This window comes from Tripterygium wilfordii, chromosome 20 (assembly GCF_013401445.1).
Source record: "Tripterygium wilfordii isolate XIE 37 chromosome 20, ASM1340144v1, whole genome shotgun sequence".
NCBI classification, from domain to species: Eukaryota; Viridiplantae; Streptophyta; class Magnoliopsida; order Celastrales; family Celastraceae; genus Tripterygium; species Tripterygium wilfordii.
The window spans coordinates 3,154,300-3,292,256 of record NC_052251.1 but is presented as its reverse complement, the minus strand read 5'-3'; the positions used below and the strand labels follow the sequence as shown (position 1 = coordinate 3,292,256).

At 35.1% G+C, this 137,957-nt stretch overlaps 11 protein-coding genes, 3 long non-coding RNA genes and 1 pseudogene across 23 annotated transcripts; 7 read left to right on the top strand and 8 right to left on the bottom strand.

Annotated features, from left to right (window-relative positions):
- Positions 1 to 1,174: 1,174 nt before the first annotated feature.
- Positions 1,175 to 3,580, bottom strand: LOC119986713. The gene is made up of 5 exons (XR_005465334.1): positions 3,485 to 3,580; positions 3,147 to 3,260; positions 2,950 to 2,997; positions 1,443 to 1,596; positions 1,175 to 1,323 (listed from the first exon to the last, which is right to left on the bottom strand). It is a non-coding gene; the product is annotated as an uncharacterized LOC119986713 (long non-coding RNA).
- A 6,277-nt stretch (positions 3,581 to 9,857) lies between these two features.
- On the bottom strand, positions 9,858 to 11,252 carry LOC119986855 (stemmadenine O-acetyltransferase-like). The gene has a single exon (XM_038831549.1). The coding sequence runs from the start codon at positions 11,250 to 11,252 to the stop codon at positions 9,858 to 9,860; it is 1,395 nt and encodes a 464-aa protein (XP_038687477.1).
- Positions 11,253 to 19,495: 8,243 nt separating this feature from the next.
- On the bottom strand, positions 19,496 to 20,054 carry LOC119986854 (annotated as a pseudogene).
- Positions 20,055 to 28,118: 8,064 nt separating this feature from the next.
- Positions 28,119 to 32,013, top strand: LOC119987037 (RNA-binding protein NOB1). The gene is made up of 5 exons (XM_038831748.1): positions 28,119 to 28,501; positions 29,063 to 30,173; positions 30,514 to 30,682; positions 31,241 to 31,354; positions 31,529 to 32,013. The coding sequence occupies exons 1-5, from the start codon at positions 28,177 to 28,179 to the stop codon at positions 31,676 to 31,678; spliced, it is 1,869 nt and encodes a 622-aa protein (XP_038687676.1). The 5' UTR covers positions 28,119 to 28,176; the 3' UTR covers positions 31,679 to 32,013.
- Positions 32,014 to 32,208: 195 nt separating this feature from the next.
- On the bottom strand, positions 32,209 to 37,537 carry LOC119987036 (probable LRR receptor-like serine/threonine-protein kinase At1g63430). Its single transcript, XM_038831747.1, has 13 exons — positions 37,037 to 37,537; positions 36,462 to 36,600; positions 36,108 to 36,179; positions 35,882 to 36,025; positions 35,645 to 35,794; positions 34,766 to 34,882; positions 34,616 to 34,689; positions 34,006 to 34,257; positions 33,682 to 33,887; positions 33,427 to 33,559; positions 33,129 to 33,286; positions 32,819 to 33,034; positions 32,209 to 32,708 (listed from the first exon to the last, which is right to left on the bottom strand). Exons 1-13 carry the CDS (start codon positions 37,125 to 37,127, stop codon positions 32,460 to 32,462), a joined length of 2,001 nt encoding a protein of 666 aa, XP_038687675.1. The 5' UTR covers positions 37,128 to 37,537; the 3' UTR covers positions 32,209 to 32,459.
- A 14,715-nt stretch (positions 37,538 to 52,252) lies between these two features.
- On the top strand, positions 52,253 to 53,538 carry LOC119987250 (protein LURP-one-related 4-like). The gene is made up of 3 exons (XM_038832109.1): positions 52,253 to 52,804; positions 52,872 to 53,102; positions 53,194 to 53,538. The coding sequence occupies exons 1-3, from the start codon at positions 52,427 to 52,429 to the stop codon at positions 53,326 to 53,328; spliced, it is 744 nt and encodes a 247-aa protein (XP_038688037.1). The 5' UTR covers positions 52,253 to 52,426; the 3' UTR covers positions 53,329 to 53,538.
- Positions 53,539 to 53,684: 146 nt separating this feature from the next.
- Positions 53,685 to 59,266, bottom strand: LOC119987249 (myosin-11-like). Its single transcript, XM_038832108.1, has 9 exons — positions 58,832 to 59,266; positions 58,251 to 58,451; positions 58,032 to 58,154; positions 57,809 to 57,846; positions 57,583 to 57,691; positions 55,088 to 57,349; positions 54,745 to 54,900; positions 54,366 to 54,496; positions 53,685 to 54,202 (listed from the first exon to the last, which is right to left on the bottom strand). The coding sequence occupies exons 1-9, from the start codon at positions 58,907 to 58,909 to the stop codon at positions 53,959 to 53,961; spliced, it is 3,342 nt and encodes a 1,113-aa protein (XP_038688036.1). The 5' UTR covers positions 58,910 to 59,266; the 3' UTR covers positions 53,685 to 53,958.
- Positions 59,267 to 76,884: 17,618 nt separating this feature from the next.
- LOC119986426 (nuclear transcription factor Y subunit C-4-like) lies at positions 76,885 to 77,483 on the top strand. The gene has a single exon (XM_038830984.1). The coding sequence runs from the start codon at positions 77,021 to 77,023 to the stop codon at positions 77,402 to 77,404; it is 384 nt and encodes a 127-aa protein (XP_038686912.1). The 5' UTR covers positions 76,885 to 77,020; the 3' UTR covers positions 77,405 to 77,483.
- Positions 77,484 to 84,791: 7,308 nt separating this feature from the next.
- On the top strand, positions 84,792 to 86,266 carry LOC119987409 (remorin 1.4-like). 2 transcript variants are annotated; one of them, XM_038832310.1, is made up of 5 exons: positions 84,792 to 85,043; positions 85,355 to 85,402; positions 85,486 to 85,573; positions 85,698 to 85,779; positions 85,864 to 86,266. In XM_038832310.1, exons 1-5 carry the CDS (start codon positions 84,920 to 84,922, stop codon positions 86,062 to 86,064), a joined length of 543 nt encoding a protein of 180 aa, XP_038688238.1. In that variant the 5' UTR covers positions 84,792 to 84,919; the 3' UTR covers positions 86,065 to 86,266. The 2 variants fall into 2 exon arrangements, with proteins under 2 accessions (XP_038688238.1, XP_038688237.1); XM_038832309.1 differs by having other exon boundaries at positions 84,796 to 85,043; positions 85,352 to 85,402.
- Positions 86,267 to 86,900: 634 nt separating this feature from the next.
- On the top strand, positions 86,901 to 88,827 carry LOC119986853 (LIM domain-containing protein WLIM2a-like). Its single transcript, XM_038831548.1, has 5 exons — positions 86,901 to 87,038; positions 87,135 to 87,234; positions 87,322 to 87,350; positions 87,449 to 87,538; positions 87,944 to 88,827. The coding sequence occupies exons 1-5, from the start codon at positions 86,901 to 86,903 to the stop codon at positions 88,229 to 88,231; spliced, it is 645 nt and encodes a 214-aa protein (XP_038687476.1). The 3' UTR covers positions 88,232 to 88,827.
- Positions 88,828 to 90,313: 1,486 nt separating this feature from the next.
- Positions 90,314 to 93,803, bottom strand: LOC119987572. Of its 4 annotated transcripts, none has more exons than XR_005465469.1 (4): positions 93,792 to 93,803; positions 93,422 to 93,496; positions 92,397 to 93,064; positions 90,314 to 90,974 (listed from the first exon to the last, which is right to left on the bottom strand). It is a non-coding gene; the product is annotated as an uncharacterized LOC119987572 (long non-coding RNA). The 4 variants fall into 4 exon arrangements; XR_005465468.1 differs by lacking the exon at positions 93,792 to 93,803 and adding an exon at positions 93,584 to 93,771; XR_005465467.1 differs by lacking the exon at positions 93,792 to 93,803 and having other exon boundaries at positions 93,422 to 93,771.
- A 4,426-nt stretch (positions 93,804 to 98,229) lies between these two features.
- LOC119986577 lies at positions 98,230 to 103,903 on the top strand. Its single transcript, XM_038831198.1, has 14 exons — positions 98,230 to 98,559; positions 98,969 to 99,635; positions 99,909 to 100,044; positions 100,151 to 100,271; positions 100,353 to 100,442; positions 100,566 to 100,865; positions 100,939 to 101,046; positions 101,147 to 101,218; positions 101,449 to 101,535; positions 101,805 to 101,876; positions 101,974 to 102,063; positions 102,800 to 102,907; positions 103,395 to 103,463; positions 103,663 to 103,903. Exons 1-14 carry the CDS (start codon positions 98,308 to 98,310, stop codon positions 103,735 to 103,737), a joined length of 2,247 nt encoding a protein of 748 aa, XP_038687126.1. The 5' UTR covers positions 98,230 to 98,307; the 3' UTR covers positions 103,738 to 103,903.
- A 536-nt stretch (positions 103,904 to 104,439) lies between these two features.
- Positions 104,440 to 114,213, bottom strand: LOC119986852. The gene is made up of 15 exons (XM_038831546.1): positions 114,103 to 114,213; positions 111,096 to 111,257; positions 110,886 to 110,978; positions 110,594 to 110,809; positions 110,319 to 110,471; positions 110,124 to 110,177; positions 109,897 to 110,027; positions 109,341 to 109,581; positions 106,452 to 106,613; positions 106,240 to 106,332; positions 105,918 to 106,133; positions 105,511 to 105,663; positions 105,297 to 105,350; positions 105,060 to 105,197; positions 104,440 to 104,814 (listed from the first exon to the last, which is right to left on the bottom strand). The coding sequence occupies exons 1-15, from the start codon at positions 114,211 to 114,213 to the stop codon at positions 104,440 to 104,442; spliced, it is 2,352 nt and encodes a 783-aa protein (XP_038687474.1).
- A 5,877-nt stretch (positions 114,214 to 120,090) lies between these two features.
- On the top strand, positions 120,091 to 130,745 carry LOC119986695. Of its 5 annotated transcripts, none has more exons than XR_005465332.1 (7): positions 120,091 to 120,203; positions 120,806 to 120,899; positions 124,409 to 124,546; positions 124,879 to 125,446; positions 125,608 to 127,348; positions 127,494 to 129,249; positions 129,346 to 130,745. It is a non-coding gene; the product is annotated as an uncharacterized LOC119986695 (long non-coding RNA). The 5 variants fall into 5 exon arrangements; XR_005465330.1 differs by having other exon boundaries at positions 124,656 to 125,446; XR_005465331.1 differs by having other exon boundaries at positions 124,409 to 125,415.
- Positions 130,746 to 130,912: 167 nt separating this feature from the next.
- Positions 130,913 to 135,157, bottom strand: LOC119986398 (general transcription factor IIE subunit 2-like). Of its 2 annotated transcripts, none has more exons than XM_038830945.1 (5): positions 135,023 to 135,157; positions 134,644 to 134,891; positions 133,179 to 133,310; positions 132,952 to 133,068; positions 130,913 to 131,481 (listed from the first exon to the last, which is right to left on the bottom strand). In XM_038830945.1, exons 2-5 carry the CDS (start codon positions 134,839 to 134,841, stop codon positions 131,143 to 131,145), a joined length of 786 nt encoding a protein of 261 aa, XP_038686873.1. In that variant the 5' UTR covers positions 134,842 to 134,891; positions 135,023 to 135,157; the 3' UTR covers positions 130,913 to 131,142. The 2 variants fall into 2 exon arrangements, with proteins under 2 accessions (XP_038686873.1, XP_038686872.1); XM_038830944.1 differs by having other exon boundaries at positions 134,644 to 134,911; positions 135,023 to 135,139.
- Between the last annotated feature and the right edge of the window lie 2,800 nt (positions 135,158 to 137,957).

Below are 137,957 nucleotides of genomic sequence, written 5' to 3'. Positions count from 1 at the left end.
CTTACACAAGTTAGCATATCACAAGTTGTCATCCTATAAAGTCAAAGCTTGCTGAAATTCAACGCAGAAAAGAAAGATTAGCAGCTGATTTGAAATGACAGCTAGCAAAGCATGCTGAAAATTAAATTATGAAGACTTTCCTAGCACCTACAAACATCACATGTTCAAGTTACTGCAAAAAGTTAAAGATGGCTGCAATTGTTGAAAAGAAAAGCAATGAAGTAGGTGAAAAAGATAAGAAGTCAAAGGTGGCTGTAAAAGAAATAAAAGAGATGACATAAGTTGTTGGAATTATTGAAGAGATAAGAAGAAGAAATGAATGGAGAAGACAAGAAGTAAAAGACAGCTGCAAAAATAAATAAAAGGGAGCTGAAATATTTCATATCACAAAGCTTTAGAGGTCAAAAAGGTATAGCTCAATGCAACGGACATATTTAGGAATTCTAGTGCATATAAATGCTCATACATACTTCATAAAAAAACACAGAACTTGATTCCAATTCTCTGAGAGTTTTACAAGCATTCAAGCCTTCATTCTTACTCAGAAAATACTCAAGCTTCATGGTACACTCCTTGATCATTATAGAGTCACTTTGTACACACAATTAAGAGTCTAAGTGCTGGTGGTTAGCTTACAAAATCACAAGAAAGTGAGGCTGGCACTTGGTAAGCCAAAACAGCCATTGTAAAGTGAAGTTGGCACTTTAAACAACAGCTGGTGTAAAGAGAGAGGCTTGGCTCTTCAACAAGCAAATCATAGTGGATTCAAACTCTCAAGGAGGAGCCTTGAGGAGTGGATGTAGGACTATACGTAGCCGAACCACTATAAATCTGTTTGCACTCTCTTACCCTACTCTTTACTTGTTTATTTGTGTGTGTGCTTGTTGTATTTAATTCTAGTACTTGATTCCTACTTGAACTAACCTAGACCTCAAGCTTATATTCACTAATATCAAGTTTCTATAAGATTTAAAGTAATCTGAAATCAGTAAGTTTAAACTCAAATTTGACATATTTTTAAGGGTAAAACAATTCACCCCCCCTCTTGTGTTACCTAGATTCTTTCAGTTAGGACTAATAAAGAGCAAATCAGAAGTGTAAGAAGTAATAATTCATCTTAACAATTTCCAAAAATGAAGGATTTGTATATTTTAGAAAAGCTTTTACTGCGAAGGCATGAAGTCGAAATCATATGTGCATATACTGACATGCGAGGAATCCTCATAAGTGATAAGTAAGACTACAAAAAGGGAGTTTGAACCTAACCTCATTTGACACATTAAATACTCCATCCTGTATCATCTTGCATAGTGTTGCGGGTATCTTTAAAAATGCTTGCACAGGAAATGTGCCATTAGAGATTTTAAAGTGACAGTAGATTGTTTTGAATTATCATGGTTTTGGAAAGATGGCAAGTTTTATAGTAAAAAAAATATTCATACCTCCTCTACAGTCTGCGCATTTTCTTGTAGAGTCCTCCATAAAGATCAACCCACAATACTGTCCAAACAGCTCCCCTTCTCCTGTGATGACATCCCAGGAAAGTCGCACTTATTGCCGGTAAGCATGACCGTCATGTTTGAAATAGCATGTTGCCTTGATTTTTTTTTTTGAAAAAGAAAAAGATTAGCCTAACAACAAATATTCCCAATTTGTGCGATTTCAATATGCACTTCTGTTTATCCAATGAAAACTTACACAAATCAATATAAACTTGTGTGTGTGTGTGTATATATATATATATATATATATATATATATATATATATATATGTATATGTATATATGTATTTATGCATATATATTTGAATATTTCAATGTCCAGAGCTGGTAGACACAAGGAAAAGCAGCTAAAAGATTGGTTTAGCATGACACTATTATTTGGTTTGCCTCATATCCTAAATTCAACATTTCAACCAATGCAGCACTCTACACAATATTCCTTCAAGGCATGTTTAGATGAATGGAGTACTTCATTGCATTTCAGGGAGAGGAAATATCAATATTCTGGACCATAGTATAACCAAGAAAGGGGGCTAGGAATGGGGAAGATTTTTATGTACAGGTATACCATAGGCAACCTAGCATACATGTTTTTGATTGAGATGACTACTTCAAGTTAACAAAAGTCATTAAATATGATATTCTAGTTGAAAAATAACTCTAAAAATTATGAATGTACACATAGGAAAGGAACATAAACCATTGATTAAAAAAAATAGAAACAACATTTCTATATCAATTACATGGTTTAACTTTGAATTGAAAACTTCTTACTAAAGCTTCAATTGCAGTCAATTTCAAGAACCCCATAATCCTAAATTTAGACCAAATTTATAAATCAAAGATTGAGGATAAACCTATTGATCATCCATGCCCTAGGATCTGGCTAATCCTTCCTTCAAAATCTAACCCTTTTGGTCCACATTGAATCAACTATCGTAAACTGTTCGAACTCCTGAAATGTGGAGTAGGAAATTATATGAATGCAAAAGTGTAACTTTCACCCATGCAGTAAAAAAAAAAAAAAAAATCCTTTCAAACAGTGAGCCAACATTAAATTGCTTAATGAGCCCCAAACTGACCAGCACATTTGATTTGAAACTGAAGATAGTAAATGTGATAGGCAAACATAGTGATCCTGAGTCTTCCACATCTGAACAGAAGACCCTCCAATCAAAATATTGATAATAGTCTCTTCAAATTAGCCTAGAAACCCTCCAAACAAAAAAATGGATAATAGTCTCTCCGAAGAAGTCCAGAAAACCACAATGAACAAATGAGTATGATTTTGTCATAGATGTCCATATGACAATTAGTACGAAGAAAAACAAATTTCAACTTGAAATTTCAATAATATGTTCACACAACATTTGATTTCATCAACAGGCAGAAGATATATGCATTGATTTCAAAATAGATGAGATTAGAATTAAGAAAAAATGGTTACCTCCCGGCAGTCCTAGAGTGTGTAATTTGGACCTCCAATTTTGCCAATCTAAAACACCCACATATAGGTACAGTTAAGATTTGATAATTTTTATATCTATCTCCACAAATTTTGTAAAATGGAAAACTCCATGAAGAAATATATTGAATAAACACACATGCTTCAAGGAATGAAGAAAGCACAGGTGGTGTTCATACCTCATCAATCACAAGGCATCTTGTGGAGACTTATCTTTACATAAATACTGAAGAGAGAGGAACGTTTGTAAGCCACCCACCCCACAATAACCCGTGAGAAACAGAGAAGGTTACCTACAAGAAGTAACAATGGAAGCCGTTTCGTGAATCACTATGTCCTTCATTGGCGAAGGACATATGAGTCGAGGTGGTTTGAATTTTAGGCTTAATAGTAATCCAAAAATTCATGCACAGCAGTAGAAAAGAGAGCATTGTCAAACAATTTAGATAAATCCTATTGGAAGATACAAAAGGCAATGATGTGGGGAGTGAGAATGGAATGAGAAATAAGAATTTACCTGAGCAAATGCATATCGAAGTGGAGAATAAATCCCAGCTGCTCTTTAACTGCAAAAAAATGTCCTTTCAATAGCAACAATTTACTGCAAAGAGATTGCATTGCCTGCTCCAAGAAAAAGGAATGCTGAATTCATGGTTCCCAAAATATAAAATAAATCATGTTAATGTTAATGGCACCCGAAGATCAAAGGAAACAACATATAAAAACTTACTTTGTATGGGATTGTTCATTTCAGCTTCCCACTGACCGTTCATATCGAATCCTAAAGAAAAATCGGAAATGAATTTGATAAGAATCACCTGGAAATTGTTACAAATCACAAAAAATACTGTGAGGATGATTAAAATATTAAAAACACTAAACAACTTAAATAGAGTAAAATACTAAATTTATTCCTTCATACACCATCCTTAATCATTCAACACAAAGATCTTATCGAGGAGGGAACGAAAACAGGGGCATGATAGAAAGAAAGTGCTGAAGGTACGAACAAACCCAGGCAGATAAAGATGAAACTTAATACCACATCATCAGATAAAATACGGCAGCAAGAAGAGGATTGATGATACCTGGCACTGAATAGTAACCGTCGTGGGGTTTCTATGCGTGAAGAAGAGGAGCGAGAGAAGCGATTATGATCCTTGTTGGGGAATGAGAAGCGATTATATCTAAACAATTTTAATTGTCCCAGAAAGAAATCATCCAGAGGGGTTCAATGAATTAAACAGTATAATCAAGAAAGAGACGAACTTGGCCTGGAATATGAACAGTTGTGGGTCTTAGTGGTGGAAGCCTGGAAGGTTGATGAACCTGGCTTGGAATAGGAACAATCGTGAATGGCCGTGAAGAAGAAGAGGCATATTTCCTCGTTCCCTTAAATCATATACATGAATCTGGACCAAAGAGGAGTTGTGAAACCTTGAGAAAGCGAAGTCTTACTGGAGAAGATAACGTGGAGAAGCCAAAAGTCGCCTTACTTTTTAATCCTTTTTTTTTTTACCGTGTGAGTTTCCTACATGTCATCCGAGAATGACAGAGAAACATTCTGATGCTTTCCGTTTTATATATAGGATATGATGATTTAGAAAACAAAAGTCACATATTCGGAATTAGCACATCAAACTCCTTCCAACAAGATCCATTATCGATAGTTTTTACCTGGTCATTCTTAATTCTATTGTTTTTGTCATTGTTTTTGAAAACAGTGGACTTTAAAAATAATGGAGTTTGAATTGTCCTTTAGAAAAATCATGGATTCTGAATTGTACTATTAAAAAACAATGGATTATGCACTATACCTTCAAAAAATAATGGAATATGGACTAAAAACAATGGAATCTATATTAAAAACAATTGATTCTGGATTAAAAACAATATATCATAGTCTGTGCTTTTAAAACATAATGGATTATGTACTGTGTTTTAAAAAAAATGAAATTTGGACTAAAAATAATGGATTATGGACCTTATTTTCAAAAACAATGAATTCGGATTAAAAACAATGAATTATGGATTGTGTTATCAAAAAAATAAATAATTATGGAATAAAACAATGCAATTGAGCTTTTAAACTCTGAACCATTGTGTTTTATGTATTCATGAATAAATTTCATTGTTTTGAAAATAATGGAATAACAGTATAGATTATGGAATTGACGTTTTTGATTTCTAATTTCATTAAAATAAGATATTATAACATATTTATAATTGTTTAAAACAATGGGGTTGAAGTTTCAACTCTGAAAAAAGTGTGATTTATCCATTCATGAAGTGATTCCATTGTTTTTGAAAACAATGGAATAATAGTATAGATTATGGAATTGACCTTTTTGAGGTCCAATTCCATTGAAATTAGATATTAGAACATATTTGTGACTGGTTAAAATATTGGAATTGAGGTTTAAACTCTGAACCAGAGTGTTTTATCCATTCATGAAGTAATTCCGTTGTTTTTGAAAATAATGGAATTGACCCTTTTGAGTTATTGTGTCATCACTCAAGTGCTCGTTAATGAGGATCAAAGAAGAGTGATTGTGGATGGAGACCGGCAAATGATGGTGTTTGAGTTGAGTATTTAGGCAGAGAATAGTGATAGAGAATTTAGGCCAAGTGTTTAGGCTTCCTTGTGCATATCCTTGTGCAACATCAAATAGATTTGAAAACCAGAGTGATTGTCTTCTATAACCTGTTTAGTCCAAGAATACCCAGGATTATAGGCATTCAGATTCGTGTTCGCAAGAACAACAAATTTGGGAGAGAGACTTTCGTCTTTTCTATTTCATTTCATACAACCCTAGGGTAGATAAGGACACGAGCCAAAACAACACAAACCCAACCCACACCACAAAATAACAAACTGATTAACAAGGAAACTAAAAGGCCAGCCCAAACAAAAAAGACACACATTGGGCCAAGAGTTCACAGAAACAAAATACACAATAATTGTTATTATTTGTCTCATTTGTCCAGGAAGTCCAAAGCCAAGTCTTCTGCCGTCTGAGGATAAGTTGGTCTTGCAGTATCAACTACTGGCCTTAAATGATATTCAGGAAACGGAGGATCAATTGGTCTTGCAGTATATTGGGGGTTTGAGAGTGATGATTCAAGATACTGTCAATTTACTTGACCCTGTATCTGTTTCGGCAACATACCAACGAGTCAAACAAATTAAGAAACAATCTCGCGAACTAGTATTTTGGGTAGTTTCTCCAGTGCGGGGACTAATAGCATTAACAATGAAGCAAGTGGCACCACTGGATCTCGAAGCACTCCCAGTGTGGGTCAGCCCAGTAGAACCACAAGTAATAGCATGAAATGTTTTGGCTGTGGAGAAGTTGATCACTGACAATCTGAGTGTTGGAAAACTACTGGGAATCAGGCCTTTTTTGCTGAGCTCATGATGGAAGGTCAAACACTTATAGTTTCAAGTTTGATGGTGTTAGGATTGTATTGTTGCCTACTGGGGAAAACTACTAATTTATTGTCATTGGCACGTTTTGAGGAAGAATTGCTAGAATCAGGCGCGGTTTATATACAGATTGGGAAAGCAGTTGAGTCTTCTGTACTGTACCAATTTTGGCTGCCCCAATGATTGTTGAATTTTGTGATGTCTTTCCGGATGAATTGCCGGAGGGTTTGCCACATCTACGTGACATACAACATCAAATAGATATGAAAACCAGAGTGACTGTCTTCTCTAACCTGTTTAGTCCAAGAATACCTAGGATTACAGGCATCCAGATTCGTGTTCGCAAGAACAACAAATTTGGGAGAGAGACTTTCGTCTTTTCTATTTCATTCTATGCTTCCTCAATACAGCCCTAGGGCAGATAAAGGACATGAGCCAAAACAACGCAAACGCAACCCGGCCCACAAAATAACAAATTGATTAACAAGGAAACTTAAAGGCCAGCCCAAACAAGAATGACACGCATTGGGCCAAGAGTTCACAGAAACAAAATACACAACAATGGTTATTATTTGTCCCATTTGTCCCGGAAGTCCAGAGCCAAGTCTTCTGCCCTCTGGTCTGCACCATGAAGACAAAGCTCTAGCAAGAGTTCTGCCAAGTTCCGCTTACTTTAACAGAAGCTGCGGGGAAAGTGAGATTACAAATAAAATAAGAAGATTATTCTAATGCTCACACCTATCGTTCCCTCCCCTCCTCTCTCTCTCTCTCTTTCTCTCAATTTTTCCCCATTACATAACAACATGTGTATATAGACTAAATTAGGTTCAGATTGATGATGTAGCTCATAGCTTTGCAATTGATAATGCCAAAATCAATTGAAATTTATGTGACTATCTCAAACAGCCCACTATCTCAGCATTCCCCAAATTTTTGCCAGACGAGATTACTTACGGAGAAATAACTCGTGGAGATCATGTTCTAATGATTCAAGAAACTATGTTTTCTTGTGGTGGCATTGCAATTGGTGTTGTGGCTTCGCAAAAGATTTTTGATGGAACTGCTCTTTGTGCGTTCATGAAAACTTGGGCTACTATCGCTCGAGATTCGATTGAGGAAGCTCTGGCTCCAGATTTTCGTGCCTCATCAATATTCCCCCAAAACCATTCATTCCCAGAAGATCTAACCACTTCAGCTTTGGCAAGTGTCTTGTTTAAAAATAACATGTCTGTTACAAAGAGGTTTGTGTTTGATGGATCAGTCTTGAGCAATCTCAAAGCCAAAGCAGCAAGCTCAATTTTGCCCAACCCGACTCGCGTAGAGGTTGCCTCAACATTCATTGTTAAATGCATGATGTCTGCATTCATTATACTAACTCTTCAGGATTTGGCAACATAGCCTCGACCTTGGCTTTCTCAGTTTGGTCTCCATGTGGTGTCTAGTAGATTGGTATGATTTTTATCAATTCAGTACATAAAATAGCAGGTGATACTTATTCCCAAGATTAGAAATCCGCAAGGATGGAGCCAGCATGTAAGCAGGGATGATGCAAATCAACCCAATAATCACTATGGAATTGATAAACACAAAAGATAATAGGACAAATGAGAATCAATCTCTAACACTAAGATCAGCAATCACTCCTCTCACCATTCTTTCTTGTTTCAAATTCAGAATAAGCTACCCTTCATTGAAAAATAAACCAGAGGTTGGAGAAGATTGTTGTATGTTCTTGGCCTTCACTCATGCCTTTATTAGGGGAATGAGAATACTTTTTCCCTTTTTTATATCAGTTTAAATCTAATCTAAGGGATTTTGTGGGACCCATAAAAATGAGGGGTCGATTTAATCTAATGCAAAAAATTATGGGGTTTTTATCCATAAAGACAAAACTTAAAAGTTGTATTTCAACAAGGACAATCTAAAAAAAAACTTTAGAAAAAAGGACAAAGGCTAGCAACTTACCGAAACACCCTCTCTCTTTCTTCTTCTTCCTCCTTCTTCCTTGCACCACCATATCGAAGTTGACCATCCGGCCATCATTCTCGACAAACGAACTAACAAAATGAAGCTCTAGGTCAGCCCAATCAAAACGCAGTCATCACCAACAGTAGAAAATCACTTGAGTTATAGAAAAAACTTCGTGAAATCACGGCCACCGTTTGAAAAAGAGCTAGATTTGGCCAATATGGCCAACGCCGGTGACCATCAACACCTCCAATCAACTCCACAGATCAAGGCGCATCACCTTTGAGGTTTTATTACTTTTTCGAACTTTTTTTTTCCATCTAAAATCGGATCTGACTCTGCAGATATTATATCTGTTTTGTATATGATATTATATCTGTTTTGTATCTGTCAATATTATATATGTTCTTATCTGTCAATATTCTTCTGAAATCGAATCTGAATATGCAGATATTATATTTGTTCTAATATGTTATCAATTTTGGTCATTTTGGAATTTCAAACAGATAACATTTCATTAAGGAAAGATAACGTTTCATTAAGAATAGATAACATTTTAACAAAACAGATAACATTATGACAAACAAAAAATTAATCGAAACAAATAACATATCACCGGCAATGCATATCTCACATCAGAACCAAAAAACCACGAAAATCACCACAGAAATTGTCGAAAATAATGAAGTGATGACAAATCAAAGGAAAACAACAAGATCTACAAGTCTCGTGGTGAGTATGAGTAGATCTAGTTCGAACACAACAAAAATATGGTTGAAAAATCACTAAAAAATGTCATAGAACTCTCAAATAAGCCACGAGGGGCGAAGGCGAAGCTTCCGGCAGCGAAGACAAAGCTTCCGATGGAGGTCCAAGATGAATCATGTGCAGGAGGCATGTGTCATGTTTGAGGATAAAGATAATGGTATTTTAGACAATAAAACCATCTATTTTGACTTTTTGTCTTTCTTTGAATATTAGTTCAAACTATATGAACTTTATGGAATAAAACTTTTAAGAGTGTCATTGTTGGAACAAAACTTTCCAATGATGGACTTATGCTTAATTTTCCCAAAATTATTTGCTTCGACCCAACGTCACCGAAGGTGTACCAGAATCAATAATAGTTAATTATCACTTCGACATAGCGCAGATCCATGCATGCAAAGTTGCATGCATTTGTTCTTCTAGTCTTAGATCTATGACGTCCAAGTCAACTTGCCACCAAAGTTATATTCTTAAATATATGTTCTAATAAGAGATCGGGATCGAGTCTGTATAGTGCATAATAAATTTAGGAGCGAGTGAAATTGGAATAGAAAAACCAAACTTCGCTGATTTATGCACCATAAAAGAATATCCACTCGTTAAAAAGGAAAGCTGTTACAAACCGAAATTGAAATTCAAAATGCATATCCAGGCAGAAACACACACAAAAACAACTTTCAAAATAAGACAAATAGAAATACAACAGATAGTGAATAGCTCCACTTGTTCACAAATTAGAAATTAATCGCCTCTTAACAGGTTCAACGGCATGGCCTCGCCTGGTGTGTGCTCGGAAGTCAGGATCATGTTCTAATATTGCCAATTGATGGTCATCCAACATCATCGATGCTTCAATGCCGTCGCCAGATTTGGTTTGCATGAGAATTATTTCATTTCTATAAGATGGTGCGCAAGTCACCCACGAAGGGGCTCCCCATCCAAAATCTGCATCATACCACCCCATTAAATTTAAAGCAGAAGCCTCGAGAATGAGTCCTTTCTTGGAATACATTTCTTTTGCATCTTCCTGGAATTTACAAATTCGCTCAAACCCTTGTTCACCTTGGAAATTCTTCAGGTACATGGAATCAATTGTCTTGAAGGATTTCCTCAGAAGATGGACAAAGTAAGGTAGTTGCTTCTTGTTCTCATCACTTTTAACACTCCCATTTGTAATTTGATCATCAATCGCAACTGCAAGCCAATAAATATTTCCCAGAGAGAGAGCGGGTAATGGAGGATCTAACCTTGCCCGTAGATTAACAAAATTGATAAACACAGATGTGGAAGAAGTACTAATGGCCAGGCATTTCCAGAAAAGTGCACAGATTACTTCGACACGAGATGGGTTCGGGACATTTTTACTCCTTGCCTTGTGCTTGAGAGAGGATAAGGAACTTGCATCAAAGACAAACCTTTTTATGCTACTATGTCTTTTGGCTTCACCATCTCTTGCTGCCTCGAGTACTTGCAAGTCCGCTAAAGGAGTCGACAAACTTTCATTTGGCGGGAACAATGAAGAACAACCAGACACTTGTTCTTGACCTCCAAAATCATAAACGTCTGTACGAGCAATCTCCGCCCATGCTTTGATGAAAGCAGTAACGGAGGTTCCATCCAGGATTTTGTACAAGAGACACATCCCTAAAGCAATACCACCGCATGCAAATACGTTGGCTTGGATGGCTACTTGCGCCACCTTTTCCACGCCCTCTGGACACGGAAGTTGGCACGGAAGCAACTTGTATAATAACTCAAATTCCAAAGAGACCTGTTCAAGAAAATCATCCATATCACAACTTACTTTGGCTTGTCTAAATAGAGCTCCTTCATCATTACAATCAATGGTGGTACAATCACTATTGATCCTCCCCGCCAGAGGGTAAAAGCGAGTTAGGGTTCTTGATAACGAATTTTTGAGGGTGACCAAGTGGCCCTCCATAGACATTGACATATGGTGATCATCTTTTGAGGAGGTGTAAAAGTACCATACTGGGGAATATGTTGTGCCGTCCACTAGCTGGTCGAGAGCAGAGAGTTTGAAGGATCTAAGGTGATTGGGTGTTGGTGAAGATGGTTTGATGATTTCTGGTAAAGTGGCGTGAACTTCAAATGCCACCATATTTTATTTAGCAAACAAAAACTTTCAAGAACTAATATTTCTTTGCAGGCTAGTCTAGCTCGAATGAATGAATGAATTCATGTTCACTTCTAATTTATAGTCGACTTGGAAGCTAAGGGTAGGACTGGTAGTACTCTGTGTAAGCACAGCAAATGGGTTTTTTTTTTAGTATATACAACAACAAAAGAGAGAAAAAAAAATAAGGAAATTAATGCGTATGTTATTAAGTTGTGAATGTTAGCACTTGACAATTTATATATAAATATATATATATATATATATATATATATATATTCCTATAAGTATTTGTTCACAAAATAAGGACAACCTTTGAACAATTAGATCAAATCAATGGCTTAGATCTGATTTGCATCAATAAGCGTGTGACTTACTTCTTCCGCCTTCCTCTCTCTCTGCCGAAACCACCATAGCCAGACCTTCTCCACTCATTATTTTGTGAAATCACCCACTTATCTTCATGAAGTCACCCAGTCTATCTATTGCTTCTCTCACCCGAAGACCCAGCCGTATAGATTTGGAATCACGAAAGGCACATCATTGAACCTGTGATTATTATGGTGCTATTTCGATTTAGGATTCTGGTGTGATTTCGGGCCACGATTTGGGATGAAATCTCTCTGACAATCTGATTAATGCTTGGATTTAGTTATTGCTGCAGCCTGTAGGTTTCTACGACGAAAGCTTTGATTTATGGAATGTCTGTGTGGATGAGTTCAGCCGTCAGGACAGTTCGAAGCCCAATTGGTAGACAGAAGTCACATACCAATATCTGTCCAGACATATCGCCCAGTATACAAAACCTGCAAATATGTTCAACATGAAAACTGCATGAAAATTCTGGCCTATAAGATATAAAGTCAAACACAATACATATATTTTTTCACGTTGAATTTGATTTTTATTTAAACAAAAAATAATATTATTAGATTGGTAAAATTAACTAAAATATAAATATAATTTTTTAAAATTAAAAAAAAAGTAGAGTCATCATAATGATTTTACAGCGGCATGACACTCCCTTTTCAATATGCAAATATTTTTCTAGAGATTTGATTCTAAAATGATCGCTATCTATGATTTAACATTAATAATTATAATACCTTTTCTAGAGATTAGATTGATTGTATAAATATTTTTTATTTGGCTAAATCAGGTTTAACAAAAAGACAATCAACATGATTGAAGGTTGTTGAAATTTCATGCAAACAAAAGGTTTTGGTTTGTTAGTGCTTGCTTACTGAAATTAAGTTCAAAGTTGAATTTGATTTTTATTTCTAACAAAAAATATGTCCTTGAGTTCATAAAACCGATCAAAAGACAAATATTTTTTTTTCAAAATTTTTAAAAGATTTTTGAACCCTAAAAGTTAGGACCTCATTTTATTACTGTTGGGATTTAAGTATGGATCATGTTTTTGTGCGCAGTGACCCGATTGGATGATCCAACCAAGATTGTTGTGAATCCTGTCGAGTAGCTGTTGAACACCAATTGAGCATCTGTCGAGCGTTAGCTACTGCCCAATCTAGATTTATCTACGTTTGAGAGCATGGACTTTGGTTGACCCATCATGTTATCTTGTTTTTTGAACACAAAGACCCCACCTTTTGAAGACAAATAATTAATTAGTTGATATTGACTCCAAAATGCTTGGCAATCCAAACAAGCAAAAATGCACTATTGTGTAGTTTTTATATCCCTTCCGATGTCACCAAAACATATTTTCTAATAATTCGAATAGCCCCTATGAGAATGGCACCATTGCAATTGCTAGTATTGTTGCGTTGTCACTCGAGTTCTTTTTTTTTTTTTTTTTACTTAAATTGCACTATTTTCAGAATTATATACCAGTATAATTGGGTTGCAAATGACGTGATTATGAAAACGTACCACTAATCACACCATTGTCCTTGACACGAACTGTGAAGTGATATATTGACAATAAATTACAATCCAGTGTTATACTGATATATAATATTATTAATAGTGTTATTTTGGGAAGAAGAAAAAAAACCCCGATTATCTCCACCTGCCGTACCCATGCTTTGTTAAATCATTGATCCCACAATAAACCTTGGTAGGTCATAGCTTTTGTTGGTAGGTATTCGTGATTCGAAATAAAAGAGAGAGTGAGAGAGTCGAATCTTGGAGAGGAAAGGAGAGAGAAAGCCTCGAGGTAGAGAGAGAAGATGGGGGGTAAGGGCGATAAAGAAGAGATATACTTGAGTTTCGAGAGAGAAAAGATAGATAATGGAGAAAGACTTAAGAGTTATGTTATATATAAAGACAATTTTGTCCAACAAAAAGCGAGGGACCTATTGGTTTATTCATTTAAGCAGTGAAACTAATGATATGTTATCTATATGCGAGGGGCCTATTGGTAAACCTCACTATTGAATTTGGATAATTAATTTTGATAGAAAAAGAACAGGGAAGTTATTGTACTTATGCTTATAATCGTAATCGAAATTATTTATTTGTTGTTTTGACGAATTGATTAATTCAGAAAAGGAGGGAGCTCTATTTCACTCTTTTAGTGTCACAACATAATTTAAATTTATCTTTATATTTATATTAACCTTCATATTGAAAGAATGATTCATGAATTCAAATAAGAAACTCGACTTGGAGTACTGTACTTATAACTATATATTGGGTTTTGATGAAATTTATCATGTTGATGAGTGAAAAACATTTATTTATGGTGTCGCATCGGCAGTATTATGATCAACCTTCCTTCATTATGCAAGCAATGACAACTGCTAAAACAATTTTGACAACAAAACAAGCTAAAAAAACATGATTGTTGGAATTTTTCTGACTTTTGGCATGCTGAGCTGTCTTAATTTGTAACTGTAGGATTAGATTTATGGTTTAGATTTCAAAAATTTTAAGAATTCCAGCCGCCTATCCCAATTATTATCTGCAACTGTGCAACACTTTTTCAGTATGCAACCTTACCTAGAGATTTGATTCAAAAGTCACTCTTTTTTTTTTTCAATTATGCAACCTTTTTCTAGAGATTGATTCAAAAATGGTCCATTTCTCATTCATTACCTGCGATTGATTGATTGTATAAATATTTTTTATTTGGGTAAATCAGGTTTAACTAAAACAAAATCATCATGATTGAAGGTGTTGAAATTTGATGCCGACAAAAAAATGTTTTTATTTCCTTTATAAATTTTCAGGATATTTTGTGTTGGAGGTTTTTTTTTTTTGTATGATTCCCATACCAATCTTCTTCAATATGGTTATATCCTTTACATCAATTTTGGATGAAAATTAATGTGACGTTTTGGTTTGTGACTAGCTTGCTTACTGAAATTAAGTGAATAATTATTAGATTAGATTGAAACGGATATTAAAGGAGTAGTCCTTTCTTCGTCCATATGTATGGACAAATTTTTAGCCGACACAAGTGGCCAACGTCTTGACTCTTTACAATAATAATTAATGATCCAACAATGCAACCACGTGATGATACAAATGATTTGATCACTTTTCTTCATATAGGTCCACCACAAGTATTTTGAAAAATAAAACGTTTTGAAATTTTATTTATGAGAAAATAAATTAAAAATATGATTTCATTATATTTAAAAATTTAAAGGGGCGTGAACTTCAAATGCCACCATATTTTATTTAGCATACAAAGACTTTCAAGAACTAATATTTCTTTGCAGGCTAGTCTAGCTCGAATGAATGAATGAATTCATGTTCACTTCTAATTTACAGTCGACTTGGAAGCTAAGGGTAGAACTGGTAGTATCATTTTAGTTGTGTGTAAGAACAGCAAATGGGCTTTTTTTTAGTATATACAACAACAAAAGAGAGAGAAAAAAATTAATAAGTAAGTTATTGAGTTGTGGATGTTCGCACTTAAGAATTTATATATATATGTATATATATTCCTATTCCTATAAGTATTGGTCCACAAAATAAGGACACCCTTCTCAACAATTAGATCAAATCAATGGCTCAGATTTGATTTCAAAATAAACACACACAATTCCATCAATAGGCGTGTGACTTACTCCTCCCGTCTTCCTCTCTCTCTACTGAAACCACCATAGCCCGACCTTATCCACTCATTATCTTCGTGAAATCACCCACTTATCTTCACGAAGTCACCCAGTCTATCTATTGTTTCTCTCACCCAAAGACCCAACCGCATAAATTTGGAATCATGAAAGGCACGAAATCATTGAACTTGTGATTATTATAGTGCTATTTCGATTGAGGATTTTAGTGCGATTTCGGGTCACGATTTGGGATGAAATCTCTCTGACAATCTGATTAATGCTTAAATTTAGTTATTACTGCAGCCTACAAGTTTCTACGACGAAAGCTCTGATTTATGGAATGTTTGTGTGGATGAATTCAGCCGTCAGGATAGTTCGAAGCCCAATTGCTAGACAGAAGTCACATACCAATATCAATCCAGACAGGTTTAGTACCTATCCAGACATATCGCCTAGTATACAAAACCTGCAAACATGTTCAAACTATAAAGTCAAACACAATACATATATTTTTTCACGTTGAGTTTGATTTTTATTTAAACGAAAAATAATATTGTTAGATTGGTAAAATTAACTAAAATATAAATATAATTTTTAAAAATTAAAAAAAAAGAAGTTGAGTCATCATAATGATTTTACACCGGCCCGACACTCCCTTTTCAATATGCAAATATTTTTCTAGAGATTTGATTCTAAAATGATCGCTATCTATGATTTAACATTAATAATTATAATACCTTTTCTTGCGATTAGATTGATTGTATAAATATTTTTTATTTGGCAAAATCAGGTTTAACTAAAACGCAATCAACATGATTGAAGGTGTTGAAATTTGATACCGATAAAAAGTTGTTTTTTTTTCATCTATAAATTTTCAGGATATTTCGTCTTGGAGGTTTTTTGTATGATTCCCATACCAAATCTTTTTCAATGTGGTTATATCCTTTACATGAATTTTGGATGAAAATTAATACAAAGTTTTGGTTTGTGACTAGCTTGCTTACTGAAATGAAGTTCAAAGTTTAATTTGATTTTTGTTTCTAACAAAAAATATGTCGTTGAGTTCGTAAGACTAATCAAAATACAAATACATTTTTTCTAAAATTTTTAAAAGAGTTTTGAACCCTAAAAGTTAGGACCTCATTTTAATGCTGTTGGGATTTAAGAATGGAGCCTGTTTTTTTGCGCAGTGACCCGACTTGATGATTCGACAAAGATTGTTGTGAATCCTGTCGAGTAGCTGTTGAACGCCTGTTGATCATCTGTTGAGCGCTAGCTGTTGCCCAATCTAGACCTGTCTACGTTTGAGCGTCTGTTGAATGCCTGTTGAGTAGTTGGGATTGAGCAGTTATTGAGCATAGGTCGAGCAACTATGGAGCGTAATTTTTTGGGGACTTTATTGTAATTTTCTGCCCAGTTGATTAAGTAGGGTTAGGGTATATAATTTTGATGCTAAGTTTGTATTCTTTCTCTGAAATAGTGAAAACTCTCTACAACTCCAATGACGTAGGCATAATTGGCCGAACCTTGTAAATCTTTGTGTCGTGTTATTTCGATTTCTATTTTCGCTTATTCTCTGTGTATTGATACCATTCCCTAACAACTAGTATTGGAGCTTTGGTTCGTCATGAACGAGTGGGAGCGATGTCCGGAGAAGAAGGAAAGGTTGCTGGAATCGATAAGTTTGATGGTTAAGATTTCGGGTATTGAAGGATGCAGATCGAGAACTATCTTTATGGGAAGAAACTTCATCTACTGTTACTTGGTGAGAAGCCCTCAAAGATGAAGGATGATGATTGGAAGCTTCTTGATAGACAAGTTTTGGGTGTAGTTCGGCTAACCCTGTTAAGATCAGTTGCACACAACATGATCAAGGAGAAGACCATGAAGGCTTTCATCGACGATTTATCTACGATGTATGAGAAGCCGTCAGTAAACAACAATTAAGGAGATGCAACAATTAAGCTGTCAAATGGATCAGTCTGGACACTATAGAAGGTTAGACATATTGCACTGTTGAAGAAGAACTTGATATCCGCAGGTTAGCTTGATGACAATAGACATTACATACACTTTGTGGCTGGTGAAGGGAAGGTCATCAGAGGAGCTATGGTAGTACCGTGGTATAAGGCCAGACTTGTTGTTAAAGGTTTTCAGCAAAACTATTACATTGACTACTCTGAGATTTTCTCTCCAAATGTAAAGCATACAACGATCAAATTGGTACTGGGAATGGTGGCTAGTGAGAATTTAGATCTTCAGTAGTTAGATGCAAAGAAGGCATTTCCCCATGGGGATTTGGAAGAAGAAATCTACATGCAACAACTAGAGGGATTCACAGTGCAAGGAAAAGAAAATCTGGTTTGCAAATTGAAGAAGAGCTTGTATGGTTTGAAGCAAGCTTGTATGGTTTGAAGCAAGCCCCTAGACAGCTAGCTGTATAAGAAGTTCGACAGCTTCTTGGGTACTTTGGGATACACCAGAAGTGAAAAGGATCATTGCTAGTCTGCTGTTACTTCAAACACTTTGACAACTCCTATCTTATTCTACTGTTGTACATGGATGATATGCTTATCGCAGTATCAAGCATTGAGGAGACTAATAATCTAAAAGCGCAGTTGTCAATGCAGTTTGCAATGAAGGATTTGGTAGATGCAAAACAAATCCTTGGGATGCGAATCACCAGAGACAGAGCCAGAGCAACATTAAAGCTTTGACAAGAGGAGTATGTGAAAAAGGTTCTTAGCAGGTTCAACATGGATAATGCTAAACCTGTGAGTACACCGTTGGGAGGTCACTTCAAATTGAGTAAGGATTAATCACCGAAGACAGATGAGGAGTGTGAGCACATAAGTAAGGTCCCTTACGCCTCAGCTATTGGTTCTCTTATGTGTGTTATTGTCTGCATAAGACCAGACATTGCCCACGCAGTGGGAGTTGTGAGTATGTACATGAGTAATCTAGGAAAACAACATTGGGAGGTTGTAAAGTGAATTTTGAGGTATTTGAAAGGCACTTCAGATACTTGTCGGTGTTTCAGTGGGAGTAACCTACATGAAGGAACATACACAACAACAACAAAAAATAATATCAAATTCATAATCAGGACCGTTGATCTTCAAATAGAGGTAGCATAAGATTCATCACCAATCTTATGAGAAGATGTTCTATAATTTGAAGTGAAAGTAAAGCAAGATTAGATCAAGTGGTAGAGGCACATAATACGGTAAATTCTTTGACACAGGGGGAGGGTGAAGACCCTGAAGGAGACAGCGGCGTTTTGGTGGTATTTGTCTCGGATCCGGTGGGTGATGGGTAGAAGGAGCAAGGGAATACATCATCGGTGAACCTGAATCTTAGGGGAAGAAGAGGAGGGGGGAGAGAATAATTTTGGAGACATGTTTCTTTGTTTTTTTTTTTTTAAAAGGCTCACACGCCACATACACGCTAAGCCATGCCCGAGGGGCATGAAGGCCACCACAGCGGATGGAAAACTACCCAAATCTCAAACCCCCTAGTGAGAATGGAACCCTGGACCTCAAAGTTCTGGACAGACAACCTGATCAACCAGGCTACCTCCCAATCTCGACATGTTTCTTTGGTTGAAGAGAGAGAAATGAAGTGTAAATTGGGGGAAAAAGTTGAACTGTTGGATTAATCCAATGTTCAGATCTGGTATTGGTTTGATTGCTCTATAATTTGTTTTCTTTGAAGGAGCTGTTTTAATAGAAGCTGCAGAGAAAGTGAGATTATTCTAATGCTTACACCTATCGTTCCCTCCCCTCCTCTCTCTCTTTCTCTCAATTTTCCCCATTACATGACAACACGTGTATATAGATTAAATTAGATTCAGATTGATGATGTAGCTCATAGCTTTGCAATTGAGAATAATGGAGGTTGAGATAGTATCCAGAGAATGCATCAAACCTTCTCCAACAACTCATCATCTCAAAACCCATAAAGTCTCTCTCCTTGATCAACTTGTCCCTTCTAATGGAAACAACATGTTGAAGACATTAAAACAGAGAAAGGCGTAATTTTTTAGGACCCTTCTACCATTTTTTTATACCAAGAATACTAAACCAGAAGAAACCAGCAAGTTGAGAACAACCCAAAAAAGTTATTTGTAGCAGCATACAAAATAGCGAAAAAATAACCAACAAATGCTAATCTTATTTCGAGACAACAAGCCATGGAAGCTTAATGCTCTGGATTTTGAAGCCGCGGTGTTGGAATAACAATCAAAGGCCTCGCCTTCATGACAATAATCCCTGATTTTTCTGATAATTCGAGCTCTTCGCCTGGCGGTAACTTCCAGTCAAAAGATTGCAACCATGAAGCCAACAAATACATCAGCATCTTCTCTGCTAAGGGAACCCCAGCACAAATCCTTCTCCCAGAACCAACCGGAAGATACTTACAATTATTACCAGAGAAATCCAATTTGCAATCTTCACCATTCAAAAACTTCTCAGGCCTAAATTCTAAGGGGTTGTTCCAAAGTTCAGGGTCTCTATGGATAGCCCAAACGTTCAGCAGACGAGCTTGGACAACATGGTACTAGCGTTGGTATTGCAGGGTGCAAGCGACTTGTTTCCTTCATGACAGCATCCAAATAGTGTAGTTTGGGCAAGTGGAACTCTTCAACAGAGTTGTTCACACCAACCACTTCATCCAATTCCAGCTGGACTTTTTTCATTATCTCTGGATACATCATCATCTCCTCTCCTTGTAATGTTCCTCCCCACAGTATGTTCATGATAGTATTAAATAAAGTCACAAAAGCCAATTCTCCAAAATCCAGACACTCCCCTGCTTTGCCATGAACATTCTTTATACTCTTCTCTGTAGGACCTAGGCTACACAAGAGGGGGGGTGAATTGTGTCCCCAAATTGCTATTAGGAATCCTCTAATACAAAATCATCACACAACAACACAACACACACAAAGACTTGGTCTCTAGTAGGATATCCTAAACCAGTTCAAGCAAATTTCAATGAGGCCTTTAATCAAGTCAACCAAATCACTTGTAATACAAGTATGACAAAAACAAGTTTCAACAAGATATAGAACAAAGTCCAGACAATATATATAATATTAGATTTAAGATAATGAACAAATATTCAAGATTTAATCAATGTATAGTTTATATGATAAGCGGAAGCAATTTCATTAATTAATAGAATAATTTCAAATGAATGCAAACTTGACTTTCTCCAACTAGACCCGTATGTATCAATCAAACAAATGTATTCCCTCCGTCCCATTTTAATTGTCCTCTATTCCTTTTTGGGATGTCCCAAAATGAATTGTCCATTTCCATTAATTAAAACTAATTTCATCCATTTTTTCCATCTTACCCTTATTTATCCATTAATTGAAAAGCTAGAAGAGCTCAACAACCAACTCAATAAATGAGGGTATAAATGTCAAATTGAAGAGGAGTAATGCACTTTCTTAAACTGTGTGTAAAATTGAAGGGGACAATTAAAATGGGACGGAGGGAGTATTAGTTCCTAATCATATAAAACCAGATTTAAAGCAATAAAACAAAACTGTAAAAGAGTAGGGTTTAGAGATATGCAAACAGTGATTTATAGTGGTTCGGCGACTTCACCAAGTTCTCCTACGTCCACTCCCTATGCACCCTTGCTTAGGAGTTCAATCCACTATGGAATGGTGATTTTCCGGAGTTCACCACCGAAACTCAGACGTTTTCACAAGTTAACCCTCCTAACTTTTACACACGTGGTTTTAAAGGCAAACCACAAAACTCTCACAAACTTACAAAGGTTACACGTTTAAGTACAAGGTTCCTCTCAAACAAATTTAGAGTGTTTGGGAGATAGAAACTCTCAAGTATAGTATATGGCTCGTGGGTTTGGATGAGAGAATGGTAAGTATAAGAGCTTTTACAAATCAGAATATAGTATGAGAAAGCTTGGTTTGATCAAGATGATAGCTGAGAATTTTGAGCTTTTCTTTGACCTTTCTTGGTTGAGAGAATGATAGTTATGCAAGGCTCAATGTGTTAGCTTTCTTGTCTCACTTGTGGTCTTCTCATGTTGCTATATAAGTCAGCCACAAGCTAGGCAATTTGAGTTTGAAAAATTCCTTAAAGTTCTCCTCTTGATTTTTGGTAATCAACTCCACAAACTTGCCTTTTTGATTATGGGAAATCATCTCCTTCAAGTCACACGTTTTTCTTCTCCTTTGTCTTGATTTTGTTTCTCCAGAAATTCAGCAATCTTGACTTATAGGATCTCCATGCAAAAGGAAACAAATCAGCTCCACTTTATTTTGAAGAATAACTACCTGGCGCCTAGGGTCTTCTTTGTAACATAAAGTCAGCTCCTCATGATTTGTATGGAAACAACCTTTTGATATTCTTATCATCAATGTGTAGATTCAGCTCTATGAGATTTTCCTCTTCATGACCTTGACTTCAGCTTCAAATCTTCTCAAAAAGGAAACCGGATTCGTCACTTTAATTCTTGAATCAGCTCAATGAACTAGCCCCTTCAAATCATAATAAACTCCTCTTGTTTTTCATGGCTATGCACATAAGGAGACTTCCTTATTCAAGTCCAGACGTTAAGCTCCTTGATGAATAATTATTTCCAATAAATTCTCCTTCCTCATTGACCACCTCACTTGCCAACTTGGCACTTTCAAAATTTGCTTCAATCAATTTCTAGTGGATTGTCAAGGGTACTCAAGAATTTCTTCGCAAGCCCTACGCCTTCCAAGACCATTCTTGGACCGCCGAATAGCTTACATATTCATTGGGGTATTTAGACTTAACCTAAAATATTTTAAAAAATGCTTGTAAGCTCGTTTGAGCTTCATGCTAGAAACATAGGTTAGTTATGATCAAATAATTAAACTTTTAGCATATATAGCATTATAAGCATAAGCAATTCGCACATGAATCATTTAGTTAAGATATACTCAAGATCACGTATTCAACATGTATTTTGTATTTTGGCGAACAGTCATCAAAACATGTTTTTTCACATTTTAAGACATATTCAAGTCGATTATGCTCACATGCATTTTGGCACACAATCATCAAAAACACAATGTTGACCTAGATACTAAGTCTTGGTTCAACATTCTCCACCTCTTGTTTTGTCAAACTATAACAAGCGTCAAGACTTGTTTTGCTAGTAATGGCGAGCTAATCACAACCCATTCTCACTTGCATCAAGTACGCCTTATTCATGTACGCCTTCTTGATCCTACAGCTAAGATCTCAATAACACTGTTTGTTATTTTCACGGAATTGGAGCTCCATAATTTCCTAAAATCTACAATTCAAAAAAAGTTATATAATTTTTAAAAGTCACCTCGAACATCATTGGATTCAAATTATAGACTCCATAATTTTAAATGAATTACGGAGCTCCCATATCGTCTACAATATACATAAATCGTCTATATGTATATGCATATGTAGAGTCAAATCTTGATTTATTAATCAAGATAAGACGCCACATAGATATGATAAGATCTTGCATGTTAGGACCGCAATTCTGGGAATTAGCATATCTAATTAACAAATTGATCAACTAGCTGTCTTAGAAATTAGATAAACATTCTGCTCCATGTATTTTATGCAGTAGTGTTATGATTTTTTGGAACAAAAATGCCATCATTCCTTTAAAGCTACACGTTTAATTTTGATGATGACATTGTTGTTTTTTTAACTTTTCTCTTTGTTAAACGAAATTTCAAAAGGTTTCAACTCTCAAAATACATATTAGATTTAGAAAACAAAAGTCACATATTCGGAATCAGCGCATCAAACTCTTTCCAACAAGATCCATTATCGATAGTTTTTACCTGGTCATTCTTAATTCTATTGTTTTTGTCATTGTTTTTGAAAACAATGGACATTAAAAATAATGGAGTTTGAATTGTCCTTTTGAAAAATCATGGATTCTGAATTGTACTATTAAAAAACAATGGATTATGCACTATACCTTCAAAAAATAATGGAATATGGACTAAAAACAATGGAATCTATACTAAAAACAATTGATTCTGGATTAAAAACAATATATCATAGTCTGTGCTTTTAAAACATAATGGATTTTGGACTGTGTTTTAAAAAACTAATGAAATTTGGACTAAAAATAATGGATTATGGACCTTATTTTCAAAAACAATGAATTATGGATTGTGCTATCAAAAAATAAATAATTATGGAATAAAACAATGCAATTGAGCTTTTCAACTCTGAACCATTGTGTTTTATGTATTCATGAATAAATTTCATTGTTTTTGAAAATAATGGAATAACAGTATAGATTATGGAATTGACCTTTTAGATGTCTAATTTCATTAAAATAAGATATTATAACATATTTATAATTGTTTAAAACAATGGGGTTGAAGTTTCAACTCTGAAAAAGTGTGATTTATCCATTCCTGAAGTAATTTCATTGTTTTTGAAAACAATGGAATAATAGTATAGATTATGGAATTGACCTTTTTGAGGTCCAATTCCATTGAAATTAGATATTAGTACATATTTGTGACTGGTTAAAACAATGGAATTGAGGTTTAAACTCTGAACCAGAGTGTTTTATCCGTTCATGAAGTAATTCCGTTGTTTTTGAAAATAATGGAATTGACGCGTTTTGAGTTATTGTGTCATCACTGAAGTGCTCATTAATGAGGATCAAAGAAGTGTGATCGTGGATGGAGACCGGCAAATGATGGTGTTTGAGTTGAGTATTTAGGCAGAGAATAGTGATAGAGAATTTAGGCCAAGTGTGAGTTACAAATGAATTTCTTGATAAAGGGTCTCGTTGATGCAAATAAAGATAATAAACTACCACAATTAAATAGAGATTGACAAGATGAATATTGTTCATTGGGTAAAATCATTATAAAATAATGTTATAAAAACTGTGTCGGACATCGACCCGGACAAGAGATTCGGTCATTGGTTTACTGGTTCAACCAGTGGATCATCGATTAAACAGCAAATTTAATTAAACAGATATAATATATTAATATTAAAAATAATACTAAAAATAAATACTTTGCATATGATCATCCATTAAAAAAATCAAATAAATTAAAAAAATGAAGTTCACATCACATATCTAATATAGAACAATACAATCAATACATAGAGAAATCAAGTTTCATATCATAAATTAAAATTTTATAATAAATAATTCAAAATTTAAAAAATATTTTCAAAAAGTGTCATGTTTTACTGGTACGGTTGAACAGGTCTTATGAAAAATTGCTTGATTTGATCAAATTTTTCCGGGTCACTTGCATAAGTGTACTTTAACAGGATATAATACTACCTAAGCAAGTATAAGAACCCACTCCACACACCCACTAGCTATACATGGGGGGTCGGAGATTATATTCAGTTTAAGCTCTTTAACAAATCAAAATTTATAAAAACTTATCGGACTGCAAATTAAATATTCTTGAACGAAATTATTTTCATTGAACTTGAAGCAAGATACAAGCAAGGTATAAATACAACCAGCTAATACTTTCCACACCTACCACCCTCACAAAATTCACATGATTACACTCTTCATCTACCGGTTTCCCACAATATTCACATGACTACATTATACTTTCCACCTATCATATCCGCCAATCAATCTCCAACTCTACCACCCCCCACAATACACTCTTCACCTACCGATCCTCACAATATTCACATGGCTACACTATACTTCCCACATACCATTATCCGCCAATCAATCCCAAACTCTACCACCCCCACAAAATCCACATGACTACACTCTTCACCTACTGGTCCCCACAATATTCACATGGCTACACTATCACTATATTCCCCACAAAATCCATATGGCCCCACAATATTCACATTACTACACTCTTCACCTACCAATGCTCATAATATTCACATGACTACACTACCACTATATTCCCCACAAAATTCACATCCACTATATTCCCTACAAACTCCACTCTTCACCTACCGGTCCCCACAATATTCACATGGCTACATTATCATTATATTCCCCACAAAATTCATATGGCTACGTCCATATGACTACACTCTTCACCTATCGGTCCCCATAATATTCACATGGCTACACTACCATTATATTCCCCACAAAATCCACATGGCCCCACAATATTCAGATTACTACACTCTTCACCTACCAATCCTCACAATATTCACATGGCTACACTACCACTATATTCTCCACAAAATCTACATCTATTATATTCCCTACAAACTCCACTCTTCACCAACCGGTCCCCACAATATTCACATGGCTACACTATCATTATATTCCCCACAAAATTCACATGGCTACATCCATATGACTACACTCTTCACCTATCGGTCCCCATAATATTCACATGGCTAAACTACCATTATATTCCCCACAAAATCCACAGGGCCCCACAATATTCACATTACTACACTCTTCACCTACCGGTCCCCACAATATTCACATGGCTACACTACCACTATATTCCCCACAAAATCCACATAGCCTCACAATATTCACATGACTACACTCTTCACCTACCAGTCCTCACAATATTAACATGGCTACACTACCACTATATTCCCTACAAACTACACTCTTCATCTACCGGTCCTCACAATATTTACATGGCTACACTATATGACTACACTCTTCACCTACCGGTCCCCACAATATTCACATGGCTACACCACCAGTATATTCCCCATAAAATCCACATGGCCCCACAACATTCACATGACTACACTCTTCACGTACCAATCCTCACAATATTCACATGGCTATATTCCCACTATATTCCCTACAAAATCCACACAGCCCCACAATATTCACATGGCTACACTACCACTATATTCCCCATAAAATCCACATGGCCCCACAATATTTACATGGCTACACTACCACTAATTTGGAGGATATGATCAAGGGACAGACAAGTAAGTCAAAAACTATAAACTTCACACATTATAGAGCAAACATGTTGTGTGTTACAACTCTTTTAGCAGCTTGGTCATCGGCAAGGGAAATTATGGCGTTGCAGGCGCCTCTGAATTTAAATGCTCCACTTTTATGGGTGATACAAAATGGGGAGAAGGTTTTAGATGTTGAAGGTCATATAGCATGAAAAATATGATAAGATCATTCACAAATAATTAATTACTCATTACTCACCCCTTCTGAAAAACATTCACACTTAAAATATAACCCAGTTCCAGAAATAGAATTTAGAGTTTCTGAAGAGAGGACTGGAGTTTTGAGTATGAAAGGTTTGATGTGTTCTTGTGTTTCTCGTATAGAGAAAATATCAGCCGCGTACTTCTTCCTTATTTGAGAGACCTCTTCCATCCCTATCAATCAAATTACTTGATTCTGTGCCATAGGGAAAATGTTTAAACTACTTCAGAAACTTAATAACATCCAACAAAACTTGATTATGTGTCAAGTCCTCTATTATCAACCATGTATCCAAAACAAATCTAGCCCTCTAGTACCAAAAGTTGAACAATGCTCATAATCCAGGGCAAGTAATGCGTCTGTGATAGCAATAACACAGACAAACCTAGTAAAAAAAACTCATTTTACCAAGTTCATATCAGTCACACAAAGCATCATAAATCACCAATGCAATTGATGGACAATATCACTTAATCACACCATACCAAGTTGAAATACAAAAATGAAAAACCTTATTCATGAAGCAAATGAAATACAATGATATAATATGGTCTAAGCAAGTACAGGAACGAGCTCCACACACCCACTAGCCATACATGGGGGTTGGAGATTATATTCAATTTAAGCTCTTTAACAAACCAAAATTTACAAAAACTTACCGGACTGAAAATTAAAGATTCTTGAACGAAATTATTTTCATTGAACTTGAAGCAAGATACAAGTAAGGTATAAATACAATCAACTAATACTTCCCACACCTACCACCCCACGATATTTACATGGCTACATTATACTTCCCACCTACCATTATCCGCCAACCAATCTCCAACTACCACTTCCATTTATCCTTTTTATATCAATGTTATTAAAATCGGACAGTGTAGGTTGGTCGGACCGTAAAACTGGTGAATCGATCACCAAGCCGACACGGTTATGTTAAAGTTCCAATTAGGCAGTGTCCAATTATAACTCTTTTATACCAAAAAAAGAGGTAGCTCGATTGGTAATTGATTAGGTTAGACATATGTACGCCTAAGATTCGATCCAATGAAAAACAAATTTGTATTTAAAAAAAGTTATAACTCTTCTATTGAGTAAAGAGAGAAAAATGCAAGGTTTTGAAAATCGGACCAGGCATCGAATCGAAAAATTGTTCAGTTCAAGGTTCAACCGGGATTCGAACCGGTTCAATATCAATATATACTAAATATATATTTATTAATATACATAATAATAAACAAATTATACATTTCATAACACTAGCAATAAAATAGATATCGGAAACACTACATGTCCACACTTCTCTTCATATCACTTAGATTATGAACACCAAAGTTATGGACATATATCATTTTGAAATAGATATACATCAATAACAACATGTCTCCATTGGAAAATTCTTCATAAGTTCTTAAGTCTAAGCTTAACAACCGGTCTAACCGGGAACCGGCCGGTTCTCACTAAATACACCGGTTCTTAAATTGCCAGGTTTTTAGGATGTAAACCGGACCGGGCTAAGGTCCGGTCACCGGTCCAACCGGCCGGTCCGGTCTGGTTTTCAAAACCTTCGAAAAAGGAGGGGCTGTAATTGTTGGTGACTCATTAAACGGCACCGTTCACTAGCTAGGGTTTTAGGTTTAAGCTCCATTGTGTCTTCTCTCTGTCTCTCACGCGCAGTAGCATCCGAATAGACAGCTATGGAGGAGATGGCACCTTCGACTGCAGCTCCTTGTTGGTCCAAGATAGTGACAAGCGCGCCACCACAAGAGACTCAGAAACCCCAACGTCCGATAGACCAGGTATTCGTGGAGAGCTGCAAGTCCTCCAAGGGAATAGCGGTGGCGATAGTTGACGCCAACGCAGTTATCCAGGGAGGCCAAAATCTTGTCCACTCAGCTGATAAGTTCGTTACCGTCCCTGAAGTACTCGCCGAAATCCGGGACCCTGTCTCCCGCCACTTCCTTGAGTTCCTCTCCTTCTCAATCGACTCCATGGACCCCAGCCCCGATGCCCTCCAAAAGGGTAAATATAATCTTCTTTAAAAAATATGTATTTTTCTATTATTATGATTACATTAAGCAGTTTTGGACGTGGAACATGTGTGTTCTGGTTAATTTGATGCTAATATTGATGAATTGAGAAAGATTTTTATAGTTTGCTCAGCTACTTGCAGTTGTTTTGTGGAATTTCATTTTCTTATTTGTTTAGTGTTGGCTTCTAAAGGGAGCTTCGGTTTGAACTGGATAGGAGTTTGGAATCAAAATTTTGCAATTTGGAATGTCGTTTGGGATTTGATGGAGAACCCAATTTTATTAATTTGATTTCCTTGTGTCCTAATAGTTTACACAAGAGATTCAATTTTTAATTTAGATTAGCATTAATATTCAAAAGATAAAGTAGGTTTATTGGTTCCATTTCTTGAACTCTGTCACTTTTCTTTAGTAGTTCTGCAGTGACTTTGAACTGGTTTTAAATCCTTGTTTTAATATGTTCCGCTTGATGTTTGATAAACCTCGAGTATGAATCAGATATCAGAGGGATTTTTTTTTATATTTATTAAAAAAATTCTATGTGACTTGACAGTTATCAAGTTTGCAAGGGCAACTGGTGACCTGCAAACTCTTTCAGATGTTGATCTAAAGCTTATTGCCCTGACATACACATTAGAGGCTGGGATACATGGAACCAAACATCTTAGGGAGGCTCCTCCCCCAGTCCATGTAGTTAACGTGAAGAGGCTACCTGAGAAGGAGTTGCCTGGATGGGGTTCCAATGTTCCTAATTTGGAAGAATGGGAAGCTTTGGAATGCGAAGTTGAGGATGGATCTAAACAGGAGTCCAGAATTCTTCCCTTAAAAGACATAAACATGAACATGTTCCCAGACGACCAGTCTGTGGATGGTTCAATGGAAATTAAAACTGAAGCTTCTTTGGAGGACAAAGAGGATTTTGAACATGTATCAAGGAAACCTGAGAAATATCCACCAAAGAAAAGTGAGGTAAACATTGAAGGGAAGAAGATGGTGGCAGATGGAATTGATGCATCTAAGGGACAGTTTGATGATGATGCTGGAGATTGGAGGCCTGCTGTCAGTCGAAGTACTCATAGAAGATACCTTAGAAGAAAGTCCAGACGTGAATATTATGAGGCATTATCTGAAAAAGATGTACAGCATGATCTGGAGGAGGACAAAGACGGCAACGCTCATGCAGAGAATGACCGGCTGGATCAGTCATTACATCAAGATTCTGAAGGTGAACATGGTGGTAATGTAATTTCCAGGGAGAGCGCAACGACAGAAGATAAAAATAGTGGTGAAAATCTATCTTCCATTCTAAAACAGATGAGACTGGAGGAAGATCCGATAGTGGAAAGTCCTTTAGAAATGCATGCAACTAATGATTCTACAATCTCAAAAGCTACTGATAATAATGCTGAAGTAACCTTTGAAGGAGAAGACATTGATATGGTCCGTGAACGATTGGATCATTTGGAGATTTCAAGCCAGGTCCATGAAAGTGTTGATGCATCATATGCTGATGATGTTAGTAGTGAGCAGAGCTGGATGTTGAGACCCTTATCCGAGTCCAGTGTAGCTTGCATTACTGGTGACTTTGCCATGCAAAATGTTCTTCTGCAAATGGGCTTACGTCTGCTGGCACCTGGAGGAATGCAGATACGTGAGCTGCACAGGTATGCAATTGGTTGTTGGTTTATACAGCCATGAATGATGATGATTGTCCTTTGTATTTTATCTGATGAAAGGCCTGCTTGCATAGACTGTTAGCTGTGACCATTTTGGTCACTTGACGAAGTAAGTCTTGCACTGGCAATGTGGTTTAAGATATCTTCACCGTTCTATGTGATCGCTGTCTGCATATCTACTATTGTATAATGTATTGATTGTCTGGTGGGATTATGTACTTTTGACTTAGATAACTGTATTTCCTGAAATGTATTTTGGATGTGGCATCTGATATTTCTTGCTGAGATAATTGGTGTTTATAGTTATCTGTGTTCTCTACCTGTCTAGGTGGATACTGAAATGCCATGCCTGCTATACTGTAACTGCTGAAATTGGGCGAATTTTTTGCCCCAAGTGTGGAAATGGTGGCACTTTGCGCAAGGTAGCTGTTACAGTTGGTGAGAATGGAGTGGTGTTAGCGGATCGTAGGCCAAGGATTAAGCTTCGTGGTACAAAAGTAAGTGTATCCACTTGAGCCAGTGACAACATGATCTAGAGTTCCTCTGCGCTTGGTTCTGCTGACTATTGTGATGTGATCCTCTGTTACTTTTTTCCTTTCAGTATTATCACAATCTGCTGGCTTTCGTTGGCATTTTACGGTTCAGTTAATTGCAACATGCCATTTTCAATTAGTTCTTTCAATGGATAAATTTCTCAAGGGAAAGCATTCTAATGCAATGCATGGAATCTGTACATTTTATATCTTCTATTAGGGTTATGAACCAAAGAAATCTTCACATTTCATATCATCATTTTATATCCTCTATTAGGGTTATGAACAGTGTGGGGTCAGCTACATGAAATGATAACTTTTATACATTTGTTATTGTTTCTTTTCGAATGCTTCTTATTGTGTGGGATGCAATGAACTATTACTGTATGGGTCATGAAGCAAAAATAACTAAACCAATTGGATAGTCGTCATAGCTTCATCCCCATCTCTTTTGAGTATACTCATTTAGGACTTCCGCTCAGTTTGCTATCTATTTATGTCTTGAAAATTGGTTTTGTGCAGTTTTCATTACCTTTACCCAAAGGTGGAAGAGATGCCATCTCTAAGAACGTTGTCTTACGGGAAGATCAACTCCCACAACGGTTCCTTAATCCTTCGAAGAAAGCCAATAAGAAGGTTAGTATTATTTCATTTTCTGATTCTGCCTTATTATATGTCACCTAAACTGTTCTGTATTTCTAGTGATATTTATTTTCTATTGTGTCTTTTTACTCTTTCTTTTGTTTATATATGTTAAATAGCTTCTGTTTTTTAGTTATATCTGAGGCAAATTTGTATTTTATTGTGTAGGGAGATGATTTCTTCATTCCAGACGCCATCTTCACCCACCATACTGATAAGAAAGCTCCTCACCGGCCTCCAGTTAGACAGGCACTAGCAGTTTTCAGTGGAAAGAGGAATCCCAATGACAATCATTACTCCCGTTCTAAGCGCAAATAATATGGTTTTACTCAAGTTTTGTTTTGGTATGAATTTTTCATCCGAATGCATAAAGTTCAATACTTTTTGGAGTTCAGCTGTTTTAGGTGCGTTACTACCACTGTGAAATCAACACTGATGGATTTAATTTTATTTTACCATCCATCTGTAGTGTGCCAGTATGATGGCTTTGAACAAAGGTAGTTTGCTTTGGGGCATAATCACTTGGAATTTTTCGATCTTTTTGCGAATGTTCACTGTTGCAGTACCCTGCTTGGAGGTGTACTCCACCGTCATTGAATTCCTGAGAATAGAATGTATCAGACTGATTAAGTGATTCCAGGCATTTCAGTTCATCTTGTATTAGCTTTCCTGTACAATATCCAGGCAAACCAAAATGCTAAGAGCACTCACAATGGTGAGTTTTCCATTGCAAGGGAAAAAAAGCACTGAAAGAAGTCAATGTAAATGCATCGAACTGATGCAGAATTATCAGTTATTTACAATTGTTTCGAATTGGAAGAGGAAAAGATCACAACATTAACATGAAATAAAGCTTAAACATTTCTAACAAGAATTGATTTCCCTATTTTGTGAATCAGACTTCACTGAAAATCTGTAAGTATACAGAAGACTAGGCTTCGACAAGGGTGAGGATCAGTATGTCCCTTTTAGCAAGCAAGGATTTACAATGACTATGAAGAGGCTTGATGGGAAAACTATAGAGGAAGAAATAAAAAGGAGAAAGGTATTACAATGTAAGTGTGATTTACAGTATGTTAGCTGCTAGCATTTGACTCCACTATGATGATGACAGTGCAAGCTCAGCCCAGGCCAAAGAAGATGCCTTAAGCTCAGCAGATATGGATGTATCGATTCTGCTCTCCAGAAAGGAGCTTAATTCCTGCATGGATGGCCTCTTACTAGGGTCTGGATCGATGCAAAGTTGCACCACTTCACATATAACCTTGAGGTCATCAAATCTGAAGTGTTTCAACTCGGGATCAACCACATACGACATCACTTCGGGCAAATCTAGATATTCCTTAGCCTGCAAAAGAGAAACTTCTCATCTTCTTTCCTTAAATTTTTAGTGTAACAATACTTCTCATGGTAGATTATAGAAAATTTAGCAAATGCTCAAAATTCAAAGTTTCTTACCCATTCCACCAGACACCCTTTGTCCTTGCAGTGTGGAGGTCTCCCACTGATAATTTCCAGTAACAGTACACCAAAAGCATGAACATTGCCTTGGACATCCAGATGCCGTTCCTCCATAGAATTTGGAAGAACACAAATATCTCCTTGGTTGGCAATAGAGTCTGAGTTCTTTTCTGATCTTGCAAGAATTGTCTTCCAGCTTTCAAAATCAACCAGCTGTAGCAGATGGTAAAAACCAGAAACATTTAAGCACACAGGAACCCCAAATTTCACAGGCTTCAAAATTTCAGGGATAAGGCATCTGGTATACCTTAGGTGAAAACTCGTCTGTAAGATATATAGCACTAGAATTCAGCTCTGATATGGTAAATGGCGGTTCAAGTTCTGTGTGGAGATATTTGAGTCCACGAGCAATGCCTAAAACAATTTTCATGCGTCGTGTCCAAGAAAACTGGCATCCTTCTCCATCTGCAGTGAAATACCTTTTTATAGCTCAAGCTAATTTACGATATAAATAAATAAATATGTATGTGTATATATATATATATACATCCCTTTTTATATGAATATATGTTCAATTAATTAAAAATACATGAAGCTTCGCTTACAATGGAGGTGCTCGTACAAAGTCCCATTTGATGCATATTCAAAAACTAGCATCCTCGTAAATGGATTGCTCTCTCTACAATATCCAAGCAACTTTCCTGCGTTGTCGTGATTTAATCTAGCCAAATCTGCCACCTAAATGGAAATGTTAAAAAAAAAACATTACAATTTTCTGTCAAAGTCATAAAATTCATCTCTTGTATGTACTCTACGGAGAATCAGTCAGTAATTTTTGGCATTACTAATAGGTAATTTACCTCTTTCTGGAAGTAAAGCTCAAGATAGCCAGTCCAATGCTCTTCTTTAACACAGAGGGATATCACAGCGATTTCAGGCCCACCTTTCATGGTGCCTTTGTAGACCAAACTGTCAGGTGAGGAGCCTATAATGTTGCTAAAATCTTCACAGGCAACTTCAAGCTCTTGTCTGGTGAATCTTGTGACATCTTTCAGCATCTCAGAATCTGCAAATGAAAAACCACAACTCATTAGTCTACAATGAACTGCTTTTTCAGGTGACAAAACTCGAAAGATCTTAAGTTCATTGAGGCTTAGGTAGTTATTGGGATCAGCCAAACCAACCTATGTACACTGTCATGCGATCTTTCTCACTAGCAGGTTTCTTCCAAGGATTTATGAGAGAAGATTTGCTATTGCATCTCTGAAGAGCAGTGAGACCTGCAACAATAAAGAGTGAACCCACCATGGTTCCAGTTGCTATTTCCAGAGCCAAAAGCCACCCAGGCTTTGATGACCCCTGATGATTTGAAGTGTCATCAGCAGGTCGGTGCCTAGAGTTGTTGGTTTGATGGCTTTTGGCAGGTGGAGTACTACCTGCAAAAGGAATAATTTCAAAGTTAACAACTGTAATCAATGTCGACTAATTCAAAAGGCACACTATAAATTGAAAGTTTGATTGGACAATAAGCTGATACAATATTAGATTTAACAGAAGCTGATATTCTACATTAGAAGATAAAAAAATAAAACTCTATGGGGTTATTACTTATTCAGGGTGACTAATTATATATAAAATGGACAGCACAATTACTCTCTCCATGCTTTTAGATCTCTGGAGAATCTCCTCTTCACTACAAATCCTTATTGTTTCTGTAAAATTTAAGGTATGATAACGGATATCCCCATTGACACTTCAGAAATGTAGCAAATCTGACCTCTACAGGAAACATACCATAAAGCGCACATTGCGTGGCATTACGCTGATACGGATCTTTATTTTGGAGGCAGTTTCCTTGAAAGCTTGTACTGCATGATATAAATAAGAAAATGTGAGTCAAAGAATTAAGAGAGAAGCCCATATGATAAAGACCCAGAGAAGCACCTTGGAAGATTTCCCAGGCACTTAGGTATGCTCCCAACGAAGAAGTTGTAAGAGAAATCGGCCACTTTTAACTGAGAAAATTGGCAGAAGCCAGTTAAGTTTGCACTTGAGGGATACCTGAACCAGAAATGAAGAATCAATATCCGAAAATCAATGTGCAAATGACTTTGCTTTCCACCCTACTGAGCTACTTATGTTCTAAACCAAGAGCTTACTCAATTATATGGTTGCACGACTAGACTTGAAAAGCATTTCACCAGGATGAAGGTGTATTCCCATTCACATAATCACATGCATTAAAATGAGACTGTCCTAGAACAGTAACTTTCTTCATTGATCTCTTAAGAGTAGTTAATGGAAACCATTAGCTATAATGGAAGATGAATACAACACTGGAGTTCTTACAAAAAGGATGAAGAACAAATGAAAAGGTATCTTAGAAATGACTTTGAAATATCCACGATAGCTATTCTTAACCTATACATTTATCAGCCCTTTTTGTATTCTTCATGATATCTTTAAGTCATATGCCAATTTAAAAAAGCAGCCTTTTCTACAGGAAAGTCTTAAACAATTCAAATTGATTGGGAGAACTATCCTGCCAGAAATTAGCCATTAACCACATATATGCATACAGAAGGGCTGGTCAAAGTAGAGTAAGTTATGCAGTGAATATTTCTGTAATGGTCATATCATATACTCTTGAGTCTTGAGGTCAACATGATTTTAGAGAAGGATTGCATACCCATATTTATATACATCTCAGTACTTCACCATCAAACAGATATTTAGATAAACAGAAGCAGACAAAAGTATATGTGAAGGGATGATGACAACAGAATTTTATAAAACCCAACAATGCATGAATAACCCACTTACATTCCATGCATGTCTGACTTTGTCGCTGAATTGTTAGTAGAAGGAAGAGTTCCTTGAAGCTTATTCCTGTCAAGCCGAAGTTCCTGCAGATACTTCAAATTGCCAAGCTCAGGAGGTAATCTTCCAGTCAACCCATTTGACTGGAGGTTCCTGCAATAGAAGTAAATGATTAGGGAGACTGACAAGTGTGAAAACATTAAATGAAAATCCAAAACCCCTGAATTTTTTTCTGCTTACATTTTCTGGATACTGGTCAAGTTCCCTAGCTCTGGAGGAATTGGACCCGTCAATTGATTCATCCCCAAATCCAAAACCTTAAGGAATTTCAGGGAGCCCAATTCTTTCGGTATTATACCAAGCAGATTATTCCCATGCAATATTCTGCAGAACATAAAATAGAACTTAATATTCATATAAATATGCATATCAATTCACACAAAGTGTGAAACAGAACAGAACATACAGTTCTTGTAAATAGGTGATTCTACCCAATTCTGGTGCAAGAAATCCTCGTAAAGATGAACCAGTGATGTTTCTGCAAAACAGATTTGTAGCTCCAAATTTATGAGACAAGGACTTCAATATAAGGCAAAGTTACACTGACTAATAAGTAGTAGTCTTTCTTTGTTTCATTACTCAATTATCTAATGATGAGCAAAAACTACATGATAAACATAACATTCGAAACGCCTAGCAGCTACAATATATCTGATGGTATACTTAATTATAAACAGTTCACATTACATCGCCGAGACTAGAGCAGTTTAGTACATGAATGTAGGCTCAAAGAGGAAAAGATGAATGGATCATATCTTACATCTTGACAACACGGTCTCCAGCAAAAGAACATGAAAGACCAGGCCAGTGACAAGGATCTGCATCTAAGGCATTCCAATTGGACAGAAATACAAGTGGGTCGTCATATATGGCTTCCTTGAAGTTCAAAAGAGCCCGAACTGTAAGAACCAGAGAATTCCACTTATCAAAACACCACTTTTAAGAAAAATACGACTGTGGAAAGTTCAGCATAAATCGTGCTCATATCCGCACTGATCCCTGAAACTACAAAATCTGCTCATAAAATGCAAAAAACTGTTCTTATATTCCGGAAGCAAAATCGGGTCACTTAAGTTCAAGAAAACAAATTCCCCTGTTTGGTAATCCAGAAAATGCAGGAAAGCAAAAAATTAATAGAATTAACATATTCTTGAATCTTAAAGAACTTAAAACAAGAAAACGTAAGCAAATCCAGAGCAAAATCAAAGCACCAAACAAGAAGTTCAGAAATTCATCAAAGCCGTCATTTGCTTATAGACCAAACAAAGGTAAAAAAATAACTTCAAAGCAAATCAAGATCTGAGAAACGAAAATAAAAACAGCAAATGAACTTACCTTCATCTCTTGGAAAGGAATCAACGATCACAAAAGGACCTCCAAAGACAAAGCAAAGAACCACAAGTGAAGTAAATCTATCGGATCTCATTTTTCCTAAAGCAACATTCCGCTCTCTCTCCAGAAAACACACCAGACCGAAAGAACCCCAGTGACCCAAAAAAATGCACCGGAAACAAAATCAAACGGGAAAAAAAAAGAAGAAGAATCAAATGGGTTGTAGTTGTAGTTACCAAAAATTCCCTACAGTAGTAATGGGTTCCATCTAGAGAATGCAATGAAATTAGTAGACAAAGTGTTCGTCTTTGTAAAATTTTTGTACTGAGACTAAAACGAGTGAGTATAAATCAAAGATTTGGCAACCACCCACGAAAGCAAAAGAAAATCACTAGGAAATGTGAGTAGAGAGAAATGGATAACCCCTGAAAACCACCCCAGAAGCAGATGTGAGAGAAACTTGGATTCAAAGAGATGTTTTGTTATCAGTATAAGACGGGACCGTCTCACGTCCACCCGACTGTCAGTTGGATAACCCCTGAAAACCACCCCAGAAGCAGATGTGAGAGAAACTTGGATTCAAAGAGATGTTTTGTTATCAGTATAAGACGGGACCGTCTCACGTCCACCCGACTGTCAGTCCACCCTCAATCCACCCTTGTTAAAAACCGTTCGATTTAAAATATAAGTTTTGGAAAAGACCATCATAACCTTCACATATAATTTTAACACTCTTATTCTAATGGGGTGGACCATCCACTCTTTTGAAGGAGGTGGACCTTAGTAAAATCCGTATAAGACCAAGAAGAAGTAGACCAACACATTTAAATCCAAAAACTTAAAAAAACAAAAACAAAAAAAAAACAAACTTAATAAAGAAGAGAATGTTGTTTTTCTTTACGTTAAAAAACGGGGTTTTTTTTTTTTTTTGATTCAAGAAAACCATTTTTCCGGTGATTAGAAGGGTTTTGGTGTTTTCTGATAATGATTGCATTAACAAGAACTGATTTTGATTTTTTCGTTTTCAATGCATCTCGTGAAACGAGAAATCAAATTCAGTTGGGCTTTTTCTAGTCTATGTTAATCCACATTTTCACCGTCCACCATCGCTCGAGAGTCACGAGTAATTCAGATAGTACTCATGTGTGTGATATCTCATAGAGATTTCGAGTTCGAACTTCCTCATCCCCTTTCTTGTACTAAAAAAATACCATCAAATGTTCATCATCAGATGTCAGTCGATCTTGTTTTGAAGACAAATCGAGCACAGGATCTTGCAGTCCATCATCCATGATAGGTATCAATGTAAGAGAATGAAACAAACAAAATGTTGCTGCCATTATGTTCCCTAATGGATAATTATCAGATACTAAGCTCCAAATTTGGTGATAAAAGAAAACATGGGTGACAAAAATCTAAGATTACTTTGAATTTGGACATGGTCATGTGTCCTTATTTTATTTATTATGTTGCTTTTCTTCCTTTCATCTTGTTCCTTTGCTTATTCTCAATACACTATTAACTTTTATGGATGGCCTTATCAATGCACTACATATTTGAAAATATTAAAAAAAATTGAATATGTCAATACATGATGCAACATTTTAAAAAAAAATTCAAAACTTGTTGGAGGTAAAAATGGACTTAGAAAATATTAGAAGTTAATTAGTTAGTTACTGACTTAAATAAAGAAATTCACCAAAAAAAAATCCCTAAATCATAAAATGTAATATCATAGTCTTTTTTATATAACTTCTATTTTATTTATATAAAAATATCTTGTAATTTATACTTAAAATTAAAATAAAAATTAATAATAAATTATAATTATACTTATAAATATTTGTAAAAAATTATAAACTAGTGTCAGCTATAAGTTTCATCAAACTCCTAATACATTATTTCACAATTTATAAATTAACATTAGAATGAAAAAAAAGAATAAGTTCTACCAAACAAGGCAATGACCGATTTTACTGCAGAATCATTGATTCTCAACTATTAACTTTTATGTATGGTCTTATCAATGCACTACGTATATGAAATAATAATAATAATAAATTATATATGTAAATACATGACGCAACATTTATCTAAAAAAAATACTCAAAACTTGTAGGAGGTAAAAATGCAGAAATTCTCCTAGATGTTCGCAACTTAATAATTTGTGTACTCTATTTTTTAAGTGTTTTTAAAAGTGAAACGACAAGTATGGTCTACTGTTTTGGGTCTCATATGTTTCAAATCAATAGTGAAATTAAAGTGCGTAAATTAATATAACTTGTGAGTGTCCGTCTAAGAGAATTTGCGGTAAAAAATTGGCTTCTTCATCTTAAATGTTAGCAGTTTATTAGTTACAGACTTACTTGCACTATTAGAAGTTAATAAGCATACGAAAGCGCACTTTCTGGAATATGCGCCCGTAATCATAGCGCACGTTAGAATCAACCACCTCACATGCTGTATTGATTCTCGTGAAAATATCACGATATGATATCTCTCTCTCACTCTAATAAATATCTATAATCCATTTGAGCCTCCGATCTGAAGCAAACTCTCTATCATGACTGAATTTACATTTTCGTCCCTATTTTCTGCATCCTTTTTGAAAAGTGGAAGGACAATTATGTAATTAGATCTTAACCATGCACTTTTTTTAAATTCTTTTGTTTTTTTATGTCTCTTTCCTTAATTAAAAAGCTTAGTTGAAAATGCCTCTCAAGTTCCATATTTTACAGTTGTTCCCCATGAACATTAATTTCTAGATTAAGTTCACCCAAAAAAAAAAATAAAAAGAGAGTGCCACTTTCTTTGACCAAAATTGATTGATTAAAATTGGACAATTTGCAAAAATTCAAATAGTTTAACAAGTACAATATCTACTCACTATTAGACTTTGCACTAATGATGAATAATAAACAAATGCACATGATTAAAGACCAGCAAATTGTTGCATATATATATTTTAGACCATATTTTAGTGTTTGATTCTTTAGAAGATGAAAAAAAAAACCCACATATTATATTGTCGTGTTTTATGTTTGAGTAATGCTACAAACTCTCAAAATATGTTCTTCATTTTATCACAAATCTATATGACATGTGAAATAACGATTGATTATAAAGACATATATAAAATCTACTTAACATTCAACATTTCATGGTGATTGAGGGTAAAATAAAAGTCATATTTTGAGAGTTTCAAACATTATTTTTCCTCTTCTGTTTTAGCAGGAGTTGGTCCTTTTGCATATTTTGAGAGGCTTGAAGAAGATTGTGTAAGGTTCCTCATTGACAATGCTTGCAAGCAAAAACACTAACAAGTCATTTGAGTATTTTTAAAGGGAAGAGGAGCCTTCAATAGGGAGTGATGATCAAAATCAAAACCCATTTGATCACTGAGATGGGACCCATCAACCACAAAGGATTTTTCCAAACTAATAAGATTGTTTCTTTTCTGGTTGTTGTTGCAATAAATTAGCTCATGTCTTTTTCTTTAAACAAAGAATCCTTTCTTGTTAGGTTTTGCAATAAATTAGCTCTCTGCTTACCCTCATTGTGTTGGGTCTTTTTTCTACTTGTCTATCAAAAGACTCAAAAACCTAATATTCCAAGAATAAAACCTTAATTAAGCATAGTCACAACTAATGTTAACTATGTACATATATATGTTACATATACTTGGAATGTAATTAAGTACAACAAGTCTTGGAACCACCCAAATGACCGGATTGATTGGGGATGAATTCTTTTAATTGGGATATTCAAATTTGACTATTTATATTGACATGTTACCAATAACGTATTTGGAGAGAAGGTAACAATGTAAGTACCCAACTTTATATATGTGCAAAATGTAGTACAATAAATTTTAAAAACAAACAGGGGCGGACATATTCACACCCGAGGGGCGGGCGACCCTCTTTAAAATATTTTAATACTAAATTATATATAAAATTTTGATTTTATTAGCACATTCTCTTACATGTCCTCTTTTTTCCAATGAATCTATGAATCATTTGTATCCTTTAGTATTTTTTAAAGGAAAGAGGAGCCTTTAATAGGGAGTGATGATCATAATCAAAAAAACCCATTTGATCACTGAGATGGGACCCATCAACCACAAAGGATTTTTCCAAACTAATAAGATTGTTTCTTTTCTGGTTGTTGTTGCTTTTGGAAAAGGCCAATCCATATGTCCATGCTGCATGTGCTCTCACTCCTTTGAAAGGGACCCTCATGTCTTTTTCTTTAAACAAAGAATCCTTTCTTGTTAGGTTTTGCAATAAATTAGCTCTCTACTTACCCTCATTGTGTTGGGTCTTTTTTCTACTTGTCTATCAAAAGACTCAAAAACCTAATATTCCAAGAATAAAACCTTAATTAAGCATAGTCACAACTAATGTTAACTATGTACATATATATGTTACATATACTTGGAATGTAATTAAGTACAATAAGTCTTGGAACCACCCAAATGACCGGATTGATTGGGGATGAATTCTTTTAATTGTGATATTCAAATTTGACTATTTATATTGACATGTTACCAATAACGTATTTGGAGAGAGCGTAACAATGTAAGTACCCAACTTTACATATGTGCAAAATGTAGTACAATAAATTTTAGAAACAAACAGGGGCGGACATATCCACACCCGAGGGGCGGACGACCCTCTTTAAAATATTTTAATACTAAATTATATATAAAATTTTGATTTTATTAGCACATTCTCTTACATGTCCTCTTTTGTCCAATGAATCTATGAATCATTTGTATCTTTTAGTAAATATGTCCGGAAGTATGTCCCACATGAACACAAACATGGGTAAAAAATAGAATCCTATATTGAAAGTACTTAAGAGACAAATGCCAAGTTCATATTTGATGACAAAAGAACAACTTTTAGCAAAAAAAAGTCATTATTAATTAATTAACTATCTTCCAAAAACAAATTAGACCTCATATGTAAGGAAGTAAGTATTTTACATTTGTTGTAACTTGATGTCCCCAAAATAGTAAAAAAAAAATTTGTGTATCAATAAATACTAGTACCAGCACTAGCCTTCACTTATGAATGTCTTAATGAATTTGTTCTTATTGGGCAGAGTTTAGTGGGATTAGATAAGCTGTCCTTTCATTATTTCAAAGTGGATGATATATAATTAAAGAGCAATTAATTTTCAAAGTTGGTTAAACACAATTATAGCAAAAGTCATAGATAGTCCAACAGCAAATTGTGAAGCTTTTTATTGATATATTGGCATAAATTTCTGATCTATCTCTCTCAATCTCATTGTTAAGATAACAATTAGGGTTAGTGGAATTCTCAATACAATATTGCTTAAGTAGGACATATAATTATTAACAAAACCAAGTTTTCTTTCTCATTTTTTCCTTTTAAGTTGGGCTATGATTAAGTCCTTGAAGTGGAATGCAAGATGTTTAATATCTAATGGTAATTACCATTTCTGTAATCATGATTTTCGACCGGCTAATTAATTCGAGTGTTAACCAAGCAATTAGTGATTAAGTAAAGGAAAATGAATGAGAAAGCAATTAATTTTCTCTTTGAAGCATTTCAAGCCAAAACAAATAAGTGTCAAATTCAAAACCATAAAGTAAAAGTCTTAATAAAGCAACTATCTAAAATTAAATTATTATAATTTACCAAATAGGTTTTATTTATTTATTTTATTTTCTTACTTAATTAGAGATTTTCTTGGATAATGTCAAAAACTAATATTACAATCAAAATAACCTTAAAAAGATCAAATTAATTTGCATAAAGTGTGACAGAACTTGTTAAATTGTTCTTATAAAAGAAAAAAATCATGAAAAACATGCTCTATAAGTCTATATTTTCCTATATATATATAATTATGGGGGTACATTTATTTGTTTAGGTAGTTGAAATATATACATATATTATTGTCCATGGATCAGAAGCATTGATTTCTTGAATCCAATGTCAAATATGGGTGCTATCGAACTCTGACATGGGTGTGCCATTAATTTACAACAAAGATTTAAGATTGTGTGGCCATGCACTGAACAAGTTGAAGCTCATTTACACCTATAAAATGGTGTCCGTGTCTAGTACTCACCCAGTAATCGGCAAGTTTTAGTGGGCCTAAAGAATGATTATCATGGCCCATTTAGTCATCCAACACTGACCATGGTCAACCTGTCAAAGCCCAAATTTAATGAAAAGTGAGCCTAAAGAATGATTGTGATGGCCCATTTAGTCATCCAATGCTGACCATGGTCAACCCATCAAAGCCCAAATTTAATGAAACTTTACCCAAACATTTTTTAACGGAGATTCGAACTTTAGTCATTACACATCATTTTTATCACTCAAATTAGTGGCTCGAGTATTACCCAAACATTCTTATTTGGGCTAAGCTTATGCCACAAAGATTATATAATATATGATAATATTTAGTATAAAGTATTTGTAAAATTTACTATTGATTAATGACTAAATAAATCGAGTTCAAGTTCAATTCTTAATAAACAATATGTGAATAAATTATTGGTGGTATATAATATTTTTAATGCCTTTGAGAAATGTTTTTTTTAATACAGGGGAGGGGGATAAGGGAGGTTTGAACTCGAAACATCTATAAGATACCACACACATGAGTATCATTTGAGCTACTCTGATTCTCTGAGAAATGCTTTTCACATGTGATATATATTAATATATAATGACCACTAACACTAACTACTAATTATGAATAGTATAGAATGATCTTAATCAAAATTAATGTTGGTTCAATATCTTTCCAATTAATGAACCTCTCCCGATAAAGCCCAGTGGCCACATCATATCAATGGGCCGTACCATTTTGTCAATGAAAAGTAGAAGCCCAAAAGCCCACCAATGAAGTAACAGAAGTACAAAACCATACAATTTACAAAATGATAGTCTAAATCTATTATTTTCTTTTGTCTGTCAAAGCTAAAATGGGCTAAGAAAAAAGAAAACTCATGTATTATAATTTTTTTAAATTAATTTTTTATTTGATTCTTGTTGTTTGGTGAAGTTCTATGTGCATAGCCGAAATGATATTTGAGAATTAGCATGATTCTTCCTACTACACCCATCCCTGAAAATAATCTATTGTTTGTCTTCTCGAATAACAATTCTATCTTTTGTTTGCAAATTAATAATTTTGGTTTCTTTACCCACCAACACTGACTAATTGACTATGGTTAGATATGTAATTTTTTTTAAATTTTTTTGTAGTGATCTTTGTCTGCTTAAGTATCTAGCTCTCTTATGAATTTAAGATGTTCAACTCAACGCCAAAACAATAAAAAAAAAAAAACCAACCAATTAGATTGGTCGATTTTACTAATATCTAAAAACCTGACAAAAAATGGCCGCGAAATCAACAACCATAAACATCGTGCACACAACAATCCCTAAACACTCATCGGATGCTATGGCACCCAATTGTACTGCAGTGCCGACCCATCATTACGCGGGTAGAAATGAGAGTGGGTAAAGTTCCCACAGATAGTAATAACGTCTCATGGTGGTGTGTAGCTAGCACGACCATCACAAAGTAACCCAACAACAACATTCGGCTACTATCATTTATCTAAATTTCATAACTTTTTCCTATTAACTTTTATATTATCTAGATTATGCACTTCTTTCCAAATTTCCAATTTCTCTCATATTTCAAGATTAGTTCAACTAGACCGCTAAAAAATCTAGGGTTTTACAAAGTTTTTTAATGATCGTATGATTTGTTTATGGCGTTATATGAGATGGAACCACCTATCGATCGGAAGATATTTGCACAAGAAGAAAAACAAGTTTTGAAGATAAACTTAAAAGAAAGCGATTTCTTGAGGTATTGTTTGTTTTTTGGCCTTTAAGTGGTTGAAAGTACACTCATACTGATAAAGCACATCATTTGGTACTCTCCAAGCAATGTTAGACTTCGAGGCCGGGCTGCCCATGCCAGATAAATTTTGGGCCGGGCCAAGGCCGTGGGCCAAATGGTGACGCCTAACCATGGTCAACCCGTCAAAGCCCAAATTTAGTGAAATTTTACCCAAACATTTTTTTGACGGAAATTCGAACCTTAGTCATTATACATCATTTTTATCACTCAAACTAGTGGCTCGAGTATTACCCAAACATTCTTACTTGGCTTATGCCACAAACTAGGCTTATCCCACAAAGATTATATAATATATGAAAATATTTAGTATAAAGTAATTGTAAAATTTACTATTGATTAATGACTAAATAATTCGAGTTCGAGTTCGAGTTCAAGTCTTAATAAACAATTTGTGAATAAATTATTGGCGGTATATAATACTTTTAATGCTTCGAGAAATGTTTTTTTTTTAATACAGAGGAGGGGATGGGGGAGGTTCGAACTTGAAACCTCTATAAGATACCACATATATGAATATCATCTGAGCTACTCGTGAATTTTATAGAAATGCTTTTCACTTGTGATATATATTAATATACACTGACCACTGACACTAACTACTAATTATGAATAGTATAGAATGATCTTAATCAAAATTAATGTTGGTTCAATATCTTTCCAATTAATGGACCTCTCCCAATAAAGCCCAGTGGTCACATCAGATCAATGGGCCGTACCATTTTGTCAATGAAAAGTAGAAGCCCAAAAGCCCACCAATGACGTAGCAGAAGTACAAAACCATACAATTTAGGATCTGTTTGGTATCACTTTTGTTTCTTGTTTTTTTTTTTTCAAAAAATAGAAAAGAAAAACAAAAATATTATTTATTTTTATTTTCTGTTTTGGTTTTTATGAAAACCAAAAATAGTTTTCAAAATTTTTGAAAACAAAAAAAAAAAATTTTAAAAGTTTTGGAAACAGAAGTAGTTACACTTATTATAGATTGCACTTTCTTTAAGATTTCATATTGTAAATTGCATAGAGATATGAAGACAATGATCAAATATACTTTGGGTTATTGTTTTATTTCTTATCTTTTTTATTTCTGTTGATGTTTTCAGTAGTGAAACACGGTAAAGGCTGCAGTTATAAAAAATATAATGGTGTAGATATATTCTATTATTATGAAAATAAAAGCATAAACACACATTTTTTTCTTTCAATTTTATGCTTTCGGTTTTTGTTCTCAATTTTTGTTTTCAGTTTTAAGTGTTCAACCAAACAAGTTTCAATTTTATGTTTTATATTTTTGTTTTCAAAATTTTTGGAAGTGATACCAAACACAACCTTAGGATGTTCTGTCCAACCTCTCACAAAATGATAGTCTAAGCATATTGAAAGTAGCTGATATGCTAGCTGAAATGGTGGTACCAGAAATGCTGGACAATTTTAGTAGCAGATATGTTGCAGTGTTTGATTCAACTTTTGTTGGTAACATTTATACTGTATAGTATTTTGTGACAAATTACGTGCAGGGGTATTATGTATTTAAGTTGTAACATACGCATATAAAATGTAAAAATAAATAGAAATTAATTTATAAAATAATGATAATTATTTAAAATAAAATAAAGATAATTAATTAATTTATAAAATAAAATAAAATAAATTATTATTTAATTTATAAAATATAGATAATTTATTAATTAATAGGGTGAGGGGTAGAATGAGAATAACAATGAAATACTAAGGATATAAAAGAAATATAAATGAAAATGTTAGTAAAATTGTTAAAATTGGTAGCATTTTCAAAGTAGCATAATATGCTATAAAAATTGCCTCGGATTTTATGCCATGAAATTGTCATTTGGTTGCGTCTTAGCATTTTGGTAATAATTATTGTGGATAATTGATTTCCATTGTATATAAAATATTTAAAACCGATTTTTTGTACCTTATTTCCAACGAAAAATTACGGTACCTATCAAAAAAATTCCAACGGAATGCAATATTTTTGCAACGACAATATCGGTTGAAAATTACCGACCGATCAAAAAATCGGTTGGAACATAATTTCCGACGACGTTTTTACCAACCGATATATATCGGTTGGAAAATACAACTTCCAACCGATTTTTCCCAGATTTCCAACCGATGTAGCGGTTGGTAAATCACTAATTTCTTGTAGTGAAAGCCCGCCAATGAAGTAGCAGAAGTACAAAACCATACAATTTAGGGTGTTCTGTCCAACCTCTCACAAAATGATAGTCTAAGGCTCCGTTTCGCTAAGCATATTGAAAGTAGCTAATATGCTAACTGAAATGGTGGTACCAGAAATGCTGGACAATTTTAGTAGCAGATATGCTGCAGTGTTTGATTCAACTTTTGTTGGTAACATTTATACTGTGTAGTATTTTGTGACAAATTACATACAGGGGTATTATGTATTTAAGTTGTAACATATGCATATAAAATGTAAAAATAAATAGAAATTAACTTATAAAATAATGATAATTATTTAAAATAAAATAAAGATAATTAATTAATTTATAAAATAAAATAAAATATTATTTAATTTATAAAATATGGATAATTTATTAATTAATAGGGTGAGGGGTAGAATGAGAATAACAATGAAATACTAAGGATATAAAAGAAATATAAATGAAAATGTTAGTAAAATTGTTAAACTGGTAGCATTTTCAAAGTAGCATAATATGCTATAAAAATTGCCTCGGATTTTATGCCATGAAATTGTCATTTGGTTGCGTCTTAGCATTAAATCTATTATTTTCTTTTGTCTGTCCAAGCTAAAATGGGCTAAGATAAAAGAAAACTTATGTATTAATTTTTTTTTAAAATTGATTTTTATTTTATTTTTGTTGTTGGTGACGTTCTATGTGCATAGCCGAAATGATATTTGAGAATTTTTTTTTTGATAACCCTCAAATATATAAAGCAAAAACGAACAGGAAAAATGATATTTGAGAATTAGCATGATGCCTCCTACTACACCCATCCCTGAAATAATCTATTGTTTGTCCGTTCTTGGGGTTTTTATTTTTTTTTGTGCGAAGCACTTTTCTTCTCTAATAGCAATTCTATCTTTTGTTTGAAAATTAATAATTTGGTTTCTTTACCCACCTACACTGACTAATTGACTACGGTTCGATGTGTAATTTTTTTAAAAACTTTGTAATGATGTTTTTCCGCTTAAGTATCAAGCTCTCTTATGAATTTCAGATATTGAACTCAACGCCAAAAAAATAAAAAACGACCAATTAAATTGGTCGATTTTACTAATATCTAAAAACCTGACAAAAAATGGCCGCGAAATCAACAACTATAAACATCGTGCACACAGCAGTCCGTAAACATCATCAGATGCTGTGGCATCCAACTGCACTGCAGTGCTGACCCATCATCACATGGGTAGAAATGAGAGTGGGTAAAGTTCCCACAGATAGTAATAATGTCTCATGGTGGTGTGTAACTAGCATGACTACCGCAAAGTAACCCAACAACAACATTCGGCTACTATCAACAAGAAATACGACGCACTATAGCAACCAACCAACCAATATCCGAGCTTACACATACCCCATCACACGGCCATGAGTAAGCCCACATTTACAATATGAGGCATGAAATTCTTATCAATTGGGTGGCTCTTGACGTCGTTTCATGGTCGGCTTATGTTACTGGAAGTGTGGAGATAGTTTTGTGGTTCGTTCGTCCAAAACGGTGCTGAACAACGAAATCCTCTTCTTGCCGATTTGGTGTCGCGAGAGAGGGAGAGAAAGGGAGAGTTTGGTAGGGTTTTATTAGATTTTTTGTTAATTAAAATTTGACCGCTCATTTATCTAAATTTCATAACTTTTTCCTATTAACTTTTATATTATCTCGATTATGCACTTCTTTCCAGATTTCCAATTTCTCTCATATTTCAAGATTAGTTCAACTAGACCGCTAAAAAATCTAGGGTTTTACAAAGCTTTTTAATGATCCTATGATTTGTTTATCGCCGACGCTATATGAGATGGAACACCTATCGATTGGAAGATATTTGCACAAGAAGAAAAACAAGTTTTGAAGATAAAGCACATCATTTGGTACTCTCCAAGCGATGTCAGACATTTTTATGTCTTAACATAGATGAATATTAATTTTAATTGTAACACCCAATTGTGTTTTATATATATATATGATGATGATGATGATGATGATAATGATGAATGAAAGAAATAATAGAGAAGCGATATACGTGAAAATAAAATAATTGTAAACCGTGGTAGATATATATAAACTATAAAGTTCAACATGTGTAGACTAATGAAAGAAAAACGAAAGATAAGATCATGTGCATGTAGAGCAAAGTCGGCTTGGCTTTACAGATTAATCAAATTGGACCAAGTCGCTTTGCATTGTTAATTTTGCATACATACATATATATATATATATATATACATACACAAACTTATTCATATCTGTCACTGTTAGGGTTTGTTCCCCTTGATTAAAACAAATAAATATATTTGTGTGTTAATTAAAAAAAAATCTAATAAATGATTCAAATTCAACTGAAGGCTGTCCTATAGATGTATTTAAGAAATACGCAGGAGAACCTCAAGATTGATAATCAAATTTATATGTATATGTATATACGAGTATTTTCTTACTCATCACAATACCAGAGGAATCTCTTATCAACAACTTCATTCTTAATTGATGCATATAATTGATGCGCATGTGAGAAGTACTATATATATATATATACACCCGCATACACCAAAGACTCACCCAACATTAAGATACTACATATATTGACATAATTAAGCACAAATTATTTTTAAATAAAAAATCCGGATTGCTCAAACCCTAGCTAGGTGGAGTCTCTTATATATTTTTACCCATCTTTTATATACATACATACATATACATATATACATCAATTCTCACATGTGAATCAATTTTGTGAATTTATTTTTCAACCACAGATGTGGCGGGTCCCATAACAAATGTGTGACCCTCTTTTTTTGTTGTAGTTTACTACAACCATTGGATTTCGTGTTCACACTTCTTATTCACATGTGAGAAAAATCTCTCACACACATATAGAGGAATTCTCACATGCACATCAACTATGGGCATCAACTTTACGCACTTGAAATTCAATGACTGTAATAAACCACAATAAAAGTAAGGGCCACATAGGACCCGCCGTGTATATATTTCATTCTCTAGTAAAAAAGTTGTCATTGAAATTCATATTAAGTACTTTTACTTTTAAATTCCAAACATAAAGTATTTGAGATTAGATTAAACAATCCTAAATTTTTTTTGGTGATAAACAATCATAAACCCTAAATTTTAAATTTCAAATACTAAAACCTAAACCCTAAATCAAATTTGATTTTGATCAATTGATCAAATCTTGAGACTTAAAAATAGAAGTACTTATATAAACCCCAATAAAGACGTCTTCACTAGAGAATTCATGTGTGTGTAACATAAACCAATATTGTCGCATTGAAGATGTCATTAACGAATCTAGATATAACTTCTAAACTGGTTTTCCTATAAGATAAATAAACTTACAAATGCCATAAATTTGATAAATATACGAAAACATAAAATTAATAGTTTCCCTAAAATTTGATTTTTCCTATAACAAAATTTCTCTAATCTGTATTTTGATGACCTCCAAATGGTGGCTTGACAATGGACATGACCTCATCGTGGCATCTTTTTGGGCTCGGGTCTTCTTGACTTGTATTTTTTTTGCTACTACGTTTAGGCTTGTGGATGCACGTTTCTAATTTCAGTTCATAATTAATCAAATATAATAATTTTATTATTATTCTATCAGTATACTATTCCTATTGTAACAATAATGTTCTATAATATTTGTTGTGTATGATAGAAAATTAATTTTTAATGATTAGTATTATTGAATATTTTAACTTTTAATATTGTAAAAACTATAAGTAAGAAAGCGTGTAGTTATAACTTATAAAGAATTTAAAAGAAATTTAAGATAATTATTATTGTAACTCATGGATTTAAATTGCATAAGTTTGGAAACATTATTATTATAGTAAATAATTGAGATGGTATGAGGTGTCACATGGTGAATAATATAGATTTTGGAATGAACGTCCTACAGTTACTCAATAACTGTAAATCTAAAATTCTCATTTAATGACTGATATGATGCCAAGTAACCTATTTTTTCTTAAAATAAAGTCCAAAACATATGTGAGGAGAGAGAATGATGTGACATTATTTGGATAAAAATAAAAGATAGATGATGTGACATTTAATTTGATAATTAGATTGAAAATTTTAGACCAATAATTATAGAGCTCTCAAATCCGAGAAATTATTACATTTCAAGAATTGATTTTGTATAAAATGCCACGAGTTTGTATAAAATGGATCGTAATCAATAATATAGTTTAGGGTTTAGCGTAGAAAAAAGGTTTTAGGTGTTTAGGGTAACTTTTTATAATATAGTATATAGATTTTGTATTTGCCAAAAAAAACGAAGAAGAAGAAGAATTCAATAGTCCTTTTAGGCGCCCAAGAAGCTTCATTGTTCAGCAGTCAGAGCTAATTAAAAAAGTATAACTAAGTGGTGTTGCTCATGTGAATATATGCTTCTCATCCCATCTTAGTTAAAAAAACAAATATTTTCCTTTCCACAACTAGTTGAGTAATTAATTCAAAATGGTTGATAAAATTAAATATATGTTCTGGGTATCATACCATACATATAGGACAGAAAGGGATAAGGCTTTTAAAAAAATTAGGTATGATTTTAAACATCTATTGGATTATAATTTTATAATTAGTTATATTTATCACATTTTTCACTATTTGATGCCTTAGCCCTACATCACCTATTTCATCCACTTTGTCATTGTATGTATTATTGATTAATTAGTAATGGATATGTGCAAACCCTATCCGAGCTGGAGGATGTTCATCCATGTATATATGACTTAACATATAACTACAATCTTTTTAATATCAGAACATTAAATATATTAACTTTAAATTATTCCCAAAAAAAAACCCACAAAACAATGATAAATGGCACGAGGTAGGAAGTAGGAATCAACAGATTTTACAAATAAAATATATTTGCAGTGAGATCAAGGATTCACCACGTACTAGGTTTTGACTCAACTTATTTTGTCATTAGGTGGAAAATTTCTGTGCCCGCAGGTTTAACGATCCCAGTTTAGATTCATATCGGATATTCAAAAGGCCATCGTTCTCTGTTACCAAAAAAAAAATCATGCATTGGATTCTACAGTCCTACAATACAATATACACTTCCTTTTTCTATTGTACTCGTTTGGTGTACATAGAGAATCAGTCAACACTGTATAAAAGAGCCTTAAGACGTTGAATGAATAGAGTATATATACAAACATGTGCATACCATAAACATGGTGGAATCTTTTATCGCAAAATAATTAAATGAAATCCCCACCTATTATATATACTCTGTACCCTCCAAGACTTTGCAATAGGGACTACAGATCAGATCTAGTATTATTTCTTCATTCCAATAATCACAAACTTTGTTTCCCTAAAATGGGCAAGATTCATCCTATGACACCAACCACTTCTTCTTCTTCTGCTTCTTCTTCTTCATCATCTTCTTGTTATATCACTTCAAAAAGAGAAGCATTCACAGTTTGGATGAAATCACTAGTGATGCAAAGCAATGGATGCACTGTATTCAATGAAGATGGTGAGATTACTTACCGTATCGACAACTATGACAGCAAGTGCAGCAATGAAGTTCTTCTCATGGATCTCCGCGGCAATGTTGTCTTCACCATACTCAGAAAGGTATGTTGATGTGTGTCATTCCCATGACCAAGAACTTAATTATGAATGAGAAGGACACAAACTGAAGCAAATCTTCTTCAATTTTGTGCAGAAACTATTCCGACGATGGGACGGGTACAAATGCAGTAATCCAAAGCCATCAATAGAAGTTAAAAGAAGCCGGAGGATGTTCAGAGATTTATCGTATCAGGTGCTCCTGCGGTCTGACAATGGTCAAACAAGTTACTACAGATTAGAAGCCTTGTCTGGTAAATCAGCATTCAAAATTACAGACAACAATGGAGTAATTGTTGCTGAGGTGAGCTATGACTAAATATCATTTTCAATCATAGATGTGATATGATTTCAGGTATCATGTATTAACATACCTTACATGGTGTTCTGTGCAGGCGAACAGAAAGCAATCATCTTCGGGAGTACTATTAGGAGATGATGTACTGAGTCTGACAGTAGAGCCCCTTGTAGATCATTCTCTCATCATGGCTATAGTCACTGTGTATGGACTAATACAACATAGATTGTGAATACTTTTCAAAGAGAATTCAGGAGTATCTCCAAGTTTCAGAGGAAGATTCTGTATATACAGAGCCGACTGCAGAAGAAAATTCTGTTCTTGCTGACTTTTATTGATTTTTTTGCTGGAAGACATCCCATTTGTACCAATAGAATTGGCCATAATGGTGCTAATAGTACCTTAGCTTCACATACCAATACAGAAATTCGACAACGATTTATGAGCACATACCAAGCAAATTTGGACTTTGGTTCTGGAAATACAGGCAGGAAATTTGACCAGAGGCCAATCATCTCACTAATTGTGTAAATACGGGCAAAAGTTTCAAAATCAAACAGACAACTTTGTAACATGAAGGTGAAGAGATAGAACCTCTAGCCTGTAATACTTTCGATTACTTGTGCAAAAAGAAAACAATATAATGATACAAAATTTCAACCACCTTGAAAATAAATAAATTACAAGAAAAAAAACACGAGCTGCATAAACAAAGGCAACTAATTTACATTGGCATTTCTTCATATCTCTATTAGTTTTGTACAAATTAATTTATTGAATCTCAGGGGACTGTCCCATCTAGATTGGACGTGTGAACAGCTACTTCAACTATAAATGGTATAAGTAAATCAAAAAACAATTCTTAGTTCTTCATGGAGTTTTTGAGGTTACGTACAGTCATCACAAGCTGTTGTCTTTCACCTTCTACTTCTGCAAACTTCAAACTTATTTCTGAATATTTCTCTTGCATCTCCTTGAGTTCGCTTTCCATTACATCGTTTCTCTCCTTCAGCGATACTAATTCCATTAACAACTCATTGCTGTTGCAATATCTATTATTGGAAGAATGGACATTCATGACTCTCTCTGCTGAAAGGTGTTCACCACTGGAAAGAGTGGAAAACAAAATGAATAAGATGTCAATTGGAAACGAATAGCATTAGCATTGGTTAAAAAGTCCTAAGCTGCACTGCCTTAAGCTAACTAAATGAAAAAAGTAAAAAACAATAAGCAATATGGCTTCGATGTTTCCGATGGTTCAATTCATACCTCTTAATTGATGTTTCCGCAGTCCCATTTTCTCCGGACTTGCATGCTGTGTTGTTTACATATTCATCTATCGTTCTAACCTCTTCAGTGGCAGTATCATTCGAACTAACGCCAATTAAGTCTTTCACTCCCTGCATTTCAAAATGAAGTATCAGAGAATTAGTGCCTGTCTACAACCTTTTTTCACTCTAAGAAGCATATCTAACAAGTTTCTTCTATGTTTCTCTACGAAGGATAGAAAATCCCAGTTAAATCAGATAAAATGAAAATGAAATAGAAATTTCAACAGACTTCATCAATGTAACAACTAGCCTTGAATATATATTATTGGCATATGTATATGTCTCTGACACACTATGTGTTAAACATAAATATCAACCTTCTGAACTTCATAGGCACATAATTCTGTACTGATGTGCCTAATTTCGTCCACTCTGCCTTCTAGTTCTTCAATTTTGTTTAAAAGATCCCTTTCCTTCTCCAAAAATGAATTTGTGGAGGTCTCTAAAGCATTTTCCTTCAGCTTTATCTGTCCCTGTGAACACAATCAATAAGAATTTTTCACGTGTGCCTTAACGGAGACAAACACAAAAGAAACATATTTTGCAAAACGAAGAGCAACCCTATTCTACCTACAGGGCATATTTACAGTCATCTAGAATTCCAGTTTAGGGTAGCAATTTCTAACTAGTACTCTGACTACTTAACTTTTGTACACTTACCTCGAGCAATTTTATCTTCTCCCTTAGATTTGCCACCTCTTTAGGGGCATTACAGACTGAAGATGATTTGTTGTTTCTTGAAGTAATTTTTGTTGCATCAAAATTTGTTGTACTCCTATTGCTATCCTTGAGTTTCTTCTCAATACTGTTAAAAGCATCTTCCTTCTTTGTAAGTTCCCCCTTTAATTGGAATACTTGCTTTCTGAGTTTTTCCTTATCTGTCTCATCCTCAAACAAAGAATGCTTTAAATCGTTACACTGCGATTTAAATGTCTCTAGCTCTGATCGTATGTCTTCAACTTCTTTCTCCTTCTCAACTTTGATAGATTTCATCTGATTTAGTTCCTCCAGTGAATTCTCTGCTTCCTTCTGCGCCAATGCAATTGTACTCAACAGTTCATTTCTCTCCACATCCCCTCTTCGCACCAGCATCTCAGCCTCATCAATCGATGCTTTCATTTGTTTCAGTTCAACCCTCAATTTTTCTGTCTGTTCTGCTTTTTGAGAAAGGATAGCATTCACTTTTGCAAGCCTTTCAATTTCAGCCTTTAGTCCTAGGATTTCTTTAGAGAAAGCCCCACCAACGACTTCCTCATGCTTCCTTTGATGTTCAAGCTCCTTGGACTTGTCATCTATTTCCAACGTCATCTGTTCTACATGATTTGTCTTAGCATTTAGTTGGTTAGAAGGATCACACCATTTTGCCTCATGGTCAACCCTAGCCAACTGAAGCTCTTCATTAGCTTTCTGGAGCATTTCTTCAAGTGTAGTTTTCTGCAAACGAAGTTCACTTACTTCAGCCAGTGCTTTCATGGCCACTTTCTCATTTGCATCAAAGGTTGAGGTCATTTGAACGTAGAGCTTTTTAAACTCCTCCTGCAACCTCTCAGCAGTATTGGCGTTCTTCCACTTTGCCGTGCGCAAAGCTTCCTCTGCTCTGATGGCTCTTTGTTCCTGCTCAACTTTTGCATTGGTAACAGCTTCTAGATCAGCTTCAAATCCTTGTGCTTGCTTCTCCATTTCTTCCTCCAAGATCTCTATATGGGATTCAAGTTCACTTATGGTCGCCAAAGAGTCAGAGAATTGTTGTGACTGCTCTTTGAATTCATTTTCCAACTTTTCAATCTGCGCTTCAAGTTCGATTACATTAGCAAATGAGGATGAGCATTCATACTGAAACTTCAGTTGCTCTTGCAGCTCGCTTTGCTCTAACTTATATGTGAGGTCATGATTCTCCTGCTTTAGTATCTCATAGTCAAGGGCAAGCTGCTCCATCTGCATCTCTAGCTCATCCTTATCTCTCTTGAAAATCTGTATTTCGCTTTGGAGGTCCATAACCTTTTGCTCCAGCAGGTATGTTTCCTTGGCATCTATATGTCCCCTAACAAGCTCTTCCAGTGCCTTTTGCTCCTCATCATCATCAGTCTCGCTCCTTGAGATGGTTCTACCCAGCTCTTCCATATTCTCACAGGATCCTGACTTCTTAGCAACATTGTGCAAATGCCTGTTCTTCTGCTCCAACATATCTTCTAGATCTTGTACAGCGAGAATTAACTCAGCATTTGATTCCTGTGTTTTTTGTAGTTGTAACCGAAGATTGGAATTTAGGTCTTTCTCATAATTCAATTCTTGTCTGACCTCGTCTAGCATAGCCCTTGGATCCCCACTCTCATGCTGTAACTTATTTTTACTCTTTGCCTCTTCGGTGCGCTTCTGAAAGGACCTGAATTTCTCACATTCTTGTTTGAAAGCATCTCTCTCCTCCTTCAAGATAATTACTTCCTTTGAGAGATCCTGCCCTCTTTTGGTTTCTTTTACAATCTGTTTCCGCAGAGTCTGTAATTCCATTTCAGACACATCGACCTGCCTAGCCAAAGCAACAAGTTCGGACTTGAGCTTTTCAATTTCAAATTCTGAAGCTTGAGATCTTTCTCTTGGAATGCTGTCATGAGAACCATTGGTAGATTCGTATGTGCTCATTCCAAGATCAGAACCCCCTGACCACTCCCATTTTGTTCTTTGATTCTCCTCAAAGAATGTGTATGGAGCATTTGATGCTTTTTGAGGCATTGAGGCATGGTTCATTGATGATACGACTGTAGTTGGATTTTGATTGTTGTTACTGTTTCTAGTTTCAAATCCCCTTGGTGTATCAAGCCCTAAGCTGCTTTCTGAACTTGACAATGTGATGTCGGATCCACTTGATGTTCTGTGGTTACCATTTACTTTCACATGAGGAGTAGCATTTGTAAGTGGCACATCCTGAGAAACAATAGAACAGCATTAACTTAGAAGAAGGAAAACCCTATTGTTGCAGATCGTCTTAAGAGTACACATTTGGAGTGAAAGAAGCAACAGCCATTAGCACCACCATCCCCTACTCTACTATGTCTTCATAAGAAATAGTATAATCTATTACCACATATAAATAAGAAACTAAAGTGGTGCGATGCAATCATGCAATGGGTTTTAGCAACAAAAGGTCAAAGTCTTACTTGAATAAAGTCACTCTTGACATTTTCATCTGAATCACCAGAGCTTAGTTGGGTCCTCAATCTCCTATCCAGGGGCATATTTACTGTGTCTTCACAATCCGTGACCTCTCTGCAGAAGTTCTCATATAAGATAAATTTCTCCATCAAATCTATGAGAGAGAACACCAACAGGAAAAAAGAAAAGAAAAGAAAGACACGAGGAAATAACAATGATATCTGTTATTACCTCGGATCAACATTTCCCTGCAGCCTCTGGATTGAAATCTATTGAAATCAACAGCCAAAACTCAATTGTAAGCGTCAATGATCCAACGCATTTTCATATTTAATCACAATGGTTAACAGATGCCTCATGACAATAATAAAAATGTCATGTTTTCATTTGTGACAAACATAAATGTACAGAGAGAGAGAGCGAAGAGAGAAAGAGAGAGAAAGAGAGTACTCACATGCAAGACTATATTGGATTTTGAATACTTAAGAGGAAGAGAGACAGTGGAAGCTTTAGTTGCCTCAACATAATCAGCAAAATCAATTGAAACTTCCCCAACGAAACCACCTTTGGATGATCCCTACAACCCACGAAACTCAATTGCATAAACTAAACACTCAAAAAGAAAAACATATGAATAAGAATCAATAGTATCACTATCAACTATATTTCTTACAGCTGAGACAATAAAGCGGTATGGTCTGTCATTGATCTTCCCCGTCTTTGGGTCCTGAAAAAATTTCACAGTTTCATAAACCGGATTTGCCCACCGACAGCATTCTTCTTGTACAACAACCTTATCTAATCTCATTGTTGGCTTCCCCACATCCACAGGCACCACAGATATCATCAAAGCATCAACACCTAACTGAGAAACCTGATAATCAAAAAACCATTTGTTATTCAATTATCTCTCTTTCTGATCACATTGACTCTCCAGTTGGCAGTTGCCCAGATAAACGAAATGGATTCAAGAAAATGAAATTTGGATTCAATTTAAGTTTCAACAATCGAAGCAAAGCTGAATGGTTAGAGAAGGAACAATGTAATTGGTTCTAATGATCTTGAACTGCCAAAAATTGAAATTGAAAGTTACGTTTTCTATTATTTTCTACTGCATTTTCTCAGCAACCAAACACAACCACATTCAACTAATATCGAAGAAAATTCAAAAAAAAAAAAAAACAGAGAGAGAGAGAGGAGAGAAAAATTCACAAGATTACCGAAATAGTTTAGACAAAACGAGATTGGAAGTACCTGAGTAGCATGAAACTGCAACTTGAACACAGATTTGATCTTGTTCTTCTCGCTCCTCCATCTCGCCGACCTGAACATCCTGGCCGCCGAAGAAAACTTTCCACCGTCAAACCGGAGCCTCACCGGAGTTCAGGCCAAACTTCCTTTCAAACCACCATTTCCGTGGTGGATGACTTCAATGCACAAGACATAAGTTGACATTTTCCTCCCTCCTCCAAATGTACACAGAACCAGTAAACGCAGAGAGATACATACACGGCACAGACTGCAGAGTTCGTTTAAACTTCAAACAATAATGTATCCGACTCGAACTCAGCGAAAGAACGAGTTAAGAGAGCGAGTTAGTGTGAAGAAGAAAAAGAAAAAAAAAGAGCAGATCTGAGAGACAGAGAGAGCGTCCTGTGCTCTACCGCTACTACTCTCTTGACAACAGTCTTTTAGAGAGAGATGACACATGACATGACATGAGGCTTTTTTTAGTTATTATTTATTAAATATAAAAAAATAAAGTGTTTAGGAGAAAGAAGCTTTCTTCTCAATATTTTAATTAGGGTCAAAGTAACAGTAGTTACAGGCTTTTAATTTGACATATCTACCCTTCTGCTTCCAAGGAATTGTCTTGCAAGCAATGTTATAAAAACCTTTAACGGACTTCGACCCATGCGAAGGACCGGATCATTGCTTCATTGATTCAATTAGTGGATCATCGGTGGAACCATATTGGTATGTTTAATTTAAAAATAAAAAACATTAAAAGTAATTGCTAAAAATACATACCATAATAATATTATATGATCATTCATAAATTTTTTTTAAGAAATTAGAAAATCAAGTGCACCACATATTTAATACACATATTTAATACAGAACAATGTACTCAATACATATAGAAATCAAGTATCAATTCATAAATTAATAATATATAATAAATAATTCAAAATCAATAAAATATTTTAAAGTATTTTGAAAAATCATCCAGTTTTACTGACACGGTTCAACGATTTTTATCAAAAACAACTCGGTTTGACCGGTTTTTTCTGATCACTTGCATATATGATATTTTGACAAAATCGTGTTGGCTTGATGAGTAATTTATCATTTTTATGGTCCGATCAACCTGTAAGATCCGGTTTTACTTACACTGCTTGGAAGCATATTTTTCGGTTCCCAAATTTGGGTTTTAATGGTTGCATTATATTAAGGATTGTCTAGGCCTAGGACTCAAGGGTGTATTTGGAAGACAAGTTATTGAGAAAGTTCACCTACAAAAGGTCAAAACAGAAGATACTAAATATTAATTAATGAAAATTTAATTCAATTTATTGTAGTTCCCAATATGAACCACATTAGGAATTGGGATCCCATTGGGCATGGAGAAAATGACAAAATTGTTGATGCTAATTTTCTGTTTTTTTTATAGGAGACTTTTTTATTTACATTTTTATATACATTTTCTAATTTTTTTGTCATGGGTAATTGGTAAAGGAAGAAATCTTAACATATTAAAGACTATTAGAGTACAATTCAATAAGTGTGATTCGTGTAATTTTAAGGGTAACAATGGAATTTAAATAATAAGAAATGATTTAGTGATAAGACATGTTGGATTCTTTTATGGAGGGATAAAAAGGTGTCATTATCAATTTTGTAGGACTTGATGAGTAATGAGGCCCCCACAAAATTTGTATGTGTTACTATTACATGATTTTATTATTGATTTGGTCATTTTTTTGGCCAAACTGTAAAACAATACCCATGCTCCCATTTCCATATTTGCAACATAATTTCAAGACAACACCAACAACAAAAGAAGAAGATAAGAAGTCATAATTTATGGGTTAATACAACATTTGGTCATCAATAGATAGTTAGTGTTTCAATTTACACACTATAGTTTAAAATGTTTCAATTTAGTCGTCCAATGATAAAAATGTTTCAAATTGGTCACTCGGACATGTTTTCCCAGAATTTGGGACAATCAAACTGCTTATGTGACAGGCTTACCGAATTAGGTGGAAAATAAATTTTTTTCCTCAATAACAGAAGACAAATGTCAAAATCAAAGCCATACACGCGTAATACGACAAAAAAAGCATATATTATCCACCTTAGAAAAAATTTAGAGATATAAATTAATTAATCAATAAATGACATAAAAATGAGGAAAAATTATATTTTTTTTTTGCCTCCCCTTCCTAAACCGAATTCGGAACTTAGCAGCTCCGCCATCCCCTCTTTTCCTCCGAAATAGCCAAAGATGGAGGAAACCCCGAACAGTGACGAATCTTTTCGCGTGGGATGGAGCTTCCAGGCTATCCTTACAGACCCCCAATTTTAGTCCATCTCTCTCTAACCCTAACCCCCAATTTCAGTCAATCTCTTTGTTGCTCTCTAACCCTAACCCCTTAGCTGTGAAAAGCAAATTCAGGGCACAAAACAGCGATATCTTCCCTTGATCCGGACTAGGTGGTGGATCCTCGTACATACCACCGTAGGGCATAGAGACGGCGGCGACCAGCAGAACCACCAGAGAAGCGGTGGGAGAGGAAGAGAAAGTGAAGCCGAAACTCGAGGAACGAGGGACGAGGAAGCAACGGCCTTAAAGTCTTGAGTATAAGAAATTCAATCAATTTTTGTGTAATTGCTTTTATTTTAATTTTGTCTAATTAATTTTTGTTTTGTTTTGTTTTGTCTAATTAATTTTATTTAGATTAAACTGATAAGTGATAAACGGTTTAATATAGGAGAGATTCTATTAGTTTAGTTGTGAGTGTAATTAGTTGTAATTAGAGTCAATTTTGCCATGTCATTATATTATTTTTTAAAAAATTTCCACATGGCCAATGTCAGTCCACATTAGTATAAAAAGTTGAATTTGTATGACACATAAGCAATTTGGCTATACCAAACTAGGAAAACTTGCCCCAATGATCAATTTAAAATATTTTTATTTTTGAGTGATTAAATTGAAACATTTTAAACAATGCAAATTGAAACAATCATTATCTTTCGGTGTACAAAAGTGATATTAACTACATAATTTATTAGTTGAGAATAATATATTTTACACACAATCTAATGAAATAAGTTTTTTTTTTTAAATACGTTGAGAAATTTACTTCTCATTGGAATTGAACCTTAGACACATATATGCTTAACCCAATCGATTGTCAACCTAGCGATTTCTTGATGGTGAAATAAGTTTTGGTTGGTATGATGAAGTTGATTCTGATAACTCCTTATAAATGTGGGAGATTACAAGTTCAGCTCTCACGTCCAACAGTTTCAACGTTATTTCTTTTCATAGGCCAAACGACCATGGAAGACTTTGTGGAGTTAACTCATTCTCCCCGCAAGGATTTTTGTTTGGTCTTTACATGTAGCTAGCTTTGGAGCAAGTTGGGTTGGCGACCCGAATTTAGAATTGACCCAACTATCCGATGACCATGTTGAGCTGTGTAAGTCTCGGTTTCTGAAACAATGCAACACACAATAAAAAAAAGGTACATTTACTAAAAAATGATAATAACAGTCCATTTTCTTGAGTGAAATTACATTACCACCCCCGAGTAGGACCCTAGCCCTACTTGTGCACTACTCACTAGTTGGTGGACTAATAACATATTTTATGATATAATAGAGAATGATAGTAATTTACTTATATCTTGTTAATTATTTTTTAATCGAAATAATTAAGTGTTTTCGGCATTTGGGTACCTTTTATGATTGATTATTTTGATCTTTAGAGAATGAGGTATTAAGTATTAACCATGAGAGGACTGTGTTGGCCATGATTTATGTTCGTATTTGGCTTTTATACGACTCATAATTGAAACTTTATGATCTATAAGAAATAAAAAATACTAAAGAACTCAGTGTTTTTTTTCCAAACTATTCTAAATACTGAAATAGACGCACATGATCTATGTGAAATTATGGGCCCACATACCCCACGTGATTCATATGAAATTATTTGAGTCAATCTCATCATTTGAGATAACTCGGACAAAAAATACTAAGATTTGTAAGACTGTTGATAAGAAATCAATTACGTAAGCTTCAATTATGGGTCTTCATGTACTCTTTTTTGTGCCTACTACACAAATAACAAATCCACCAGCTACTTGGTGGGTCACAAGGAGATTTTTCAGTTGATCTTCACACGTAAGATTCTTATCTACAGTGTTTGTGATTAAGAATTATGTACAAAGACATTTGCACTTTCATAGAACTTTGGATACTCTTATCCTTTTATTTATTTGATGTGATCATATATGTATATATATGTATGTATGGTGTTAAATGGAATACAAGTTACTATCAAGATGTATTCATGCAATCGTGATTAGTAAATTAATTTAATTTTATAACTTAATTGAGAGGTAGGTAGGTAGTTTGTAAATTGGTGACAACTGCTTAATTAAATTCTTATAATTGTTAATTAGTTTTGACAACCAAGTTGGAATAATTTAGTATTATATATAGGATAGCTAGCTAGGTACAATTAATTCTTGAGGGAAAGTATGAGAGTTGTTGGTATAGTCTAACATATTGGTCTGCCCTATAATGTGATGAATCAAAATAAAATCAGATCCTTTATTTATTTATTTTGATAATGGATTCTTCATCTATTTAATTGTGGTGATTAATCAAACATGCATGCACGTAGAAAGTCCCTTTTTTATTTGGTAACTGACAATGACGCATACAAATATGAGCTCCAATTCGGATCGTCAGGCAGTGTGCATAGATTTTTCCCACCTGACGACATAATAAGTTGGATTAAAAATTCAGTTTATAACCACAAATATATTGTTCCCATTGAAAATCGAACTCAGTAGTTTTCAAGCCCAGCATATGGCGCGTAGAAAGTGCACACCTACCATTTGGTGATGGTCTTTGTATATGCCTAGACGTTTTAAAAATGTCATTGTTTACGTAATTCTTGTGTAAGGGTTTGTAAATTAGTTAGACCAAAATCAATTCATACAAAGAAGTACAGTCTTTACTTACAATTCAACCCAAAAACAGTAGAAATCAAGGTAGATTAGATACAACAAGGTGGACAAGAGAGAGAGAGAGAGAGAGAGAGGGGTAGTTAGGAAGGTGAAGGCTATCGATGAGAGAATTCAAAAGCAGGAGGAGAAGGAGGAGGTATTGCTTTCTGTTGTACAAGGTGTGTGTTTTAATTACTTGGCTTTAAAGGTGGTCATCGATCATGGCCGGCTTTAACTCATACAACACCACTCCACGTGAGTAGTTATAGTCCAAGGGCCAAGGTGTGTGCGTACCAAAACTCAACTCCGTAGATTATTATTATTTTTTTTATCGAGAATGCCTCAGTTCAATGGTTACTTTGTGACCTTTAGGTCAGTTTTATATCCGGGATGACCATCTCGTAAACACAGCGGGTCACCAATTTAGTGTGAAGTCAAAACTCAGTGTACAAGAAAGATTAGGCCGAGACCCATAATATGGTTTTTAAACCCTCTCAGGGAACGGGTCCGTGGCATTGACCCTTGACCCATAGAACCCAAGAAACCCCAAAGAATTATGTTCTACTGGTTCGAACACCCGGCTTGAAGAATCTTTTATCTCTAAGTCCGATGATATAACTACTAGGTAAATGCCAACTAGTTCATAACGCTGTAGATACACACACGTATATTCATAATCAATTGGAGGTATCTGATCTGTCCATTTAGATCACAGAAGAAAGAGAGAGATAAAAAGAAAGAGCTTATTACAACATAACTGCTATAACCAACTACCCTTTCAGATGGGTCCCTCAAACTGGGTAAAGAGGACCAATGTCTGATTTTTTTTTTAATCTTCTTACAACCTAGTGAGCCTGGGAATTAAGGAGGACAACCTGCTTAGAGCCCCCCTGACAAGTGCACCCTCATGCATGTGTCTTCACAGAACAAAGCCATGTGTGTTATGAGGTTCTCGATGGATGTGATCTGATTCATAGACAATTTTTCTGGCACCGAAGGGCCCAACTGCCCAAGAGATCTAATTTTGTTTTTTTTTTTTAGCCAAAAAAAGTCAAAAGGTGGACTAATGTGTTATGCTTTCATATTCAAAGGCATAATAATCAGGCGGATCTAGAAAATTGACTAAGGACAGCTTGGTATATAAGAAGGGATCAAAAGGTTGATGGGGTTGGGGACAATACTCTTGAAAAAATTTTTTAGAGTTATTTATTGATATGCCAACAAAATAGTTAAAATATAACCATATATTAATATGAGAATGAAGTCTTACAATTTAATTTCCAATAACAAGAGACCAAGTCCTCTGGCTTTGAAGAAAATCAGATGGAGATGGGGCAAGTTCCCTTGATTCAAGTATGATATATCGTATGAAGTTTTGGGGAAAGAGGATGCGATTCATGTGAACTTGTGGAGAGTTGGGCCTCTTAGGGCTTAGTTTGTATTAAAAATACATGGGTTTATTTGAGATTTGAGTATATTTAATATTTTTTTTCCAAAATTTGAGGGTGGGCTTGAGCTCACGCTAGGCTAACACTGGATCTGCCCCTGGTAATAGTGTTAAAATTTCAGAATTATTTATTGGTTTTTGTTTTTAAAAATGACTGTCAAATTTTTTGTAAGGCATATCATTAACTTACATGCCTCACAAAAACAAAAACAAAAAAAGAAAAAACCTTAATGGCATACTGGCATGTTAGTTTCCTTCAATAAATCATGCCCATCATCATTATTACATCTTTTATAATATATGGATAACACCTATATATTGCTCTTTCTTTCAATTTTTTTTAAATAAAAAAATGAACCTATATCTATGTGTATGTATATAGATAGATATATATTACTTTTGCAGGTTGCTTGCTTGTTGTGTACATATATACTCATTTATGGATTTTTTTAATCCTCACAAAATTTATGGCACTGAATTTCTCTTTATAGCCTTTGCATGCATTTAATTGTACATGTGAGAGGGTTTATAACAATGCTGTGAGAAAGCTGTATTTTAATGCGGTCAAGATGCTATTGAGCTGTATTTTAATATTGATTACATATACAATAGGTTTTACTAGAAATTCAAAAACACAAATTATTTGTCCCGAGCTTTCTTTTCTTGTCTGGATTTCCTTCTCTCTTTCTTTATTGCTTCTCCTCTCCTTGCTTTGCTCTTCACGTGCCTTCCTTTCTCTTGTTGCGAAACCAGCCGGCCCTATGCCAGGAAACCCTTTTTGTTTGTGTCCTAGCCGGTACCACTTTTGTCACTTCCCTTTCTTTCTTGAGCCACAAGTCTTCTTTTCCTTATTGGTCTTGGATTCATCCCCAAGGCAACCATTGAACTTGGGCTTTAGGCATGGGCTGAGGAAGCCTTTTCACCACTTTCGTACAAATTAAATTAGCCTACAAACCAAACCCACAAATATTCATCTAATGTCCATCTTAATTCCAATGAAAAACAAATAAAAACTAATGTAAAGTGAGGTATAAAAATATATAAGCAGCAAAAGTGATTAGGGAAGTTAATTTCAAAGCTCTAATCATGGATTATATATATGTTAGAAAATGTTGTATCTAACTTTGTCTTGTCAATATATAAAGTGGCAACCATAAACATATATGCTTGTTATGTGTAGGTATGAAAGACCAGAAGAAGATGATGGTGAACATCAATTGATGGTCCCCTTTCAACTTTCCTTTCTTATTTGTGGAGAGAGACATTAAACCCTCTAACTCATTATGTGGCTTCCACTTTTATATAAACTTTACCAGAAATCAATTTGTAGACCCAAAAATCTACAATCAATTTGTATGTTGATCGATGCCTTCAACAACCCTGCAAGATCACACTAGAGGTCGACCGTCAGGCTTGGGCATCAGTGGGAAAAGCTTCGATGGTCAAATCAGTTGACAGTAAGGGAAGTATGTAGCGAGAGAAGTGAAGCTTTAGAGAGAGAGTGAGAGCAAGAGATACCTCCGGTGGGAGAGAGCAATAAATGAGGAGGGCCTCCTCTATTTATAGTGCTCATGTCACGAGACCTGCACGTGTCGACTCGTACACATGGAACTTGGGCTTTGATTGGGCCCAAGTACTCAAATAGGAGCTTCCTTGGCGTCATGGGCCTCTTGTAGAATAGGTGGCTTTCCATGAACCCGTTAGATTGGCTCAACTGGGCTTCAGTAGACCTCTTTGGTCTACCGAGCTTTAGTGGGCCCATTTGGTCGACCGAGCTTCAATGGGCCCCTTTGGTCGACCGGGCTTCAGTGGGCCCTTTTCGTGTATATTTGCATATGGACGATTTTTTGCCCATACACACCTAAACTTTGTAATTATTTCTTAACTAACATCCTTAATAACATTCTATATATCCATTGAATGCCATACATAACCAAGACTTTTTATGCCATAATTGGACTATCATTCGACCATATCGAGTAAGAAAGTAAGGGCTATAAATATATATATATTATTGGTTTATTCGGTTTCACTAATTAACTAGTAGGAGCTTGATGTTACATTACATAAAAGAGTAATAACACCATCAAATTAGTGAAACATGAAAGTTACTTTGTCTCGATCAATTCTTCCCAAGAGCATCTCCTTCTAGTATAAAGTTGTTAAGTCCAAAGTCTTGTGCTAACTTGATGCCAAACCTGAAAGTCACAGCTTCCAGTGTTGCCGGATTACCAACATAATTAACCCGCATCATACCAGCCACCAGAACATGTCTATTATGATCTCTGGTTAATGTTTGAGTTTACCTAGAAAAATAAGTTTTCAGATTTTTACGGGGTGTTGGTTCAATGTAGTGCTTTTGATAAAATAATGATTAATAAAAATACTCTTCAAATAACTATGACAAATTTCAAACATATTAAAGATATCTTTACTGGGTTAATTATACTTTTCGTCACCGAAAGATGAGCGTCGTTCATTTTTGGCACCCAAAGATTTTTTGTTACAAAGTCATCACCCATTGTTTCAAAATGAGACTTTTAGAGGACTCAGTCAGATTTGCTACTATTCTGGTCAGGGTTGCTGCTGATGTGGAAATAAATCAACAATTATTGATAAAAAAATACTTATGTGGAAATTCTACCTAATTTTTCTTAAAAAATAATTAATAAAAAATAACTTAAAAAATCATATCTGCTACTTTACCTTTATCTTCTACCTCTATCCCTTACAATATCTTTGTTGGAAATTGGGTTTTACATATGGGCCGCCCATGAGGGCTTGACCCAACCCAACCCATATTATGTTGGTTATTGAGCAGTTGTCTTGGAGACAACTGCTGGTAACTTACATCAGTTACAAAGATGTAACTGACGTTGTTCTCTCTCTTTTAAAGAGAGAACACAGTACAGAGAAAGTACTTTTTCTATGTAACTCTGTCAAGCATATAAAAAGTGTTCGTACTGTGGAATAGTTCTTGGTTCTAGTAATCAAGTCGGAAACCGATCCTCGTTTATTCGTGCCGATCAGGAAATCAGTAAGTTTTCGATTTCTCCTTAGAATCATTACATTGGTATCGGAGCTTAGGTTGTTTCTATAATGTTGAATCTGATTTGCATGATTAAAACATATATACATGGCTGAAAATTGTGTAAATTAGTTTATGTTCTTCAAAATGCATGTATAAAACCAAAATTTTAAGTTCAAAATCGAGTATCATATATAATTTTTCTATAAACGAGTTTAGTATGGTTGGAAAGCTCTTGAAACAAGCTTTCTAACAGATATTTTTATGAAATTTTTGGAGAACTATGTGAATTGATATGATTTTTCAAAGATTAAAATCAAAACTGATTTAAATTTTCTGGTTTATGTTTTGAATAACGAATTACAGTCACGAGTTTAAAGTTTGAATGCCAAACACTAACTTGGGATACTGTAATGGTAAATATAAGACTCAAAAATCGTGACACCCTATTTGTCTAGATCGGAAATAAATTTTGGCCCAAAACGCCCCATAAGACGGTGCGTGTGTCTCACGCGCCTGACGGAGCGCTCACGCGCTGGTTGACTGCCCAGTCAATTGACCGGGTCAAGTAACGGGTCGGAAGGACGGGTTATGGCTTGGGTTGACCCGCGGTCCGTAATAGTAACCGTTACAGTCCCACGCGCATCAATGGCGTGTGTAAATCAACGCCACTCATTAGGCCGTTCATCTTGCAGTGGCGCGTGAGGGCGCTTGTGACATCCGATTTTCATTCTGTTTTTCCCAAATTAATTAAAATAATATTTTCTATTTTTCTATTATTTTTCTGAAATTTTTTTTGGTAACCAGAAAATTACTACATATGATAATTAAATACTTAAAAGTTTAATTGTTAATGTGATTTAATTATTTGTGTTGGTGGCTACAAGAGCACAAATAATACACTATTGGGATATAGAAAAAGTCAATCACACCATGCATCTACACATATATCATATGTATACTTTGATAAAAAATTTGTGGATTTAGGACGTTCATGAGTTCTAAATCGAGCAACAAATTCAGATTGTTCTTGATTCTCTACCGGAAGAGTGGAACATGGTTCGAGACTCATTGATGCAAAGGTTAAGCACGTTAGAGAGGGAACGTCAGTATGCTAATATGGGTATACGACCCACTGGTCGTAGCGCAAATCATTTGAATTCTGCTGCTCGATTTGTTCCATGGTATGAGGTGTACGAACTTGGTGAACATAACAAAGAAGATGAAGATGACATGAAAAAAGATCCTGATTATGTTCCTAGCATGTGATTTATGTTATATTTATTTTATTTGTACATCTTTCTTATGTATATACATATTTATGTATTTGATGTACATATTGGATATTTTCATTAATGACATGTTTCTTTTATGTAATTTCTTTGTTTAATTACAATAAATGTGCATAAATATAAATGTCATTAAATAGTGAGAGTTATTAGATGAACTAATAACTAGAATATTTTGCACTTGTTTGAATCAAAAATACTAATTGGACTATGCTAATGGGAATTGATTAAATGTTTACATTGTTATTCGTTTCTGTGACATATCTTAGATTAATATTATTGATTTGAAACGAAGTGGCAAAATTATTTGAAAATTTAAATTGTACTAGATTCTAATGTTAGCAATTTTGTCTGTATAGTTGAAATGGCTGCAACAAAAAGCATTATCGCTGACTTGAACCAAGGAGACAAACTGAATGAAAAGAACTATGATGTTTGGCATCGTAAAATTCAGTATCTCCTAGAAGAGCAAGACATGCTGGAAATAATCACTCAACCAATGGCTGAACCTAAGCATGGGAACACCGCTCAACATAGGCGTGATATGGAATTATATCAAGCCTATAAGCGCAAAGATCGTGTGGCTCGCATATTGATGTTGAGCAACATGAAGAATGACATAATGCTGCACTTTGAGAAGCACCGTTCAGCTCAAGCAGTTTGGGATGTTGTGAAGGTTCAATATGGGGGAACCTCGACTACTAGACTTCGTCAGTTAACCCTCAAATTTGATGGTTATAAGAAGCGCCAAAATCACACGATGAGGCAGCATCTAACGATCATGTCCAACATGATCAGTGAATTGAGGGCTGCTGGACATGAAATGACTGGCGAGCAGCAAGTCCAATCTGTTATTCGCTCTTTACCGAGTAATTGGGAACACATGCGTGTTAACCTTACCCACAACGACAACATCAAGAAATTTGATGAGGTCGCTCGCCATGTTGAGCTTGAAGAAGATCGTCTTCTCGCTGAAAAACCTGCTGAAGAGGTTTTTATGGCTGATTCGCGAAGAGCATCAAACTCTGGTCATAAAAAGGGAAAAGGTAAAGGTCCCGATAAAGGAAAAGGGGGAATGAAGCTAGTTTTAGTGGACACAAGCGCAAGCGTGGGAAATGCGGCGGCAAGAAAGGCAAAAACAACAATTGTTTCAATTGTGGCAAACCAGGTCAATTTGCTCGTGATTGCACTGAGCCAAAGGTAATGTTTGACCACTTTAGTCCCTCTAGCTTGTATGTTAGTAGTTGCTTAATGCTTGTTGAATCTGTGTCTTATTGGACTGTAGACTCAGCAGCAATCGACCACGTAGCAAGGGACCAAACAACTTTTGTAGATTTTCTTCGGATTCTGAAGGGAGTAGATGTATATACATGGGGAACAATGCTTCCGCTGATGTGCTTCGGATCAGTACCTGTAAGCTAGAGCTACGGGGAGGTCACACACTCTATCTCCATGATGTGCTATATGCTCCAGAAGTTCGACGAAATCTAGTTTCTGTTCTTGTGTTGCTAGAACTAGGTTTTCATCTTGTTTTTAATAAAGGTTGTGTGAAAATATTTTTGGACAACGTATATTATGGTTCTAGCTATGTGTTGGACGGTTTTATGGTGTTAGACACTGTTAATATTGTACTTAATGACAATTCATCTATCTATGTTGTTGGAAATTCCAGTTCTATTCCAAGTACTGATAGTGTATTATGGCATGCTAGATTAGGACACATTGGGCAAGACCGATTAAATAGATTGGCTCGAGCAGGTCTCTTAGGATCTCTCGCCAAAGTAGAATTGCCCACTTGTGAGCATTGCCTAGTTGGAAAAGCAACTAGATTACCATTTGGCAAAGCCAAGAGAGCCAATAGTCCATTACAGCTTATTCATTCTGACATATGTGGACCAATGAATGTAAGGGCAAGGCATGGTGCCGTATATTTCATCACTTTTATAGATGATTTCACACGTTTTGGTCAAGTTTATCTGATCTCACACAAGTTCGAAGCATTGGACTGCTTCAAACAATACACCAATTTGGTGGAGAATCAATTAAACACAAAGATCAAAGCTTTAAGGACCGATCGAGGTCATGAATATCTGTCTGACCAATTTAAAAGTTTTTGTGATGAAAAGGGTATAGCTCGACAGCTAACTATTCCTTATACTCGGCAACAAAATGGCGTAGCAGAAAGAAGGAATAACACCCTATTAGATATGGTTAGGTCAATGATGGCACAAGCCAATTTATCAATTTCCTTTTAGGGAGATGCAATATTGACTGCTGCCTACATTCTTAACCGTGTGCCCTCTAAATCTGTCCCCTCCACCTCATATGAGTTATGGAATGGTGAAAAACCTAATTTAGGAAATTTGCATCCTTGGGGGTGTGCAGCTTATGTTCACAATAATTCGCATCACCATGGGAAACTTGATCCTAGAGGGAAAAAGTGTATCTTCATTCGATACTCTTCTCGCTCTAAAGGATTCGTATTTATTGGTGAAGAAGCTGATGGGAAGGTGACAAAAATTGAGTCCCGTGATGTTGTATTCTTAGAAGAGGACTTTCCTGTGAGAGGTGAGATTGACAAAGATTTCCAATTTTACGAAATGGAAAATCTAGAAAATGGCGCACCTTTACTAGAAGAGGGATTAGAGGAAACTCTTAATCTTCCTAGGGAAAGTGGGAGCGATGTAGTGCCTGATCAAAATCCTATGGAGGAAGATCATGAGCAATCTCAACCTCGTCGAAGTATTCATGAACGAATCCCACGTCGATTTGAGATTGAGGGGGAAATATTCATGATTACTCCACAAGATGATGAAGAGCCTAAAACAGTCAATGAGGCTTTATCTGATCTTAAAGCTAATGAATGGATTAAAGCTATGGAAGAAGAGATGGAGTCTATGAAAACTAATCAAGTCTGGGACTTGATTGATTTACCGCCAGGTCGAAAATCCATTGGAAATAAATGGATTCCAAAAATTAAACGAAAGGCGGATGGGTCAATAGAACGATATAAGGCTCGGTTAGTAGCAAAAGGATACACTCAAGAAGAGGGAATTGATTATGGAGATACTTTCTCACCAGTTGTGAGAATAACTTCAGTTCGTCTCATCCTAGCAATAGTCGCACACATGGACTTAGAATTATACTAGATGGACCTGAAAACTGCATTTCTTAATGGAGAACTAGATAAGGAAATCTATATGGATCAACCTTTATTCTTTGAGTCTAAAGGACAAGAGCGCAAAGTTTGCAAGCTAAATAGATCCATATATGGACTTAAACAACCATCTAGGCAATGGAACATCAAGTTTCATCAAGCAATCCAAAGGGATGGCTTTACGATTATGGAAGAAGACCATTGCGTGTATTTAAAACGTTCAAGTAATGGTTTCATAATTTTGTCCTTGTATGTCGACGACATTTTATTGGCTGGGAATAACAAAGAATTGATTGATGCCACTAAGAAGTGGTTATCATCGAACTTTGAAATGAAAGACATGGGCGAGGCTAGCTACGTGCTAGGTGTGAAGATCATAAGAAATCGCGCTAGAAGGCTTTTGGGAATTTCTCAAGAGACTTACATCAAAAAGATGTTAGAGCGCTATCACATGCAAGATAGCAAGCCGATGGATACCCCTGTTGATAAGAACTTGAGCCTAAGTCGTGATATGTGTCCCAAGACTCCAGAAGAGATAGAAAAAATGTCCATAGTACCATATGCCTGTGTTGTCGGTAGTTTGATGTATGCAATGATATGTACACGTCCCGACATATGTTATGCTGTTGGGTTGGTTAGTCGATTTCAATTGAACCCTGGTCAAAAGCACTGGATAGCAGTCAAAAGGATTCTACGATATCTGAAAGGGACTTCAGATTACATGCTATGTTACCAAGGAAAGGAGGATTTGCGACTAATCGATTATTCTGATGCTGATTGGGGAGGAGAAATAGATCAGTCTAAATCAACTTCAGGATATACGTTCTTGCTTAATGGTAGTGCAATACTATGGAGTAGCAAGAAGCAATCCTGTATAGCCCTATTCACGATGGAGGCTGAGTACGTAGCTTGTTCCTCAGTAACACAATATGCAGTTTGGTTAAGAAGTTTCCTGCAGCATTTAGAAGTTGTCAAATCAGCGTCAGAACCTGTGACAATTTTCTGCGATAACACTGCTGCATTGGCTGTAGCCAAGGATCCCAAATACCATGGAAAGACCAAACACATTAGGAAGAGATATCACTATATTAGAGATGCAATTGTTGACCAGCAAGTGGTCCTTAAACACATTTCTACACATGATATGGTGGCTGACCCACTTACCAAACAAATAGCTAGGGACGCATTTGTTAAACATGTGAGATCCCTAGGCTTACGTAGATTGTGATTTGGAATGTTATATGTTATGTGGACCATGTAAATACTTGCAACTGTTGAATAATATTTGAATGCCATTAAATTATTCAACATTTATTTATGGCATACACTGTGAGTATTGATAATACAATTTATGAAGTGTGTCAATAAACATTGATTGGCTCACTCACACGAGCAATCGCCTCTTGCGCTAGTAGGGTGAGTAGAGATGAGACTATTTGAATTAGAACGCTCAGAACGAGACTTGGGCGTAGTGGGAGCGAGTATAATTCAATATTATTAAAAAAATGGAGTCGTCTTGGTTAGGGCCAAGATGAGTTTCTTAAAACAGAAGAACCGACATGAATGAATCCTCACCATTCATGAGTCTATTTGTAGAATGTCGAGTGCGAAATTAGTAATCTGGCACTGTTAAAAGTGAGTAGATGAGAATTTCAAGTTTGACGCCTGTGAATTGGTGACAAGACTCAGACTCGTATGGTGTATTTTCTTTTACGAGGAGAGCAATGACATACGCTCTTTATCTAAGGATAAGAAAAGAGAGGCTCCACCATAGCATGTATTTCATACTACATGTGCAAGCGACCATTCAGGAAGTAAAGAATGGATTCCTGCTTCTTTACTGTGTGAGTCCTGAAGATCTTAAAATAGATCTCAAATTTTTATAACCCTTTGCAATTTTTGACTATGTCATGATGTGATGAATTAATGTTTGCTACTTTAAGAGTGTCACCTATGGTCATGGAATGATTCGACATAAAGGAACACTCCTAGGAAAGCATGTTGATTCAGATCTGAGTGATATGAGGGCAAAAAGAAAAGTATTTATTGGTTTTACACCTGTTATTGGTATTCACCGGCCGGAATCATTTCATTCAAAAGAGTTTGATTTGATTTAGAATACTTGTAATTGTAAGGATGGATTAAGTATAGAATTCGTGAGGGATTGGATAATACTCAAATCATGTGTAACTGAAAATACTTGGGGTATAAAAGTACATATTCAGAAGTAATAATTTCTCAAAGAGGTTGATGTCTCCTATATGGCCTATGGAAGGTTTCTATATTGGAGCTCCCATTGTTCATGTACTTAGGTCGCACAGTCCGCTCACTTGTATGAATTCACTTGTATGAATTTGAAATTTACATTAAAAGGGGCTCAGCCCTACATGAACGAGTGGGAGATGTTGGAAATTGGGTTTTACATATGGGCCGCCCATGAGGGCTTGACCCAACCCAACCCGTATTAGGTTGGTTATTGAGCAGTTGTCTCTTGTCTTAGAGACAACTGCTAGTAACTTACGTCAGTTACAAAGATGTAACTGACATTGTTCTCTCTTTAAAAGGAGAGAACACAGTACAGAGAAAGTACTTTTTCTGTGTAACTCTGTCAAAATATTCCATACACTTTGATCTTGGAGAATCAAAGTTTACAAGCATAGAAAAGTGTTCGTACTGTGGAATAGTTCTTGGTTCTAATAATCAAGTCGAAAACCGATCCTCATTTATTCGTACCGATCAGGAAATCAGTAAGTTTTCGATTTCTCCTTAGAATCACTACAATCTTCACGCAATGAGACTTTCTGGCAGTGATGTGAAGACCAAATCCAAGCATAATGAAACAAATAAAATAAAAATCATCAAACAATTAGCCATAAAAAGACAATATAGGCCATTGAAAAACTTAGATTTGAAACGATAAAACATTATCGGGAACCAAACTTTCTTGAGACCAGAATTTGCTCCTAGGTCTTCATCATTGGCACTGGCAACGTCCTCATGGCCAGCGCTCAACTTATACTGAGAATATTTTCAAGAATTACGGAGCCGAAGCTAATTCCGACAGTGAAATTAAGCTTCATCAGCTACAAAGACCAATCCAAGAAGGGGCAATTTCAACGACATCGCCGGCTTTGATTTCGATTGCGACGAGGTGAGAGGCGACGTGAAGGAAACAGCTCGCCGTGAAGCCGCGCGTTCGTCAAATCCAACCTTCAAGAGTAAAATCGATCAAGATAAGAATGAGAGATGGAGAGTAAAAGTTTGAGAGAGAGAGTAAAGTTTTGCAGAGGATTTTTTAATTTTTTAATTATATGTCATTTTTTATTGATTTTTTTCAGAGAATCTAGTTGGATATTGCCAAATTAAAGTTTGTTGCCACACAAGCATATGTTGACCAAAATTTGTTGACTAGTTGCCATGTCAACGGAAATCTGACCGGATTTGAATGAAATCTGACCGAATCCCTTAAATGTCTCATTTTGAATCAATGGGTGACGACATTGTAACAAAAAATCTTTCGCTGTTAAAAATGAACAACATCTATCTTTCGGTGATGAAATGTATAATTAACGACATTTTTTATTGTAACTCTAAAAATTATATATGTGTGTGTGTGTGTGTATGCGCTATATAGTTTACCAAAAATTATTCAATTATATGACAAAAAAACTTGTTTCATTTGAACTCCTTAGGTAAGCAATATAATAAAATCACAATTGAGGTTTTAATAGTTAGAAATATAATGCACTCATAAATATTCGGGGCAAGTATTTGTAATTCCCACACAAAGAATGCATGTGTGATGGTAACTAATATAAGAATATTGGGCTCTTTTTTTAAATACCATTAAGAAATATGTTTCTCGTTGGAATCAAACTTTAGACACACATATACCTAATTTAGCCGATTGTCGACCAATCTGATTAATAAGAATATTGTGCTTTCTTGGCATACAAGTATTGTATTTCGTTATTTTTTTTTGTTAATATTAATTAATTGTCAATACCATTTTATTGTCCAAAAGGCCACATACATTAATGTTGCTAGTCATTGGACATAATGCAATAAACAAATAGAGAAATTAATTTAAACACTAGGTAGCCGGCCTCTAATTACATAGGCAGGCTGGCCGGCCTAATTTCTTCATATAAATAAGACTTCAATAATTAGGTTTCGTCCATTCAAACCATTCTTTGATTAATATCATAACATAAAGAGTAGCTAAATTAAAGAAAAATTAAGCTTTGAAGGGCCATAGAAGAAGAGAAAAAATGAGGCAAGCAAGGACATATTCTGCAGGGTTAGTATGTGGAGGAATTTCAGGGAGAAATACTGGGCCTCACTCATTGCCATTGGCGAGGATCAAGAAGATCATGAAAAAATCCAGCGACGACGTTAAGATGATCTCCGGCGAGGCACCGATCGTTTTCGCCAAGGCTTGTGAGCTTTTCATTGAGGAGATCACTAAGAGATCTTGGATGGTTACAGTTCAAGGGAAGAGGAGGACACTTCACAAAGATGATGTTGCATCTGCTGTTGTTGCCACTGATTTGTTTGATTTTCTTGTCAACTTGGTTGATAATTCCAGTAATAATCACAACAACTCTGCAGATAGGGCTTCAGAAGATGATCAAATGGAGTCTCTGGACTCATAGAGACTTCACCATCTTGATAATTCTGACTCAAGTACAGATCTGCATTTGCTATATATAATTCCAAAGGTGACATAAAGTAGCAATGTTTTCGGTTATATAATTTATATATATACATACATATTATTTCCTATATATATATTATAATATACTTGACTACCTGTTTCTGTAATATTTTCTGTAAAACTATATATATATATGCTCTTGTAAAAGTGTGTGTCCATGCACAAAGCTGTTGATCAGTTCAAGTCTCATACTGGGGGAGGTGGAATTTGATCGGGCCTATTGTTTGTCAAAAACATTTAACTTTGATACAATGTGAAATATTATTAAATTAAATTTTAGTGAAATATTATTAAATTATAGTAAATTTAAATTAAAAATATTTAAGATATGATTTTATGATTTCTAGACGTCTGATAATTTTGATCTCTATCAATAATTTTTTATACATGCATAACTAACAATTTTAGTGATGGGAGTTCGATAAAAAAAAGGCAATGCTAATAAAATTATTTATAGGTGGTATTGTGGTTAATGTAACTTTTGGCAACTTAAAGAATTAGACACATTTCAATTCGGTTACCAAATGTTCAAACAATATACTCATAATTTATACATGATAAATGTCTCAAATCAGTCACCGAAAATATTATTTTATAACAAATTGGTCATAAACTCTGGAAATAAGGTCAATAAAAAATAACAGATAATCCAAAAAATTATTAGCAATAATAACCATAATAGATTAAAAAATAAAGTCAATCAAACATAACACCACAATGTCCAAAATAGATAATTGTTGGTTAGCACCACATCGTCAAATACCAACCATAATAGATTCAGATCACAATAACATGCCTCCAAACATATTTGGATGCAACAAATAAAAGGAAATACTACCTACCAACTTAATTAGTAAGTAATTCCTAACCTTATACATTATTTCTTGCTTTAATGAAAGATTTTTGAGTTGCATTGATCATTAATGTATACCTTGAGCTAGATGTTACAGCTATATTATCAATATTTAACGATTCTGTTCGGTCAATAAGTCACGTAAATGGGTTGATTGTTCGAAAATTGAGAAATATGTCCGAATTACTAAATTGAAAACAAATTTAAACTTTGAATTAGTAAATTAAAATGTTTGAACATTCGGTTGTGTTGTTGTGCCAACTCTTTGGATCGATTACCAAGTTGCATTAACATGGTGGTATTGGATCCTCTAGATGAATCTGCATGCATGTCAAAATTTGTGTGCGTTTTTTGGCATTACATAGTAGACTATAGCTCCATATATATATATATATATCATTATTAAATTTTAGCTTAGGTCTCACTACAATCAAGCCTTTTTAAAACTATAATATATATTGGAATTAGTCTACATATCTTTTTTTAATTTGACTTATCATGTTTTTTTTTATAGAAGGTATCTTATTTTCTTTTCTATTTTTTTTATTTGTTTAGTAATTAATATGTAACTTTGGTTGTTTTAGTTGCACGCAAAAGTTTGCCAAGTCAATGTAAACAACGCAAAAGTAGAATAGTTTGAACACTTAAATGTCTCTCTCATTTGGCTTACTTTATTTTATTTTCTATGAAAATAAAAAATCATCTAGCGTTACGATAGTAGTATAAGAAATTACAAATCAAAGTCAAGGAAAGGAGGCACTTGAACTCAAGAAATAACAGAAAAAAACCATACAACCACCAGGGTGACAACACTATCCCGAGATGAAACCGGATATGCTAAACAAACAAAAAACAGACAAAACACTGTCCTGGGACTATCCCGAATGGACTAAACAAATAAACATAAAAACATTGGCAAACAGAAACAAAAATCACAAATGGTCTGAATCAAGTGTGTTGGCTTTCACTCCATCAAGATTTGACGTTGGAAAGACCGATTTCCACCGGATCTAATAGCACCAACACTTTAAACCATGGATCTGTGTTGTTGGACCACATCCAAAGACAGATGATGAAGAAAACCACGATAGCTGGAGGAGATGTAGATTCAAAAATTGATGAATAAATCCAAAACGGCTAAAATATTAAATATGTCCTTAGACTATCACATTTTTCTCTATTATGTCCTTAAACTATTTTTTTCCTTCATTCTATCCTTAAACTATTATTTTCCACATGGTTTCTCTCCTCAGTCAACTTTCCGGTGTTGACTCCGATGAAAATGCTGACGTGTCATCTGAACTCCGACGAGTTTTTTTTTTTTATTTTATAATCACATGGATGCCACGTCAGCATTTTCGCCGTAGTCAACACCGGAATACTGACTCAGGATAGAAACCATGTGGAAAACAATAGTTTGAGGATAGAATGAAGAAAAAAAATAGTTTAAGGACATAATCGAGAAAACTGCTATAGTCTAAGCACATATATAATATTTTAGCCAATCCAAAACAGATCTTATTCATCGCCCAAATCGGGGATCCTTCCACAAAAAAAAGCAGAAGTAAACGGAACATCGGGGAGGAGGAAGTGGAAAAGCAATGAACTCCACCTCCTCCTGGCTTATTTTATTTAATTATTGCATCAGAAACATACATTTATATATATGTATATATGTATCTATCTTCACAACTAGCCTGACGGTACATGCTCAATAGTTGCGGACGTGCATGGAAATATGAATTGATCGCTCACACCATGCATGTTGATGATATTTTATTGCATGGGAGTAGCTTTATTAATTAAAGCATATATTAGTATAATACACTAATACTACTTAATTTGATCGTTAGTCCCCAATGGGCTGTTGGTTTTGGATCATCAAGCCTAAAGTAGTACAAGTATCGCAATTGGGCCAATAAAGCCCAACCCACCATGAAAATTATGTAAGGCCCAAAAGACCCATATATTCTCTTTGGATTCGTTCTAGAGTATTCACAGAGCATAATAAAATGAAAACATGTTAGAACTAATTAATGAATTAAACAATCAATCCTTTAATACATTGACTGAAAGAGAGGAGTTGGGTCAATGGTATATAGGATTGGCTTGGTGGTTGAGGAGCTCAAATCCATAATTATTGAAGGATTATGATAAAATTAGATGAATTTCAATTAAAAAAAATATCAAACAACACTAAAAATTGTGGATTAAGCCTTATTTTAACCACAAAGTTGATATATGTAGAGATAAACAACCATGTAAATTCAATCAGCAGATACAAGTGTTCATTAATGATATCACTGGCAATCAGAATCGTAACAAAATCAACATATCAAATTATTGTGTATTTGTGTTTGTGGACTCCCGACAGCTACAAATATGCAATGAAGCGTGACACATGTAATGATGAATATTAGTTTATTTAGTAGTTTAATATAATAAAGGTCTCTGATTAAGTCAAAGGTGATTCATGTTGGTCGGTTAGTTGGATAATGAAACTTTTCTTCTTCACATTTCACATATGTGAATCAAAAGTGTCGATAAATTTTGTGAACTTGTGTTTTTAATCGTAAATGTGATGGTGATGGGTCTCACAGAGAATGTGTAGCGCCTACTTTTGTTATATTTTAGGGACTTTTGGAGGCCGGTACACTAGATTATACTTAATTGTAAAAAAGTACAATCACTAAAACATCCTTTTAAAAAAGTATACTGGGATCATCTTTTACCAAAATAACCTCAAATTTGATTTTCTCTCTCCACGAATTGTGATACAATAGTGATACTTTTAAATAGAAGATCCAATTTAGTATTCAATTTATATATTTTGCTCATAAAATGATGATATAAATGTTAGAATGTAAATTTGATTGCATTATATGCCTTTCTAGTTCAATTATATCATTTTAGTGGATTTTTGGTGTTGGTGATACTATAGTGATACATCTCTGCAGCTGTAAATATTTTTCCAAAACGAGCAAGAGATGTACAAACCAAGAAAAGAAAAGTAATTAGGAAGAAGAAGTATACATATTGGTTCAATTGTATCATTTTAATGAATTTTTGGTGTTTGTGATACTATAGTGATACATCTCTGCACTTGTAAATGTTTTTCCAAAACGAACAAGAGAGGTAACCAAGAAAAGAAGATCAAGAAAGGAAAAGTAATTAGGAAGATGAAGTATGCATACTAGTTTCATTGTATCATTTTAGTGGTTTTTTGGTGTTGGTGATACTATGGTGATACTATAGTGATACTATAGTGATACATCTCTGCAAAAAACGAACCAGCGTCCAGATCTGCAAAAAAACAAAGCACAGCCCAGATTGAACAACGAAGCATAGTCCAGATCTATCAAAAACAAGGCAGAGCAACTCGACGCAGTCCAGATTGAGCAACGACGAAGAAGGTGATGAAGAGAGAAGAAACTCGACCAAAAACGGAGAAGAAGGCAACGAAGAACAAATTCAGATCGAGAAGAAGAAGAAGAAGAAGAAGAAGGAGAGAAAGAAAGAGATAACTTTTAGTAGAGAAGGAGGGAAAGAGATGACACACTAGAGTTGGATAGTTGGAGGGAGAAGAAGAAGAAGAAGAAGAAGAAGGAGGAGGAGGGTATTGTAGGTATAAACTAAAAAATATCTTAAGTCAGATGACCAAATTACCCTTAAATTGTACTTTTTTACAATTTTAAAAATGTTCATGACCTTTTTACAATTAAGTTGTCTAAAGTGCTCTTACTGCCAATTGTCCGTATATTTTATTACAAGTTTACGACCATTGAATTTTGTATGCACAAAATTGATCCACATCATCAACAAAATCATGGGGCTATCAATTTGGATTTTTCTCCATAACCAGGGAATATAGGTTTTGGGCTCATATAAATAGGGAGATTTGGATCGATTCACTTCAATCGCATGAAAATTGTTGAGATATCCTCCTCCATTGAAGTTCGTGAAGGTCGGTCTCTCAGGCATCAATCATGCGACTTCTGCCCAAGATACTTGTTTTGGGTTCCTGAAATTTCTTCTTGTTTGGGCTCATTCATTGTGGGCTTTTGTATTCTCCATGTCTTGGGCTCATCTTTGGCCCATTCTTAGTTTTAGATCCATTAGAAAATAAATGAATGAGAGCAAATATTTGCACACATACTTAAACTCATTGTACACACTTACTTAATATAGCTTTTTAATCTAATACACCCATCGATTTCCTAACTTACCCTTTCAACATATTAATTACTTAAAAATTTAATATCCTAAACCCTACCTCTCCTCCTATGATCCGGATGATCCTTCACTTCCTGATCTCCCATCGTCGTGCACGACCCAACATTGCCGTACATATGGTGCAAGCATTGCAAAGGGAGGATGCTTAGCGAATCGAATCAATGTTTTGCATTTTCTGTGACAGGGTACAGAGCAAAGACCTTCCTCCATTGATTATCAGCTTCAGGAACATTAATTTCGGTGTCATTAGCTATCAGTCCCTCGACTTAGGTGGATCGGTGATTCACCTTTTGTTTTCTTATAATTTGGACCCTCACTCGAACACAAAGTTTGTCCACTTTGAAACCATTGAAATTAGGCTCTCACGGATTTGTCCTCCTTGGATTAGGTCAGGGAAGACCGACCCAACCGACCTCCAAGATTTATTTGGAAAACCGATTGTTATGTGTTAAGGAGATTGACCCACCTTATCTATTGGATTATATTCCAACAACTAGCAATGTGGTTGTTTTAACAGTTTGCTTGTTGTGTTCTCTGTGTTTTTGTATTTATCATATTTGAATTTGTGAACTTATTACTGTTTTTTGCTAATCATGACAAACGAAATTTCAACACAAGTACTTCCCATTTATGCAATTGTAAGTTTTTTGCCCTATCTTCAATCAGGGATAAATAAGCATTTTTTCTCTTGTCACAGATTACAACAAAAATTTTGGACATAACCTGTTGTGGTAACTTTTTTGTTGTTGTTGTTGATACCCGGAACGATAACTTATAAATTTATCCTTTGTATATTCGATGTGGGATTAAATTCGAATGGTCAGACTATGTGCAAATTTTTTTTCCACCTAAAGACATGATAAATTGAATCAAAACCAATGTGTGACCATAATGATATTACCTCTCATTGATAAAATAATACCTCTCGTATTTTTTTGGTTTGGTCCCAGAGTTACCATGAATTGTGTCACGTGATGTACTTATCAAACAAACAAGTGTCACATGATGTGGCCCAATTAGATCGCAGTAAGACCAAAAAAATAAAGAAAAAGGCAAAAAAGTGACGTCAGGCTCATTTGACCAAATTTATAAGCAAAAATGACGGATTTGGGGGCTCTGCAATTCCCTAGAATCTACAATTCATATCCAATGGTAAAGAAAAAGTCATACAAATTTTAAAAATGAAAAAACAAAAATGTGGTGTGATGTGGCATATCTCTCAAGCCATTGGATTCCAATTGTAGACTCTACAATTTGAAACTAATTGCGGAGCCCCTAATCCGAAAATGACATGTAGTCTATGAGAGCTCAACATGTTTATTACATTGATTAAATCAATGAAATAGCTTTATTACACTCTTTTATCTCAGAATTTATTACCAAAATTTATTGTTTTAATATAGAGAGGAATTCTCCTATGCACAATTAAAATACCCAAAGTAGTGGGTCCCACTTGTCATTTCACTCATCCACACCCTTAAAAAGTGGTGCGGATTTTAAGTGCGTAAATTATATGCGTATAGGATAATTCCCCTTAATGTAGATTCTATTGTTTTTTAAAACACAATGTAGAATTCATTGTTTTAATTCTGAATCATTGTTTTTGAAATTCCATTGAAAAAAACAGTGGAATTAAGGTCCATCCGATAAAACTCATCAACAATGGATCTTGTTAGAAAGAACTTATGCGTTGATTCCGAAAATATAATTTTTTTAAAAATCTAACATGTATTTTGAGAGTTAAAACGTTTTAAAATTTTATTTAAAAGATTTGAGCTCCAATGGGCTACCTAGTGTTGTTGAGGTTTTTGTTCAACCCAACAACACCTCTGTGACTCGAACCCTTGACCTGATTGGTGTGGGAGAGAACCACTACCACAGATTTATAAAATCTTAATTGTTGTTGTTACTTGTTAGTTTAGTTTTAATGTTTTATGGAGTACCTGCTTTATGCAGGCCAGTTTTGTAAAGTACGGAACCACACCATTTACAGTGATGATTTCGCTATTAAGGTACAGTAAAAAAAAGCTACCTAAACAGGAGTAAAATATCAAACAAGTTACTTAATTTGTTGGAGGAAAATGGCCATAGAAAGCCTTGTAAAGTTGACAATGTCCATTTTTACTATTTATTAGCAATTAATTTTTTTTTTTTTACATAACCGATCGATTACCATTTTTTTAAGGTTGTACCTGCCAAACCCCTTCTAGGAGTTTCTAAGCGAGTTTTACAAGACAAGAGTCTATCCTTCATTGGTCTATGCTTCATTGTCACCTGGTGGTGGTGTGTTGAATATAATCTCACTGGATTTTATGCTGTTCTCTGAAATTCTATGTGCGTTGATTAGAGAAAAAAGAGAGTCAAATCATGGGAGAGCAGGAGCGCAAGAAAGCTGAATTAGAGACTGAAAAGCAGTCACTTTTAGACGAAGGAAATGCAGCACCACAGAAGGACTTGGATCAAGAGAATGGATTCATCCCACTTCCTCAAAGTATACTTTCTCTAACTCTATCTCTTAGTTTCTGTTTGGTTCCTGGGAAAACTCAAGGAAGGAAAAAATCATGAGTTCTTATTATGGGAATTCAGGATTTTTATTCATTTCTATAAATGTATTTGTAAGATTTTGGTATGGGAATTGGTTCTTTTGCTCAATTTTTGAGTAATTCTTCTTACAACTTATGTTAAGTTGACAGCATATATAGTCTTTCAATTACCAATAAGCATATATAATCTTTCTAGTCATGCTTGCTATTGAGCCAACTTCTGAGTTTGCTCTTGTTTTCAAATGTTTCATGACAGAAGTTGCAGATCCTGGCACTGATAAAAGTTCAAGGGGTTCTGTTGATAGAGGTGATGGTGGTTTGGTTAGCTTTAAAGCATCATAATGGATCATATGTGAAAATTATATGATGAGATTTATTTATGACTTTCAGATGCTGCACTTTCAAGGGTTGAAACAGAGAAAAGATTGGCTTTAATCAAAGCATGGGAGGACAACGAAAAGGCGAAATCAGATAACAAGTAAGACAAGTTGATTGCTGAGAGTTTTCTTATACTGTTCTTCGGTACTACGACTGTTTTCGTTTTATAATTCAGTTTTGGATCATGAGCATCTATGATCAGATTAAGAAAAATGATCTATCAGGGCATGTAAGAAGCTGTCCTCGATCGGAGTTTGGGAGAATGGCAAGAAAGCATCTGTAGAGGCAAAGTTGAAGCAAATTGAGGTACCTAAGTCTGTTTGAATTGTGTATCTATCCTTCACATTGGATACAAAAAAATGTTGTGTGTAATTCTTTGGGGTGTGACAGGAAAAACTGGAGAAGAAAAAGGCTGAATATGCGGAGCAAATGAAGAACAGAAAAGCTGAAATCCACAGAGAAGCAGAAGAGAAGAAAGCAATGGCTGAAGCCAAAAAATGTGAAGAATTCCTCAAGATAGAAGAAGCTGCAGAGAAATTCCGCGCAACTGGAAATACGCCAAAGAAGTTTTTTCCATGCTTTGGCATCTAACATGTTTTAGGCAACAATAAACAAGAACAAATGCAGACGGTTTTTTCAAAACCTAGTTTGCTTTTTTACTTTTATGGCTGCTTGATCATCCATGCTTGGTTTGGTTTCTGCCACAGAAAAACTATATGTTTTTTATAAAGTTGTGATTTTATTATTTTCATATACACATTGAGTTTGAGTAATCTAGTTTGTAGCTTTTTTCTTTGAAATTGTGGGTGCGTATTTTTGCATCCAAGCACTCATTCTCCCACCTCCACGAGATCATGGGTTCGAGTGGGGGAGACATGAGGGAAGGTGCGAATTTCCCTTAAAGATACCCCAGAACGGACAATACCTGGAAACAAAAATCGCATCCACATAAATTATATGTCCTATCCACCAAATCAACTCTTGAATCGAACTTATAAAATGTTACAACAACCTTGATTATATATGTGTACAGTTGGAAATCAGATATAGAAAACACCAAAACCATCTAAAAAAAATCTTATCTAAGTTCCAAGTATCCAAATATAGTAAACAGCACAACAAATATAATCTACAATTTCTCCAATTTTATCATTGCCAGTAAAGGAGACTTGGTCAGAACATCTATAAATCCACCCCAAAATTATACATGGTCCTGAAAAAATGGTGCAATACACCTTCTCCATCCATTTTTTTAATTCAATGAGGACCTTTCATCAATCATTAGCAGCTAACCATAAAGTACCTTAAAAGTAACAAAAGGCTTAATAGTTCAATTGGTGAGAAAAAAGTAGAAAACTCCTTTTTTTTTTCCTTGTGTTGGATCAGAGCTTCTGTGTTAAGTTTCTTGATCAAACACAAAGGAAAAAATGACAGGGTTCAGCGGAACTGTAGAGAAATGCAAAGCTTGCGATAAGACCGTTCACTGCGTCGAATTGGTATCAGCTGATGGGGTTTCTTATCATAAAACCTGCTTCAAATGCAGTCACTGCAATGGACTTCTTAAGGTATAAATGTATTCTGCATATTTTCATATCAGATTCAATTTTTCAATGAGGTATTGTTAATAAGATTTGAAGCATTTGATTTAATAATAAATACAGATGGGGAACTATTCATCAATGGATGGAGTTTTATACTGCAAACCTCATTTTGAGCAGCTTTTCAAGGAGACTGGTTGTTTCACCAAGAACTTCCAATCATGTAATTTAATTAAGATCCCCCTATTTTGATTGAACCCATCCCATTATTTTTCTTTGTAATCTGAGTTTTATATTTATGTCATTACAGCCTTGAAGTCCGATAGACCAAATGGACTGGTATGTGAATCTCTCTGCTTAATCTTTTTGACTCAATGTTTATAACATCTACTTTTATATATATATATATATATATATATTCACTCTCATGTTTACAGGCCAGGGCTCCTAGCAGACTTTCTTCTATGTTTTCTGGCACACAAGACAAATGTGCATTCTGCAAGAAAACTGCATACCCACTAGAGAAGGTCGGTACATAATCAAACATTCATGTGATTTACGGCAATGCTTGGAAATAGGGGTGTAAACTGTCGGTGTTTTTTTATTATATATTTTGACATGAATTTAACCGACCAATTGGTCTGTTATCGGCGGTTCTTTCAGTCGGTTCTAAGTATTTTTTTTGAAAATAATCAACCAATCGATCGGTTTAACGGTCGGTTCGATTTCTCTGATTTTTTTAAATATCCCTACTCAGAAGGAGTCTTCGCCGGCGTTGGGAGGGTTCGAGAGTTTTTCCATTACAAAAAAAAGAGTCTACTTTCCATTGGAATGCGTCGGAACCCTCCCTCAAGAACTTTCAAAACATACCCATAATTTTGCACAATGTGCCAAGTCTAATTTAGTATTGATATGATGAAAACTTGGAGCAGGTGACAGTGGAAGGAGAATTCTACCATAAATCATGCTTCAGGTGTTCTCATGGGGGTTGCTTCTTGAACCCATCTTCATATGCAGCTCTTGATGGGATCCTTTACTGCAAGCCCCACTTCTCTCAATTGTTCAAAGAGAAAGGCAGCTACACTCATCTTACCAAGACTGCTTCGATGAAGAAAAATACACCACCTTTGGCTGACCAAAAACCAGAAGCAGAAGTGATGCCAGAACCAGAACAAGAAGCAACAAACAGTACTGATGTAGCAATAACACAAGAACAATAGTAGATATATTGTGCATTGTTGCTAGTCTTTCATTTTTCTCATGAATTCTTTCAAAATCTTTTATGTTCTGTAATTGGTTATGGCTCCTCATTGGGAAGGAAAATAAAGATTTCACTTTTTTTTAAAAAAAATAAATTTCATAGACCTCATTGTATTAGGTTACCCAATAAATTGAGTAACTAAGGCCCATAGGCACTCGGGACCACATAAAGGTGGAATACAACATAAGGACTAAAAAAACAAGAGCAAAGTAATAAAACACAAACACTAAACTGGATATCGCCAGACATTGCTGTACACCAATGGATAACACCACACACCGCCAAACCATTGTCCAATGGGTCGACTCTACCAGGCTAAGCCAGGTAACAAATATTGAACATAAAAAAACACAGATTACAACTTGGATCTACAAGAGAGGCCAAACTTCATCTGCGACAGATGGAGGAGATCGAAATTTGGAGAAGAAAAACCTGCAAAATCCTTATTCAAACACAAAAACATAACAAAATAAAACAGATCTAGATGAAGAAAGGACATATCTAACCCATAGGATGAAAAGAAGAGGGGGAGAGAAGCAGAGAAGAGGAGATGGAGGCAGGGAGAAAAGAGAGAAGGGAAAGGGGAAGGAGAAGGGGGAGGGGAGGAAAAAGGGGGAAAGAGGGGAGGGGGAGGGTGGGCGGGGAGAGGAGGAGCCGCCTCCTCCTCCTCTCCCAAAGTTTTCTAATTTTTTCTTTTTTTCGAGAGAGAGAGGGGACTCTAAATAAAGATTTCACTTTCTTTTTCCCCACACCCATAATTTTTTTATGTTTTTTTGTGCTGTTACATCTCTACATTAATTGGTCAAATTCTTGATTTTGATCGTCTTAGCCTAAGACTTGACGAGTGAGAGGCTTTTTTTAGACTTTATAGTATGCTTGGGATGATAACGAGTTGGGTATTATTTCAATTAGGGAATATCAAAACTATTTTCATTTAAGGTATCCTATACCAAAATTGATTAAAAAACCATTTATATTTCCGAAATCGAAAACGTTTCATAACCATTTTCCATTTTAACTTTTATATTTCTAATTTTTCGTCAAAAACTAGATAACCATTTGCAAGTTCTCAAATCTGAATCGTAGCTCGTCCCAAACTCAAACCTAAAACCCTAATCATGCATTAAAAATATAATAAAATAAAAAAATCAATAATTATGTATGATTCTATTAATACTAAATATGATTTATCTTACAATATTATATCTTTGGAACAATTCAAATTAGTATCATTCTATAACTGTAAAATTCAATTCTGTTTTTAATATAATATGATTTATGGAGTTATACAGTATGATTGTATTATATGTCATTATATTATGTTATTTCATTTAATATAATTTATTATGTTATAATTTAACATCCTAGTAGTATACCTCTACATAAATGATTTATAATATTATTATTATCATTTTTTTTTATTAAACGATTCAGGTACTCTAAATCTGACATCAAAAATAAACCCTACCCGAAAATATAACGGGTTTGAAAACTAAAATCAAAATCATTTTCAAACCTTATAGAATAAGTTTTCGAGTTTTAAACAGATCGGGTACCATGTAGATGATACTCGGGTCATTTTTTTGCCATTCCTAGATTGCGATTACCAGTGAGATCTATTCCCATACTAGATGTATACCCGCGCTACGCGCGTTGTGTCTAAATATTTTTTACTTATAAATATTGAATGAATTTTTAGTTTAAAATACTCCATCCTCAACAATACAAAACATTAAAAAAGTCGAGCAAATAATTTAAAATTATCTCCCATTTTCTGTTGATCGATTGTGTAGCTCATAAAACGAACATCTTGCTCATGTAAGTGTACACAGTAGGGAAAAAAAATCCAGACATTCCTACAGGGAGCAACCTTATAAGGGATTGAGCTACTCAATTTGCTCGATCGACTGATCGTGTCGTCTCTCACTTGGTTTGTTACGTCTTTGATGTGGCCTGTTTGGACCTATAGCCTACTCATGTACAGCCTTGTGAAAATACTTGGAGGACAACCATATGTTTTTAGGATGAAGTAATATATACCTAGCTTGAAAACTTCAATAAATAAATGATAGGCAACAGACCAAGACAAAAGTAAACCTGGAGAGAGATGTTCTCTGAGAATCTTTAACAGCATTCAATGCATTAAACATCATACCTAGGTCAAGACTGGGGATATGTTTTGGCATTGAGCAAGATGTGTTTGTAGATGGAGATGCCTCTGCAACTTTGAAGCCTAAAGATGTGTAGAAATTTGAGTATTAATAGTACTTCATTGTTCTCCTAAAGAGAAGATAAAGGTTTGGACCACTTCCACTCACTGTGGGTCTATGCTATAGGTTCTTTCTTAGCATGCTCTTCGGTCAGTCTTTTACTGCATCAATAAAGCCAAAACCTTCAGTTGAATGAGTATTGAATATTCTACAAAATATTACATAGAACTGATTGAGAAATATTTTTTGTTTTCTTTAGAATGAGAAATACTTATAATGAAGATTAATACCCAGTAGGGAGTGGAGAAATGGTGGAAAGGTTGATTTTGTCAATGAGACCGGACATCTTCTGTTCGATAATTTAAATCTTTTTAACAGTTGAAATTGGATTGATATTCAATGCTTTAAACTAAGACATAGAAGTCAATACTTACAGTTGCTCTAAATGCAGGTTGATGTGCTGCTATGATGCTATCTCAAACATGCAACATCCTGTGAAGGTACCAGAATGTCAAGTAATTCTCATGTTCTATCAAGTGAAAAAATGTCAACAGGAGATTTATAACTGAAAGACCATATATCTGATTTATAACCATAGGATATATCAGCAAGAAGCTCTGTTCACAGTTTTGAGATCCCACAATATCGTATATATTATGCTAGTCTAACTTGTTCCATTTAGATACCAATATCATATATATTATGCTAGTCTAACTTGTGTTGTTATCAACGCCTAGCTATCCTGTGAGATTAAATCCACAATATTGTTGCCCTAACTTACATGTCTCCTCTCTCACAGTAAGATGTCCCCAATTCAAAATGCAAATATAGCAATACTGTTTAACACAGAACACAAAGAAGCCATTAGGGCTGTTACTGGTATGGTAAATTATTCATTGGTATACCATTACCGACGAATTGGTTACCGAAAATAGCAGAAGATTGGTATACCGTTACCAATTGTTCGGTACGGTAAATTTACCGATGATTTCGGTAACGGTAACGGTAAACAAAGTTCAAAACCGGTAAATTTCCCGATTACCGACATATATATTAAATATATATTAATATTATTTTTAGTTTTAGTTTTATTTAATTATGACCATTAGATTGATCTAATTTAATCTAGACCATTGATTATTTTTAGGGTTATCATTTATATATCACTCGTAGCAATTTCATTAACTTTAAAGCAGTGTTTGTTACATAACAAAATGCTTTGTTGGTATTGATTACATGTTTTTCTTCTCCCTTTCCATTATGATCTTTTATCCTTATTTATCTTGTTTTTTCTAGCTTTCCTGCTATGGAGTTTAAAACACTTCGGATACTAAAAATATTAGAAATTAATGAAATGAAAGATTTTCCGTTATAGATTGTTGGAATAATGTTATGTGAATTCTCCTTTCTTTTTTTCTCCGATTGATAGGTATTTTCTCTTATTCACATGTACCACAATGATCCTTCTCATTAATCTATCATTTTTATTATTGGTATTGTAGGCAAGATGAAAGTGTTGTAGTCTCATACAATGACTATTAAGCACAATGCTACTTGATGCATTTTTTTTCTTCTCATTTTTAAATAGGTTTTAAGAATTGGTAAATTTACCAATTACCGACTTACCATTACCGATCGATCGGTATACCGACCATCGGTATACCGACTCTTCCGGTAACGGTAATGGTAACATTTTTTGAATTACCGAAAGAATTGGTATGGTAACGGTATTCCGTGTTTGGTAACGGTAACCGTACCAATAACAACCCTAGAAGCCATGAGTACTAATGATATATATAAGCCATGAGTAGTAATGATATATATATATATATATATATATTTTTTTATAAGCCTATCGATAGTTTATTGTCATTGCCAACTAAGTTTGACTTAATATATTGTTGAGAGGAGTACCTTTTCCACCAACCCATCTTTATACTCCAGAATATATGGGTTCCCGAGTGTTGCCATGAATTTCACCTGCAATAGAACTAAAATATCAATTCTGTTTATGCAACCCAATTCACCTAAGTTTCTTTAAATAGTTTATGATAGACTTTATAGGTAGGAAGAACAGCTGAATTTATAGAGATTGAAAGATCACCTCTCGATGTGCAGCTCTGCATGTTTTAAGGCTCCATCCTAGCAAACATCAAGATGGGCAGGCTACTTCATATTTAACATTAAAAATTTGCAAGCGTTCACGCGCAATAGTCAACATCTAGGTAGTAAAATTCACAATGAAGTAGCACCACCTACCTTATCTTTGAGTTCTAATTTTGCTAGTTTGCTGCTTATGTCTTCTTCCTCTATTTTAAAGTTTCATTTCTTTCATTGAATTTCTCCATTGCCTCTCCAAGATCTATCTCTCAGCTTCAAGATCTTCTCATTATCATTTGCTATCGCCTCTCTCCGGAAGGAAACAAATTCAACAAATAGAGCAAAACCAATATTTGGGGTTTTCAAAACTTACCATCTTTCATCTTGTCAAAGGCACGATTTCCTCTGCCATATCGAATCACTATTTGAAGAACAAAGTGAATAGCATGTACCTGGGCATCCCTCGTGAATCACGTGATAACCTGTATTAACCATGGGGGTGCAAAAGAATAATGTCATTACAACCTAATTTAGCAATAGAAAGAGTAAAATTCCATCTCTTTCATTGTTTCCCATAGAAACATAACATCGAGATAGATGGAAGGCAAATCAATCTCTTTACGCAATCCCGGAAAAATCAAAAAAGAAAGAGGGGAAAGATCACTTTCTATTTCACAACAACAATGGAAGGCTTGGCTTCAGCATTCGTGAACCTCCCTAACAATCAACAACAAAAATAAAGGAAAACTCTAAAAAGCTAAATCCAAAAGCATACCATAAACTATCCGAACAACCACAATGGAATCATTATGGCGGAAATTGAAGACCCGAAGACAAACCTGGCCTGGATAAGGAATTGTAGCGCGGTTGCTTTGTGTGAAGAAGAGGAGAGCTGGTAAGAAATTGAGAGAGACCTGCATCGAGAAGCATAAGAAGAATCAAGCAGAGAGAACAACCGTGAAGGGGAGGCTTATGAAGGCAGTTCATGTCCTGGAACCGACATTAAATTGCAAACTTGAAACCTGGACTGGATAAGGAATTGTAGTGCGGTTGCTTTGTGTGAAGAAGTGGAGAGCTGGTAAGAAATTGAGAGAGACTGCATCGAGAAGCATAAGAAGAATCAAGAAAAGAAAACAACCGTGAAGGGGAGGCTTTATGAAGGCAGTTCATGTGAACCCCTCTTTGGATTTACAATGTCCTTGAACTGACATTAAATTGCAAAGTTGAAGAGCGGAAGAGACGGAAAATGAATCGGCTAAGACGAACATGGTTTGGATTAGGAATCGTCGCCGAAATAGGAAGCCGATCGGGTTTCCCACGCGTGGAGAAGGGGGGCTAATACACGCGTCTCACAGTTATTCCTTTTTAGATGATGACGTGGCCTTACGAAAACGCAGAATTCTCCCTTCGAGGCTTCCTTTATTATATGTTTGAAGAACAAAGTGAATAGCATGTACCTGGGCATCCCTTGTGAATCACGTGATAACCTGTATTAACCATGGGGGTGCAAAAGAATAATGTCATTACAACCTAATTTAGCAATAGAAAGAGTAAAATTCCATCTCTTTCATTGTTTCCCATAGAAACATAACATCGAGATAGATGGAAGGCAAATCAATCTCTTTACGCAATCCCGGAAAAATCAAAAAAGAAAGAGGGGAAAGATCACTTTCTATTTCACAACAACAATGGAAGGCTTGGCTTCAGCATTCGCGAACCTCCCTAACAATCAACAACAAAAATAAAGGAAAACTCTAAAAAGCTAAATCCAAAAGCATACCATAAACTATCCGAACAACCACAATGGAATCATTATGGCGGAAATTGAAGACCCGAAGACAAACCTGGCCTGGATAAGGAATTGTAGCGCGGTTGCTTTGTGTGAAGAAGAGGAGAGCTGGTAAGAAATTGAGAGAGACCTGCATCGAGAAGCATAAGAAGAATCAAGCAGAGAGAACAACCGTGAAGGGGAGGCTTATGAAGGCAGTTCATGTCCTGGAACCGACATTAAATTGCAAACTTGAAACCTGGACTGGATAAGGAATTGTAGTGCGGTTGCTTTGTGTGAAGAAGTGGAGAGCTGGTAAGAAATTGAGAGAGACTGCATCGAGAAGCATAAGAAGAATCAAGAAAAGAAAACAACCGTGAAGGGGAGGCTTTATGAAGGCAGTTCATGTGAACCCCTCTTTGGATTTACAATGTCCTTGAACTGACATTAAATTGCAAAGTTGAAGAGCGGAAGAGACGGAAAATGAATCGGCTAAGACGAACATGGTTTGGATTAGGAATCGTCGTCGGAATAGGAAGCCGATCGGGTTTCCCACGCGTGGAGAAGGGGGGCTAATACATGCGTCTCACAGTTATTCCTTTTTAGATGATGACGTGGCCTTACGAAAACGCAGAATTCTCCCTTCGAGGCTTCCGTTATTATATGTTTGAAGAACAAAGTGAATAGCATGTACCTAGGCATCCCTCGTGAATCACGTGATAACCTGTATTAACCATGGGGGTGCAAAAGAATAATGTCATTACAACCTAATTTAGTAATAGAAAGAGTAAAATTCCATCTCTTTCATTGTTTCCCATTGAAACATAACATCGAGATAGATGGAAGGCAAATCAATCTCTTTACGCAATCCCGGAAAAATCAAAAAAGAAAGAGGGGAAGATCACTTTCTATTTCACAACAACAATGGAAGACTTGGCTTCAGCATTCGCGAACCTCCCTAACAATCAACAACAAAAATAAAGGAAAACTCTAAAAAGCTAAATCCAAAAGCATACCATAAACTATCCGAACAACCACAATGGAATCATTATGGCGGAAATTGAAGACCCGAAGACAAACCTGGCCTGGATAAGGAATTGTAGCGCGGTTGCTTTGTGTGAAGAAGAGGAGAGCTGGTAAGAAATTGAGAGAGACCTGCATCGAGAAGCATAAGAAGAATCAAGCAGAGAGAACAACCGTGAAGGGGAGGCTTATGAAGGCAGTTCATGTCCTGGAACCGACATTAAATTGCAAACTTGAAACCTGGACTGGATAAGGAATTGTAGTGCGGTTGCTTTGTGTGAAGAAGTGGAGAGCTGGTAAGAAATTGAGAGAGACTGCATCGAGAAGCATAAGAAGAATCAAGAAAAGAAAACAACCGTGAAGGGGAGGCTTTATGAAGGCAGTTCATGTGAACCCCTCTTTGGATTTACAATGTCCTTGAACCGACATTAAATTGCAAAGTTGAAGAGCGGAAGAGACGGAAAATGAATCGGCTAAGACGAACATGGTTTGGATTAGGAATCGTCGCCGGAATAGGAAGCCGATCGGGTTTCCCACGCGTGGAGAAGGGGGGCTAATACACGCGTCTCACAGTTATTCCTTTTTAGATGATGACGTGGCCTTACGAAAACGCAGAATTCTCCCTTCGAGGCTTCTGTTATTATATGTTTGAAGAACAAAGTGAATAGCATGTACCTAGGCATCCCTCGTGAATCACGTGATAACCTGTATTAACCATGGGGGTGCAAAAGAATAATGTCATTACAACCTAATTTAGTAATAGAAAGAGTAAAATTCCATCTCTTTCATTGTTTCCCATTGAAACATAACATCGAGATAGATGGAAGGCAAATCAATCTCTTTACGCAATCCCGGAAAAATCAAAAAAGAAAGAGGGGAAGATCACTTTCTATTTCACAACAACAATGGAAGACTTGGCTTCAGCATTCGCGAACCTCCCTAACAATCAACAACAAAAATAAAGGAAAACTCTAAAAAGCTAAATCCAAAAGCATACCATAAACTATCCGAACAACCACAATGGAATCATTATGGCGGAAATTGAAGACCCGAAGACAAACCTGGCCTGGATAAGGAATTGTAGCGCGGTTGCTTTGTGTGAAGAAGAGGAGAGCTGGTAAGAAATTGAGAGAGACCTGCATCGAGAAGCATAAGAAGAATCAAGCAGAGAGAACAACCGTGAAGGGGAGGCTTATGAAGGCAGTTCATGTCCTGGAACCGACATTAAATTGCAAACTTGAAACCTGGACTGGATAAGGAATTGTAGTGCGGTTGCTTTGTGTGAAGAAGTGGAGAGCTGGTAAGAAATTGAGAGAGACTGCATCGAGAAGCATAAGAAGAATCAAGAAAAGAAAACAACCGTGAAGGGGAGGCTTTATGAAGGCAGTTCATGTGAACCCCTCTTTGGATTTACAATGTCCTTGAACCGACATTAAATTGCAAAGTTGAAGAGCGGAAGAGACGGAAAATGAATCGGCTAAGACGAACATGGTTTGGATTAGGAATCGTCGCCGGAATAGGAAGCCGATCGGGTTTCCCACGCGTGGAGAAGGGGGGCTAATACACGCGTCTCACAGTTATTCCTTTTTAGATGATGACGTGGCCTTACGAAAACGCAGAATTCTCCCTTCGAGGCTTCTGTTATTATATGTTTGAAGAACAAAGTGAATAGCATGTACCTAGGCATCCCTCGTGAATCACGTGATAACCTGTATTAACCATGGGGGTGCAAAAGAATAATGTCATTACAACCTAATTTAGTAATAGAAAGAGTAAAATTCCATCTCTTTCATTGTTTCCCATTGAAACATAACATCGAGATAGATGGAAGGCAAATCAATCTCTTTACGCAATCCCGGAAAAATCAAAAAAGAAAGAGGGGAAGATCACTTTCTATTTCACAACAACAATGGAAGACTTGGCTTCAGCATTCGCGAACCTCCCTAACAATCAACAACAAAAATAAAGGAAAACTCTAAAAAGCTAAATCCAAAAGCATACCATAAACTATCCGAACAACCACAATGGAATCATTATGACGGAAATTGAAGACCCGAAGACGAACCTGGCCTGGATAAGGAATTGTAGCGCGGTTGCTTTGTGTGAAGAAGAGGAGAGCTGGTAAGAAATTGAGAGAGACCTGCATCGAGAAGCATAAGAAGAATCAAGCAGAGAGAACAATCGTGAAGGGGAGGCTTATGAAGGCAGTTCATGTCCTGGAACCGACATTAAATTGCAAACTTGAAACCTGGCCTGGATAAGGAATTGTAGTGCGGTTGCTTTGTGTGAAGAAGTGGAGAGCTGGTAAGAAATTGAGAGAGACTGCATCGACAAGCATAAGAAGAATCAAGAAAAGAAAACAACCGTGAAGGGGAGGATTTATGAAGGCAGTCCTTGAACCGACATTAAATTGCAAAGTTGAAGAGCGGAAGAGACGGAAAATGAATCGGCTAAGACGAACATGGTTTGGATTAGGAATCGTCGCCGGAATAGGAAGCCGATCGGGTTTCCCACGCGTGGAGAAGGGGGGCTAATACACGCGTCTCACAGTTATTCCTTTTTAGATGATGACGTGGCCTTACGAAAACGCAGAATTCTCCCTTCGAGGCTTCTGTTATTATATGTAGTATTGATTGATTGATTGATGAGTTTGCATTGAATCTCGAACTAACTTAACCGTTAGCACGGCATGTTTGGCCCGAGTTTAAACCCACCCAACTTAACGATCCAAAATATAGAGACCCAGTTCTCGGTTGGAAAAATATTTGATCCTCCAAGCCTAAGCAGAAACAGGGGAATTAAATATTTGGAAAAAAACTGCAATGCCACGTAGGCATTAGGCTGACAGATATCTTCTTCCCTATCTATACCTGAAAGTTTGTTTCCGCGCATAAGCCCTTCGAATGGTGTTTCTTATCGTCTGATTCTTGCAGAATGGACGGTCTTGCTATTGCCACCCTCAAAGCAACCGCAACTGCCACCACTGCTTTATTTGTCGATAGATTGGTGCGGTTTCCTTCTGTGTTTGTCGGAAGAAGAAGAAGTGGAGGTCTGAGCTTCGCTCGAAAGGTTAAAAAATTCGCAGTTTTCGCGTCGAAAGAAGATGCTAAGTTCGACCAATGGGAGTTCATGGAGCTCGAGTGGGGCCGGATGCGTGGCGAAGACCCCAAACTTACCCTAGCCAAGGTTCTCTCCTCTGGTCATATGTCTGTATTTGTGTGTGACAATCTGTGAATTGTATTGAATGTCTTATTACAATTCCCTCCGTTGGATTAAACGACAGTACTTTTTTTATTTCTTGTTCTACTTTTTTGAATCCTGAATTGCAATTCATCATACCTAAAGAAGAGAATGTTTTTAGTGCTTTCTGGCATAATATTGGGAATGGCAAGGTATTTCTTGTAGTTTTTTTTTTTTGTTTGGGTAACTTTTCGTTTAGTTGTGCTAACTATGAGGTTTTCTAGGCATGTTCTTGGGTTCAAAAGATTGAAAGATAATGAAGACTGTTTCTTATAATTTCTCATGCATTTGATTTAGGTGGTTGTACTTGTGAATTTAATTTTGATTTTGATGGCTATGTATTTCTGGATTTCAGATAATGGGTAAAAAGGTTAATCCATATGCAACTGATCTTGAAATTGAGAAAGAATTTTACAAGAACAAGGGTAAAATAGTGGAAATAGAGGAGGTTCCCTTTGATGAATTGGAGGAAACAAAATTGTCGAGTTCTGTGGATGGTTTGAATTTGGTTCGTCCTGTTCCAAAAAGAGGATTGAAATTCCAAGAGGAAAAGCCAGTTGCACGGGAGATAAAGAAACCGAGTTCGCTGACTGTGAATGCATCAAGCAGTAAGAGGAGTAATGTTCCAAATGTTATATTAAGAAAGCCGGGTGTCTTTAAAGAAGATGATGTTGAAGATAAGTCATCAAGGTCAAGTTTGAGGATCAAACCAAATTTAAAATTGAAAATGAGGGATGAGCAAACCAACGAAAAATTCAGTGATATGACACTTTTGAGAAGGCCACAGCCAAAGAGTGCCAATATGAGTGCTGTCGGGAATAAAGAGCAATCTGGTAACATGGAAAGCAAAGTTAATGATGCTCTTGGATTGAAGACAAGAACCGAAGAAGAGAATAGTAACTTCCCAGATGTTACATTATTGAAAAAGCCTGAAACTAGAAAGAGTGATCTTGGAGAATTGTCTGAAGTAGAGAATGGTACAGTTGTAAAGGAGCAAGAACAAGAAGATAACTTCATATTAGGTAAAGTATGGACTTGATTGCCTTATAGTTTATTCTCTTTCTGGGTTTTATCTTACTTCAAATTTTCTCTTCTTTTCTTTCTGTTTTTTTTTTTTTTTTTTTCGATTTGCTCCTGTATAAATGCTCTATACTAAAATATTTTTCACCAATTTGACAAAAAAAATTATTTTTCTTTCTTGAAATGCTAGAACCCAAACCAAATCCTCTTAAACAAAAGATTAAGTGCCCTTTGACTGGGATTATTATAATTGACAAAGAACTTGGTTTTCTAAGGAATGCAGCCACCTGAACGGAACGCCAGGGCTTCTGCTTTGGAAGAAGCTTCAACTAGTGAACATGCTAATAGTAATTCTGTAGATTCCAGTCTCAAAGTCTCGGCTGAAGCGACACTGCATGGAAAACCAAAAAGGTAGTGTAACTATTCTTTAAAATTGTGTATTCTAATGTTAAGCTTAAAAATCTGTTGTAATTTTTTAGATATGGTTTTTTTTCTTAATTTATATATTTTTTAATAGATTAGACCAGTCCCTCAGAGAAATATCACAGTTTAGAACTGAAAAAACAGTGCTTGTGAATTCTGAAGATAAGGAAAATGCTGTTGACGTTGAGAACTCCACTTCTAGCTTGGCATTGCAGGTCAGATTATTATAATGTTGATGACCTTATCCTTTCGATCAATTTAAGTTGCGTGATTATTCTTCCCTCATTACAATTTAGGATACTGACTGGAAGAGGGCAGAAGGTTTGCTCAAATTAGGAGATAAAGAGGAGGTGGAATTGTTAAGCTCCAGCACCAGGGGATTTATCGTAAGTACATATGAGGAATTGATGATTTATGGGCTTCATTTTTTTTTCCTTTCTAGATGGTCATTTACGTTTTTATACACAATGCGATTTTCTATTACTGAGCTGTGCACAACCATTGTACAGGTATCTTTCGGCTCTTTGATAGGATTTTTGCCATACCGCAATCTTGCTGCAAGGTGGAAATTCTTGGCTTTTGAGACATGGTTGAGACAGAAGGGGTTAGATCCATCAGTATACCGGAAAAGCTTAGGAGTTGTTGGGGGATATGATGTCACGTACGAAAATTCCTCTCCTGATTTAAGCATTCAGCCAGAGGTTCATGACAAAGTAGTGGCAGAACTTCCAAAGGATATGAAATTGGAAGATCTTCTTAGTATTTATGACCAGCAGAAACTCAAATTCTTGTCATCATTTGTTGGTCAGGTTTGAAGAATTCAGTTTTACTTCATATCTTCTATATGTCTATTTCAGTTATTGATAAAGTTGATATTTGCAGAGAGTCAAAGCAAATGTGGTAATGGCTGACAGAAAATTTAGTAAACTTATATTTTCCATGAGACCAAAAGAAAAGGATGAGTTCATTGAGAAAAAGAGAAGTCTCATGGTGAGGAGTTATATCCAGCATTAATAGTTGTTTGATAACAACCCTATACTTTGGATGCAATCACAGGCTTCAGATGCTTATCCCATTTGTGTTGCTGCAGGCTAGGCTCCGTGTTGGTGACGTTGTGAAATGCTGCATCAAGAAGATTGCTTATTTTGGTATTTTTGTTGAGGTAATACTGCTTGCTCATGTTTCTCAGAATCACCCATACTGTCAGTGATTGATATGGAAGTAACAACTGCATGAAAACAAGATTATATTGACAAGATGTTGATTGGTTGGGGACTGGTGTGGAGGGAATTTTTGCTTCATGCTTTGTGTTGTTTTGGTGCTTGAGTCTGCAGTTCAGAGTTATTTAAATTTCTTCAGGGCTTTTTCAATCGAATTTGACTTCTTATATAGGTTGAAGGGGTTTCTGCTTTAATACACCAGACTGAAGTTGCATGGGATGCCACTTTGGACCCATCATCGTTTTTCAGAATTGGTCAGGTATATCGACTGGTTTGCTGATTGAACTGCTGGAAATTATTTATTTTTTTCACCTAGTAGTGACACATTCTTGTTTGTAAAATATTTGATGAATCAGATTAGCTTGAATAATTAAATTATTTAAATCTTTGTGGCTACATATCTGCCTTTCTTCTTGTCCTTCTTGTGCTTTCCTTGTACTGAAATTGATGATGTATTTAGTATGTCATCAAGCCTTCTTACCTTTGTTCACGTCTTGTTTTTGAATATTGGAAACAATCATATTTCAGATTGTGGAGGCAAAAGTTCACCAATTAGACTTTGCGCTTGAACGGATCTTTCTATCTTTAAAGGAGCTTACGGTATTTTATAACTTTATAGCTTATTCTATTTTTAATATTTTGTTCTCAGCGATTTTGCTAATATTGACAATCTGCTGGTTATATTTTCTTTTGGCAGCCGGATCCACTTATTGATGCCTTGGAGTCTGTGGTCGGCGATCGTGTTCCCTTGGATGGGGGGCTTGTAGCGGCAGAAGCAGATATTGAGGTATTCTTTTCCAACCTAGATATGGGAAGATGAATCCTTTCATAATATTTGTGTAATAAAACTCGGAAAAATAGTACAACTAAAACCCCATTTTAGCATGATGTATGGGTTGAAGCATCAGAGTTTTTAAAGTCAATTTCTTTCAAGCCAACAAAAGACGAATATTTGAGTGCAATTCAGTCAATATTGCTAAGGAACGACTCTTTTCAAAAGTTTGTTGTAAGACTTTACAATGTCAACACCTGGGATGACATAATTTCAAGTCTCCAATTAGATAAAATTCCGTACAAATCATTGTGAAGAAGAAGATACAATGTTGGAATATCACATGCTTCGGATGTTGTGATTGAGAGGGTTTGAAATATCACGTTAGTGGCATTGCCGGATGTGGATCTCCTTCCTATCTAAATCCGTGCTTGCCAATTATTCCATGGTGTCTCAGTCCTTTTCTTCATATGCAAAGTGCAAACAGACATCAATGTTGTGGCTGATGTCAGTGCAGTTTGTCGGTTTCACTAATTTTTGTGATATTAATCATAATTAAGGTAATTAATATCCTCAATTTTGTGGGTACTGCTACGAGGCTATCAATGTCTCACCCAACTGCCACATTCTATTTTATACTTCCTGTCCTTGCCAACCGCTATGTAGGATGTTTTCTCTGGTGTAGGCATCAAGAAATACCAATATTTGTTGTCATGGTTGATGCTCACTAGCTGACCTTAAATATTGACAGTGGGCTGATGTGGAATTGCTCATCAAAGAATTGCAACAGATAAAAGGAATTGAGTCTGTATCAAAAGGCCGTTTTTTCTTGAGCCCTGGTTTGGCTCCAACGTTTCAGGTATAAAGGCTTGATCCTAATACTCAAATATATTTAAATGAAAATGGATGGATGATTATTATATTTTCCTCAGGAGATCCCAGTTCATATTTTGCTTTGGGGTTGTCCATCAAACTTTCAATTCATATGCTATTGGTAATTAAAATAATTTTAGTGGATGTTGTTCCTGAATTCAGTGTTGAGTATCTTTCAGAAATGTAAAATAGTTGTTGGAATTTATTTGAGGAATTGTCAAAACAAAATATCCAAAAACTTGTGTCGTATTTCAATCTTAGCTATTTGAACCGAGTATTGCATTATAACCTGTACTTGGTAGTTTTGTTCGAAGCTCTTCCAGTTGTTGATTTACTGAGCAACACTCGTTTATCATCTCCTTGGAATTTCCCAAGTTATGTTTGGACAGATTAGTCTACACAAAGTGGTGAACTCTCTTTTTGTCAGAATTGCGTCGTTGAATTTGATTTTAATCCATCCCTTTCTGTTGCAGGTTTATATGGCATCCATGTTCGAGAACCAGTACAAGTTACTTGCTAGGTCTGGAAACAAAGTCCAAGAGGTGAAATTTCCTTATATTTACGATCTTTGGAAAGTGTCAACATGATGAATTGGTGTTATGCGCAGCATTTTCTTCTACATCCAGAAGAGTTGAACTTTAAATCCTCAGACTTTCATGCTCTTTTGAAAAGAAGGAGAATGTGTTATTTTAGTGGTGTAAAGAAGCAAAATATGAATGATGATTTGTTATTTTGGGGCAGGTAATGGTTGAAGCATCATTGGGAAAGGAAGAGATGAAGTCTGCAATTCAGTCATGCACCAACAGAGTGGGTTAGGTTGATTCTATTAATCATCCTTGTGTAATTTTCCTCATTCCCTGGATTAGTTCTAGACTTCTAGCATTATAGTTCAAATATTTTGATGTTTGATTTAATGTAGAACAGATCATCTTGTTACAGGAAGGTCACATAGCTATACACTTATACACACTTATTATGGTCATGAGTCTTATTGAACAAAATAGTTAGTATACAAAGAGCTCAAGTTAAATGCTAATGGTAGTCTATTTCTACCCTGACAACACACCTAACTATATGAATTAGCCCCTCCAAATGTTAACCCTCCTATAATGTAAGCTTGACATAGGAATAAGAGAAACCTTTTTTGGTGTGGTACTTGTTCTCTAAGAGTGTTGAGATTGATGGGCTTCTTATTAGAAAGTAATAGAGACAATCCATGATTTGGGCAACTTTTAAGTGGGGTGCATGTTCATTGGAATCGAATTTAGAACCTTTTCAATTCATATGGTTTGGCCCTGATTCATCCTAGTGTTTATTTTTGTTTTACAAATTACAACATAAATTATATTTTTATGTCAGTGCAATCAAAAGCATCATACCCTTAATACATTACATAGGATTTGGTATATAAAAAAAGGGTAAGAAAACTTATATACTGAAATGGGGATATATTAATATATTATTGAATTATTAAAATGGCTAAAGAATTATTCTCCCCAAATATAGCTTGAGAAAACATTAGTCCCCACTATGGCCACCTTCACCTCCATAGAAGAATTGATGTCCTATTTTAGGGTTAACAACCCCTTGATCTATAACTCGATATTCAGGAACATCGTTGAACGTTCCAGTGTCTTGAGCATCCACAACGTTTCCGGATTCATCAACAATCACAACATTCCTACAGAATGCATCACGACTATCATCTCCTTTAATAACAAGTGACCTTGACCCCATCGGAGGACTAGGTATCATAGTACGACTATATACTTTTCCTCCCCACTCAGCATGGGTAGCTGGATTGGCTAATGCGGTGAAGATTTTCGCAGGCCAATACCCAACTTGAGTTCTGTCTTTTCCAAATTGAAGCCACCAGTTCCCATTACCAGGGTCCTATCATTCACCAAAGATCAATCGATTCACATAATCAACGTTTTGAATCTCAATACTAGCTAGTATCCTAACTATCACAGCTGCTAAGTTATGCGCATGCACAAGATTTCATGTGAAGCTCACGAATTCACTTTAATCATGTAACTTAGCAGCTGCGATAACCACGATACCAACTATTGAAATGTTTATCATTTTCATATTGAAATAATCACAGAGGACATGAGTTTGAAGAGATGGATGTTTACCCTAAACAAAGTAAATATGATGACATAAACTGGTCCACCAGGTTGAGAGATTTGACTAATAATGGCGTCCACTGGTATATCCGGTCTGACAAGTACAAATCCAGGGCATAAAGTATTGTAACAACCTGATCCACTTTCCTATAATATTGTTTGAAAAGAAAGAAAATTAAATACAATGAAGAGTATTTAATGACATTGATTAAGTCATATATCTTAAGATAAATGAAATTAACTTACGTTTGTGTAAATATAAAGTCTAGTATTGTTGTCTTTGTATATATAAGGATTCACCTGGGTGATTAATAAAACCAGACACAAATTAGAGACAATACAATCAAATTTTTACCCTTCGCAATCTAGCATACAGTTAATTGTTAATCATCAAATATCGCTAATAGGTTACTAAATAAATAAATAAAACTGGAATTGATGAGCGTAGAAATTTACTTACTATCCATCCAACTTCTATACTATCTCGTTCATTTTGTAGCTTAACTTGGACGAGACTGTATTGAGGACCCCAAGCTATCGGATTGTGTATACTGGCAGTCATTCCAGCTCCATTGTACCTTTTGCTACTAGGTTTGGTGCCGATCACAGAATACTAATAATGGAAAAATAATTAATTAAATCACTAAGTACTCTAATTAAAAACCCGATTTAGAGACTTCATAAATCCTTAGAGTCTACACTTCACATCTAATGATGGAGAAAAAGTCGACACATTTAAAAAAAATAATTTGTGTGATGTGACACACCTCCCAAATCGTTGGATTTAAATTGTAAACTCTACAAAATTAAACGAATTACGGAGGCTAAATCTTCAAAAAAATGTGTATAGCAACAAAAGTTTCTCACATGAGTTCCAGGTTGGCCAGCAGTGAGTGGTTGATATGTTGAATCATGTATTTCTGCAGCAAATTTGGCTCGGACTAAATCATCTTTAGTTGTTCTTTTGATAGGAACAGTACCTGCTGGACATCCTTTACCATTTTGCCAAATATTCGCAAATGATGATTCATGGGTTGTTGAGGAATGTTCCAAACTCCTCTCTGGATACCAACTTGGACTCATCTATATATACATTTAATGTTGTTTCAAATTTATATTTATCATATAATATTAGAATATTAATGCATTTAGACTGTCAGCACGTACAAATTAAAAACCAAACACTCACCTCAGGATGAAAATTATGATTTTTCAATGCTGGATGGTCAAACGTCGGTTGTTTATAAAAATCTACGCAATCATATTTTTCGCCATGAACTGTCTGCAAGTACAATTATATTCTATTAACTACATAAAAATAATATACTCATCTTATCTCATATTTATTTCCTTTATACCTAAAAATTTAAAAAGAGTAGCTAAGAAAAAAAAAAGTTTTACCAGAATTGTTGTATTTGCTGGTTTATTTAAAAGTTTGAGTTGCTTCTCCAACTCCAAATTTTCTTCTCTTGATAATTTTCTTGCTTGAACTCCAACATGGTGCTCACAAAAACACCATATAAATAAAAGTAGCAGAACAACCCTTAAAGTCATAGAAGTAACCTGTATATGTCAAGAAGCCATCGGAAACAAGTCAAATAATATACATATATGTACCTATATATATATATATATATATGTGGTATATCTATGAACTAATGATTATTTTAACAAAGAATAAGACTAAAAATGCTGGATGAAGCAGTTGGATTTAATTAAAGAAATGATTTTTGATTTAGCCCAACATATTTAACCATCCGTCGCCATTTTTATCAAGCAAAAGAAATAGAAAGACAGATCAAGGCAAATATTGCACAAAAAGATTAAAAAAAATGGATGTATGATAGTGATTAAATTAGTTGCTTACTTGGTTGCAAGAGCAAGAGACTGACGAGCAAAATTCTGAAAAACTTTGATATGAATTTTCTGTTTGATATATATTTGCCAATTCTTCTAATGTATAAAGTAGTCCATATTTATATACCACCTCTAATTAAAATATTTCCATGTAAATAAATATTTTTTTAGATTTACATTGAAGGAATTTTTTGTCGAGTAGTGGAAACTAATAGAAACTGACATATACAGAAAAATAAATATACCAAAAATATTATGACTTGGATATTTCAAGTAATAAAAAAATCTCTATATATATAAATTTTATATGGAGTGGATACAAATAGATACATATTCAGAAAAATAAACTTTTTAATTTTTTTCTTATGAAATTTTAAAACGTTCTCTCTCAAAATAAATGTTAGATTTTGAAAAAAATTACATAATGATATTTCTAAATAAATAATGATATTTTGAAAAACAGTTAAATTGAGCCTAAAGTGGGAAATTTTTGACTAAATTCATAATTCAAAAAATAATTGAATTTCAATAAACCATGAAATTTACTTTTTTTCCAAAAAAGTTGAATTTATTAAAATATTGAAATTAGGCCTTGAAAGGTAAAATTAGAACTAAATTCACATTTTAAACAAACAATGATATTTCAAAAACAGTGAAATTGGGCTAAAGATGTGAAATTTGGATGAAATTCACAATTAAAAAAACAATATAACTTCAAAAAAACAATGGAACTTTGGCTGTTTTTAAAAATAATAGAATTTATTAAAAATATTCAAATTAGGGCTTAAAATGTAAAATATAGACTAAATTCATATTCCAAAACAATAATCAGATTTCAAAAATTAAAAAAATGGGCCTAAAATGTGAAATTACTTAATTCACAATTAAAAAAATAACGGAATTTAAAATATATATAATATCACTGCCTAATAATGATTAGCTGCATTTTCCATCCGGAAGCACTACATGTTCATAAGTGTCCATAATCTAGGTGGCATGAGCAGAAGTGTGGGAAACCATCTAATACAAAATGATTCCCCACACTTCTCCTCATGCCACCTAGATTATGGACACTTATGGATACCAAAATTATGGACACATATCATTTTGGTTTTCCCATTTTTCAAAATACATTCCTGCAATACTAATCCAATACTACGTCTCTCATTAGTTTCTTGAATCTGATGACACAAGCAAACGTTCAAATGTATAAAGTGGTGCATATTTATATACCAACTCTAATTGATATCTTTCCCTGTAAAGAAAGATATTTTGAGATTTACATTAGCGGATTTTTTTTTTTGTTAATGAGTATCCATAGATAAATACCTACATACAAAGAAAAACGAATAGAGAAAAATATTATTTCTTGGTATTTCATCCAAATAATGAAAAATCAAATAATTACTAAATAAATCTTTTCCTCATATAACATTTTTTTTTTGGAATACAAGCACTAAAAGGAAGGGGAGAATTTTTGTTTCACCATATTTGCTTTGGAGGGAAAGCGGGGTGGGGGGATTTAGAGGGGTTAAGCAAGGTAATGAAAAATCTAAAAGTACTTTAAAAATAATTAAATGAGGTAGGGGTAATATGTGTTGGACCAACGAAGTTTTTGCACTCTCTTGCACATGCAAAAATGCTTTCTGGAGCTTATTTCTCATTGACAGCATTCGCCTCAAAATAATAAATGAAACCTTAATGCTCAAGAATGTGCGAGCAAACAGTGATTTGGCTCAAAGTTTTTCTCAAGATCCCATTGTGGCTAGAAAATAAGTTTTCCAGTCGCTTTTGTGACTAAAGATTATTTCCTTAAATTTAACTTAGATTGACCTGAAATTTTGCATAATCATCTTTATATGTGTCTAATATGTGCTCAATACTTAGCGGTCAAATTTCATAGACTTTAGTTATGACATTTCCTAGGACACAGTTCAAGTGCAAAATTGTAAATATATAAGCCTTTTTCTGATAGGAATTTGGTTAAGCTGGTTGACTGACCAAATGAATTGAGATTGAACATGAAATTTTAATAAACATAGTCTCATGTTGTTATCTTCAATTTCATGTAAAAAGATTCTATGTTCAAGTTTATTTACGAGATGTCAAATATTTTTACCAACTACTCTTATGAGTATGAAGCTTATTTTCAAGCTTACAAGCATAAATTATATCTTTATGTCAGTGCAATCAAAAGCATCATATCCTTAATACATCACATAGGATTTGGTATATAAAAAGAGGGCAAGAAAACATATATATTGAAATGGGGATATATTAATATATCTTTGAATTATTAAAATGGCTCAAGATTATACTCTCCATATATAGGTTGAGAAAACATTAGTTCCCAGTATAGCCACCTCCACCTCCATAAAAGATTTGATGTCCTAAATTAGGGTTAACAATCCCTTGATCTATAACTTGATATACAGGGATATCGTTGAACGTTCCAGTGTCTTGAGCATCCACAATGCTTCGGGATTCATCAACAATCACAATATTCCTACAGAATGCATCATACTTGTCATCTCCTTTAATCCTAAGCGACCTTGATCCCATTGGAGGACTAGGCACGACTGGAGAACTGTATACTTTTCCTCCCCACTCGGCTTTGGTAGCTGGGTTAGCTAACCCGGTGAAGATTTTTGCAGGCCAATACCCAACTTGAGTTCTGTTTTTTCCAAATTGAAGCCACCAGTTTCCATTACTAGGGTCATATCATTCATCAAGGATCAATTGAATTACATAATCTACATTTAAAAATAATGTTATGATAGGGATTCCAGTAGCTGGTATCCCAATTATCACAGCTGTTGAGTTGTACGCACACGATTTCATTTGCATTGTGTGAAGCTCACGAATTCACTTAAATCATGTATGTCCAACTCAGCAGATGAGATAACTGGAATACCGACGATGTGATGTTTATCATGAAATGATTAAAGACGAAGTGAGTTTGAAGAGATTGTGTTAATTTACCCTATACAAAGTAAATATGATGACATAAACTGGTCCACCGGGTTGAGAGATTTGATTAATAATGGCATCAACTGGTATATCCCGTCTGACAAGTACAAATCCAGGGCAGTATGTATTGAAACAATGTGATCCACCTGACTATATATTGTTTAAAAAGAAAGAAAATTAAATACAATGGAGAGTCTTTAATAACATTAATTAAGTCATATATATCTTAAAATAAATGAAACTTACATTTTTGTAAATAAAAAGTCTAGTCTGATTCCCATTGTATAGAGAAGGATTCACCTGGGTAATTAATAAACCAGACACAAATTAAAGACAATTAATTATTTTTTGAAAAACCTTCAAATATTGTCTCTGTATATATTGATAATTGGTTAGTAAATAAACCATAACCGGAATCGATGAGTGTAGAGATTTACTTACCGTCCATCCAACTTCTACACTGTCTGGTCCGTTTTGTACCTTAACTTGGACGGAACTATATTGAGAACCCCAAGCCGTGGGATTGTGTATACTGGTAGTCATTCCAGCTCCATAGTATATTTTGCCACTAGGGTTAGTCCGGAGTATAGCGTACTAACAATGAAAAAAATCATTAATTAAATCACTAAACACTCTAATTAGAATATGTACAGCAATTAATTTAAAATTATTTTACTTATTAAAGAAATACACATGCAAAAAAAAAAATGACTTACATGAGTTCCAGGTTCAGTAGCAGTGAGTGGTTGATATGTTGAAGCATGTATTTCTGCAGCAAATTTGGCTCGGATTAAATCATCCTTAGTTGTTCTTCTGATAGGAACAGTTCCTGCTGGACATCCTTTTCCATTTTGCCATATATTCCCAAATGATGATTCATGGGTTGTTGAGGAATGCTCCAAACTCCTCTCTGGATACCAACTTGGACCCATCTATATATAAAGTTTTCATATGATATTAGAATATTGCATTTAGATTTTCAACACAAAATAAAAACCAAACCCTCACCTCAGGATGGAAATTATGATTCTTCAATGCTGGATGGTCAAACGTTGGTTGTTTATAAAAATCTACGCAATCATATTTTTCTCCATGAATTGTCTGCAAATACAATTACATTCTATTGACTACTTAAAAATAGTATACTCATTTTACCTCATATTTAATTAATTTATACCTAAATATTAAAAAAGAGTGGTTGAGAAAAAAATGATTTACCAGTATTGTTGTATTTGCTGGTTTATTCAAAAGTTTGAGTTGCTTCTCTAACTCCAAATTTTCTTCTCTTGATAATTTCCTTGCTTGAACTCCAATATGGTGCTCACAAAAACACCATGTAAATAAAAGTAGAAGAACAACCCTTAAAGCCATAGAAGTAACCTGTATATGTCAAGAAGTCATCGGAAACAAGTCAAATAATAAATATATATATATATATATATATATATATATATATATATATATATATATATATATATATATATATATATATAGCTATGCTCGGGTCGCCCGTAACTTATAAGTTACGGGCACCATGACAGTGAGCCACACACTGGAGAATGTGTATATATATATATGAACTAATGATTATTTTAGCAAATAATAAGACTAAAAATGCTAGATGAAGCGGTTGGATTTAAAAAAATGATTTTTCAATTAGTGCAACATATTTAATCATCTGTTTCAATTTTTATCAAGCAAAAGAAATAGAAAGACAGATCAAGGCACTGATGTTTCTGTCATTCAACAAATATTGCACAAAAAGATAATAAAAAAAATAGATGTATGCTCTATACGGGTCGTAAAGTGGGCCCATGATGGTGGATCCCACTGCTTTTGACTTTTTAACATTCTCATCTAAAAGGGTTCCGTAGCTTATAAGTTACGAACGTCCACACCAGAGAATATGCCTATATATATATAATTAATGATTATTTTAGTAAATTATAAGACTAAAAATGCTGGATGAAACGATTGGATTTAAAGAAATGATTTTCGAAATAGAAATAGAATAGAAATGATTATATATATGAACTAATGATTATTTTAGCAAATAATCATTTGTGTCAATTTTTATCAAGCAAAATAAATAAAAATACAAATCGAGGAACTGGTGTTTGTGTTATTTAGCAAATATTGCACAAAAAGATTAAAAAAAATAGATGCATGATGATAGTGATTAAAGTTGCTTACTTGGTTGCAAGAGCAATAGACTGATGAGCAATGTTCTGTTGATATGAATTTTCTGTTTGATAATATATTTATGGGTATCTCTCTTCTGGTGTATAAAGTAGTGCATATTTATATACCACCTTTAATTAAAATCTTTCCATGTAAAGAAATATTTTTTGAGATTTACATTAATGGAATTTTTTTTGTTGAGGAGTTAATACAAATAAATACTCACATATAAAGCAAATATAGAAAAAAATATTATTAGTTGGATATTACAAGTAATGAAAAATGAAATAATCTCTATATAAATTTTATAAGGAGGACACTTTTTTGTCAAGTAGTGGAAACAAATTGAAACTGACATATACATAAAACATATATAGAAAAAATATTATTAGTTGGATATTACAAGTAACGAAAAATCAAATAATCTCTATATAATTTTTATAAGGAGTGAATGCAAATAGATGCATATTCAAAAAAAGCGAAATTGGGGCTAAAAATGTGAAATATGGACAAAATTCATAATTCGTTAAAAGAAAACAATATAATTTTCAAAAAAAATGGATTTTCGCTCTTTTTAAAAATAATATAATTTATTAAAACATTAAAATCAGGGCTTAAAATGTAATTCATCAAAATATTAAAAAATATAATTTATTAAAAACAATAATGATATTTCAAAAAATAAAAAAGGCCTAAATTCACAATTAAAAAACAATGGAATTTAAAAAAAAAAATAGAATTTAAAGAAAGAATATAATATCATTGCCTGATAAGTGATAATGATTAGCTGCATTTTTCGAAATACATTCCTGCACTACTAATCCAGCACTACGTCTCTCATTAGTTTCTTGAATCTGACCACACAAACAAATTTTCTGTTTGATCATATATTTACCAATTCTTCTAATGTATAAAGTAGTGCATATTTATATACCACCTCTAATTAATATATTTCCAGGTAAAGAAATATATTTGAGATTTACATTAACAGTCTTTTTTTTGGGGTTAAGGAGCATCCATATATAAATAATTAGATATAGAGAAAAATAAATATAGAGAAAATATTATTAGTTGGTATTTTATCCAAATAATGAAAAATCAAATAATTTCTAAATAAATTTTTTTCTCATATAACATTTTTCCGAAGAAAAGCACTAAAAAGAAGGGGAGAACATTTTGTTTCTTCATATTTGATTTGGAGAGGGTGGATTAAGAGAGGTTAAGCAAGTAATGAAAAACAAAAAATTTTGGAGTTACAAAATTATAATTTCTAAAAGTATTTTTAAAAAATAATGAAGTGAGGTAGAGGGTCATATGTGTTGGACCTTTGGCCTCACTTTAGTTTTAATGATTCCATGTTCTATTTGATTGAGTTAATTTTGATGTGCTATTTGATTGAGTTCCATAGTTGGGGCATGTTGTGACGCCTGCGAGGTTTCTCTCTTATACATGCAAGAATACTTTCTAGAGCTTATTTTTAATTGTTGCAATGCAAGGTTGCCCTCTTACACATATAAGAATGCTTTCCGGAGATTATTTCTTATTGGTGTGCATGATGTTGCACCTATGAGGTGGCTCTCTCTTGCACATGCGAGAATGCTTTTTGGTAGAAGTGTGCAAAACACTTTTGACCTGACCCAACCCGCATACCCAACCCAACCTAGGCAAACCCTATCCCAACCCGTGTACATGAGGGTCAAATATGGGTTAAATGTATCTAACCTAAACCTAAAATGGGTAGGACGAGGGTTGTGATTTTTCTACACCCGTTTAACTCGACCTGATTATACTTAGTATAAAACGATGTCGTTGTATATGTTATTATTCAAAGACTAGGTCCCTGCACACTCTGTTAAGTGTTAAGTCTATTTTAGGTCTATAAATAACTAAGTCCCCACTACCCACTACTCCACTTAAGCCCATTGAATCAATCTCTCATAGACTTATCTCATCTCGAAAAGTCAAACCATGAAATCTTGAACCTTCCTCAAGTAATCATCCTGGTCTCCTCTCTCAATCCCTCATCTCAACCCACTGCCCTAACCCTAGCCATCCACCACCACCTCTCCACGTCTCCACCAGAGTACCAACGAGTCCAATTGTCCAGTACTCCACCAGGGGTCCAAGACAACCACCCACGACCACCATAGACCATTGAATCACACTGTAATGTTTTTTTATTTTGATCTACTACTTTCTTATTTTGATTTGAAATGAAAGTATGAAGGATGAATCATATATTGTTGAATGTTGTCTGTTAAATGTTGACTATAGTGTTGAGTACTTGAGTGAGTTATTTTGTCATTGACAAGAACTGGGATTACACATAAGTTTTTTGTCTTAGTTAAACTTACAACATGAAAAGTTCATCCATCAAGAGAGTTGAACAATTCCAACACATTAAAGTTGACCATTTTACTCTATTTATTGTTCGTAGATGTCTAGCTTGTTAGTTTAGCCTTTGTAGAACGTCTCGTAACAAAAAGATTCCAAAAGACCAAGTTTTGTTCCCAAATTGGACAAAAATATGTAAAGTTCGTCCATGGAGAGAGTTGAAAAATTCTAAACCATCAAAATTAACCGTTGTACTCTATTTATTGTTCTTAGATGTCTAATTTGCTAGTTTAACATGCATAAAATGTTTCATAACAAAAAGATGTCAAAAGACCAAACTTTATTTCAAATTGGGCAAAAATGTGTAAAGTTCATCTATGGAGATAGGGGAGCAATTTTAAAACACCAAACACCCTTTCTTAAAAATTCAAATCTTAACCTGTCCTGGGGTTTGGTAAAAATATTAGCCAATTGAATTTTAGGGGATATATACTCAAGAGAGATGGCTTTATCTTCAACAAGCTCACGAATAAAATGATGACGAATGGCTATGTGTTTTGTCCTAGGGTATTTGATCGGATTTTTGAAAATATTGATTAAGCTCATATTATCACAGAAAACATATATGCATTCTTGGTTCATACCATAATCTTTTAGCATTTGTTTCATCCATGACAATTAGGTGTAGTAGCTACCCACAATAATGTATTATACTTGTGCCATAGACAAAGAGATGGATGATTGCTTCTTACTGTTTCAAGATACAAGATGATTAGGTATGTAAAAGCATACTCCAAAAAGAAACAAGACATGGCTTTCCTTATCCGCCTATCTTTCCCCTTAATCATCTACCGTTCCTTGGCATTCTCCAAGCTGGCTTTTTAGAGTAATTGAAAAGACAATGCAAGGAAATAGTGAATACAACTAGGACAAAACTTACAAAATCACAAATAAATTATTTAGGTTCTAAAGTTACCTACCAGATGCGTTTCAATGTGATGAATTTCTAAATTAGTCTTACGATACTACTTAGTCATCTTACTGAATTCTTTCATATCTTTCGGAAGAATCAAAATCTCTCCCCACTCCATCCGCTTCCCACTCTATGAGGATAATAGAGCTGCCAAGAATTTCCACATTAAAAGGTCGTAGCAATGTGTAGTTGATGCGTGTATTATTATACATCTTTTTGCTTGTGTTTTTAGGTTGAATTGATGTTTTGTTTATCGAAATAAGATCGGATTTTACATAAATTATATTTTTTGTGCTTTTTCAGCTCCATATGCTCAACAGCTACTCAACCCATGCTCGAGCATAGATGTCACAATATTGACCAGCAGCTAGCGCTCAACAGATGCTCAACATTCGTTCAACAGCTGCTCGACAGAATGAAATCCGAGAATTAGAAGTTTGACTTGTTTTAGGAGTTTCCTTTGAGGTTTACGTGCTTTATTATTATTGAAGGAAACCCTAGGAGGTTGGGGAGAGTTTAAAACATATATAAATACATCATTACAAGTCAAGAAGGGGATCTTTGGAGGTTGACGGTAGAAAAAAGAAGAAGAAGGGATTTCGGCAATCTGGTTCCATCATTCTTGTGTTTTCTTTCCTAGATTTCCATGGATTCTATTAGTTTTATTTTCTTTTGTTTTGTCGCCTAAGTAGCTAAATCTTTTGCAAGGGGGACGATGTAGCCTCTTTGATTGTGCTTAATGAATTTGATTTGATTAATTATTAGTTTCTTTTTGCTATGTCAAGTGTTGATTGTTGTGCTTAATTGATGATTGAATCGTGATGCTTAGCTACCATCTAGGTTTGATTGTTCTGATGCAATTCGTAGTAGATGCCATGCTCGGATTGGGAATAGCTTCTTGCAATTTAACACCATGACTGCCTAGACATATACCCTAGGATTCATATGATCGCTACATAAGTTGTCATAGATCCAATTGCGCTCTTGTTTGTTAAACTAGTCTAGACACCATGGATAGTTACAAATTAAGAATAAACGTAGTAAGTTAGACGACATGACTATTACATGAATCAGGGGACTTGGTCTTTGACATACATGAAGGAATTAATAATTGACAACTAAAGGATTTAAGTACAATAAAAATGGTGAAATCGGAACCCTAGCTTACCCATTTATTTGTTCTTTGCATGTTTCTTATAATTTCTCTTTTTTAATTTCATAATTTCCAATCATAAATAATCTTTTGTTTTTATTCAGTGATGTCTATAGTGAATTTTGAAATTATGATAGATTAATACTTAATCCTCGTGGATTCGACACTCGTATTTGCTAAGCTATATTACTCTTGATTCGTACACTTGTGAGTATAAACTGAGTTTTGAATCACTATAATTTTAGTGGTTCGAAATCTGACACCAGTAGTCTTTCAAACTATATGGTTTTTGCATAATATCATCAGTAGTGATGACATTCTGATCGCTATCTAGTTTCGCTTTGAATTTCTTTAAGAGACCACTAAGGGGTAAACGTACTCCACAAATTGCAGCTTCTTCAAATAGGATATCAAATACCTACAGTAAGAACCGCATGTCACGAAGATATGAATTTATATCCCGAGACACCTTTTCATGTAATTTTTCAAAGCTCTAACCTTTAGCAGCTACAATTGATTCTCTTGTCTCATTCAAATTTCTATGTTTAGCTTCTAAAGTTACCTACCAAATGCGTTGTAATGTGATAGAGTTCTAAATTAGTTTTACGATACTGCTTAGTCATCCTATTGAATTCTTTCATATTCTTCGGGAGGGTCAAAATCTCTCCCCACTCCATCTCCTTGCCACTCTAGTAGATGGATCAAGAGAGTGAGGGTCACCAATAATTGGGTCATTTTGATGACTAGCATTCTCTATATTAGAGTCACTAGTGCCATGACTTTCATTAGACCCATCATCTCGGAGAATATATTTCTCGATATTTTTGTCAAACACAACTACGAAAAAAAATTATGAGTCGGAGCAAAAAAAACAATTAATGGAAAACAACACTACCAATAAAAGCATAATTATAAACTTACGAAGTTGATTTGTGACGAATGCCTTGATCGCCACGTTAAAACCATCCTTGCAGTTGTTGTTTTACTCAATTAGCTGAAAATTATAAGGGTTGGGCATCAAAAAACCAAAAATAAACCACAAACAACGCAACAATCATAATGAGTAAAACTAAAATGACAAAAAGAATACACAAATAACCGAAAATTATAAGGGCTAGGCATGGGTTTGTAGGTTATCAGTCAATTATCGACCCTTCTTAACGATCAGGCAATCAATAGTGGTTAGGGCATAGTTACGAGGAACGCTAATATAAGAGTTTTAAAATCCTAATAACATAAGAGTTTTGAAAATCCTAATATGGCCTTATTACATACCTCATCAGAAGGGGAAGGCGGAAGGCATCTCCATTGTGCTGTGGATGGTCATCAGTATCACGCAGTACAGGGCTTGATGGTAAACTATCCTCAACGACTCCTACTTTAGAGATTCCACAAGGCGAGAAGGCATTCTTCGAGACCTGTGCCTAACAAGAGGCTTCTCATCCACATCTTCCCCATCATCTAGGACAAATGAACTCCCCGCCTCCATCCTACATTATTACATACATCCTCTCATATTGATTAGCAATAGAGCATAGCATATACATGCATGCTTACCACCTTACAGGAACAAACCTATGCTGATCATTAGTTCATATACAATACTAGGAATAAGGAGAAGACTACCTTCCATTTGACACAACTATTTTGTCAAATTCTACCTCAGTCGAATTAGAGGTTCCCACTTCTGCAACTCCGGCTTTTTCTCCCAGCTCATGCAATGATTTCTCATGCTCTGCTATCTATATCTATTTCATACTGAGTTCAACGAAAGTAGACACAGCCAAATAATTGTAAGAAAAAAAAATCGAAAGGAACAAACCTTCAATGACAATGAGACCGCATGCTCAAGATCTGAATCTAAGTGAGATTGCCTTTGTGGAGGCCCAAAATCATCTGAATCATGCACATAGTAAAGCATGTTGTCATACAAGGCAGAGATAGTCACATAGGTCCTAGTTTGTACCCAAGCTGTAAACTACAGTAGTCCACTTGAACCACCTATTTTGAAGCCTTGATAGTTGCTCGAATAGTTTCTTCTTTTATGTCATTGCTATAGTCTGGAAATCTATCAAACACTGGCACATTTGGCCTAGTATGAGTATCATCATAACTATTCTCTCTCCGTCCATTTTGCGGAGCCACCTGTAGGGTTGGCACAACTGGAGTGTTCTCGTCATCTCCATCATCAATGATAACAGTCCCACGAACATCTTCATCATGTGTATGATAGTGTCAGTTATTTCTTATAAGAAAAGCTAATGAAAAACGAAGTACCTAGATAAGGAGTTAGAAATGATACAGTTTTGAGAGATTCCAAAAAGTAGGGGTCTTCGCGGTCGGATTCGGTCGATTTATTTTTATTTTTTTGATATAAATATAACCGACCAAATGGTTGATTTTTGTCAATTTTTTTCAATTCAATTCTTTTTTGTGGAGAAATATGTAATTTTTTATTATAAAAAACCAATCAATAGATTTGATTATGGCCGATTTCGATTTAACTACTTTTTTTTAACAGCCTTACTAAAAGGAGTGGCAAGAATCGTGCCGAAAGGATGTTGAGTGTGTTTTTGGCGTACTTCAAGTGAGGTTTGCAATAGTACGTTGGTCAGCTCGATACTTCAAACGTTCAACACTTCATGATATAATGTTGGTGTGCAAAATAATGCACAATATGATCATTGAAGATGAATGACATTTACACGTTCAACCCGACATTGCAGACATGTATGGTCAGGCTGAAAATGGTCCTCCTAAGCCAATACTAGAACACTTAAGAACTCGTGAGTTTCGAGACTTTATTGACCAATACATCCGTATCCAAGATAGAGAAATACATACTCAACTTTAAGCTGACCTTGTGTAGCATTTGTGAAACATTCATAGCAACGCTTATTAATGTTGTTGTTCGATATGTTTATTTTCTCGTAATGTCGTTTTTCGTATGCGTAAGCTTTTAATTTATATGTTATTAATTTAATATTTTCTATTTTTATTAATTTAACGTTTGTGTTGTTAGTTATGTTTTAATATTAAGTTATTAATTTAATGTTTTAATTTTATCAACCGAATAGAATAGAATATTGTAATAGTTTAATAGAAAATTATGATATACAAAAAGTTCACAACTAGTACTAGAATATTTTATCGTGTTTTATTGTTTCAGATTCATTAACGTATCGCTACACTTATTGCACCATAACTGATTATCGGTATTATATGTAGTTGGGACAGATACCGTTGTAGGCGTGTTTTGACTTCAATCTGTACGGCTATTGCGGTATTATAGCAACATATTATTGTTTACAAAAACCAATGGAAATGCTCCAATGTTATCCAACAACCCAAAATGCAATTTCTAAGAAAGGGTACACCCTCAAACCCTCCTAAACCCAGCTTTCAACAGGACCCAAGTGTTTTTTAAACCAAATGGGCACATTGTTGTTCTTCTTGGCATGGATTGCCAAATGAGCAAACTCATATTTTGGGTGATGAATATTAGGTGACTACAAAAAGAAAATAAATATATAGTCCGATAATTTATGCTCACAATATAATTAATATGTGGGGAAAAGTCTTTCAAAAAATATTATCTCGTTATATGAAAAAGACAAAGCCTAAATTGATGCAGGCCCAGATGAAGAAACCGAAGAAAATTGCGCCTTCACTGCAATATCATCTGGTAATTAACTGCATTTCTTTCTTTTATGCTACTTCTTCAATTCCTTTTGGTTTGTTTTCTACAATGATAGTTTGTTCCACCGTATGTTGTTTATTGGATAGGCAGCACACAAGATGCATTTTCTCTTTAATTTGAAACAAATTATAACAGGCATCACGGTGATGGATCTCTTGTTGCATTGACATTTTTCACTTACATACAACGGTGTTGGTTCTTGAAAATCACAAAAGTGAAATCATTGAATTGATATGTTCCGCTTTCTCAGGCACACCATGGTTTTCTTTTGTCCTCATTGTTGTTTAAGTGACTTTAGTGTTTGAACTCTCAGAGGAAGCATTTAGATTTTAGAACCTTGGAACTCAAAATATGATATTCCCTAGTTGTTCCCATTTCCTAAAAGCTTTTTGGGCATCAAATAAAAACTATTGGAGAGGTTAAATTACCAGTAATATTTGGTTTTTTTTAGGGCCTCTTTCTGGGTTTCATTGTATGTTGAGTAGTCTTTAGGCACCATTAGGCCACTCTCTCTTCATTTGTTCACTTTCTGGAATTAAAGCTTATAGGGACTGCGCATTGCATGTTTTTGGAATTGAAACTTGTAGGTGATGCGCAATGTTTACGAGATCATGCTGGCAATTTAGGGAGAAGGATTGCTTGAAACAACAGTACTGCAACCAAGCTGTGAAGAATCGTGAGGTAATCCCGTTATGTTCTCTCTACAATTAATACACATTTATGCATCCTTTTCTCCTTTACAAGACACGGCGTATGTTTATAAAACTGAAATACAATGGGGATAATCTGTGGTTAAATGCTCCTTTTTCTTGAATGAATTCTTCTTGGGCTTTCAACTTTTGGTAATTGATGGTAGCAGAACGAGAGCCATCAGCCATGGCATATTTGCTTGACATCTTCTTCCTTGTGTGTGTATGTGTGAGTTCATACTGAAGGGTTAGTATGCTCGGAATTTTTCGCAATATTTACATGCCATGTAGAATTGGAATTGAGGTTGTCTCAACTCAGTAAGGTTATGTGCCTTATGAGTTGTAAAATTAACTTTAAATCACTATTCATCTGATGCTTTTTAATTTTAATTTTATTTGTTTATTTTTCATCTTTGTCATGTGTTTGGTTGGCTTATTCCTTAGTTGTGAATCTTTCCTTCGGTTTATTGAGCTTTGCAAGGATTATATGGGTTTAGCGAATCTTGTGTTTGAGTATTTGTTATTTGGATCTTTTTCTTCAAAGAGTAATGTTGAAGGATCTGTAGGGGGTTAAGAACAGTAGAATGACTGACCAAGAAGCATCTAGCTAAAGAATCCCAAATGTTGCTAAAATGTTTAGATTTTACATTTAACTATCAAGATACCGAAATGGGTTGTAACTTACCTCCTTTTTTTTCTAGCTTTTATAACTCTTAACTTCCTGAACGTCACCACTTATGGGACTTTGGAAGTAATTTTTTTGGCTCCTCATCCCATATGGAGGAGACATTTTGCTAATCTACTACAGACATACTCGACAAATTTTGAAAATGTTTTTTTTTTTTTTGTGGGGTTAAAGGAATTTAATTTTAGTGGGTTTATTTAGCTGTTGTCAACTGCGGCATGGTTATTCTCATGTTATCTGGTTGGGATTGGAGATGGATAGAAAAATGTGGAACAGAATGAACATATTTACGATCTTTCAGTGAATGCGCAGCAGTTACATTTTGATCTTTTTATGTAATACTCATTTTCAAGGAGAACTAGAGTTTATGATGTTAGGTTTAGGACTGTACCTTGTTATATCAATTCCGCCTTCATGCTTAATTGAAGGATCCCTGTACTTTAGGAAGACCTAGGGGATGTTGTATCTTTTTAATAAACTATGATGTTTATTCATAAAGGATGCAACAACATGGTGGATGATCATGGACTTTGATTTCTATGGCAGCAACTATCATTCTTTATAAAATCTCACGAGAAATGGTGAGCTCCAACTTTCATTCCTGAATCTCAGCCATTAAAATGGTAGCACCGTTCTATTTTAATTGCTTATCAAATTTTTTTGTCGAATTGAACAGTTAAAATCCAACTAGAGAAAATAAAAAATCAATACTTGAGTATTACCTCCAATATCTAGTCCAAATGAGACATTTGATCCATTTGGCTCCGACTTCCCTTCAGTTTCAACTCGCATTGATCATTTCCCTCGCTGGCGCTTTCTCTCAACCTGAGCATTCGATAAGAAGTGATTATGGCCCCTTGAGTTTAAAGACCAGGAGTATGTTGTAAAAAGAACATAACCAATTAAAATTATATGCAAAAACCTGAAATTTTGAAAAGCAAAGGGGCGATCTTAAAACAAATCTTGTTGGGATGAGTCAGATTGCAGGTGCTCCAAAGCGAATAATTAATTACTTCATTCATGAGAGAAGAAAATTTCACTCAATAGAAGATAAGATTGTCAAAGTGCAAAAGCATGCACTCTAAAAACTTTCCATTGTGAACATATAGTTTCTGGAAAGTATAGGTAGTCTTGAATAAACCTTTCTTGCGTTAAGATGTGATAAAAGTTATAATTTTTGAAAGCAGAGGTCACAGCAACCATGACTGATTGAAAAAATGATGCGAGTCTTGATAGCCGGCTACACTGTCAGGGGGTACCCAGAGTTCCTCCAAACACTTCAGTAGGATGCTAAACAATCTCAAAAGATCCCAACTGAAGTGGTCAGAGGAACTCCAGGGGACATCTGACCTTTTCTTTTGTCTTACTTTTTAGGTTAGGCAATGCAACTTGCAACTCTATTTATAGTGCAGTTTCACCATTTCATGATTCGTTCACCAATTTCATAGTGCACCTAGAAAAAAGCTAAAGCACGGTAGTAAATGAAAGATTCCAAGAATATGGTTAACCTAGTCGTATTTGCGGATCAAATGAACGTAGATAGTGATGCTAAGTCAAGTGGTCACAAAGGTTTTCGAGCTTTCCTACTATTCCCATCTCCAAGGTGCATGTGTCTTTTCTTTGTTTCTTTTTGTTTGTTCTTAGTTTACAGAAACATTCAGTTATTCAGCATGTCTTACATTGGGTGATACCTGTATTAAGGCCTGTTTTGTGAACTTGATGCGTTTGCATCCAAGGGAAAAAACAAAAAGACAGCATAGACAAGATTCTTGATTGGAGTTGCTTGATAAAGAAAAGTTGAAAACCAGAAGAAACAAAACCCAACTAGTTAAATAAAATCCCAAAAGATGAAAGTTAGCATACGACAACTGATATCTTCAGTATTATTATCTTCCATATGGATTACAATCCTGTCTAGGTTCAGATCCTACTACTTCATCCTGAAAGATATTCTCTCGCATTGTGCAACTCTGATTGCCTACGCAAGTACCAAACAAAGTAGGTTTATATTGCAAAGTTTTTGAGGATTCAAGTTATTGTTTGGTTTGATAGAGACACGCAAGATTTATATCAGAATTGCTTCTTTTTTCTGGCATTCCTTTTCTTTTCCCTTTCTTCACATAACATATGTAGTATTGTTTGATACTATTCTAGTACTTGTGATAATAGCAATAGAAAACTTTGCAGGAGAATATTTACTCATGACATGGTTACTTAGTTGTAGGAATAGCCATGACCTCTCACAATTTAGCAGATACTTCTCTGCTTTTTTCTGGCATCTCACCCAATGAAATCATTACATTGTAATTTAGTTGTAGGAATACCCATGACCTCTCCCGCTTTAGCAGATACTTCTCTGCTTTGTCCTGGCACCTCATCCAATGAAATCCAGCAGTCACATTCATGGCTCCAGTCATTTCTTAATTAATGATTAGGTTTATCCTACACTGAAGCCTCTAATGAAATTGTTCTCGAGTCAATCTTCTCAATGTACTTATTCAGATAATTTCCCTGTTTGCACGCTGGAGTTACTATTGGTAATCGAGGAATGCACAATAAGCATACTTGTATTGAACATACAAATAGATGAATGTATAATCCATTCAGCACGACAAAATTATATTGGTACTTTAATGATTGCTAAGATGCCTTTTTAACTTAGCCTGCAACATTTAGTCCTAGTTAGCCATATCATAAATCATAATCTCTCCAAAACCCGACATAGCCCACCCCCTCCCCCCCTATTGCTCTTGTTGCTATCTTAACCAGCAATAGTTCTGTGTCAAAGCCTTTGTCATTGATAGAAGGTCATGCAGGATCAACTATCAGTGAAAAAAGATTACTGAAGATAATGATAAGATTAGTCAGCTTCCTGACAACATTCTTGCTGCCATCTTAACCTCTCCCAAAATAAGAGAAGCAGTACAGACTGGTGTACTCTCAACTAGATGGAGGTATGTATGGACTGCTGCCCTTTAAAATCCAGAACTTGATGTGGATAGCCTTTTGGAAAGAAAATATTCTGATTTTGATAAACGTTACAATAACATGCTGCAAATTCAGTTATCTCATTCAAGAGAATGCAAGCCTTTCTAGTTCTGTCAACTGGCTCTTTTTGTATCTTAATTATTCTGACCACAAGATTGAGAAGTTGAATGTCTACTTCACTTTTTGCCGTGGTGAGTAGTGGAGTCAACTTGTTCATTGGATCAATTTTGCAATTTCAAGAGGTGAGTTGAGGAAGTGAACCTTTGCTTGTTAAAAGATAATTATTTTGGTGCAACAGATGACAGTTATGCATATGGTTTTCCTTGAAGCTTGCTTAAATTTTATGGCACTAAATCATCTCTTAAGTGCCTGCAACCGGCATACTGCAGTTGTGCTGCACAGCTTTTGATTTCCAATGTTTTAAGACTCGCAGTACCCTTGATCTGAAGTGGGTGGTCAGGTAGATTTGAAATCCGAGAATCATATACTGAGCTTGTTATCAAATTGTTCTCCTCCTCCAGTGGCTGAGCTTTTATGAATACTATAATATAAGCTGTTTAAAGATCAAACATCCATCATGTAAGCAGTTGAAGTACTTGAATGTTTATGGTTGCTCTCTGATTTGGAGGCACTGGCAATTGATGGCATCGAGACATTTGAATACAAGGCCTTTGTGATTATCTTCTTGGTCAGAAAAGTCCAAAAAATAAAAATTCTATGCAGTCATGTTGTCCATAGGAAACTCGGAGACAACGTGGTCTGGCCACTGTCCAGGTTTTCAGTTGAGCTTCCCCAGTTTGAGACTTTGTTGCTGAGCTGCAGCTGTTACTTGGAGGTTTGCCAATAATATTTTACCACTTTCACATGTTAGTTTTTTCCTCCCCACTTTCTGTTGAGCTACTTTTTTTTTTTTTTTTTTTGTGTTACACGTAGTGATCATGTTGGAGAGATAGCCCATACATCATCATTTCAAATATTTATTAATCTTAGAGGTTTCAACTTACGAACGAGCTCCTGTGAATTGCAGCTGTGCTTCAGGCATCTCCGGTTGTGGAAAGATTAAATTTGCATGTAAGTTTTTCCTTCTGCCATTTCATGTTATGGTAACATAAAGAAACAGAGGAAAAAGGGGGACAAAAAAAGAAGAAAACATCAGTTTCAATAATCTGTTGGTAGATTTTATTTTTGGCTTTCATATGATGCTTACTTTATCATCAATTGTTGGCCAGGACACCATGCAAATTGTACTATCATTAAGAAAAATTCTTGATTTCATGTATTTATAAGGTCATGAAATATACATCCACGAGTGACGGAAGATCGAATTTCATATTTGTTCTGTTACTTCGCTTACAATTTAAGCGTGTTAGACTTTCTGCATCTTAGATAAGTGTAAGCGAAACATCGATACAAGTCTAAAGTGATACTCTTCCGGTTATTTCCAAAGATTTTCATTCAGTTAATGAACAAGATAGATACTTTGGATCCTAGATTACATTTTTGACAGCATGAATGATTAGCTATAAATATTGAAAATGCTCTTAGCTACATCGTCTGAGATTGCAGCAAAGTTTATGTTGTGAGGAACCATAATTTTTTTATGATTCTGTGTCACGCAGCATCACTTGATGTTGATAGGAAAAAAAATGTATCATATGTTTCGAAAAGGTTTCCTTACTTCTTACTAAACGAGGGCCATTTGTGTTTCGTCCACTTATGAAGAGCCTTCTTTTGCATTGGTGATTCATTGAGAATTTTTCTCTTGGAGAGTTTTTTCTCTCTCTTATATTGTTGGTTCTAGACTTCTCTTCGCTTTGCAAAAGCTTTTACCCAAGGAAGGGGATAATATTTTATGCTTGGTTCTACAAAAAAGTTATATGCACTACAATGTAGTGTTGTTGATATGTATGTCAGCTAAATACCTATAACTATGTGGAAGAACCACGAGAAATACTTCAAACTCCTAGGTGCTCCAGTGATCACCTCAAAGAAGTTATCATAACCGGTACACTGGTCATTTCGGCGAGATTGAGATTGTAATTTATCTTGTAAACAATGCCGTTTCACTTGATGAGATGACAATTGATCCACACCGACAATTCTAAGAGGGGAATAGAAAATGGACTTGTCTAGAAGCTTGTGCCAGGTGGTCTATGATTTGAAGGCAGAGCTTTTTTGAGCATCTTGTTGTCGTAGCTGGTGCTTCTGTCAAACTTTTGATCTTATAAAAGTTTGTGTTGCCACCTGAAATTTCAATTACAAGTGAAATGAGGGCATGCAGTCTTTCAAGATGTACAATACCGGTTTTGCCACTTCAGAATAGAAAGTTATTTATCTTAACTTTCACATCCTAAACTGATTTAAGGCCTAATCCAATGAAATGTGGAGCATGAAATGTAATAAACGGATCCTATTTGTCTTGCTAGCTACCTACACTGTCAGATGCCACCCAGAGTTCCCCCAAACACTTCAGTAGGGTGTCAAACACTCTCAAAAGATTCCCACAGAAGTGGTTAAGGGAACTCCAGGGAACAGCTGACGCTTTCTTTCTCTTTCCTCAATTTCTTGGTTACTCGATGCAACTCAAAGCTCTATTTATAGTGTAGTTTCATGATTCATTCACCGAATTCAAGGTGGACTTGGTGTTAAAGCACAATAGTTGATTAGAGATTCCAAGAGTATGTTGAACCTGGACAGAGTTGTGGATCAAATGAACGTTGATAGTGATACTAAGGCAAGTGGTCTCAAGTCTTTGCCAGCTTTCCAAGGTGCTTACAATATCTTTTCCTTGATTTTTTTTTTTCAGGTTTTTTCCCATGTTTACTGGAACATTCAGTTATTCAGCATGTATGATATTTAAGTGATGTATGGATTAAGTTCTATTTTTTGAATTCAATTGTTTTTGCTTTGAAGGGGAAAACAATGGCAGCACAGACAAGATTCTTGTTTGGAGTAGCTTGATAAAAGAAAAGTGGAATGAAACTCAACTATTCAACGTAAACATTAAAGGTAGTCGCATACAACCTCTCATCAGTTTTCTAGTACTCTCTATCTTTCATGTGGCATGTAATCCTGTCTAGGTTCAGTTCCTACCACTTGTACTCTTATATTCTCTCATATTGAGCAACGCTGCTTACTAAAAGATGCAACTTTAGGAAAAGAGGAATTTACCACACAGAATAGGATTATCCATCTAATTTGTTGGGATTCCAGTTATCATTTGATTCTACTGACAATTGCAATCTTGATGACTGGATTACTTCTTCTTTCTAATCATCTTTTTCTTCTCATCTTCTTCACTTACCATGTATCGTATTGTATTGTTTGACCCTATTGTAGTACTTACGTAGGAAATCAACAAAAAATTTTGCAGGATAGTTTCTGGTTTGTTCTGCCATCCTGCCAAAATCATTCTGGCAGTCACAGATTTCTTGGCTCCAATCATGTCTCAATTAACATTTGATGCTTATATTTAAATTTTAAATGAAATCTCTAATGAGATTGTTCTCAAGTCGATGATCCTAATATTTTACTTATTGAGATTATTCTCCTATTCATAAGCTGGTCTGATTGTTTGCTGATAGAAGAGTGGATGATTGATATGCGCATTTACGTAGGACAAACAAATAGAAGAGTGCTCATTACATTCAGCGATAAAAAATTTATATTGTCAATCTCATTTTAAGAATTTTAATAACTTCTAGGATGCCTTTTTAACTGCCTTCCAACATGAAGACAAGTTAGTCTACTCCTAATCAGCAATATCATAATCTCATCGAAACCCCCTGACATAGAGCTTCCATCCGTATTGTTTTCTTTGCTATCTGCACCAGCACCATTAACCATAAATTTTGCTGTATCTGAGACTTTTTCATTGAGAATGTCACGGAGGATCAATTATCGAAGCAAAACAGGATTGCAGAAGATGATGATTGGATTAGCCAGCTTCCTGAAAACTTAATCTAAACCATCTTAACCTCTCCCAAAATATGAGAAGCAGTGCAGACTAGTGTAACTCTCAACTGGATGGAGGTATGTTTAGACTGCTTCTGTTTCAAGCCTTGAACTTGATGGGAATACCCTCTTGGAAGGAAAAAAAAAGACCAGTCTGATTTTGACTAACATTGCAAATCTAAGTGGGAAATCCAGTTAATCTTAACTAAGAGAATGCAAGCTTTTTTGAATTCTCTCAATCATCTCCTTTTATATCTAAATAACTTAGACCATAAAATTAAGAAGTTTAAGGTTTCCTTCAGTTTTTTTGTCCCGGCGACGGCAGCGAGTATCACAGTCATCTTGATCTTACGTGGGTCAATTTGAAATCCGATAATCATGAGCAGAACTTTTATCTAACTGTTGTATTCTTCGATGGTTGAGCTTTTATGAATGCTCAAATATAGGCCATTTGAAGGTCAATAATCGATCCTGTTAACCGTTGAAGTACTTGAATGGCTATGGTTGTCCTGAATTGGAGGCATTAGAAATTGGTAGCATTGACATTGAGACATTTGAATACAAGGGAATTGTTATGAACTTATTGTTCAGTGAGTCTCACAACTAAAAAGTCTATTCATTCACGTTGTTCATTGGAAACACGGAGAGGGTGTGGTTTCCTGCTGAGCATCCGTAGCTTGAGACTTTGTTGCTAAGCTGCAGCTGGTACATGGAGGTTTGCCTTAAACTTTTTAGCACTCCCACATTTTAGTTTTTTTCATTCCACTTTGTTGGGAGCTATGCTAACTGGCTACTTGTTTCTGTTTTACAGGCTGGGGTCGTGCTGGAGAGGTTACCCATATTTCATCATCGCAAACCATTATCAATTTTGGAGATAGCCATATGTTGATGCGAGGTTCTGCAGATAGCAACGGTGTTTAAAACATCTCTATTTTTCTCAAAAATTAGATTTGCATGTAAGCTTTTCCTCTTCCTATTTCATACTGTGGTAACATTAAGGGACACAGAAAAAATTCAACTGTTCTTTCATATTGATTAACTCTGATACTTCGCATCCTAAATTCATGAGTAAAATAGATTCTGCTACCGCAGCAAAAGCTTGCGTAATGTGAAGAACTAAAAATTTGTGATGATACCTTGATGCGCAGCGTTGCCTGATGTTGATAGGCAAGAATGTATCAAAAGTTTTCTCGAGCTTTTAGCCTAAAGTTATTATGTTGCAGATTCTAGCTTTGCTTTTTCTTGCCTTGCACGAGCTCTTATGCTAGGACAAGTCTAATAGTTTCTGTTTGTTGCTGCAAAAACGGATAGACTGCACTGCAAGTGTTGTTGATCACTTGATATGTGAAGGAAGAACCACAAGAAATACTCCGGTCACCCGGGTGCCCCAATGATCCCTCAAAGAAGTTGTGATAACTGGAAGATGGGGTCGTATCAGTGAGATTGGGATCGCAATTATCTGCTCAACAATGCAGTGGCACTTGACAAGGATGACAATTGTTCCACATCCAAGATACTATGAGGGAAATGGAAACTGGAGTGTTTTAGAACCTTGTGGCAGATGGTCTACAATTGAAAGGCAGAGAGTCCTCGAGCATCTTATTGTAGAAGGCTAGAAGCTGTTCCTACAGCCCAATTGTTTAGAGGTTTAACCTTCCGAAGGAATTTGCAGTTACAAGTGTAATAAGGGTACTTAATGATGTAAAAGAGGCGAGACAAAATTAAGTGCTTAATTGCTAGTATAAGCCAAGATTTTGAGTCGTCTTTGCTTATACAAGAACTCATTGATGCCTATTTTCATGACAAGAAAAGTAAAGTATGAAAGGGAAAGGTTGGACAGAGAGAGAACAAAGTTAAAAAAAAAAAGGCAGAATGGAATATAACCAGTGAGTTACTATTACTAGAAATCTCAATCTAGCACATAGTTGAGTGTAGGTTCATGTCCAATTGCCTTATCCAGTGAACCTTTTTGGGGCACTGATATGAAGTAGCAGCCAACAGGGATATCATAAGTAGGGTAGGACTTGAAATTAAGCAACCAAAGAAGTAGGCTGCAGAGACTATAGTGTAGTGGTGCATATCAGGTGGCCCCTAGAGTTCCCTTGAACACTTCAACAGGAACACAGTTCCTGCTGAAGTGTTCAAGGGAACTGCGGGTGTCATTTGATACTTATTGTCTAGTGAAGTGATGCATACATATGTATATATATCTCTAATGAATCTCATCCTGTACATTGTTCCTGTTGAAGTGTTTGGGGGAACTGCGGGTGTCATTTGATACTTATTGTCTAGTGAAGTGATGCATACATATGTATATATATCTCTAATGAATCTCATCCTGTACATTAATTAACCCCCCTTCTATTTTTTCAAAGTAATTTGTATAAACCGTTCTCCTCTCATTGAGTTAAACAAATGTGCGGGCATTTTGGAAAGTATGTTGGAATTGGATTATTCTTTCACAGGCTCTAACAAAGTTTCATTTTGCTTTCAAACTTCATGACACCAGGGTCTCTATTTGGACGTCGACTCCCGCAAGAATTTTCAAACAATTGACAGCAAAAAGGATAATGAATAAGTATAGCACAATCGCCGAGTCGAATCCTCTTCAGTCTTTATCTAAGAGGAAAAGATGAGGAAGATGTGCATTGGTGAGTTTGGTCCTCTTGGTAATCCCATGCTTCTTCTTCTTGGTCTTTGACTTGGAGGAACCACCCTGCACCTGCGCTGCAGCCTTCCTCGCTGTGGTGTCAGTAGCAGGCTTCATTCCACTCTTCTGTAGATCTTTCTCAATGTCAAGCATATCAAGAGGCAATTCAATAGCTCGAAAGAACTCCTTAAGGTCATCATCCACCTTAATAGGTACCCTTGGATCATTTGGGTATGCAACATCCTCCTGTGAATCAAAGCTTGACAGCAGCCATATCTGACCCGCAGCTTTTAAAGCCTACGAAAAAATGATCTCAATACATGTCTAGAAAACATATACAACTTGATGGAATATATACCATGTACAATCAATAAAGAATCAGCAGCATGTCGGCAGCAAAAGGAAAGCTAGGGGCAACCTAAGAAGAGAATACACTCCTATGCCAAGTTAAATATTCCATCCAAAATACATTTTACACTTTATTAGCATAACCAATTCTGGGACAAGCTCCAGTTAAGACCATACTTCAGAACTCAATATATTAGCTTAGCTCCTAGAAGAATACATAATTCATGGTAAGGAACATTAAGGGTTGCAAATGAATCAAGCCACTCACAGACTCAGGTGGCTTAGCTTCATCAGAGGCATTGATTATTATTTTATAAGTTGTTTCTTCAGCATGTCAAGCCTGAATTTCGAAGATTTTCTTGTCAGGCTTACGAGCTATTCTTCCCTCTGATTTTAAAAAGCATTAGTAAGTCTTTCCTCATCACTCAATATTAAAACTATTCTTTGAAACTCAATAAAGTCACAAGTTTGTAAAGTTTTGGACTGTTTGGTCATTTTGACATGTATGGCATCAATAAGATTGCGCAAAAAAAAAAAAATTTTGAAGATGAACAAAATGATTTTGAAGCTTGTTTCAAATTGGACCCAAAGTCTATGGTTTGACAAAACACTTAATCAAGCTGAATATAATAACTAACTCGGCTTCAATAATGTCACAGAATCCTTGTTTCGAAGAGTATAGAGAGTGAAGAATAGGTTTCTTAAACACCAAAACAACCAAGGGTGTAAGGGAGAAAGTGAGGATAAAAGAAAGAGCACAAATAGAAAATAAAAACAACCAACCCACAAGGCCGCAGACAGTTTTTCTTTTTGCTGACAAATAACTACAAGGGGTATGGAACTAATGTTGCTCCTTTGGAGAAATCACTGCTAAGAGTGCCTTGCATCATCTTCTTTTGAAAGCCGAGGTCAATAAAACCAACTTTAGTCTTTAGTGCATGTGAATACAATTCATCTACATGAGAGTTGAGAAGAAAGAGTTATGACTCCTAAGCTTCCCCCCTATATTCTATGAGTTTCTGAATTTGTTGCCGGAACTTGCGTGCAAAAACATCAAATGAGTTTCTGATTCATCGAAAAATACAGAAAATTTACAGAATAGTCATGCTTGTAAGTCCTCTATAACTTCAACTCTTCAAGAATGAATTATGGAGCTAATCCCGTTGCTTTGAGGAAATAACTTCTAAGGGCTCCATGCATCATCTTTTTTTAAATGCAAAGGTCAATAAAACCAACTTTAGAGCATCGGATTACCGTGAATTCATCTATTTGGAAAGAAAGAGTTATGGCTTCTGACCTTCCCTCACATATACTACGAGTTTCTATGTGATATGTGAATGTGTCACAGGAACTTGCATGCAGAAACATTGAAGTCAATCAAAAAGATAGAAAATTCAATGAATAGTCATACACTCATACCTGTAAGTCCTCAATCACCGTAGGGTAAGCATCCTTAAGATCAACTACAGCAATCCCCTCAGGAAATTTCCGTACTAAAACAAGTAGTTGGTTCTTGTCCTTCAGATCATGCTTGGACTGTAAATAAAATGAAACCCTAAAGAGTCATTCTCCATAGTGTGAATCAAGACAATCATCAGATCATTATGAGTAATTTGATTACTGATTCGAGATAATTTCAGTGTTACCTTGTACGAGAAGCGCTTGCCATCATAACGCACTTTTGGGTTGTTCTGCAAACTGTCAAAGACAGCTTTGTTGGCATTGATATCAACAAAAGTTGCTTCATTTATCTGCTCTGGTGTTAGGGCTTGCCTTTTCTGTATGTCCAAAATGCAATTTCACAAGTTAGTTAGAATTTCTTGACCGGTAAAAAAGAGCTGAGTATGCGTCCTAACTGATCTTGAAAGGCTAGAGAGGACAAATACAACACAATAGAAAACACAGAATTGCTTTTGAATGGAATACTTCAATTGATTTATGCGAGAGACTAGTTGGTCATCTATCAAGGATCAATATTAGCAATGACCATAATAGTTCAAAAAAAAATAACAATCCATGGCACAGAAAAAGAAAGTCAAGTAACTCGCATTTTTTCTCAAACAGAGTCGGCACAACAAGAGGAAGGAAGCCCAACAGAATGTTAAATGAGAATAGTTTTATTTGCTCGTGATCTCATACCATTCCCACAAGTAACAACTAACAACATAAGATGGGAAAGAATCTTAACAGCATTCAACATTAAAGCAAAATATTTCATCACATCTCAAATTTCCCAAAGAGTAGCCACTAGCCACTCTATATTTGTAGGCAATCTATCATCAAAACAAAAAGAGTAGAAGCAAATGTCAGGAAGAGTGTAACCTTATAAACATCCATTTCGAAACACAAAAGTAGTAAAGAAATTCACTAATCAGATTTCTCAGTTCCAAGACACAGATACTGTCATAAGCTCCAACTATTTTATATATAACTAGGAAGGCTACTTAATTCTCATAATTATCCCATTTTGCAGACTACATCTAATCCTTCATTAACTTATACAAGGGGAAAAAACACTTTTCCAAATTCTACAACTTTCAATAATTTATCATATCCAACTAAGTTCATTCGACACCTGTCTCTGGAATGATTGGACACAACTTTTTGCGTCAAATAGGAGATGAACCAACAAACTAACAAGCTATAAAAATTCATAGATGATTGTACATGCACCCAACTCAACGCAAACCACCAAATGAAATTTTGTAAGTTGAAGTACCACTGGACTTTGTTTCATAAACCCTTTTTTTCTCCTATAACCACAGAAATTATTTTCTTCTATTTTAAAGGTTGTTCTAAGGTTCTTCTCAACTGATTTTACAAAACTAAACAACTAAGTTTCGCGATCACAGATGTACATAAAACTTTCATCCATTAGCGATTTCACCACTCTGACGTAAATAACACAATGTTAATCAAAACCAATAACCATCTTTTCTTTTACAAATTAAAGCATCCACAAATTTAGAGACTTCATAAATGGTGGAGATCATAAATTAAATCAAATAACCAGCGACCGGAACAAGAACATCAAATAAAACATCAGCAAGAAAATCAAATAAAACATAACAATCATAACAAACAAAATAAAGGACAATCCAGGTTCGAAACCTCAAACAGCAGACCAATCACACGCTTGATCTGTGCCCCCACAGGGGCCTTCCTAATGCTGTTGATGTGTTGTAGTCTCTCCGTATTATTCGAGAACTTGGCAGCATCAGCTGCAGTTCCTCTCCCATTACCTGACGGCAATGCCGCGGCCACCGCAGCTGATTTTGCTGCCCTGGAAGATCCGGATTTGGCCGACATGCTGTCAATCGACGGATGCTTTTGTTTCTTATACACAACTGTATCCGTCTCTGCATAGAAATTGGTAAACCTACATGAAATCGAACTTCTTCAACCATACTTCAAATCAAAACCTTTAACCTAACAAGTTGATTGTAGTTTTGCGATCTTAAGATCAAAATCAAGATTTCGCAACGTTTACCTGGATTGAATATATCAAAAATCCATTCTTTTTAAGAGAGAAAGAGAAGAGGACCTTCGCTCCTCTGCGTCTGCCTTTCTCTGGTCTCCTCTTTTGCGCAAATATATATAAACCCAATGACGCGGTGAGATTGGGAATAACCGCCCAAGCCGTGGCTCGCTGGAAGTACTTGTTAGTTTACAAAGATACCCCTCATTTTTTGAGGAGGAGAAGTATTGGAATGGGGGTAAAAATGTAAATGTATGTGAAAATTTGGGGTAAAAAGTTTTTTTTATCCCTCAACTATTAGCTAAGTTTCGTTTTTACCCCTAAACTTCTTTTTCCCCCCTTTTTAGTGCCCTAATTATGGGAGACTGCCCATTTCGTCCTTAAAGTGCAATTGAGTTCGGAAAAATCTAACGTGACACCTATGTGACAAACCAGAGATATCCTATTTGGCCAACTATTCAAAATTTGAACGATATGTCCCTAAAATATTTAAATTTGTGAATTTTTGTCTCTGAAATTTCAGAGAAATATACGTGTTGTCCCTCTTCGCATAAGCATGTACCTGCAACTCAATTCACAATTTGTGATTTTAAAACAAACTACATTGCAATTCAAATTCACATTCCACAAGTGACAAGCTCCAGTAGCACATTACATCAAAAGTCGAAATAGTTCAAACATTACACATCAACAAAATACACTACAAATTCAGTTAACAATAGGATTCATTGTTTCAGGCATAACTTCAACCACAACATTACATGTCCTTGCATTGTGCTTATCACCATCACAATAAGATTCCTAGAAGCACGTGTTTTCAACATCTGCAATAACAATTGCATAACCTAATTTTCAAATGGAATTGCGAAAACATGAAGGATAAAAGAAATGGTTCGATTTCTAAGTTACCCAGAAGTTACAGGTGATTGTAGCATCTAATACTAATTGAATTTGGGGAAAAATTTAACGTTGAAGGGGATACAAAAACTGGAAGCATGCAAGCCTATCATACCTTTGGTCGTCAAACAAGTGAGAACAATCACTCCAGAAGCGTGGATAATTTTAGGGACAACTAGGGTACTTTTTCGTAGTTGAGGCATTAATAAGGGGGAAAAAAAACACTTAGGGATAAAAATGAAATTCTGTCAATAATTGAGGGACGAAAAAGTTACTTTTTTTTGAAAATTTGCTTTAGGGGCACAAAGATATTTGTGTGGAAGTGGATATATTTCCTGAAATAAAAGTATAAAACACATGCGGGGCCACAAATAGTGTCAAGCCCAAGCAAAAAAAGCACATATTTTACTAAGGCATAGATACGTGACAATACGTATTTCGCCCCAATAACAATATGTAGAGAAAGAGAAGAAGATATTTGTCTTTCTAAACTTTTGTTAAGTTCTATACGAGGGAGAATGAAAGTGAGATCTGATCCACATAATCAACACCCAGGCCTTCAAACTACAGCTCCATAAGGTACAAGAATTTTCATATCAATTCATTGGATCTTCAAATCTTAGTAGACAATGATGTGGAGAAGTATATATGCATAGCATATTAATTACACTGTTGAATCATAAGTGACGGTGTCAAGACTTAAAAAATCTCACATCGGTCTGGTATAATCAAACCAAGTAGTTTATAAGTAAAGCCGACCTCCTCACACATCAACCATATCTTTTCTGGACTCAAGTACCGTTAAGTGAGATGGTCTGAACATACCCGAAAGCCCAGAGTGAACAATATGCATGATTGGAGTGTTTGGGGCGGGAATTTCAGCAGACAGAACCTTTTAACCCACGACTCTTCTAATCCTCACATGATATCAAGATGAGGAGAGACTTTGGCTAGTAGATAGGTGAATTCTCTTACTAGATCGGTAACCCTATAAGGAATTGATGGCCTAATAGTAGCCACTTCTTAGGATTTCGAATAAATTGAAGGTTGAAATCTTCCTACACTCTAAAAGCAACTAATATAAAATAAATAGTATTCATTAAAAAAATATTCAAGGCCTAAATGGCTGCAAGGTTGAAACATTATTGCTACGCCAAAAACCCCTTAGTTCTATACATGGATAATGACCCACATCAAAATCTTTTACCAAACCAGGGTCTCTATTAGGACATTGACTCCAATCAAAACCTTGTCTGTCTTGGGACCAGCATTTAATTAGATATAATTATGTTTATAAAAGGACCCATTTGAGGCCTAAAATATCAGGAATCAAACACTGTTAAAGTACTTATTCAACCATTGTGTATATGGCAATCCAACTTTACATCAAAAGTCTATAGATTTTTTTATTTCAGTCCTTCTATCTTGCCTTCAATTTCAACCTTTCAATTCAATAGAACCTAATATTCAAAATTCTACTCCTGAAGTTAATGATATTGTCCATGGCTCATCATCATCCTCCAAAACCTTCCTTCATTTCACATTTAGGTGGCTCTCATTTTAATTGAAGCACAAATTTTTTTTAAAAGTGTTTTAATTTTTCTATATATACTTGGTTTAGGCCCATATATATGTTTGCACCGAATCAGATAAATACATAATTTCAATTCATAATTAATTAAATATAATAATAATAATAATATATTTTATTAAAATTAGTGTACTATAACATATTTTTCGGCATATTATTTTGTTTATAATTATAATATTATTCAGTATTTAAAATTTTAATATTATGAAAAATATTAATATAATTACATAATATGTATTGATTTTATTTTATAAACATTACAATTATTTATGTATAAATCTTTGAAGATATAATCTTTCATATAATATAAAGTGTAATTAGGTGTGTAAATATGCCAGGTGCAATTATAGATTTTAGGATGCTTTTGTATTATAGTGTATAGATATAGACATTTATTTTACAATATTATTATGGTTAGTATGATTATTGTTAGTTTTTTTATGTATGAGTTTGGAAAAA

Bases quoted from the DNA above. Each gene is read 5' to 3' on its own strand.
- LOC119986855 (XM_038831549.1), bottom strand. From the start codon at position 11,252: ATGGTGGCATTTGAAGTTCACGCCACTTTACCAGAAATCATCAAACCA.
- LOC119987037 (XM_038831748.1), top strand. From the start codon at position 28,177: ATGGAGGAGATGGCACCTTCGACTGCAGCTCCTTGTTGGTCCAAGATA. The intron at 28,502-29,062 runs GTAAATATAATC...GTGACTTGACAG, and splicing joins CCCCGATGCCCTCCAAAAGG to TTATCAAGTTTGCAAGGGCA. The intron at 30,683-31,240 runs GTAAGTGTATCC...GGTTTTGTGCAG, and splicing joins TTAAGCTTCGTGGTACAAAA to TTTTCATTACCTTTACCCAA.
- LOC119987036 (XM_038831747.1), bottom strand. From the start codon at position 37,127: ATGAGATCCGATAGATTTACTTCACTTGTGGTTCTTTGCTTTGTCTTT. The intron at 36,026-36,107 runs GTATGTTCTGTT...TATGTTCTGCAG, and splicing joins ATCACCTATTTACAAGAACT to AATATTGCATGGGAATAATC. The intron at 33,035-33,128 runs GTATACCAGATG...CATCTGCTACAG, and splicing joins CAGACGAGTTTTCACCTAAG to CTGGTTGATTTTGAAAGCTG.
- LOC119987250 (XM_038832109.1), top strand. From the start codon at position 52,427: ATGAAATCCCCACCTATTATATATACTCTGTACCCTCCAAGACTTTGC. The intron at 52,805-52,871 runs GTATGTTGATGT...CACAAACTGAAG, and splicing joins TCTTCACCATACTCAGAAAG to CAAATCTTCTTCAATTTTGT. The intron at 53,103-53,193 runs GTGAGCTATGAC...TGTTCTGTGCAG, and splicing joins ATGGAGTAATTGTTGCTGAG to GCGAACAGAAAGCAATCATC.
- LOC119987249 (XM_038832108.1), bottom strand. From the start codon at position 58,909: ATGTTCAGGTCGGCGAGATGGAGGAGCGAGAAGAACAAGATCAAATCT. The intron at 57,692-57,808 runs GTAATAACAGAT...GAACTTCTGCAG, and splicing joins CAGGGAAATGTTGATCCGAG to AGAGGTCACGGATTGTGAAG. The intron at 54,497-54,744 runs GTTGATATTTAT...TTTGAAATGCAG, and splicing joins GTGCCTATGAAGTTCAGAAG to GGAGTGAAAGACTTAATTGG.
- LOC119986426 (XM_038830984.1), top strand. From the start codon at position 77,021: ATGAGGCAAGCAAGGACATATTCTGCAGGGTTAGTATGTGGAGGAATT.
- LOC119987409 (XM_038832309.1), top strand. From the start codon at position 84,920: ATGGGAGAGCAGGAGCGCAAGAAAGCTGAATTAGAGACTGAAAAGCAG. The intron at 85,044-85,351 runs GTATACTTTCTC...GTTTCATGACAG, and splicing joins ATTCATCCCACTTCCTCAAA to AAGTTGCAGATCCTGGCACT. The intron at 85,574-85,697 runs GTAAGACAAGTT...ATGATCTATCAG, and splicing joins AAGGCGAAATCAGATAACAA to GGCATGTAAGAAGCTGTCCT.
- LOC119986853 (XM_038831548.1), top strand. From the start codon at position 86,901: ATGACAGGGTTCAGCGGAACTGTAGAGAAATGCAAAGCTTGCGATAAG. The intron at 87,235-87,321 runs GTAATTTAATTA...ATGTCATTACAG, and splicing joins CACCAAGAACTTCCAATCAT to CCTTGAAGTCCGATAGACCA. The intron at 87,351-87,448 runs GTATGTGAATCT...TCATGTTTACAG, and splicing joins CCGATAGACCAAATGGACTG to GCCAGGGCTCCTAGCAGACT.
- LOC119986577 (XM_038831198.1), top strand. From the start codon at position 98,308: ATGGACGGTCTTGCTATTGCCACCCTCAAAGCAACCGCAACTGCCACC. The intron at 101,047-101,146 runs GTGAGGAGTTAT...GTGTTGCTGCAG, and splicing joins AGAAAAAGAGAAGTCTCATG to GCTAGGCTCCGTGTTGGTGA. The intron at 101,877-101,973 runs GTATTTTATAAC...TTCTTTTGGCAG, and splicing joins TATCTTTAAAGGAGCTTACG to CCGGATCCACTTATTGATGC.
- LOC119986852 (XM_038831546.1), bottom strand. From the start codon at position 114,213: ATGGTCTATGGTGGTCGTGGGTGGTTGTCTTGGACCCCTGGTGGAGTA. The intron at 110,810-110,885 runs GTGAGGGTTTGG...CTTTATATATAG, and splicing joins ATCATAATTTCCATCCTGAG to ATGGGTCCAAGTTGGTATCC. The intron at 110,028-110,123 runs GTAAGTTTCATT...AACAATATATAG, and splicing joins GACTTTTTATTTACAAAAAT to TCAGGTGGATCACATTGTTT.
- LOC119986398 (XM_038830945.1), bottom strand. From the start codon at position 134,841: ATGTCGGCCAAATCCGGATCTTCCAGGGCAGCAAAATCAGCTGCGGTG. The intron at 133,069-133,178 runs GTAACACTGAAA...TTTTATTTACAG, and splicing joins GCAAGCGCTTCTCGTACAAG to TCCAAGCATGATCTGAAGGA. The intron at 131,482-132,951 runs GTATGAGTGTAT...ATTTTTTCGTAG, and splicing joins CGGTGATTGAGGACTTACAG to GCTTTAAAAGCTGCGGGTCA.